Here is a 144,179-nt window from a genome sequence, read left to right on the forward strand (position 1 = left end):
TGTTTATGGTTCATTGAACAAGCATGGGAAATAGTGTTTAATAAACCCTTTACAATGAAGATCTGTGAAGTTATTTGGATTTTTACGAATCATCTTTGAAAGACAGGGTCCTGAAAAAGGGAAGTTTCTTTTTTTGCTGAGTTAATATAATAATTCCAAAATCTTTTTTTTTGCTTGATCTCAGAAGGATACTCATCTGGCCTAGTCTTTTTGAACAGATTTCATTTTGATCTGAAAACACTAATTTATATCACTTCTGCTATTTCTAAATGTATTCTACAAATTCAACATTTCACAAATTGTTTACTTGAATGGGTGAATACGGAATAGGACAAATATAACAATAAATACCTCACATGGCTGGATGTCTCCTACTGCTGGTTAAATATAGTAAATGCAATTCTGACTATTGGCTACCATTGAGCTATATAACACTTAGCATCATCTAATACAGTTAAAAGTTGTCTAACCAACCTTTTTTTCTGGTTTCTGTATGTACAACTAAAAAGCACATCAATTGCATAGTTCACAATGTTGTTTTTTAGAAGAGAAAAACAGACAAAATCTTTGTACATATATATTTTTTTATTCTTATATATAATACATTTCTATGTACAATTTATTCCTCTTTTTGTAAAGAAACAAAATGACGGACGAAGCTTTGATTGCAAACAGTGTTTCATACTAAAGGGCCAGAGAGAGAGCGAGACAATGAAAAAGTGCTCAAATAATTAGGAGAGTGGCGTGATAGAAAGGTCTTATGCACCACACCGTTTCTGTGTTGTCGGTAGACTCAAACACAGCTTTTCATTTGTTTCACAAGAAGAATTTTTCATCAGAAATCATCTGGTGATATCACAGAACAATACCTACACTGTACAGAACTACACACCTCACTGTGTGAAGCTTTGGTTATCTCTGTTTCAGTCAACACTGATGACTGGAGGGGGACATCCATCCACTTCAGCGACCCTGTTGTCTTTAACTGGTGATGATCAGCTTAGTTCTGTTTCAGGTAGTAGACCTCTGTTGTGGAGGTCACGGGTCAATTGACTGCATTATTAATGAGACATTGGACAAAGCACATCTAGGACAGTGGCCATAACCTGGCCACTGAGTCACAGAGAGGGAAACTATGTGTGATTGTCTATGTGTCATAGAGAGAGGTATGACACTGACCTTCAATGCAACATCATGATCACATAAATATCACAAAAATTCTCCAGTGTATGGATTCTCCATTTAGACCATTGGCAAGAGGCACTACCCCCCAAATTTAAACTAACAACTGGCTACAGTGTCTCCCTTATGAAATTGGACAAATACAAGGGCTGTCAAATGGGCTGAGGCTAGCTTTGACTAGTTAGATTACTGATATGCTATCTTATCTGGTATGCAGGGAGACCATGACATATTATGTAGGGGGACCAGCTACATACGGGATAAGATAGCAGGTCAGTCAGTTAGAGCAGGAGTTTTGGTATTATGGGCTAAACAGTGGAAGTTTGTGTAAAGGGTGACATGCTAGGAGGCTGGCTGGGAATCCAGAGCCTCTGGCGGGCTTTCCTCTTCCAGAGCTCTGGGTGGGTCTGGGGGATTGAGATCCAGACCCAGTCAGTTGGCCTGGATGTCTGGTTCTACAAACTGCAGGTAGTCGTACTCCACATAGAGTAAGTACATGCTCTCAGGACTGGACTGTCTGTGTGGCAGCTCACAAGGATCACCACATTGAACACCACTCACATCGATTTTACAAACTGTACACGTCACGTCAATACAAAGGAGCTGGCAGGGGTTCAGATCAGACACTGAGGCTCTGTGTGTTTGTGTGATAGCATGACTCTCATCTGTTCTGTTGTGCTCTAGTCTGCTGTCTTCCCCTGCTCCGACATCAGAGGGAGGGAGGGGAGAGGACCAGCGTCTACATTCTCAACTCAGGGATAGTCAGTAGCAGAGAGGTAAAGAAGAAAAGGAGAGGCGGGACGGAGAGGTGTCAGGCAGTTGGACGGGGGAGTTGTTTGTGCTCAGCGAGTTTTTAAAAGGCACTGTCCTGTCTGTCACATGATGTCAACAAAGAACTCACAGGGATTGCCCATAGCGTGCTGAAAGGACTGGCGGCTGGCCGTGAGTTCAGGGGGGACGGCTCCTAGCTCCCGTACCGGGGGGGCCCCGGGAGGGGTGCTGTTGCTGACGGAGGTCTTAGGGGCCAGCCGGGCCAGGCAGTATGGGGGGGGCAGGCCGGGGGGGCCGTAGGAGGAGGCGTGGCTTCGCTCACTGTGGCCACATGAGCCAAGCCCAGGCTGGGTGAAAGGGGCGTGTTTGTAGGTGAAGGAGGCGTGGCTGTGGGCGTGGCTATTCTGTGAGTGACAGTGGCTCCTGTGAGACTGGGCATGGCTGAAACCCGAGCGGGCGTGGCTGTTGCTGGAGTGGGCATGGCTGCTGTGATGACTCAACTGGCTGGCGGACCTATCGCCAGGGCGCCTTGCCCCTAGGATGCCCGGTGGCTCGGATTCACTGCATGTGGATCTGTGACCCTTCTCTTGTGGGGAGGAGCGTCGGCTAGGGCCCTTCCCTGTCCCAGTACCCACACTGGGGTTGGATCCACTGCTTCTGCTTCCTAGGAGAGGACAGAGACACACACACGTCAGCTGGGCAGTCTCTCACCTGGTTAAACAACACCAGACACACATCAGCAGCTACTTATTACTGATTTTGAACAGTTGGCTGAATTGGCTACCATTGCTGTGATAATCATGGTGGTTGAACATTCATTATAATTCCCATCCACTATACAGACCTAGTTGTTAACAATCAAAGATAAACACATGATAATTCCCTGGCTTTTTCTCCCCCAAATCTCAGACCGACTTCCCACTGGGCACAGACGTCAGTCCAACGTCTAGTTTTGATTTACATTTGGTTAGTTGTCAACTAACCTGAATTCAAAGTGAAATCAACAAAACAATTCATATAATTGGATTTAGGTTAAAGTTGAGTGAAATAATGAAATTCCCTTACGTTAATGATTTTTTTTCAAATCAATCAGTTTTCCATGTTGATTCGACATCATCATATTGAACTTTTTGTTGTTGAAATGATGTGAAAACAACATCGATTCAACCAGTTTTTGCCCAGCAGGTTGAGATGCCACTCTGCCACCTATCAATGCTGACTATGGACTCCCCTCTGGATTTTATTGATACAAATGTAACGATACACCTGCATCAAAGACACATTTTAACATTGGAGCACTGCATTGGTAACAGCCCAACAAATGGTGCTTTTATGATCTGTTCTCGGAGAAAGAAATCTATTCCGCATCACAGTGTTTAATTGTACAGAGAAAGATGAAAACGATCGTACTGATACAGGTGTACAACATTATCATCATGACAAACATTTCCCCACCTTTCAATAAGCAATGAGCCCAACAGTACTGGGTAAAGTGGTGAATGATTGCCCCCTAGCAGTGAGAATGATAGTGCAAGGCTTGGCCTGAACGGATCCTCCTGAGTCATGCACATCTCTGACTGAGACTACAGCAGCACAGTACCAACCAACACATGCCCACAAGTGCAGAGAGGGTGAACAGACGGTCAGGATAGGAGAGTCAAACAGACACAGCCACAGGAGCAGAAACAGTATGGACACACACCAACACACACGCATACACTCACACACTCAGAGGGAGAAGCACAGGAAACAATAACCTTAAACGCTATGGTATGAGGAGAACGAGGTGTATATATATATATATATTTACCCAGTATATATATATCTAAAGAGAGACAAAAATATTTAGAAATGTAGAGAGAGGAGAGGGCAAAGAGCAAGAGAGGAGGCAAGATAAAAAGTTGCGATGGATTGAGAAAGAGAGAGAGAGAGAGAGAGAGAGAGAGAGAGAGAGAGAGAGAGAGAGAGAGAGAGAGAGAGAGAGAGAGAGAGAGAGAGAGAGAGAGAGAGAGAGAGAGAGAGAGGTACAGGTAGCAGAGAAATAGAGGTAGTAGCGAGTGGGCTAGCTGTTAGCTTACCGGATCCCCAGAGTCCTGGGACTACCTGGTCCATCAGTCTACCGTTGCCCAGCAGAAACAGAGGGAACAACAGAGTTACACACACCTCCCAGCCCAGCCTAACCTGTCTAACCCGTCTACTGCTGTCACCTCCCAACCCAGCCTAACCTGTCTACTGCTGTCCCCTCCCAACCCAACATAACCTGTCTACTGCTGTCCCCTCCCAACCGAGCCTAACCTGTCTACTGTTGTCACCTCCCAACCGAGCCTAACCTGTCTACTGTTGTCACCTCCCAACCCAGCCTAACCTGTCTACTGCTGTCCCCTCCCAACCGAGCCTAACCTGTCTACTGTTGTCACCTCCCAACCCAGCCTAACCTGTCTACTGCTGTCCCCTCCCAACCGAGCCTAACCTGTCTACTGCTGTCACCTCCCAACCCAGCCTAACCTGTCTACTGCTGTCCCCTCCCAACCGAGCCTAACCTGTCTACTGTTGTCACCTCCCAACCGAGCCTAACCTGTCTACTGTTGTCACCTCCCAACCGAGCCTAACCTGTCTACTGTTGTCACCTCCCAGCCCAACATAACCTGTCTACTGTTGTCACCACCCAACCCAACATAACCTGTCTACAGCTATCACCTCCCAGCCCAGTCTAACCTGTCTAACCTGTCTACAGCTATCACCTCCCAGCCCAGTCTAACCTGTCTACAGCTATCACCTCCCAGCCCAGTCTAACCTGTCTAACCTGTCTACAGCTATCACCTCCCAGCCCAGTCTAACCTGTCTAACCTGTCTACAGCTATCACCTCCCAGCCCAGTCTAACCTGTCTAACCTGTCTACTGCTGTCACCTCCCAGCCCAGTCTAACCTGTCTAACCTGTCTACTGCTGTCACCTCCCAGCCCAGTCTAACCTGTCTAACCTGTCTACTGCTGTCACCTCCCAACCCAGCCTAACCTGTCTACAGCTATCACCTCCCAGCCCAGCCTAACCTGTCTAACCGGTCTACTGCTGTCACCTCCCAACCCAGCCTAACCTGTCTACTGTTGTCACCTCCCAACCCAACATAACCTGTCTACTGCTGTCTACTCCCAACCCAGCCTAACCTGTCTACAGCTATCAACTCCCAGCCCAGCCTAACCTGTCTAACCCAGTCTACTGCTGTCAACTCCTAGCCCAGCCTAACCTGTCTACAGCTTTCACCTCCCAGCCCAGCCTAACCTGTCTACAGCTATCACCTCCCAGCCCAGCCCAGCCTAACCTGTCTAACCCAGTCTACTGCTGTCATCTCCTAGCCCAGCCTAACCTGTCTACAGCTATCACCTCCCAGCCCAGTCTAACCTGTCACAGCTGTCACCTCACAGCCCAGCCTAACCTGTCTACTGCTGTCACCTCCCAGCCCAGCCTAACCTGTCTACTGCTGTCACCTCCCAGCCCAGCCTAACCTGTCTAACCTGTCTACTGCTGTCACCTCCCATCCCAGCCTAACCTGTCACAGCTGTCACCTTCCAGCCCAGCATAACCTGTCTAACCCAGTCTACTGCTATCACCTCCCAACCCAGCATAACCTGTCTACTGCTGTCACCTCCCAACCCAGCATAACATGTCTACTATTGTCACCTCCCAACCCAGCATAACATGTCTACTATTGTCACCTCCCAACCCAACATAACCTGTCTACTGCTGTCACCTCCCAACCCAACATAACCTGTCTACTGCTATCACCTCCCAACCCAGCATAACCTGTCTACTGCTGTCACCTCCCAAACCCAACATAACCTGTCTACTGCTGTCACCTCCCAACCCAGCATAACCTGTCTACTGCTGTCACCTCCCAACCCAGCATAACCTGTCTACTGCTGTCACCTCCCAACCCAGCATAACATGTCTACTATTGTCACCTCCCAACCCAGCATAACCTGTCTACTGCTGTCACCTCCCAACCCAGCATAACATGTCTACTGCTGTCACCTCCGAACCCAGCATAACCTGTCTACTGCTGTCACCTCCCAACCCAACATAACCTGTCTACTGCTGTCACCTCCCAACCCAGCATAACCTGTCTACTGCTGTCACCTCCCAACCCAGCATAACCTGTCTATTGCTGTCACCTCCCAACCCAGCATAACCTGTCTACTGCTGTCACCTCCCAATCAACCTGTCTATTGCTGTCACCTCCCAATCAACCTGTCTATTGCTGTCACCTCCCAACCCAGCATAACCTGTCTACTGCTGTCACCTCCCAATCAACCTGTCTATTGCTGTCACCTCCTAACCCAACCTGTCTACTGATGCCACCTCCTAACCCAACCTGTCTACTGCTGTCACCTCCTAACCCAACCTGTCTACTGCTGTCACCTCCTAATCCAACCTGTCTACTGCTGTCACCTCCCAACCCAGCCTGTCTACTGCTATAACCTCCTAACCAACCTGTCTACTGCTATAACCTCCTAACCAACCTGTCTACTGCTGTCACCTCCTAACCCAACCTGTCTACTGCTGTCACCTCCCAACCCAGCCTGTCTACTGCTGTCACCTCCTAACCCAACCTGTCTACTGCTGTCATCTCCTAACCCAACCTGTCTACTGCTGTCACCTCCTAACCCAACCTGTCTACTGTTGTCACCTTCCAACCCAACTTGTCTACTGCTGTCAACTCCTAACCCAACCCGTCTACTGCTGTCACCTCCCAACCCAACCTGTCTACTGCTGTCACCTCCCAACCCAACCTGTCTACTGCTGTCACCTCCTAACCCAAACTGTCTACTGCTGTCACCTCCTAACCCAAACTGTCTACTGCTGTCACCTCCTAACCCAACTTGTCTACTGCTGTCACCTCCTAACCCAACCTGTCTACTGCTGTCACCTCCCAACCCAACCTGTCTACTGCTGTCACCTCCCAACCCAACGTGTCTACTGCTGTCACCTCCTAACCCAACCTGTCTACTGCTGTCACCTCCTAACCCAACCTGTCTACTGCTGTCACCTCCTAACCCAACCTGTCTACTGCTGTCACCTCCCAACCTGTCTACTGCTGTCACCTCCCAACCTGTCTACTGCTGTCACCTCCTAACCCAACCTGTCTACTGCTGTCACCTCCTAACCAACCTGTCTACTGCTGTCACCTCCTAACCCAACCTGTCTACTGCTGTCACCTCCTAACCCAACCTGTCTACTGCTGTCACCTCCTAACCCAACCTGTCTACTGCTGTCACCTCCTAACCCAACCTGTCTACTGCTGTCACCTCCTAACCAACCTGTCTACTGCTGTCACCTCCTAACCCAACCTGTCTACTGCTGTCATCTCCTAACCCAACCTGTCTACTCCTGTCACCTCCTAACCAACCTGTCTACTGCTGTCACCTCCTAACCCAACCTGTCTACTGCTGTCACCTCCTAACCAACCTGTCTACTGCTGTCACCTCCTAACCAACCTGTCTACTGCTGTCACCTCCTAACCCAACCTGTCTACTGCTGTCACCTCCAAACCCAACCTGTCTACTGCTGTCATCTCCTAACCCAACCTGTCTACTGCTGTCACCTCCTAACCCAACCTGTCTACTGCTGTCACCTTCCAACCCAACTTGTCTACTGCTGTCAACTCCTAACCCAACCAGTCTACTGCTGTCACCTCCCAACCCAACCTGTCTACTGCTGTCACCTCCCAACCCAACCTGTCTACTGCTGTCACCTCCTAACCCAAACTGTCTACTGCTGTCACCTCCTAACCCAACCTGTCTACTGCTGTCACCTCCTAACCCAACCTGTCTACTGCTGTCACCTCCCAACCCAACCTGTCTACTGCTGTCACCTCCCAACCCAACGTGTCTACTGCTGTCACCTCCTAACCCAACCTGTCTACTGCTGTCACCTCCTAACCCAACCTGTCTACTGCTGTCACCTCCTAACCCAACCTGTCTACTGCTGTCACCTCCCAACCTGTCTACTGCTGTCACCTCCCAACCTGTCTACTGCTGTCACCTCCTAACCCAACCTGTCTACTGCTGTCACCTCCTAACCCAACCTGTCTACTGCTGTCACCTCCTAACCAACCTGTCTACTGCTGTCACCTCCTAACCCAACCTGTCTACTGCTGTCACCTCCTAACCCAACCTGTCTACTGCTGTCACCTCCTAACCCAACCTGTCTACTGCTGTCACCTCCTAACCCAACCTGTCTACTGCTGTCACCTCCTAACCAACCTGTCTACTGCTGTCACCTCCTAACCCAACCTGTCTACTGCTGTCACCTCCTAACCCAACCTGTCTACTCCTGTCACCTCCTAACCAACCTGTCTACTGCTGTCAACTCCTAACCCAACCTGTCTACTGCTGTCACCTCCTAACCAACCTGTCTACTGCTGTCACCTCCTAACCCAACCTGTCTACTCATGTCACCTCCTAACCCAACCTGTCTACTGCTGTCACCTCCTAACCCAACCTGTCTACTGCTGTCACCTCCTAACCAACCTGTCTACTGCTGTCACCTCCTAACCAACCTGTCTACTGCTGTCACCTCCTAACCCAACCTGTCTACTGCTGTCACCTCCTAACCCAACCTGTCTACTCCTGTCACCTCCTAACCAACCTGTCTACTGCTGTCACCTCCTAACCCAACCTGTCTACTGCTGTCACCTCCTAACCCAACCTGTCTACTGCTGTCACCTCCTAACCCAACCTGTCTACTGCTGTCACCTCCTAACCCAACCTGTCTACTGCTGTCACCTCCTAACCAACCTGTCTACTGCTGTCACCTCCTAACCCAACCTGTCTACTGCTGTCACCTCCTAACCCAACCTGTCTACTGCTGTCACCTCCTAACCAACCTGTCTACTGCTGTCACCTCCTAACCCAACCTGTCTACTGCTGTCACCTCCTAACCCAAACTGTCTACTGCTGTCACCTCCTAACCCAACTTGTCTACTGCTGTCACCTCCTAACCCAACCTGTCTACTGCTGTCACCTCCCAACCCAACCTGTCTACTGCTGTCACCTCCCAACCCAACGTGTCTACTGCTGTCACCTCCTAACCCAACCTGTCTACTGCTGTCACCTCCTAACCCAACCTGTCTACTGCTGTCACCTCCTAACCCAACCTGTCTACTGCTGTCACCTCCCAACCTGTCTACTGCTGTCACCTCCCAACCTGTCTACTGCTGTCACCTCCTAACCCAACCTGTCTACTGCTGTCACCTCCTAACCAACCTGTCTACTGCTGTCACCTCCTAACCCAACCTGTCTACTGCTGTCACCTCCTAACCCAACCTGTCTACTGCTGTCACCTCCTAACCCAACCTGTCTACTGCTGTCACCTCCTAACCCAACCTGTCTACTGCTGTCACCTCCTAACCAACCTGTCTACTGCTGTCACCTCCTAACCCAACCTGTCTACTGCTGTCATCTCCTAACCCAACCTGTCTACTCCTGTCACCTCCTAACCAACCTGTCTACTGCTGTCACCTCCTAACCCAACCTGTCTACTGCTGTCACCTCCTAACCAACCTGTCTACTGCTGTCACCTCCTAACCCAACCTGTCTACTGCTGTCACCTCCTAACCCAACCTGTCTACTCCTGTCACCTCCTAACCCAACCTGTCTACTGCTGTCACCTCCTAACCCAACCTGTCTACTGCTGTCACCTCCTAACCAACCTGTCTACTGCTGTCACCTCCTAACCAACCTGTCTACTGCTGTCACCTCCTAACCCAACCTGTCTACTGCTGTCACCTCCAAACCCAACCTGTCTACTGCTGTCATCTCCTAACCCAACCTGTCTACTGCTGTCACCTCCTAACCCAACCTGTCTACTGCTGTCACCTTCCAACCCAACTTGTCTACTGCTGTCAACTCCTAACCCAACCAGTCTACTGCTGTCACCTCCCAACCCAACCTGTCTACTGCTGTCACCTCCCAACCCAACCTGTCTACTGCTGTCACCTCCTAACCCAAACTGTCTACTGCTGTCACCTCCTAACCCAACTTGTCTACTGCTGTCACCTCCTAACCCAACCTGTCTACTGCTGTCACCTCCTAACCCAACCTGTCTACTGCTGTCACCTCCCAACCCAACCTGTCTACTGCTGTCATCTCCCAACCCAACGTGTCTACTGCTGTCACCTCCTAACCCAACCTGTCTACTGCTGTCACCTCCTAACCCAACCTGTCTACTGCTGTCACCTCCTAACCCAACCTGTCTACTGCTGTCACCTCCCAACCTGTCTACTGCTGTCACCTCCCAACCTGTCTACTGCTGTCACCTCCTAACCCAACCTGTCTACTGCTGTCACCTCCTAACCCAACCTGTCTACTGCTGTCACCTCCTAACCAACCTGTCTACTGCTGTCACCTCCTAACCCAACCTGTCTACTGCTGTCACCTCCTAACCCAACCTGTCTACTGCTGTCACCTCCTAACCCAACCTGTCTACTGCTGTCACCTCCTAACCCAACCTGTCTACTGCTGTCACCTCCTAACCAACCTGTCTACTGCTGTCACCTCCTAACCCAACCTGTCTACTGCTGTCACCTCCTAACCCAACCTGTCTACTCCTGTCACCTCCTAACCAACCTGTCTACTGCTGTCAACTCCTAACCCAACCTGTCTACTGCTGTCACCTCCTAACCAACCTGTCTACTGCTGTCACCTCCTAACCCAACCTGTCTACTCATGTCACCTCCTAACCCAACCTGTCTACTCATGTCACCTCCTAACCCAACCTGTCTACTGCTGTCACCTCCTAACCCAACCTGTCTACTGCTGTCACCTCCTAACCAACCTGTCTACTGCTGTCACCTCCTAACCAACCTGTCTACTGCTGTCACCTCCTAACCCAACCTGTCTACTGCTGTCACCTCCTAACCCAACCTGTCTACTCCTGTCACCTCCTAACCAACCTGTCTACTGCTGTCACCTCCTAACCCAACCTGTCTACTGCTGTCACCTCCTAACCCAACCTGTCTACTGCTGTCACCTCCTAACCCAACCTGTCTACTGCTGTCACCTCCTAACCCAACCTGTCTACTGCTGTCACCTCCTAACCAACCTGTCTACTGCTGTCACCTCCTAACCCAACCTGTCTACTGCTGTCACCTCCTAACCCAACCTGTCTACTGCTGTCACCTCCTAACCAACCTGTCTACTGCTGTCACCTCCTAACCCAACCTGTCTACTGCTGTCACCTCCTAACCCAACCTGTCTACTGCTGTCACCTCCTAACCCAACCTGTCTACTGCTGTCACCTCCTAACCCAACCTGTCTACTGCTGTCACCTCCTAACCAACCTGTCTACTGCTGTCACCTCCTAACCCAACCTGTCTACTGCTGTCACCTCCTAACCCAACCTGTCTACTGCTGTCACCTCCTAACCCAACCTGTCTACTGCTGTCACCTCCTAACCAACCTGTCTACTGCTGTCACCTCCTAACCCAACCTGTCTACTGCTGTCACCTCCTAACCCAACCTGTCTACTGCTGTCACCTCCTAACCCAACCTGTCTACTGCTGTCACCTCCTAACCCAACCTGTCTACTGCTGTCACCTCCTAACCAACCTGTCTACTGCTGTCACCTCCTAACCCAACCTGTCTACTGCTGTCACCTCCTAACCCAACCTGTCTACTGCTGTCACCTCCTAACCCAACCTGTCTACTGCTGTCACCTCCTAACCCAACCTGTCTACTGCTGTCACCTCCTAACCCAACCTGTCTACTGCTGTCACCTCCTAACCCAGCCTGTCTACTGCTGTCACCTCCTAACCCAACCTGTCTACTGCTGTCACCTCCTAACCCAACCTGTCTACTGCTGTCACCTCCTAACCCAACCTGTCTACTGCTGTCACCTCCTAACCCAACCTGTCTACTGCTGTCACCTCCTAACCCAACCTGTCTACTGCTGTCACCTCCTAACCAACCTGTCTACTGCTGTCACCTCCTAACCAACCTGTCTACTGCTGTCACCTCCTAACCCAACCTGTCTACTGCTGTCACCTCCTAACCCAGCCTGTCTACTGCTGTCACCTCCTAACCCAACCTGTCTACTGCTGTCACCTCCTAACCCAACCTGTCTACTGCTGTCACCTCCTAACCAACCTGTCTACTGCTGTCACCTCCTAACCCAACCTGTCTACTGCTGTCACCTCCTAACCAACCTGTCTACTGCTGTCACCTCCTAACCAACCTGTCTACTGCTGTCACCTCCTAACCCAGCCTGTCTACTGCTGTCACCTCCTAACCCAACCTGTCTACTGCTGTCACCTCCTAACCCAACCTGTCTACTGCTGTCACCTCCTAACCCAACCTGTCTACTGCTGTCACCTCCTAACCCAACCTGTCTACTGCTGTCACCTCCTAACCCAGCCTGTCTACTGCTGTCACCTCCTAACCCAGCCTAACCTTTTCAAACCCAGTCAAGCCGAGCCCCATCTAACCCAGAGCGGCTCCCTCTATTTAATTCTAGTCTATCCCCTATCCTGTTCTGGTCCAACTGCAGCCTAACTTACTTTACAGCAAACTCACTGAATGATGAGTTAGAGCAATGAAATGTCCTCAGATACTCGCCAACAAATGTCCTGTTACTCTCTCTCTCTCACACACACCCGCACACTCACATTTTCATGATGAACATCCACAAATGCTCACCTGGAAGTGCCAAATGAAAAAAAACCTGAAAATGTCAATCAAGACATGCAGCAAAAGATCAAACGGAATAAAACAACTTATATAAAGTTGAGATGTGAACATACCCTCAGTCCTACAACTGTCCTACTGATGATTCATCCGCATCACTCTTCTGCCCTAAGAAACTGTCTCATTACCGTATCACACCTCTCTACCATTCAGCACAGTCCAGGACAATGAGGTCTGAATGCAATGGGAATCCTTTTGAAATAATGGGAGATGACTAAAACCATGTGATGACAACGTCTGGATGATTGACTTCATAGTGATTTGAACAGAAGCTGGAAATCAGACAGAAGAGCAATATGATGACAAATGTGAAACAAAAGACCAAAAATCTCCATACAGGCTAGTTATTACCACCCCACCCTGATGCCACTCTCCCTCAGTGCAGTACGATGTCGGAACGATTACAAACCGTGCAGCAGCAACAGAGCAATGTATTGTGTAGTGTCATGTTGAAATCAAACAAAATATAGTTCAAGAATTGATGGGAGGGTGGGACCTCATTTGATCATTTCGTGCAAGCAATAATCAGCCAAAAGCAGATACGGTACTTAGTGTACACACCCAGTACTGAAGAGCTGTCCTCTGCATGAACCATGTTGAATCATGATCGACCTTGACAATATAAGACCATTTTAGAACACCCTCTATTAAATAAATAAGTATCTCTGTGCGTGTGACATCTTATGTCAACTTAATTTCCAAGCAGGCCAAACAGGCTAACCTGAACAGCCATATGCCTTATGGAATTTAAATACAATACTTTGTTAACAGTTGACATTAGCTGTCATGAAAAGTAACGTGGTGACATACAGTATATGGTCAAATGAGTCATCCACTCTGACCCATTCATATTGATGAGGAAGTTAGAGTTAGCAGCCCTGACCTGCAGACTCACCCTCACTGTTGTGGCTGCCAGCACTCCCACTGTGGAAACTGTGGCAGGGGTCTGAGTAGCCCGGAGGGAAGCCTGCAGGTGCGGAGGGGAAGGGGGGGTAGGGGAATGGCTGACCCCCCAGGGGCCATGGGTTGGTGGCAGGGGGAGGGAGGGGGGCCAGGGTGTCCTGCTCAGAGCCCCCACCACTGGAACCCTCGTTCAGGTTGAGAGACGCCATGTCTGAAAGAGAGAGCAAAAGATAATAAAGAGAGAGAGAGAGATAGACAGACATACAGACAGAGAGAGAGAGTTAGTGAGGTAGCCCCTCCATAACAGGTAAAAAACACACTACCATTGGACTCTACAGTACACTTAACACATTGGACTCTACAGTACACTTAACACATTGGACTCTACAGTACACTTAACACATTGGACTCTACAGTACACTTAACACATTGGACTCTACAGTACAAATAACACAAGTAAAAATACACTTCTAACGATACAATCCAGTAGATAATATATGACTGTCAAAGTGGCTCAGTGTCAGTACTTTGGCAGAGGTCTCCAAAGGTGTAGTAGCATTGCTCTGAGAAGGTGATCTTGTTGACGGTGTGTCTCAGGTAGCCATGTTTCAGCAGACTGCTGGCATACTTCCTGGCATCTCTCCTGTCCTTGAAGCCCTCCACCCTGGAGTAGAGCCAGTCCACCACGTCAGCACCTGGCACAGCGACACACACAGCAACACACTGTTTAAGACTGTAGTCTGAATCACAACCTCACAATGTCGAGTAGAGCCAGTCCACCACGTGACATAGCAGCACACACAGGATAAGAAGACTGTAGTCTGCACTACAACAGCACACACTCATACAGGATTATATTACCCTATAATACTGGTATCATACACTAACTACACCACATCAAGCAAGTAGATGTTATGTTGACACTATCAAGGAAATGTCTTGCAAAAGACATCACAGTTTAACAGTAAGGGAAGTGATTGCTGTTTCAAGTCCAACTTTAAACCCTTAATTTACTCAATTTAAATGGTACATTATTAGTAGTAGTCAGTGTCCCCCAGTCCCTCTCACCGATGACAGCGTTGCCAATGGTGATCTTCAACCACATCCTGTCCCGGATCTCCAGACCAGAGTCAGGCAGCTGCATCACCTTGACGATGGTTGATATGTCCGTCTTACTCGCAGATAGCGGCAAGTCGTCAAATTCTGAAGGGGAGAGGAGGTTGAGACACAGCACAATCACAGACAGTGACTGACAACATGTTATGTATGTGGCCTTTCTAGGACTGTGAGAGTGCAGCGATGTCTAGTGATTGCAGTAGTTTGTGTGTGTGACTGTGGTCATAGTGTGGTCATACCGTAGTGTGGATAGGGTCCGGTCAGGGCAGTTGTGTGGGAGATCCAGGCAGCAGGGTCGATGGGCCTCACTGGTTCAGCTGCACAAACATAACACACACACACACACGCGCACGCACGCACGCACGCACGCACGCACGCACGCACGCACGCACGCACGCACGCACACACACACACACACACACACATACACTGCCAGTTAGAACACATAACCTCCATCATATACTGTGAGTTAGCCAGTATTTGTGGTGAAACTTCTACTCTAAATGAATGTATAAGCACAAACACTTAGATTTTCAAAACGTTTCAAAAAGTATTTAAAAGGTTTCTAAAGTGAGTTTCCAGCAGAGTTTGAGAACCCTGTTTGTAAGTGGTAATAACCTGTTGTTGGTGGAACATCGGTGAGTGTCTTACCCCGGGGGATGGTGAAGTAGCTTCGCGGAGACGGGTCCCAACACTTGGCCACAGTAAGACTAATAGGACTGGAGAACACATGGGGAGACCATCAGTTACAATACATATAAACATTCTACTCACTTCTACAGCTCCTGCACAGTTAAAGGAACAAGAGGAAACAATAGAGAGGAAAGGAAATGATTGGTTGAACTACAAGATTTATGGAGAGAAATATTAGTCTGTATTATACAATAGTCAATCATGCAGGAGCTGTTTAAAATACAAACCCACTGTTATCCAATCAGAGGTCAGCATCAACCAATACCTCTAATAAAACACTAATATACTCCAGTCTTACCATCGCTCAGCTTTAAATCCTGTAAAAACCCAACAGCCATGTTCTTTGACTGTCTGTCCTGACCTGTGACTATGTTCACACGCAACATTTTAACATCTCTTGAAATGTTTTCTGGGTTATCGTTAACAATCCTGCATTCTAACACAGTACTGCTCTTACCCTGTTTTGGAGACAATCTCTCTCAGGATCCTCACAGCGTCATCGTTGCTCATGTTCTCAAAGTTCACATCGTTCACCTAGGGAACACAAGCAGACAGTTAACGTCCATGTTCACAGATCATGTCTTTAAAATGTGGTGGTTGGACAAAAGTAACAAGTGAATAAAGAAACACAAAATAAACATGTGCTTTAGGACTCTTGTGCTTTTGCACAGAAACATGTGCTTTTACAGTCTACAAGTTATTTCTCCAGGGCACTATTGTCACACACACACACACACACACACACACACACACACACACACACACACACACACACACACACACACACACACACACACACAAGTGGGCTTTCAGACGCATATAAAAGCTAGTAAATCGTAAGCAGCTTTATACTGCATGTATGTATGTATGGGTGTAAAAACACACTGGCTCCACAATAAATTAGGTTAATATATGCTGAATCCACAATAACTAGTGATCAGCCACCATGTATGTTGTGTATAAGAGGAGGCGTGGCCAGAGAAGTTAGTCTGAGTCCAGCCATACAGACGTCAAAGAGAACTAACAACAGGAAGGAAAAGGAAAGGCAGAAAAACAACTCGTAGAAAAGAGGTTTATGGGGAGGGAGGTGATGAGGACCATTACAGATGGTTGTCAATAGGTCACAACAAAGCTAGGCAGAAACACAGGACCTGTTTCCCCTTTCCCTCATTGTGTCAAACACACTGTATCCAAACATCATTGGGAATGCTATGGATATCACAAAGCAAGTTTTTCCATTTGCAAGCACTGGCTCATTCCCTCAACAAACCATACAAATATGGTCAAAAAATCTCACGCAGAATGCAACATACAGAATAACCTTAGAACATTACATAGAGAATAAACGTTAGGTCCATTAATAGTGGGTGTACCTGTAGGAGCATGTCCCCAGGTTCTATCCTGCCGTCTGCAGCCACAGCTCCTCCCTTCATGATGGAGCCGATGTAGATCCCCCCGTCCCCCCGGTCGTTACTCTGCCCCACGATACTGATACCCAGGAAGTTATACTTCTCTGGAGGAGATAGGGGAGAGACAGAAATAAGTCTGTTTACAGTCAATGGACTCTGATGATATCTGCATAAGACACTATCGACTCTGATAAATTCTGTATCAAACACTATGAACTCTGATGATATCTGTATCAAAAACTATGAATGATGATATCTCTATCAAAAACTATGAACTCTGATGATATCTGTAGCAAACACTATGAACTCTGATGATATCTGTATCAAACACTATGAACTCTGATGATATCTGTATCAAACACTATGAACTCTGATGATATCTGTAGCAAACACTATGAACTCTGATGATATCTGTATCAAACACTATGAACTCTGATGATATCTGTATCAAACACTATGAACTCTGATGATATCTGTATCAAACACTATGAACTCTGATGATATCTGTAGCAAACACTATGCACTCTGATGATATCTGTATCAAACACTATGGACCCTAATGATATCTATATCAAAAACTATGAATGATGATATCTCTATCAAAAACTATGAACTCTGATGATATCTGTATCAAACACTATGAACTCTGATGATATCTGTAGCAAACACTATGAACTCTGATGATATCTATATCAAAAACTATGAATGATGATATCTCTATCAAAAACTATGAACTCTGATGATATCTGTATCAAACACTATGAACTCTGATGATATCTGTATCAAACTCTATGGACTCTGATGATATCTGTATCAAACACTATGGACTCTGATGATATCTGTAGCAAACACTATGAACTCTGATAATAATTGTATCAAACACTATAAGTCTGATGATATCTGTATAAAAAACTATGAACTCTGATGATATCTGTATAAAAAACTATGAACTCTGATGATATCTGTATCAAACACTATGAACTCTGATGATATATGTATCAAACTCTATGAACTCTGATGATATCTGTATCAAACACTATGAACTCTGATGATATCTGTATCAAACACTATGAACTCTGATGATATCTGTAGCAAACTCTATGAACTCTGATGATATCTGTATCAAACTCTATGTACTCTGATGATTTCTGTATCAAACACTATGAACTCTGATGATATCTGTATCAAACTCTATGTACTCTGATGATATCTGTATCAAACACTATAGACCCTGATGATATCTGTATCTGTATCAAACACTATAGACCCTGATGATATCTGTATCAAACACTATAGACCCTGATGATATCTGTATCAAACACTATAGACCCTAAAGATATCTGTATCAAACACTATAGACCCTGATGATATCTGTATCAAACACTATAGACCCTGATGATAACTGTATCAAACACTATAGACCCTGATGATATCTCTATCAAACACTATAGACCCTGATGATATCTCTATCAAACACTATAGACCCTGATGATATCTGTATCAAACACTATAGACCCTGATGATAACTGTATCAAACACTATAGACCCTAAAGATATCTGTATCAAACACTATAGACCCTAAAGATAACTGTATCAAACACTATAGACCCTAAAGATAACTGTATCAAACACTATAGACCCTAAAGATATCTGTATCAAACACTATAGACCCTGATGATATCTGTATCAAACACTATGAACTCTGATGATATCTGCGTGAAACACTATAGACCCTGATGATAACTGTATCAAACACTATAGACCCTGATGATATCTGTATCAAACATTATGGACCCTGTTAATATCTGTATCAAACACTATGAACCCTGATAATAATTGTATCAAACACTATGGACCCTGATAATAATTGTATCAAACACTATGGACCCTGATAATAATTGTATCAAACACTATGGACCCTGATAATAATTGTATCAAACACTATGGACCCTGATATATCTGTATCAAACACTATGGACCCTGATATATCTGTATCAAACACTATGGACCCTGATATATCTGTATCAAACACTATGGACCCTGATATATCTGTATCAAACACTATGAACTCTGATGATATTTAGTAGAAAAAAGAGTCAGAGAGAAAAGAGATACATTAAAAGGGGAAAGCCGTACCCATGTTGAGTGTGACAGTGATGATGTTGAGACTCATTGTGGAATCGGTGATGCTGCTGAAAGACGAAGACTGGAAAGGAAGGAGGCAAATAAAACAGTCACAAAGATATTCACATAACCATTGTGGTTATTTCTTTTTCACAGGCACATGGGATGTAGGAAAACCTGTGAGGGGAACTCACCCTGTCTATTTTGGCCACTTTGTGCCTCCGTCTGCGGCGTTTGTGTCTGCGCATCAGCTGAGAGGACGAGCTCTGCTCTGTGGAGCTGCTGAGTCTGAGACACAATTCATCTCAATACAATATACATTGGTCCATGATACAGAAACAAGGGAAACCCTGAAGAAGGCACTGTGTGCTAAAACACTGGTGTTTAAACATTCAATAACTGAGAGCATATATAGTGTGCCACTATCTTTCTCTTTAGATAACAGTACCCAGCCCCACCACACAACATACACTGCAGGTTGAGAGCAGCACAGGGTCAGCCGCAGGGCAGCACCCCTGGAGCAGGAAAAGGGAAGAGGTCAGAGGGGATATGGTGATTTTATTTAGTAAAGAACCACCGATGAAAAGAGAGGAAGATGACATAAAGAGAGCGAGAGAAAGAGGAAGCATCTACCTGCTAGCGTCCTCATCTTCCTCACTGTCGACGAAGGAGCTGGACTCTAGCTCACTGCTCATTACTGAGGCACTGTTGTAGCCCATGGCGGAGTCCCTTGCTGTGCGCTCCGACTTAGAGTGGCCGTTGATTCGAGGGACTGTTGATACGAGGGACAAAACAACAACAGGTCAGATATCAACAGTCAGATACCAACAAAACTAATGTTAACACTTGGATAGAAGGTCACATGTCCATCTTTGACCCATGTGTCACTCCACGGTGGTCTTCTGTAGCTCAGTTAGAAGAGCATGGCTCTTGCAACACCATGATATTGGGTTCTAATCCCAGGACCACCCATACGTAACAAAATGTATGCTCGCAAGACTGTTGGACGCTTTGGATAAAAGTGTCAGCTGAATGGCATACTTTACATCATAACACAAAAGTGACACAGTGAAAGACAACTCAGAGCTGAATGAGCTGATATCAGAGACCAACTGGGCCAAGGAAGCATTTACTAGTGATTCACTATTACAGAAGGAAGCCCAGTGGCAAACATGGCATCGTACCTTTACTGTATGTGATGGTATGGCAAACAAAGGTTTCAGTGGACTTGTGAATAACATCTTTATGCAGTGTATTATCAAATATGATACCATATACTTTAGTTAATGTGTTATCAGTTGGCAGTGGAAAATAAGAGCTACCTCTGATCTACCAAAACAATAACATCAGTGTCTCAAATTCCCAACACCTTTCTCCCACATCTACCCCCAATACATACAGTGGCAGGGGAGGGGTCCTGTCTCAGCAGGGTGACAGCGGATTGGCTGGAAGGCTCTGGCAAAACGGCGAGGGCGTGGCTGACCCTGCGATCTCCGCGAGCGACCAAAACATTCCAATAATGTGGTGGTGCCCATTACTGACTCAGCCCAAAGGGTGCGCACACACACACACACACACACACACACACACACACACACACACACACACACACACACACACACACACACACACACACACACACACACACACACACACACACACACACACACACACACTCACACGCACCACATACACACACCACATACACACACAAATAAACAGCAGAGCTGTATGTCTCAAGTGAAAAACTGAGACTGTCTGGTGTCTGTGTAGTGCTCTGTCCCCACTCTCCCAGCTCCTGTCTGTCTCGCAACCCCTGTGAGGAGGACCAGGTTCTTTGCCCAATGACAGGCTGCTGGCAGGCAGACTCCAATCCTTATCTACAATGAAGGCAGTGGAAAAAGACCAAAAAAAAATTGAATTTGGAGAAAGATACTGTGAAACGAAGAGAGATAACACAATCACTCAACATAATATTTTCTCCTTTTTGCTCATCACAGTCAATGGCAGGTGTCTCACAGCGAGGTATCTTGACTTATTAAATTCTACAAATGTCTGACTCTTACAGTCATGGGCACTGTGGTAGGCATACACCTGATTCATTGGCATGTCATCTACTACTATACATATTGACCAAACAATTCAAAAACAATAAATCAAACCTATTCTATTTTGGGACACTGTGCTGTGAACTATAAGCCTTCAGTGCCAAAGCTGCCTTCTATCCTCCATTACTCAGATTGGATCAGGATTTTTTTCATGCCATGATTTTAGAGCCATAAAGTAATTATCATGAGGGATTGGAATGTCATACGTTATCTGCTAAAATGAAGTTATTACGGTATGATAAGGTGGGTGATTATGTAGGATATAATAAACCATTATGATCGCTATCTATTAGACTGTCTAAAATACATTCACTTAGGCTACTCCATTCACAAAACAGTCAAACTCTTCAATAGAATGTAGTCTACACAATAGGAAAATAAATACTTGCATAAGCACAAAAGATATCTATAATAAAAAATGTCAGCAGCTGGATGATGATAATATTAGTTGCTTCCTCGTTCAGCCATATCTAGAATGGATTTCTTTACTAGTATTGCAAAATATAAAATTGCGAAAATAATTGATCACATAATAGTAGGTAGGCTACAGATAGCCTTTGAATTTACTGTTGAAAAGGTTAGACAATAACCTGCATTAACCTAAAATAAAGGACCTAAATAATTTACTTCCATCACATGTATCTACCATTTAACAGCCAGTGGACTACAAACTACCCTATACAGCAATTCCATTAGCAAATTTGATTATCTTACCTCAACCGCGGGAGAGTCAGATCAGAGAGCCAGTGATCTCGTGCGACGCACTGAGAAACTGAACGAATTGGTAGCGCGAAAATATTCCCCCGCACTCCCATCCCACGGCACACGACTGAATGTCTGATAATCTCTCTCTGACCTATTAGAGAACTGCATTCCAAAGTGCGGAGAGATAGCGCAGCATTTGATGGGATTTTATATGATGCACGAGCATATCTCTAACCGCCACAGGTGATGGTGCCATCAGGTGATTAACAGTGCCAAAGCCTCTCAGAAGTACGAAGCTTGTGCTCTCCCTTCATCACAATACACTTCACATAATAGCAAATGTTTCAATGAAAAATGTTGCTAAACACTAAGTTCCAAGCATCTTAAACATTTAGGAATGCTCATTTGACCTCTATACATTTGAACTGAATATAAATATTCTGGATTATTGCTGCCTACATTTTGATTTGGCTATTATACAGTGATTAGTAAAACCACTCTGGAGTCAATACACCTATTGTAGGTGTCATAACAGTCCTGCCAAAGCCACAGCGTGATATAGCCAGACAGACAGACAGGGGTCTCAGTTCACCTACTACCCCCCTCATCTCCCAGTGCAGGTAGCACAGCTAAAAGGCCTGTGGCCCTGAAACAGATCCTCTCCCATACCTCCACAATGTCCTATGGGCCCAGTCTCCAGCTGTCCACTCTCCTCACCCTGTCAAACACTGCATTATTCATCCATTCATTCTCACATACCTACAGCCAGAAACGAGAGAACAAGGGATATGTTTACCTCTGTTAAAATACTGATTCACCCTGCTCTGTTCATTGTAAAGCAAGCTGCATTCACAGACACAGTGGCACTTAAAGAAAGAGGAGAATTCCTGCTATACTACTGCTGCAGTGCCAGGCAGGATAACTTTACATGTCGCTGGATGGGCCTGGGCCTTTAAGTCAAGGACACAGATTGAATGACCACCATGGCATTGCAGCGCTCTAAACAAATAAAGCCTGAATTTGATTATATTGAGCAGTGTAGGGCAGAGTTTTATGAGCCATGAAGCAGTGTGTTCACCATGAGGGACATGCCCTGTTCCCTGACACTCATTTAATTAGTACTAACTAACTAGCAGGCCGGCAGGCAGGCAATGAAACCAGATGGAAGGAGGGGTGGAAGAGGGAGGGAGAGAGAGAGAGAGAGAGAGAGAGAGAGAGAGAGAGAGAGAGAGAGAGAGAGAGAGAGAGAGAGAGAGAGAGAGAGAGAGAGAGAGAGAGAGCGCGAGAGAGAGAGAGAGAGAGAGAGAGAGAGAGAGAGAGAGAGAGAGAGAGAGAGAGAGAGAGAGAGAGAGAGAGATTATTACTCCTCAACAGAGGGGCTGCTACTGGCTGCTATTTCTAGAGAGGGCCACAGGGACATGACACACAGCCCTATTTTCACTTTCTCAAATCAGAACTTAACAGCGTGGCTAGAAAAACAAAGGTTGTAGTGAGAGGAGAAGAGATAGGTTACATGATTCCAGCTCTGTAGTTTGTTTCCCAGTAGGACAGCAGGTACACACACGTACAGAAATGCCCCTGTATTACACATAGACTTTACAGCTCTCTCGTCTCTACAGTACCAACCAGCCTGATGCTTTATCTTGCTCATCCTAATTAAGCCACATAAATGAATGAGTATTTGGTTAATGAGCCTGGAGCTGCAGGATCCACACAGCCAGGCTCGCTGTGAACAGCAGATCAGGAGAGGAAGAGATGGAGTGATGAGATAAAGAGATAAAAGGACTGTCTCTGGCTCTATCTGCTGTGGGCATGGATGGAGGAGAAACAGAGGAACAGACAGCAGGGACTATAGGCTGACACATTACAGTAGTTGTTGAATGGAAAATATAGACACCAACATCATCACACTGTTGAACCGGGTCCAGGAGTAGGATTAAAGGTGGAAATGAGTAGGAGTGACTATTATTATTGGAAGAATCAGAATTGCTAATAATGATATTGTCCAAAGTGCCATCTTAAAATATGATATTTCTCAAAGCACTACACCGCACACATTCATTCTGAGTGTAGAAAGAGAGGTGACATGTAATGTGCTTAGTTACTCTCTGGACAACAGAATGGTGGGATGAGAGGAAGGTCCCTGAAGGAGGATAGAGAAAGGTCCCTGAAGGAGGATAGAGGAAGGTCCCTGAAGGAGGATAGAGGAAGGTCCCTGAAGGAGGATAGAGGAAGGTCCCTAAAGGAGGATAGAGGAAGGTCCCTGAAGGAGGATAGAGGAAGGTCCCTGAAGTAGGATAGAGGAAGGTCCCTGAAGGAGGATAGAGGAAGGTCCCTGAAGGAGGATAGAGGAAGGTCCCTGAAGGAGGATAGAGGAAGGTCCCTGAAGGAGGATAGAGGAAGGTCCCTGAAGGAGGATAGAGGAAGGTCCCTGAAGGAGGATAGAGGAAGGTCCCTGAAGGAGGATAGAGGAAGGTCCATGAAGGAGGATAGAGGAAGGTCCCTGAAGGAGGATAGAAGAAGGCCCCTGAAGGAGGATAGAGGAAGGTCCCTAAAGGAGGATAGAGGAAGGTCCCTGAAGGAGGATAGAGGAAGGTCCCTGAAGGAGGATAGAGGAAGGTCCCTGAAGGAGGATAGAGGAAGGTCCCTAAAGGAGGATAGAGGAAGGTCCCTGAAGGAGGATAGAGGAAGGTCCCTGAAGGAGGATAGAGGAAGGTCCCTGAAGGAGGATAGAGGAAGGTCCCTGAAGGAGGATAGAGGAAGGTCCCTGAAGGAGGATAGAGGAAGGTCCCTGAAGGAGGATAGAGGAAGGTCCCTGAAAGAGGATAGTGGAAGGTCCCTGAAGGAGGATAGAGGAAGGTCCCTGAAGGAGGATAGAGGAAGGTCCCTGAAGGAGGATAGAGGAAGGTCCCTGAAGGAGGATAGAGGAAGCCCTCCTCCTCTCCAAGTGACCTTCTTAGAACTCTTTGCTGAGCTCAGTGCCAAAATGTTTCCATGACAGTAACAACAAATAAAGACAGAAGTTTCTTCTTAACCAAGACTCTTATGAGTTTCCTGACATTTTCCCATGTCCATTATTCATGATACTGTATGTGTACATGCAGTAAGGATAAAATATGCAACAACAAAGAAGAGTATATTTGAATAGTTTCCCAATAGTAAAAACATACAAAGGTGGTTTCAGATCTCCACAATAACTGAGAGGCAGCTATACATGTGCTATAGCTTTATTTTGTATTTTTTGGGGGGCCATCCATCCACCACCCATCCAGCTGCTATACTCCATGCATGGTCATAATAGGAAGAAAAGTAGTCCCACACATCCTGAAGTTAAACCATCAGGTGGAAAATAGCCTCTTGGGAAAGAGAGAAAGCGCCGAAAGCAATCTTGGTCAAACTGTTCCACTTACCTGTCACCAGCAGATCTGAACCCGGTGAATCCTCTGATTTGTTTTTGACATTATTTACAGTCCACCCTTTCGGGGTGTTACTGAACAATGTCAGCACTGTGAGGGTATATTGCTAAAATGATGTAGAATGATATTGTGATGATGTGTTATTGGTGATACTGTACCACACATACTGTACTTAGGTAGTTATCCTAAGTGTGTGTATTGTTACTCACTTTCAGTCTCTCGTGCTCTCCTCCGGGCACGTTCTCTCTCTCTCTCCCTACGGTGGCTCAGGAGGGACTCTGTGCCCGTCTCTGTGTCCAGGCCATCCCGACTGCTCACCGCGTTGGCACTGAAATACACACATTCAAAAAGTTGAATAACTGTAGATCCACAATGAAACCAATAATTTATATATACACTAGATGACTGATAGGAATGCTGTGTTGAAGCCACTGTGCCTCCATCTTGGCACTCCTCCACTAAAATACATTTTGGAAGCTATAGAAATACATTTAATGTCTCTATTTGTTTTTGCCACATTTATTCTATAACAAATGATGACTCTGTTTCATATTCAGTCCCCCTGGCCATGAGAGATGTGTTGTTGGGGTGTGGTATGTGATGTGTGTTTCACTAAGTGTCATTAATGACCAGATACCCTGAGAGAGATGCATTCTGTCCAATGCTGCCTGGTACTAATGAGGAGGGCCATTGAAATCCCAGATGATTCCTGTGGCACGGGGGAGGATGGAGTGTGTGTGTCTGTGTGTGTGTGTGTGTGTCTGTGTGTGTGTGTGTGTGTGTGTGTGTGTGTGTGTGTGTGTGTGTGTGTGTGTGTGTGTGTGTGTGTGTGTGTGTGTGTGTGTGTGTGTGTGACCGGTAGAGCAGGTGTGGGCTGAGCTGGGACTCTTCTCATCCTGTACAGGGCTGGATAGAAGGTGCTGGAGGGAGGGTTATCTTCAGAGGAGTGAGACGCTCTAGTCTCAGGGTAGCAGGGTAAAACACACCCATCACTAGTCAACGCTGCTCCCGTGTGGCGCAGCGGTCTAAGTCACTGCATTTCAGTGCAAGAGGCGTCACTACAGTCCCTGGCTCGAATCCAGGCTGTATCACATCCGGCTGTGATTGGGAGTCCCATAGGGCGGCGCACAACGAGCCCGACGTCATCCGGGTTTGTAAATAAGAATTTGTTCTTAATTGACTTGCCTAGTTAAATAAAGGTCAAATAAAAAACACAAATTTAAAAAAAGGAAACCTGAAGCTGGTGAGAAACACAACTCAACCAACCCAGCCTGCTGAACACTGCTCTCACTCTGCACACACACACTCTGCACATACACAACTCAACCAACCCAGCCTGCTGAACACTGCTCTCACTCTGCACATACACACTCTGCACATACATACACACGCTGCACAAACACACTCTGCACAAACACACTCTGCACATACACACTCTGCACACGCACACTCTGCACACGCACACTCTGCACACGCACACTCTGCACATACACACTCAGCACAAACACACTCAGCACAAACACACTCTGCACGTACACACTCTGCAAATACACACTCTGCACATACACACTCTGCACAAACACACTCTGCACAAACACACTCTGCACATACACACTCTGCACATACACACTCTGCACATACACATGCACACTCTGCACATACACACTCTGCACATACACACTCTGCACAAACACACTCTGCACATACACACTCTGCACATACACACTCTGCACATACACATGCACACTCTGCACATACACACTCTGCACATACACACTCAGCACAAACACACTCTGCACGTACACACTCTGCACATACACACTCTGCACATACACACTCTGCACGTACACACTCTGCACATACACACTCTGCACATACACACTCTGCACATACACACTCTGCACATACACACTCTGCACGTACACACTCTGCACAAACACACTCTGCACGTACACACTCTGCACATACACACTCTGCACATACACACTCTGCACATACACATGCACACTCTGCACATACACACTCTGCACATACACACTCAGCACAAACACACTCTGCACGTACACACTCTGCACATACACACTCTACACATACACACTCTGCACACACACTCTGCACATACACACTCTGCACACACACTCTGCACATACACACTCTGCACAAACACACTCTGCACATACACACTCTGCACATACACATACACACTCTACACATACACACTCTGCACATACACACTCAGCACAAACACACTCTGCACATACACACTGCACATACACATTCTGCACGTACACACTCTGCACATACACACTCTGCACATACACACTCTGCACATACACACTCAGCACAAACTTACTCTGCACATACACACTCTGCACATACACATACACACTCTGCACATACACACTCTGCACACGCACACTCTGCACATACACACTCTGCACATACACATACACACTCTGCACATACACATACACACTCTGCACATACACACTCCGGGATGTACTAGACCTATGCATCATGCATGAACGCACCCGGACAACACGAGCGCATGCGCACACTAGTATTTATATACGTACGTACACACGAGTGCACATGACTACACAGTAAGTAACTCATGCATTATAGTCCTCAGGGTATATAAGCCACCGTCTCATCAGCCTTAGGAGCCATGAGTGGATGAGGCTGATGCGTGCACATTAACAACACACATATATATATAGTAGCAACACAGGAGTGGGTCAGCTGTGACATGCTCATTCAGAGGGATGAATGGTAAACATGTTTCTACATCTGAATGTAATGATGCATCTGTGCCTCTCCAGAACAGGTCAAAATATGTATGCTAATGCTTACATTGTGCAAAAACACACACTGTATTAGTCACAGGTATAGATCAGGTGAGGCATTTTGTGTTTGTAGCTAGAGGTTATTATCTGTCTATGGCAGGGATAAAGCAGGGATGGGGCAGTATCTTAATTTTATCTGTCTCAGGCAGGGATAATGCAGGGATGGGGCAGTATGTTAATATTATCTGTCTCAGGCAGGGATAATGCAGGGATGGGGCAGTATGTTAATATTATCTGTCTATGGCAGGGATAAAGCAGGGATGGGGCAGTATGTTTATATTATCTGTCTATGGCAGGGATAAAGCAGGGATGGGGCAGTATGTTTATATTATCTGTCTATGGCAGGGATAAAGCAGGGATGGGGCAGTATGTTTATATTATCTGTCTATGGCAGGGATAATGCAGGGATGGGCAGTATGTTTATATTATCTGTCTATGGCAGGGATAATGCAGGGATGGGCAGTATGTTTATATTATCTGTCTATGGCAGGGATAAAGCAGGGATGGGCAGTATGTTTATATTATCTGTCTATGGCAGGGATAATGCAGGGATGGGGCAGTATGTTTATATTAGCTGTCTATGGCAGGGATAATGCAGGGATGGGCAGTATGTTTATATTATCTGTCTATGGCAGGGATAATGCAGGGATGGGGCAGTATGTTTATATTATCTGTCTATGGCAGGGATGGGGCAGTATGTTAATATTATCTGTCTCAGGCAGGGATAAAGCAGGGATGAGGCAGTATGTTTATATTATCTGTCTATGGCAGGGATAAAGCAGGGATGGGCAGTATGTTTATATTATCTGTCTATGGCAGGGATAATGCAGGGATGGGCAGTATGTTTATATTATCTGTCTATGGCAGGGATAAAGCAGGGATGGGCAGTATGTTTATATTATCTGTCTATGGCAGGGATAATGCAGGGATGGGGCAGTATGTTTATATTATCTGTCTATGGCAGGGATAATGCAGGGATGGGGCAGTATGTTTATATTATCTGTCTCAGGCAGGGATAATGCAGGGATGGGGCAGTATGTTTATATTATCTGTCTATGGCAGGGATAAAGCAGGGATGGGGCAGTATGTTTATATTATCTGTCTATGGCAGGGATAAAGCAGGGATGGGCAGTATGTTTATATTATCTGTCTATGGCAGGGATAAAGCAGGGATGGGCAGTATGTTTATATTATCTGTCTATGGCAGGGATAATGCAGGGATGGGAAGTATGTTTATATTATCTGTCTATGGCAGGGATAAAGCAGGGATGGGCAGTATGTTTATATTATCTGTCTATGGCAGGGATAAAGCAGGGATGGGCAGTATGTTTATATTATCTGTCTATGGCAGGGATAAAGCAGGGATGGGCAGTATGTTTATATTATCTGTCTATGGCAGGGATAATGCAGGGATGGGAAGTATGTTTATATTATCTGTCTATGGCAGGGATAAAGCAGGGATGGGGCAGTATGTTTATATTATCTGTCTATGGCAGGGATAAAGCAGGGATGAGGCAGTATGTTTATATTATCTGTCTATGGCAGGGATAATGCAGGGATGGGAAGTATGTTTATATTATCTGTCTATGGTGGGATAATGCAGGGATGGGGCAGTATGTTTATATTATCTGTCTATGGCAGGGATAATGCAGGGATGGGAAGTATGTTTATATTATCTGTCTATGGCAGGGATAAAGCAGGGATGGGGCAGTATGTTTATATTATCTGTCTATGGCAGGGATAAAGCAGGGATGGGCAGTATGTTTATATTATCTGTCTATGGCAGGGATAATGCAGGGATGGGGCAGTATGTTTATATTATCTGTCTATGGCAGGGATAATGCAGGGATGGGGCAGTATGTTTATATTATCTGTCTATGGCAGGGATTGGCCAGTGTGGTGTGGATGTTGTTTGTCTATGGCAGCCGTCCAGCCTGGAAGGGGTAGGCTGATCGCCTGTGTCCGCTGATCCTGTGTGAGATTACCAAGGGATGGAGGCTGGGTTGGGAGAGGGGGATGGGGGGCTGCCAGCTGTGATCCCCCCGCCCCGCTAACCGCCTATCACCCCCGGGGAAACAGAGATGGTTGTTCGCTAATCCGGATTATCAGGCAGAAGCACATTAATTCTGCCTGCTCTGCACCACACTCAGCCCAAACTCCTATTCTGTCCTCCATCAAACACAGCCATTCATACAGGAATGGATCCATGAAATACATGAATAAAGCACAATAACAAAATGAATTGGTAATAATATTCTGTCTATTTTCAGAGTGAGGCTGAGAATGACAGAAGCTCACTATGGGGAATTCACCATAGGCCTACTAATGACCAGAGAAAAAACACTGCCTGTCTGAAAGAGAGGGAGAAAGAGCGAGAGAGAGAGAGAGCAAGGGGAGAGAAAGTGAGGGGGGAATAGGAAGTTAAGTCCTTGTCGTGTGGGAGCCGAACCGACATGCCCATATTTGACCACAAGGTGGCAGTAGACGCAGCAGGAAGAGAGGAGGCCCGAACAATAAAATCATCAGGCAGGCTGACAGCCAAGCAGCAGGGAGCAGCAGCCCGCGGAGGGCAAAAAGCCAGGATGTCAAACAGTAGATAAAGAGATACTGGAACATGACAGATTGCATGCTCTCAATACAGACCCCTGCAGAAGCTAACGCACTGCTGTAATGGCACTAACAACTCCAGCCCAGGGCCCACAGAATTTCCTGCTAAATTTGGCTTTGGGGGTCTCTCTCTTTACAAGTACAATGAGAATCTTTAATCAGTCTGTTTGAAGTCAAAGTGTAGTGCTTGCATAAGGGTCAAACAACATTCGAGAAGCGGAGTTCGCTCCTAAGTTTTTAACCCATCGATGTAGTAATAATACCACACATTGTCTGGCCTCATAATATATCTTTACTAACTTTTAACTGGTAGTGCTGGGAATTGCCAGGGACCTTACGATACGAAATTATCACGATACGTAGGTGCCGATGCAATATTTATTGCGATTTGATATTGCGATTTGATATTGCGATTTGATGTTCCAAACATGTCTGCTGCAGAGCGACGTGACAGCATGAGAAAATGACTTTTGATCAATCATGGAAATAAAAGTGCTGAAAACAGGTTGGCTTGCTATTTAAAAAGAAGATGGAGAACAAGATATAGGATGAAAAATACAGGAGTGTTGGCGCAGGTACAGCCAACTGCTGTACCCAAAAGGGTTCTTTGGCTGTCCCCATAGGATAACCTTTTTTGGGTTCCATGTATACACTTTTCCCAAGAGGCTTCTACATGGAACCCAAAAAAGGTTATCCTATGGGGACAATAGTATCTCAACACGAATAGAAGCATTCAATGGCAGCAGTCTCTCCCTGAAGATGTTTACCCTATCATGGCTGTTTGTGGAGCCGCTCTGAGGAAGCTTAGCTATCTGCATAGATGAGCAGACTGCTACCCCACAGATGGGAGGGATGCCACTTCATTGGTGAGCACGGTAAGTGAGAGTTTGCTAGCGTGAACCCTGGCACACACACACCTACACACTAACACACACATGCACCTCCCGTGTGCGCTCGGCTTGGCCCCTGTGTGATGAGTTCTCCAGATTCTGATTAGCATATGGCTTGCAGTGAATTACAAAGGTGACATGGTGCATGTGTGTGTGTGTGTGTGTGTGTGTGTGTGTGTGTGTGTGTGTGTGTGTGTGTGTGTGTGTGTGTGTGTGTGTGTGTACGTGTGTGTGTGTGTGTGTGTGTGTGTGTGTGTGTGTGTACACATGTACAGTGGGGCAAAAGAGTATTTAGTCAGCCACCAATTGTGCAAGTTCTCCCACTTAAAAAGATGAGAGAGGCCTGTAATTTTTATCATAGGTACACTTCAACTATGACAGACAAAATGAGAAGAAAAAAATCCAGAAAATCACATTGTAGGATTTTTAATGAATTTATTTGCAAATTATGGTGGAAAATAAGTATTTGGTCACCTACAAACAAGCAAGATTTCTGGCTCTCACAGACCTGTAACTTCTTCTTTAAGAGGCTCCTCTGTCCTCCACTCGTTACCTGTATTAATGGCACCTGTTTGAACTTGTTATCAGTATAAAAGACACCTGTCCACAGCCTCAAACAGTCACACTCCAAACTCCACTATGGCCAAGACCAAAGAGCTGTCAAAGGACACCAGAAACAAAATTGTAGACCTGCACCAGGCTGGGAAGACTGAATCTGCAATAGGTAAGCAGCTTGGTTTGAAGAAATCAACTGTGGGAGCAATTATTAGGAAATGGAAGACATACAAGACAACTGATAATCTCCCTCGATCTGGGGCTCCACGCAAGATCTCACCCCGTGGGGTCAAAATGATCACAAGAACGGTGAGCAAAAATCCCAGAACCACACGGGGGGACCTAGTGAATGACCTGCAGAGAGCTGGGACCAAAGTAACAAAGCCTACCATCAGTAACACACTACGCCGCCAGGGACTCAAATCCTGCAGTGCCAGACGTGTCCCCCTGCTTAAGCCAGTACATGTCCAGGCCCGTCTTAAGTTTGCTAGAGAGCATTTGGATGATCCAGAAGAAGATTGGGAGAATGTCATATGGTCAGATGAAACCAAAATAGAACTTTTTGGTAAAAACTCAACTCGTCATGTTTGGAGGACAAAGAATGCTGAGTTGCATCCAAAGAACACCATACCTACTGTGAAGCATGGGGGTGGAAACATCATGCTTTGGGGCTGTTTTTCTGCAAAGGGACCAGGACGACTGATCCGTGTAAAGGAAAGAATGAATGGGGCCATGTATCGTGAGATTTTGAGTGAAAACCTCCTTCCATCAGCAAGGGCATTGAAGATGAAACGTGGCTGGGTCTTTCAGCATGACAATGATCCCAAACACACCGCCCGGGCAACGAAGGAGTGGCTTCGTAAGAAGCATTTCAAGGTCCTGGAGTGGCCTAGCCAGTCTCCAGATCTCAACCCCATAGAAAATCTTTGGAGGGAGTTGAAAGTCCGTGTTGCCCAGCAACAGCCCCAAAACATCACTGCTCTAGAGGAGATCTGCATGGAGGAATGGGCCAAAATACCAGCAACAGTGTGTGAAAACCTTGTGAAGACTTACAGAAAACGTTTGACCTCTGTCATTGCCAACAAAGGGTATATAACAAAGTATTGAGATAAACTTTTGTTATTGACCAAATACTTATTTTCCACCATAATTTGCAAATAAATTAATAAAAAATCCTACAATGTGATTTTCTGGATTTTTTCTCTCTCATTTTGTCTGTCATAGTTGAAGTGTACCTATGATGAAAATTACAGGCCTCTCTCATCTTTTTAAGTGGGAGAACTTGCACAATTGGTGGCTGACTAAATACTTTTTTGCCCCACTGTATTTGTGTGTGTAATGTGTGTAATGATGTGCGCATGGTGTTTATGTGCAATAGGACACATATGCAGCCAGTGCTGTGTACTCACTGGAAGGAGGGTGGGCGGGAGTCACCGATGCCCCCTGTCCTCTCCAGGGGGGGTGGCAGCTCTGGGTGGCTCTCTGTACACTGGGACCCCCCATCAGAGTGAGAGCTCTCTGCCAGGACGAGCTGCAGACACACACACACAGAGAGAGAGAGAGAGAGAGAGAGAGACAGAGAGAGAGAAAGAGAGAGAGAGAGAGAGAAAGAGAGAGACAGAGACAGAGAGAGAGAGAGAGAGAGAGTGATAGAGAGAGAGAAAGAGAGAGAGCGAGAGAGAGAGAGAGGGAGGGGTGAGTCAGACCTAATAACAGAGACTAATATGAACATAGAAATACCCATAGATACAGGTATAGAAACAGGGACTGGAAAAGAGGTAGAAAGTAACAGACAAAGAGACAGACAAACATATTCAGTCACAAAAACAGACATAGAGAGAGACACAGAGACACACAACAGATAAACAGACCCAGATACACACAAACAGACATAGAGAGAGACACAGAGACACACAACAGATAAACAGACCCAGATACACTCAAACACACATAGAGAGAGACACAGAGACACACAACAGATAAACAGACCCAGATACACACAAACAGACATAGAGAGAGACACACAGAGACACACAACAGATAAACAGACCCAGATACACACAAACACACATAGAGAGAGACACAGAGACACACAGCAGATAAACAGACCCAGATACACTCAAACACACATAGAGAGAGACACAGAGACACACAACAGATAAACAGACCCAGATACACACAAACAGACATAGAGAACTATCTGAGAGACATAAGAGAGAGATACTGTTTAAATGAGATGCACCGAAGGGGCCTGAGGAAAGCTGGTGGCTATGTATAAATACATTGGGAAACAGAGGGAACGACGCAGCTCACATTGCTTTCACTCTGGTGACTGTGTGCGCGTGTGAGCACAAAGGCTTATGTAAAATGGCCCATAGATACAGCTGCTCTGCTTTCATTTGAACCATGATAATGAGTGTTAAAGGAACATGCCAGAGGGAGAATCTAATAACACTGGGACATGATTAAGACACTGGGACATGATTAAGACACTGGGACATGGTTAAGACACTGGGACATGATTAAGACACTGGGACATGATTAGGACATGATTAAGACACTGGGACATGGTTAAGACACTGGGACATGATTAAGACACTGGGACATGGTTAAGACACTGGGACATGGTTAAGACACTGGGACATGGTTAAGACACTGGGACAAGGTTAAGACACTGGGACATGGTTAAGACACTAGGACATGGTTAAGACACTGGGACATGGTTAAGACACTGGGACAAGGTCAAGACACTGGGACAAGGTTAAGACACTGGGACATGGTTAAGACACTGGGACAAGGTTAAGACACTGGGACATGGTTAAGACACTGGGACATGGTTAAGACACTGGGACAAGGTTAAGACACTAGGACATGGTTAAGACACTGGGACATGATTAAGACACTGGGACATGGTTAAGACACTGGGACAAGGTTAAGACACTGGGACAAGGTTAAGACACTGGGACAAGGTTAAGACACTGGGACATGATTAAGACACTGGGACATGATTAAGACACTGGGACATGGTTAAGACACTAGGACATGGTTAAGACACTGGGACATGGTTAAGACACTGGGACAAGGTTAAGACACTGGGACATGATTAAGACACTGGGACATGATTAAGACACTGGGACATGGTTAAGACACTATGACATGCTTAAGACACTGTGACATGCTTAAGACACTGTGACATGGTTAAGACACTGGGACATGATTAAGACACTGGGACATGGTTAAGACACTGGGACAAGGTTAAGACACTGGGACATGGTTAAGACACTATGACATGCTTAAGACACTGTGACATGGTTAAGACACTGTGACATGGTTAAGACACTGGGACAAGGTTAAGACACTGTGACATGGTTAAGACACTGGGACAAGGTTAAGACACTGTGACATGCTTAAGACACTGGGACATGGTTAAGACACTGTGACAAGATTAAGACACTGGGACATGGTTAAGACACTGGGACATGGTTAAGACACTGGGACATGGTTAAGACACTGTGACATGGTTAAGACACTGGGACAAGGTTAAGACACTGTGACATGGTTAAGACACTGTGACAAGATTAAGACACTAGGACATGGTTAAGACACTGGGAAAGGCTAATATAAAGATCTCTATTTACATTTCCCAATATATAATTCACAGGAATGGTATGCAGTACAGTCTGTCATGATAATGTATGCATCACTGCTCCTAGCACTATGTACAACTATACCAAATTAACCTGCGTCTCGTATCCTTAGGTAGGCCAATGTAAATGATTGTTAACTGACCTCATTTGTTGGTAGAATACTGTTTGATATTGCTAGTAAAACTGTCAAGCTTGGACTGTTGTGATGTCGTTGTGTAACCATGCCTTAGTTCATCTCCCATTGGCTGAGCTCACACCTGTATAAGGCACTTAGCATAGAAGCTCAACAATGAGTGAATCCCTCTCTACTGTAGAGTCTTGAGTGTTGTACTGTGGAGGCGTGACAGTGTGATCTCTCTAGGTAGATACACTATATGGAGCGTTACACTACACGTATCTTTAGCTACCGCTGAGCCAGCGAGCCGCAGCGAGGTGGAGAGGAGAGCAATGAGACGGGGAGAGGAGCTACGGGACAGGGGGTGACGCCGCGGGGGCACCATTCATCTCACTTACCCAGGACACCACTCTCCCGTTGAAGCAGGGCAACTTGGCGTTGTCATCGGAAATCTCCTCTTTGACAACCCTGTGGAATGGACAAGCAAACACACACATGCGCACACAGAGAGAGAGAGAGAGAGAGAGAGAGAGAGAGAGAGAGAGAGAGAGAGAGAGAGAGAGAGAGAGAGAGAGAGAGAGAGAGAGAGAGAGACAGAGACAGAGACAGAGACAGAGACAGAGACAGAGAGAGTCAGTCCTCAGCACACAGTTGCTAGCCTAACACCCAGGGATAATTTCTACTACCCTGTCCTGCTCTGCACAGATTCATGCTTAATCAGTAGAATTTTCCACTTTTCGACCGTAAAGGGCTCGGCACCTATGTTACTGTTGACTAAGTCCATTGAAAGCTGATAGATGTTGAGCCTCAGCCTCCATAAGTGATTAATGGCCCTGACTAACTACAACAACATGATATTAGTGCAGAAACATTACATGGACAAGCACATAGATCAACAGCAAAGTGAAGACGATGCAAACCTGTTTGTGCGCTGTGTGCTGTATGCGTGTATGTGTATGTGTGACAGGTCTGGGCATTGAGGAAATACATTGAATCTGTATTTATCCTGTGCACACAATATATTGTACATATCGTCATCACATCAAATTCCAAATATATAGGCTATCCCCTACACTCTTAGAAAAAAAGGTGCTATCTAGAACCAAAAAGGGTCCATCGGCTGTTCCCATAGGAGAAACCTTTGAAGATCCCCCTTTGGTTCCAGGTAGAACCCTTTTGGGTTCCATTTGGAACCCTTTCCACAGAGGGTTCTACATGGAACCCAAAAGAGTTCTAACTGGAACAAGAAAGGGTTCTAACTGGAACCAAAAAGTGTTATCCTATGTGGATAGCCGCAAAACCCTTTCGGAACACTTTTTTCTAAGAGTGTGCCTCTCCACCCAGCCCAGCCCTAGAATAGTGAGAGTGGTTGTGTTGCGGTGAAAAAGGGACAAGGTACTACCCGCCTGGGTGTCAGGAGTTAGACGGGTATTAATAGACTGGTTGACTTCAGCATGTACATCTTAGACTGTAAATTCCCAACAAAAATATCTCCCATTTACCCTCTGACCCCTGGGACAGGGTTCAGCAGTAACCACTGCCAGTAACCAGCCACACCTGCTGGGCTCCTGTCACACAGTACAGACTAGAGCAGGCCTGGTCTGGAGGCAGAGGATATACACAGACACACAGAAACAGTCCTGGGCTACAATCCTGGGCTGTAGTTATGCCTATCTCAAAGGTGGGAGAATAATAGCTAATAATAGCTAATATAGGTGTGAATTCTGGAACATGAACAGGACAAAGGGACCACTTGAAAGAAAAGCAACAGAGCGTCTGATGAAGACTTTACACTGCATTTCTATGAAACTGCTGCTCCATTGATTTACTTATTTTCCCCTTCAGACATTGCCAGGAGTTCCTACGCACATGACAACAGCGAGTGACTGTGTTCTGCTGCGGCTGTATTATACTGTACTGTGGGAGTGGTGGAGAGAGATAACGTAGACTTGTGGCTGTAACTGACTAACACAGAGACAGAATGCTGCTGTGTGTGTGGCCTGTTCTGTTCAACCACAGAGAGGAAGAGGGGGTGTGATTCTCATCATTAGGTAGGAAGTGTATGCATCCTCTGTCTACAGTCACATGACCAACTGAAGGTAACTTGGGAGGATGTGGGAGCGGTCAATAGAAACAGAAAGCCTATAGTCAAAGTCATCGACTTTTAACTCTTAAGGTCTTGGGATGGGACTCTGATATATTATTAGCAGAGCTAATTTAATCCTGTTCTAAACTGAACAACATCATATTGGTAAATTAGTGGTCAAGGATCCTGTTTAAGTGTAATAAGTTGATAAACTAAGCTAGATACAACATGAATTGTAACAATCTCTCTCTCTGCCTCTCACTCTGTTAAAAGCATTAAAACCAAAGGAATCCAGACAAACGTCCAAAGGAAACAAAATTATGTGCACTCTGTAAACCATGACCTTTCTTCATGCATACTTTCATATTCCAACTGATTTCAGCATCAGAATTTGCTACACCGAATCCCCATGCACAAACACATCCAGTAGCTACCCACTGGGCACACACCGGTTGAACCAACGTTGTTTCAAAGTCATTTCAATTAAATTACGTTGAACCAACATGGAATAGACGTTGAATTGACGTCTGTGCCCAAGTGGGTAGATGACACACACACAGGAGAGCTCAGTTTAAAATGTGACAAGTGTCAGACACTGGGTTCCGGTCATCACAACCCTCACTTCTCAAAGCCGGCAGCTTAAACAAGTCTTAACAGATTTCACAGGCTAATGACACAAGATTTAAAGGGAGATGCATAATGTAGTGGTGGGCCATGGTAAGGCAGGGCTGGCTGTGTGTGTGTGTGTGTGTGTGTGTTGGGGGGGGGGGGGGGGGGATTAGAGGACTTTAATTATGCCCAGGACAGGAGGGAAGCTAGTTATCATCTGGCCCAACAGCACAGGGTCAGGAGGGGCGACCGACCAGCCGGCTGTACACAGCAGGCCCATAGTCCAATGCTTTCACTCGCCACAATAGTACATAAAATATCTGTGATTCAAATTACAATGAAAATGTATTTAATTATTCAAGAGGATTGGTTCCTCAACCTTAGCTCAGTGCTATTTCTGAAACCTCAGGTTCTCAGACATATCAAGTTACTGTACTAATAACAACATTAACCTTTCAAGTGAGGTAAGGTAGACGTGGCGCAGGTGGAAAAATCTCCATATTCAGATGAGTATCCTCATTCATGCCAAGAGCACTTACTTCCTTTCCTTATACTATTACCTTCAGTGATCCTCTATGACAAAGGTTTTACTGAGGTCTCAAACAAACATCTCAACCGTTGCCATAACAGAACAGCATATTGACCATACAATTAGGAATTTGAATACTAATAGTTATTTAATAGGATCTCTATGATATCAACCTCAAAGCTATCAAATTGTGCATTTAAAGTACTGACTGGCAGGAATAGTAATCACTACTCATTCATATGTGGTTGAACAACATTATAATGCAGTCTTTTGTCAGGCCAGTAAGGGATAAGAATTCAACAGCAACCCGGATTTACATTCTATCCTACACAAATCTATGCTTCAACTGGAAATTACAGACACACAATATTTCACGAGATATAAGACAGAAAATAGATGCATAATCATACACAGATGGACTAAATATATTTTATGGACCCCCAAATAATCATAAAAACCATGTAGTCCACATGAACTAATCCTGGTATTTTCTGCACAAATCTAAAATTTTATTACAATGAAATAATAAATAGCTTGCTTCCCCTTCACAACAGGGGGTCTACTATGTAAGACCTTGCACTGACTGAACATTTACATATCAAACACTGTCTATAACTGCAAGGGGTTCCATGTTTTCCCTCTCTAATGGAGTCAGATTATTCCCTAGTTAATTTCTCTAACAGCTATACTGTCTGTGTCTATGCGGTACACCAGCCATATTATCCTCTGTGTGTCCCTGACCGTTTGTGTTGTTCCTGTTCCCATACTGTATACAGCCAGTACACTGAGTACAATGCTGCTCAAGGATTTCACTTTCAAATGTGACTTTCAGTGTAGCCTTTGCCTACTTATCTACTTTAACAATGCTACAGTTATCAAGCCATGGAATGTGTTGATTGAAATGACAAGACCAATACCACCACTGCACTGGCCCTTGTGAAAGGTGGACTAAGCCTAACACTGCACTCAGCAACAGCAATCTGTAACTTCATGTGGAGGTCTAACCTTAACTATAACTCTTTAGAACAAACATGTTGTATTTGTTTCCATTATCAGATGATGGATCTCCTCACTTGGGGCCTCATGGATCAATCTGCCATGGCTGTGACTGGAGGGACAGGACAAGGACAGGACAGGAAGGCCCTGCTGAGGGCACAGTATAGACCCAACTAACTAACCTGCTACCAGGAAAAAACAGTTCCCTCACAAGGTCGTGCTGCCTGCTGTAGGAATGTCTGACATGACGATATGACGTCCCTGTGCAAGAGACAGACGACTGTCTGTCTCTGTGTGTGGGTTTCCTCCTCTGATGTTTGTGATAGTGTGTACTAAAAACAGTTTGGCTGTGAAATCGCCTCAAAACATCTTAAAAACTAGAATAACTGGAAATCGCCCCAGAACATCTTCGAAGGTAGAATAACTGGAAACAATAGCACCTTTTGGTAAATGGAGTAAAGCTAAATGAATTCCTCCCTGAATAAGATAATAGGTTTCAGAATGAGTCATTGTTAATGTGATGACTCAAACCAAATAAGGGAAATACAATCATATTCACACCAGATCGAGTCAGGTCTTCTACAGAGCTATGCCTGTGTGTGTGTGTGTGTGCGTGTGCGTGTGCGTGTGCGTGTGTGTGTGTGTGTGTGTCTGCGGCTGTGCGCGTTTGTTTGTGTGCATGTGGTGCCATGTGCGCTGTGTGTGCGACTGTGCGTGTCAGCTTGTCAGAGGAGAAACAGACATTAACACAAATATGTCATCCTCCAAGGAGGACTCTATAACAAGTGGACCTCTGCCCTGCAGCTATTAAAGGTGTCCATGTTGTCTGAATGTATGGGAGCGGGGGGAGGGGGAAGGAGAGGTCAAACACATTCTATTAACAGGACCATAACTAGAGACTTCTACCATCTCTTTAGTCCTAGCTGCCTGTCTGGGGAGATATGTCTGTGCAGAAAGACTGAGCGATGACAACACAATACTGAGTGCAATGGAAAGGGTGAGAGGAAATACTACATACAAGAATAAAAACATACTTATAAACTGCATGTAGGCATATGGTGAATTATTCATCAATGTATCCTGCATTAATTCTAAATACTAGACCATTTGAAAGAACAGAGGATAAATCCCTATTACAGTAAAATAAAAGATCTGTGAAAATAGGTTGTTGGCAACATGTGAAAAATAATGTTCAACATCTAACAATTCAGACTATCATCTTATTTGATATCAGTGAACATAAATTAAATGTCTGACAGGCAACAATGCAATGAACTAATTGCTACCACTAACCACAGACAATCTATTGGCCAATAGAACTGTAGTGTACATTCACAGGACAATAGGCAGAACTATTAAAACAGAGACAAGGGTCATTAAAATACGCGTTATTAATTAAATACAATTTTCAATAGAGTATTGGTGTTGGCCAGCTGAGTTTGTTCGACTGATTTACATGATGTATTTCAATAAAAAAAAATGTATGCGCGATTTGAGCGCTATTTGACAATTATGGCAGGCCGTCAGTCCACGGCACTCGCCTCTTTCAGGGAGTGCTCTTCTACCGGGCAGCCATGTTTCTACTCAAGCATTTTTAGCTGTTTTGCGGCCTAGGGTCGCATGGCAAAATGGCAAAAAAATTGCAAAATCCCAACAACGAAAAGTGAGCTTTTGGCTCTTCAACCATTCGTTATATAACATGTATGGTGAGCACACGGCGCGTTATGTTTTCCATGAAAATGGATGTTCGCTTGATTCACCTTCAGCCTAGAATCGGAGGAAATTACCTTTGTGCGAGCGTGTGTGTGTGTGTATTCGTGCGCGTGCTCGTCTGTGCGTGTAAAACAGAGACATGAGAGGGATACAGGATCCCTACTGTGACCATTTCAGTCCATTGGAAGCCTATTTGACGCATCGGATTACTTTTTAGCCTATCCTATTAAATCAAATAAGATTAACATGACATAGATATGTCAAAGTTCTCATCATATAGTCATGCTGTCACATTTGATAAATGTCTCCTGAAACTCATGATTGGCTACAGTTAATATGTGACTATTATCGATGGGCATCAATCTCTATTCTGCCTTTCCTCTTCTTCTCTCTCTTTATTACCTATTGCTATAAGTGCTACAAAGTCATGAACACACAAGAGAAACCTGTCTGGCAATAATTCATTTGTAATCGATCCCGAACTCGCGCCACACAGCAAACATGTGGAGGATTTGTCAATGTAACGTCTATATCATTCAATTAGATGGGCTTATTAAATGACGATGACAACACAGCACAACCTTCGAAATGAGATATAATCACTTTAGTGTAGACTACAGTAGCCTATAGCCAACATCGACAACAATAAAAGCGTAACGTTAATCACGTTTAATGTCCTATGAGATATTGGTGTTACGGGTCTGAACTTCAAAGGACCTATTCTATTGCGCATTGGATACAATGAACAGGTGCCAACCGCGGATCAGACATTGCACAATCAGTCTTCCGCAAATGTTACAATGTTGCAACCTTTGTTGTGAAATTGGACACATGGTTGTGTCTGTGTAATAACCAATTAGCGCTGAGATACATTTATACTTATATGATAACAATGACAAGACCGCAACATACACAGGAAGAAAATATAGTCTATTCATGGGTTGATTCTTACCCAAAATCCTGGTCCATGGATTTGAAGAAGAATTTGTAGCTATTGACCGGACGATTGTTGAGGACATTTTTAAAATCCGCTAAAGTGACTTTCTCAGGAGAAACGGATAATTTTACTAGATAAGGAGTCTCCTCCTCGTCAATGTGATATATTATTTTAGTCTCCGCCATAAGAGTGAGGGTAGGAGAATCATTGACACAGGAAAGGAACAAGGGTTGGCAGCGCAATAATAAATATGTGGCTATCTAGCTACCTAATAAGACGAAACGCTGACGTGACATCATTAATAAATATAACTGTAGACCTCACGCTGGAAAATAAATAACCTTGTCTTTGATAAAATAAACATAAATCTAAACATAATCGAGTCCTAAGTGACTGTATTCCAGCTCCAATGTGTCTCGGTACGGTGGCTCTCTCGGTACTAAAACAGGAAGGGACGGTCCACATCCTTGCGATATTGAGTTGAGAATATTTCTATTTTTCCAGTAATTCGTTAGACAGTGCTGTCATCTAGTGGTGTGTTTAGGCTAGAGACCTACTGTTCCCCATTATACAGTACTAGTCACAGACAGTGTTCTGCAGTCTGCAGTGCACCACACATGAAGAGAGGATTGGAGGACACATTCTATTCAGTAAACCTTTGGTGTGGATTTTACCCAAGGCTACTTTAGGTCCTATCTAATTTACCATAGGCTACTGTATATCAATAGCAACACAGATAATTATAATGGTTTTGATCAGTAATAATAGTTTGTATTAACTGTTGAAAATATTGATAATTATATTGAGAACAAAATGATATAATATTACTAATGACTTATTGTTATATTATTAATTAATGTCATTATCTTTGTTATTATTAGCCTACATTATGGAAATCTAATTATCACAATTTAGTAACAATATATCTAATAATAGCAGATAATATAATCATTCTAAATCCATTTTAAAATCACAAATGAACTACAATAATTATGATCATTATTAACAAGTGATCATCATCATAATCAATATTATCATCAAGATGGGCAGACTTTCTTGATCACCTGAGTCCAACTTGTGACAGTAGGTGGTAGTCTTGTGCTGCTGTACAGTGTAGGCAGAAAGTCTAGCCGCAGCCAGTGTGTCACGACTTCTGCCGAAGTCGAAGCCTCTCCTTGTTCGGGCGGTGCTCGGCGCTCGATGTCACCTGTCTTCTAGCCATCATTGATCCATTTTTCATTTTCCATTGGTTTTGTCTTGTCTTCCTACACACCTGGTTTCAATCGGATTCATTACCTGTTGTGTATTTAACCCTCTGTTTCCCATCATGTCTTTGTCAGAGATTGTTTGTTATTCAGATTTCGTGTTTGTATTGGTGCGCGACGGGTCCTCGTACCCACTTTGTTTTATTTTTATTCATAGTTTTGGAGTTATGTTTTGTTTACAGTCATTAAACAACTCCATTTCATTAAGTTTGATTCTCCTGCGCCTGACTTCCCTGCCACCTATACACACGAGTCTGACACAGTGGGTGAAGAAACCTATAGAATGAACGTGGCATGTTTCTAACCTATGCTAACAAATACCTGTGGCCATTTTATTTTATTTTTTGAATTATTTTCAAGAAACCCAAATCATTTCCTAATAATTATTTATTGTGAGGCTCTTTCTTGAATAACATCTAATTTGACCAATATTTTTCTTCATATTCATATATTCAGTGTACCAGTATACCACTTTGTACACATTGTAATGACATTATCAAGTATGGATCAAAACACTATGGTTTGTTTTTAACCTTTATTAGAGGGGAAAGAATGGACCAACAACATGCAACTGCATAGATAGGTTGCTTGTATGTAAAATCCAAATTGAAATATTTTCAGGACTCCATCCAATTGCAATAGTTGAATTCATCTTTTAAACACCAGTCTCAGTGTCAACAGTGAAGAGGCGACTCCAGGATGCTGGCCTTCTAGGCAGAGTTGGAAAGAAAAAGCCATATCTGACTGGCCAATAAAAATAAAATATTAAGATGGGCAAAAGAACAGACACTGGACAGAAGAACTCTGCCTAGAAGGCCAGCATCCCGGAGTCGCCTCTTCACTGTTGACGTTGAGACTGGTGATTTGTGGGTACTATTTAATAAAGCTGCCAGTTGAGGACATGTGAAGTGTCTGTTTCTCAAACTAGACACTCTAATGTACTTGTCCTCTTGCTCAGGTGTGCACCGGGGCCTCCCACTCATCTTTCTATTCTGGTTAGAGCCAGTTTGCGGTGTTCTGTGAAGGGAGTAGTACACAGCGTTGTACAAGATCTTCAGTTTCTTGGCAGTTTCTCGCATGGAATAGCCTTCATTTCTCAGAACAAGAATAGACTGACGAGTTTCAGAAGAAAGTTCTTTGTTTCTGGCCATTTTGAGCCTGTAATCGAACCCACAAATGCTGACGCTCCAGGAACTCAACTAGTCTAAAGAAGGCCAGTTTTATTGCTTCTTTAATCAGCACAACTGTTTTCAGCTGTGCTAACATAATTGCAAAAGGGTTTTCTAATGATCAATTAGCCTTTTAAAATGATGAACTTGGATTAGCCTTCACAACATGCCATTGGAACACAGGAGTGATGTTTGCTGAAAATGGGCCTCTGTACGCCTATGTAGATATTCCACAAAAAATCTGCCATTTCCAGCTACAATAGTCACTAACAACATTAACAATGTCTACACTGTATTTCTGATCAATTTGATGTTATTTTAATGGACAAACAAATGTGCTTTTCTTTCAAAAACAAGGACGTTTCTAAGTGACCCCAAAATTTTGAATGGTAGTGTACAGTCGTGGCCAAAAGTTTTGAGAATGACACAAATATTAATTTTCACAAAGTCTGCTGCCTCAGTTTGTATGATGGCAATTTGCATATACTCCAGAATGTTATGAAGAGTGATCAGATGAATTGCAATTAATTGCAAAGTCCCTCTTTGTCATGCAAATGACTGAATCCCAAAACAACATTTCCACTGCATTTCAGCCCTGCCACAAAAGGACCAGCTGACATCATGTCAGTGATTCTCTCGTTAACACAGGTGTGAGTGTTGACAAGGACAAGGCTGGAGATCACTCTGTCATGCTGATTGAGTTCGAATAACAGACTGGAAGCTTCAAAAGGAGGGTGGTGCTTGGAATCATTGTTCTTCCTCTGTCAGCCATGGTTACCTGCAAGGAATCACATGCCGTCATCATTGCTTTGCACAAAAAGGGCATCACAGGCAAGGATATTGCTGCCAGTAAGATTGCACCTAAATCAACCATTTATCGGATCATCAAGAACTTCAAGGAGAGCGGTTCAATTGTTGTGAAGAAGGCTTCAGGGTGCCCAAGAAAGTCCAGCAAGGACCGTCTCCTAAAGTTGATTCAGCTGCGGGATCGGGGCACCACCAGTACAGAGCTTGCTCAGGAATGGCAGCAAGCAGGTGTGAGGGCATCTGCACGCACATTGAGGCAAAGACTTTTGGAGGATGGCCTGGTGTCAAGAAGGGCAACAAAGAAGACACTTCTCTCCAGGAAAAACATCAGGGACAGACTGATATTCTGCAAAATGTACAGGGATTGGACTGCTGAGGACTGGGGTTAAAGTCATTTTCTCTGATGAATCCCCTTTCCAATTGTTTGGGGCATTCGGAAAAAAGCTTGTCCGGAGAAGACAAGGTGAGCGCTACCATCAGTCTTGTGTCATGCCAACAGTAAAGCATCCTGAGACAATTCATGTGTGGGGTTACTTCTCAGCCAAAGGAGTGGGCTTACTCACAATTTTGCCTAAGAACACAGCCATGAATAAAGAATGGTACCAACACATCCTCCGAGAGCAACTTCTCCCAACCATCCAGGAACAGTTTGGTGACGAACAATGCCTTTTCCAGCATGATGGAGCACCTTGCTATAAGGCAAAAGTGATAACTAAGTGGCTCGGGGAACAAAACATCGATATTTTGGGTCCGTGGCCAGGAAACTCCCCAGACCTTAATTCCATTGAGAACTTGTGGTCAATCCTCAAGAGGCAGGTGGACAAACAAAACCCCACAAATTCTGACAAACTCCAAGCATTGATTATACAAGAATGGGCTGCCATCAGCCAGGATGTGGCCCAGAAGTTAATTGACAGCATGCCAGGGCGGATTGCAGAGGTCTTGAAAAAGAAGGGTCAACACTGCAAATATTGACTCTTTGCATCAACTTCATGTAACTGTCAATAAAAGCCTTTGACACTTATGAAATGCTTGTAATTATACTTCAGCATTCCATAGTAACATCTGACAAAAATATCTAAAGACACTGGAGCAGAAAACTTTGTGGAAATTAATATTTGTGTCATTCTCAAAACTTTTGGCCACAACTGTACATTCTCAACAACCACATCTGGATGCATTGATTCTGTTTAAGGATTGATTTCCTGAGTTTTATTACATGTATAGCCTTTCTTTGTGGTCCATGATCATCAATCGCATGAACTTGGTAAGAATACCATTATAACAGGTATAACGGCTTAATACAGATTTCTAAGCAAGTTATGAACTAATAATTAACAGCATAGCTATAAAATACTTATGACCCTTTACAAACCCTTTACAGACAGAATGAATGTTACTAGTATATTACTAGTAAATTACAGGTTTGTGCAAATATTTTAATAAACATTCTCAACTAATTCTGAGCTGGCTGAGCTCTGAAATCAGAACATGACAGTTTTCCCACATACATTTAAAGACAACATGCTTTCTGAAAATGAAGTCATATACTGATAGAAAGTATTTTGTTATGTACAAAAAGACAACGAATGTTGTATAGCACCCACTGGTTGTTTTTTGTAATATAAAATACTTGACATCAAATATCTGTGTAGTACAATACAAAATTTAAGACATGTTTAGCCATATTGAAATAACATCAGATCAGAATACAGAATACACAAGTATGAAAATATAAAATAAAATATTAAAAACTGGCGCAGCAACAGAAATGTTTTGGTAAGAGTGTTTGGTAAGGGGTGTCTATAAAAAGAGACAGAGTCCTTTCCTGTCCTTTTTGGATTCCACCATTCTAATCCCTTATTTCCTCTTCCTAGTCATGTATGTCTGCTCTGGAGCCGCCAGCGGCATATCAGCTCTCTCTGTCTCATATCCACAACTTTCCATCCATTTCTAGAGAGAGAGAGATGGAGGAGGGAAGAATAAGTGGTAGGAAAGAAATGAGAAGTGACATTAGCAAAAAACAACGGCATTAAATGAGACATGCAATTTTTGTTTTGAACCCCTGCTGTCACATACACTGACCTTTATTGCAGCCTTTAGACATATCTCTCTCTTTCAGTAGGTTGTTTTTGTAGTCTAAGGATAGAAAGTGCAAAAAGGTGGGTCATTAAATTCGCCATGTCATGATGTACCATACCGTATGAGATCTGTGTAGCGGTAGCCATTATTGAGTCACCCTGTTCAAACTCTCTAGTTTATATGAGGTACAGTACGGCCTACAGCAGCATGGGAACCTTACCTGAATTCAGGTATTCCTGGGTGCAGACTTTCAGCTCTGTGGCATCCAATGCGATGTCATCGTAGCCAGTCACATGACTCCTGTTTACCAGTAAGAGAGGGAGGTGGTTAATGGTGAGTCATGTTCTCATTATCAAGTGTGACCATCCACCATACTAAATCAGTTCTGACCGTTCGGATCTGCGCAGGTCGTACTCCAGCCCTAAAACAAGATTAAACATACTTTAATCACACCATTACAGATCACCAATCACACACAGAGCCATTTAACTGATTTAAATATGAAATTGAGGACATTCATACAAATATAAAGTTTGGTTGTGTGTGATAGAGAAGAGTCACGAAGAGATACATACAGTTGAAGTCGGAAGTTTACATACACCTTAGCCAAATACATTTAAACTCAGTTTTTCACAATTCCTGATATTTAATTAAAGTAAAAATTCACTGTCTTAGGTCAGTTAGGATCACCACTTTATTTTAAGAATGTGAAATGTCAGAATAATAGTGGAGAGAATTGTTTATTTCAGCTTTTATTTCTTTCATCACATTCCCAGTGGGTCAGAAGTTTACATACACTCAATTAGTATTTGGTAGCATTGCCTTTAAATTGTTTAACTTCGGTCAAACATTTCGGGTAGCCTTCCACAAGCTTTCCACAATAAGTTGGGTGAATTTTGGCCCATTCCTCCTGACAGAGCTGCTGTAATTGAGTCAGGTTTGTAGGCCTCCATTGCTCGCACACGCTTTTTCAGTTCTGCCCACAAATGTTCTATAGGATTGAGGTCAGGGCTTTGTGATGGCCACTCCAATACCTTGACTTTGTTGTCCTTAAGCCATTTTGCCACAACTTTGGAAGTATGCTTGGGATCATTGTCCATTTGGAAGGCTCATTTACGACCAAGCTTTAACTTCCTGACTGATGTCTTGAGATGTTGCTTCAATATATCCACATAATTTTCCTTCCTCATAAAGCCATCTATTTTGTGAAGTGCACCAGTCCCCCCTGCAGCAAAGCACCCCCACAACATGATGCTGCCACCCCCGTGCTTCACGGTTGGGATGGTGTTCTTGGGCTTGCAAGCTTCCCCCTTTTTCCTCCAAACATAACGATGGTCATTATGGCCAAACAGTTCTATTTTTGATTCATCAGACCAGAGGATATTACTCCAGAAAGAACGCTCTTGTCTCCATGTGCAGTTGCAAACCGTAGTCTGGCTTTTTTATGGCTGTTTTGGAGCAGTGGCTTCTTCCTTGCTGAGAGACCTTTCAGATTATGTCGATATAGGACTCATTTTACTGTGGATATAGATACTTTTGTACCTGTTTCCTCCAGCATCTTCACAAGGTCCTTTGATGTTGATCTGGGATTGATTTGCACTTTTCGCACCAAAGTACGTTAATCTCAATGAGACAGAATGCGTCTCCTTCCTGAGCGGTATGACGGCTGCGTGGTCCCATGGAGTTTATACTTGCATACTATTGTTTTTACATATGAACGTGGTACCTTCAGGCGTTTGGAAATTGCTCCCAAGGATGAACCAAACTTGTGGAGGTCTACAATTGTTTTTCTGAGGTCTTGGCTGATTTCTTTTGATTTTTCCATTATGTCAAACAAAGAGGCACTGAGTTTGAAGGTAGGCCTTGAAATACATCCACAGGTACACCTTCAATTGACTCAAATGATATCAATTAGCCTATCAGAAGCTTCTAAAGCCATGACATACTTTTCTGTAATTTTCCAAGCTGTTTAAAGGCATAGTCAACTTAGTGTATGTAAACTTCTGGCCCACTGGAATTGTGATACAATGAATTATAAGTGAAATGATCTGTCTGTAAACAATTGTTGGGAAAATTACTTGTGTCATACACAAAGTAGATGTCCTAACCGACTTGCCAAAACAGTAGTTTGTTAACAAGAAATTTGTGGAGTGGTTGAAAAATGAGTTTTAAAGTGGAGTGGTTGAAAAATGAGTTTTAATGACTCCAACCTAAGTGTATGTAAACTTCCGACTTCAACTGTGGAAGACACACACACATTACCTCTCTTTCTGCGTCGTCGGGTAAGCACAATGACGATTGTTATGATGAAGGCTAGGAGGAGGAAGGTAGCCAGGAAGTAGCCCATCTGCTGGAAGAAGTGCCCTGGGTGCTCAGGGAGGATGACATTGACTACCCGTGGTCTCTCAAGTTCAACCACCTCAGGGCCTGAAGGTAGAAGGACAACACAGTGGATTCATCCATCCACTAATAACACTCAATACTTTATAAACACAGTCTGGTGGTTCAACGTACATTGTCTTGTTCACATTTTCTTGTATCCATGCTCAGTGAAATTAAAATGTAATTCAAAAGATTTATCTTAATGACAGTTAAAATTATTATATGTAATGCTATATGTCATTTATATTGCATTTTGAAGGACAATTACACCCGTATGTTATTTCTGCTTCAGTTAAAAACAATTGTGCTTATTTTAGGTTGGTTTTCATTTCTCTCAGGGAGTGTAAGGTAGAGAGCGTGAGGTAAGGAAGAGCAGCTTTATGTCAAAACACTTTTCAGCTGTAATGAGTTCCAGACCTGATGCAATGCAGCTGCTATTTTTCTCCTTAAAATAGAAATACAGATTAACCAAGAAAGGAAAGGGAGAAAAGGAAGGTGGGAGGGGAGAGGGGAGGAATTCTGTTGTGTGCAGACAAGTCTGTCTGAATGAGTTTTCCAGTTATTTACTTCTTCTCATAAACACAGTCAACCTTTTGCACAGTATGGAAAAATAAATCCTAGCCGTTGCCATCTCTCTCAGTCCCTGAAACTCCACCAGTCTGACTGGTCAGTGTGAGCAGACATATGACAACACTCACCTCACAGTCATCAAGCCCTCTGCAACACAAACACAACTTCTGCCAGTTTTCAGGCAGAGTTGTGCAATACACCAAAATATCAGACAGAGAGAGGGGGAGGGAGAGGGATTTGTTAATTGTGAAAGCCATATGATTTAATAGATAAAAAGAGCTATTTCAGATTGGCATATACAAGTGTTTCTTCCCACACTGAGGTGTTTCTTCCACTGGCTAGAATCTGCTCAAACCCTCTGCACACAATAATATGTCATCCATCCATACTTTTCCATTAGACAATAACAGTTACTGCACCATAACCCTCAATCAGCATGCCACTGTTATCAAACAGGTCTCGCTCTCACCTGCTGGGGTGAGAACAGAAATGATAGTCATTGGGGATGATGATGGTGGAGACCAAACTTGGGAAGGCTAATGACACTAACACTACTCCATACCCTGCTGAGACCTGTTAGATAACTCAACCCAACCAAAATAGTAGTGATTTCCATCACCTTGGGGCATTTCTCTAGTTTAAATCTATTGTCCTTGCCCAAAGCGCAGGTTTGTCATGACTAGCCGGAGGAAAGGTACGAGGTTGAGGCAGGCTTCAAATAAGAAATGATCTGAGGACAGGTACCACTCCTGGGTGGATCTTGCAAACCGCATCAGTCTTACAGAACAAATTGTAGTCAATTAATCTAATTTAACACTTCCCAATGGGCATCAAGGTTGCTAATTATCTCTTGTCTGTTTGGAATTATGTTAATATGCACAAAACCGCAGTGTCACGATCAAGGTCAACTATCTCTGGAGAACAATTCGTCAAGCCTCAGTTCTCTCTCCGTGTCTCAGCTGTTGACTGTTTCATTTCCGCTGACAGATAAGATGAGAACGTATACGCAGAAACACAGTGTGGCGTGCCATGCAGACTGCAGGGGTCACACAGGGTGTGGTTTTAGTCTTGTTGAAACAATGTGGTTAATTTGCAGCCAATGAGCTGAGGGAAGACGTCTTCATTTAAAGAAGAAGACACTGACAGCATATTCTATTCTCTGCTAGCTACACGCTGTTACTGACTTATGCACGTTCTGGTGGTCACAACAGAACTGAGCTCTACCTCAGCTTGCCATAAATGATTACAGTGTAACAAAAGAGGGGGGTAATGACTTCTGCAATTATAGAGGAGTGTAGAGGTCTGTAAGCGCAGATAAGAGTTGGCTGGAGTTAACAAAGGAAAGGGCACAACTAAGTAGGAGAAAAGTCCAGATAAAATGAAAGACCTCAAGCCATGTATGCATTGATCCATGTGAATGTCTTCCCTGCATACTTTACAATGCTGTTAAATGGGTCAACCTATCTTAAAAGGGTGAAGCAGGATCCAAATCTAACACAGAACCCCCCCAACTATTCCCTTTTATGTCCCAGCTGGCCCAGATGCTGAACAGATGTAGCACACTTCCTTCTGCTGCTGATAAACACGCCACAAGCAGAGGGCCAGAGAGAAGGAGAGAGACTAGAGATGAAGTGGGTAGGGATATACTACTGTTCTGTAAAGATAGGCTACTGAAGAGAGTCTGGGAAAGATTAGGGATGGATGGAAATGTACAGAATGGTTACCTGGAGGAAAATGGAGAGGGTCATGCTTTTTACATTTTAGTCAAGGGGAGGGTTTAGTATTTTTTAAATCTAGTCCAGGGGAGGGTCATGTAGTCTGTAATTGATGACATTTAAACATTTCTCAGTGTTTTAGAATGAGTTGCTCATTAGGATATATATCAATGTGTGCCTGATGCCGCATCTCATCTCTGGGGAATATCAAGTGTGCCTATAGGCTATTTAGTGTGGTCGCTATCAAATTATCCACAGCCTATAGGCTATGAAGTACATGTTAGGAGAAGCACAAAGCAAAGTTATATTTCTAAGATAGCTTCTGGGATGGTTTAAATTAAACTAGGCTGCATTATGTACTGCAATGGATATTCCAACCATGAGCCCCGGCCTGCTCTACTCTTGCTGATCAAACCTTTTTTTTGTGCTGCCTAACCAATGCTGTGCTGTGTAGGCCTACAGTGGCAGTACAGGAGGAGAGTCCAAAAATTATTCAGAAAATAGTTTTTGATTAGGCCTAGTCCAAAAAATGCAATATCTTGCACAAGGACCGGCCTATAGCCTATGCTCTTTAAATAGCCTACCTCCTTGTCAGTGAAAGGCTGTTAAGTTAAGACCAGGATCCGAATTGAGGGGTATGAGAGGGTATACCATAGGCCTACCTTTTATTAAAGACAATGGCAAAAAAGCACAGGCCTAAACCCTCGTTAGCTTACGATTTTGAAGAAAATAAAACGGATCTGATTATAAAGTGATATATAACAGTGCTTTGGTCCGTGATTATTTATGCTAGAAACAAGCTGTAAAATACCCGGATGCATATGGGAATATCATTGTTTAGTTTCTTTGACATTCAGAGATAGAGCTATAACCCTCTATAGCCGAGGAGACAAAAATTTCACTTTGTTTGGGAAGTAATCTAATTCTGTCACTATCAATTGATTTAGCTATTCACTTTCTGTACCATAAAAGATGTTTAAATCCAGACATCTTTTAGGGAAACACTAGCGACCTTCTCTCATTATGTTAACCCACGGAAGAAGAGTAGCCAGCAGTTAAAGCATCCATTTCTCTGCATCAGGTAGGTCTAACTTTTGAAAGCACATGCTCAGATTCATAAGGATGTCACAGATGTAATTATTTGCAAACAGAGACAGTTTTTTGCAAACAAGACAGACTGATTTGGCATTGGATAAATATGATAAGATGAACACATAGGCCTATCACTCTGTCCATTACTAGCCTGTCATTTCAGTAATTTGTGTGGTATTAAAAATATTGTGTCAAATTACATAGAATTGCATGAAATGTTTATAAAAGGATATTTTTTTCTCAAATACGATGAAAGAACAACATTCTGGCCCGCAGCCCTGTGTGCTATCAAAATTCTTGCGTTGCCATGTAATGCTTACAGGATGAAGAACAGTTTCTAAAAAGGCATATCTAAGGCTCTGGTCTGTCCAAAAAGGGAGGGTAAATGGTAGGCATGTTCTCTGCTATCCACTTTATGTTTAAAAAAATTCAAGCGCTCAGGGAGGGTTTTGGTCAAATATATTTTGCTGAAGGGAGGGCCATCCATTTTCATTTCAGACAGGTCAGATTTTCTCCATGTAACCCTTACTATAAATAACGTTCACTCCCTAATGAAACTAAAAGAGACTAACAGAGAAATCCCAATGCACCAGATGCAAAGCTTAACCATGCTCCCTCTTTCCCCTGGAGTCTGGCTTTACTGCTCCTGTCTGACTCTGTGGAGCTAAAATGGTGAACTAAGCCATTGCTCAACTGTGGAAAAAGGTCTCCAATGAAAATGAGAGCACTTCCGTTATGGCCAATTAGTGGCCTTCCAGACAGACTTTTTCAGACAGCCTGCCTGCTGTCCAACATCACAGTCAGATTCCCCTCTCTCCACACTCCAAAACTCTCAGTTCTCTCTCGCTCTTTCTCCCTCTATGACGTTTTTTCTGCGGCCAAATGCATTATTTCATTCTTTTTTTCTCGCTCCCTTTTTCTCAGTCTGTTTCTTTTGTTGCTTCTTTCAACCATTCCTTCATTCCCTCTTTCTCTCTCCCTTCCTCTCGTGCAGACAGGGAAAAGGTTTGAGGAGAGATCTGCCACAAAGATGCACTGACTTAACCAACCAAAAATGCCTATACGTAAAAATTACCCATAAATACATCCCAGGAACAGTGTTCTCAGACTATAAAAACCTCTGAAAAGACAGACACACACCAATCAGATTAGGGAAAGCGAAACGCAGAGAAGATGTGAAAAAGAGATTATAGAGAGAAGATAGAATTAATTATAGTTGAAAAGAGAAAGAGAAAAGAGAAAGTGCTTTCAAAGAACAGAACTGTAGTTGCATTCTTACTTTGTTATGTTCTAATGAAGATTTCAAAAGGTTCACATTTCCCATCAGAGAAGCAATTCCTAAAATAAAGGGTAATGCTGAGTCTCTTACTTGGGTCATCATTGGGGAGTCTGTGGGGGATAGCAAGGACAGTCGGGACAGCAGGGGCAACAGGGGCAGCAGTGAGGACCGGAGGAGGTGGGGGCAGTGAAGGCCCCACCATGAGCCTGAAGATGCGTCTCTCGTGCAGGCCGCAGTAGTGGTGGTGCAGGTGACAGGAGTACAGGCCCTTGTCGACAGGCTGGAGATTAGAGATGGTCAGAGAGAAATCCCCTACAGAGAAGGCATCCTCAGAGACACTCATCTTGTCCACAGGGAAGAGTGGTCCATACTGCCGGCGCTCTCCAGAGGCGTAAAGGTCCACCATGCGGTCAGCTCCATCAGGTCTCACCCCAGGTGGCTGCCAGTCCCAGTGGGCTACCTGCTGCTGGTCCTCCTGCTGGCCCTCCATCCACAGGGGCCGCCTGTTCACACAAGGCAACACCACAGAGCTGCCCAGCAACACCACAAACACTGTCTTGTCCCCGTCCCAGTAACGCTTCTCCTTACGGACTGAGACAGGACAGGTTGAAATGTGTTATCAAAATAAGCGAAACAAATAGTGCCAATACACAAAATTACTTAGAGTATTACTATTCAGAAATGTATTGAGGGTAGTCACCTGACTTGGTGGTGTTGAGCTGTATCTTGATGGACTGGTGAAGCTGGCAGTAGTGGTGATGCAGATTACAACTATAAACACCTCGATCAGCTGTTCCTACATCTGGAAGAATAACATACATTACAAGTACATTTCTAGATTCCAAGAATTCGTGTAATATTAATGTCGTCCAGCATGAAATTACTGAATATTTTATGGAGTGTTTACAGTCATAAGCATACAATAGACCACAGGCCCAACTCACTGTTGATGACGAGGGAGAAGTTCCCGTCAGTGAAGGCGGTTTTGGGGATGGTTATGCGGCCCTTGTTGAACCCATTGTAGACTCTCTCTTTGACGCCAGCAGACATGTCCAGTATCCTTTCCACAGAGTACTCTGGTGTGCTCCGGAACAGGTCCCAGTGGACCACCCTCTGGCGATCCTTCAGCCGGTCCCGGGTCCATATCATGCGGGAGCTGTGGCAGGGCAGCACGGCCTGGGTCCCGGCTGGGAGGGTGATATTACGGGCCTCCACCACCACATCTAACTTGCTGCTGCTCTGGCCCCACGCTAATGCAATACACACACATGGGACGTATTAGTAAACTTGGCAAAGACCTAAAACCCCATAAATCACACACTACAAATCAAAGCCGCAAACACATGCATAAATGTTTTGAATGCAATACAATGAGTTATACAATTAAGTCATATTTTATGAGGACTTACCACTGGGCAGGAAGAAGACAGAAGAAACTGAAACAAATAATAGAAAATGCAACTGAGTCATCATAGCTATCTGAACAATAACTATCTGTCTGGCAGGGTTTGACCTGAGCTGACCCCTGACTTCTGGTCATGATGCTGTTGTTGTGAACGGATAGCTAATACAGTAGCCAGGACTGACTGGTATTACAGCTGGGTAACTGAGACAACTGGGTGGAGGGATAGAGAAAAATAGGCCAACAGAAAACCAAGAAGAATATGTAAGAATGAAGCAGGGAGGAGGAATTTAAATTAAAGGGAGTGTCAGCACCAAAGGAACAATAAAGACCATGATTGTTTTCATTAAAATACTGTATATGCCTGAATTTTGTGAAATAAGTAAGCGAGATGTACAGTACCAGTCAAAAGTTTGGACACACCTACTCATTCAAGTTTTATTTTCTTCTACATTGTAGAGTAATAGTGAAGACATCAACACTATGAAATAACACACATGGAATCATGTAGTAACCAAAAAAGTGTTAAACAAATCAAAATACATTTTATATTTGAGATTCTTCAAAGTAGCCACCCTTTGCCTTGATGACAGCTTTGCACACTTTTGGCATTCTCTCAACCAGCTTCATTAGGTAGTCTCCTGGAATGCATTTTAATTAACATGTGTGCCTTGTTAAAAGTTAATTTGTGGAATTTCTTTCCTGTGTTGTGACAAGGTAGGAGTAGTATACAGTAAATAGCCCTATTTGGTAAAAGACAAAGTCCATATTATGGCAAGAACAGCTCAAATAAGCAAAGATAAATAACATTCTGTCATTACTTTAAGATATGGTCAGTCAATTCGTACAATTTCAAGAACTTTGAAATGTTCTTTAAGTGTAGTCGTAAAAATCATCAAGCGCTATGATGAAACTGGCTCTGATGACGACTGCCACAGGAAAGGAAGACCCAGTTACCTCTGCCGCAGAGGATGAGTTCATTAGAGTTACCAGCCTCAGATTGCAACCCAAATAAGAGTTCAAGTAACAGACACGTCTCAACATCAACTGTTCAGAGGAGACTGCGTGAATCAAGCTTTCATGGTCAAATTTCTGCAAAGAAACCACTACTAAAGGACACCAATAATGAGAAGAGACTTGCTTGGGCCAAGAAACACAAGCAATGGACATTAGACCGGTGGAAATCTGTCCTTTGGTCTGATGAGTCCAAATTTGAGATTTTGGGTTCCAACTGCCGTGTCTTTGTGAGATGCAGAGTAGGTGAACGAATGATCTCCACATGTGTAGTTCCCACCGGGAAGCATGGAAGAGGAGGTGTGAGGGTGTGGGGGTGCTTTGCTGGTGACACTGTCAGTAATTTATTTAGAATTCAAGGCAACCACTGTCACACCCTGATCAGTTTTACCTGTCTTTGTGCTTGTCTCCACCCCCCTCCAGGTGTTTCCCATTTGCCCCATTATCCCCTGTGTATTTATACCTGTGTTCTCTGTTGTCTGTTGCCAGCTGGTCTTGTCTCATCAAGCCTACCAGCGTTTTTCCCCTACTCCTGTTTTCGCGCTAGTCCCTGTTTTCCCGGTTTTGACCATTCGGCCTGCCATGACCCTGAGCCTGCCTGCCGTTCTGTACATTGTGACACTGCCCTGGATTACTGACCTCTGCCTGCCCTGAGCCTGCCTGCTGTTCTGTACCTTTCGGACTCTGATCTGGATTACTGACCTCTGCCTGCCCTTGACCTGTCATTTGCCTGTCCCCTGTTTTGTAATGCACTTTTGTTACTTCGAAATGTCTGCATCTGGGTCTTATCCTGAGGTCTGATAGTACGAACTGGCCATGACTGACTCAGCAGACCCGCAACACCATCTCCTCCCAAGGACCCACCATTGGGAGACACAATGAGTTACTTCGAGGTCTTCTGGATGGATTTCAGACCTTGGCAGAGCGCCATGACTGTGCCTTGAATACATTGCTGGAGCAATTCCGCAGATTATCAGTGAGGCAGCCGGCCACGACAGTAGCCTTCCAGCCCCCCAGTAACACCGCTGTCAGCAGTGCGTCTCCCCAGGCCACCCCGGCTTCCCGAGAACCCGCTTACATCCTCCGAAATGCTTTGCTGGAGGGTCAGGAACCTGTCGGGCGTTTCTCTCCCAGTGTTCCCTCATCTTCGAGCTGCAGCACCCTGGCTTCCCCCTGTCAGTACTCACCTCTCCCAAGGTCCCGTTCACGTGGTCCCCAGCTGCTGACCGGGCGTTCCTGGACCTAAAGCACCGCTTCACCACAGCTCCCATATTGATCGATCCGGACTCATCCCATCAGTTCGTGGTGGAGGTCGACGCTTCGGATGTCAGAATGGGGGCCGTCCTGTCCCAGCGTTCTGCCCTAGACCTTAAGCTGCATCCCTGCGCCTTCTTCTCCCATCGCCTTAATGCCATGGAGAGGAATTATGATGTGGGGAACAAAGAACTACTCGCGGTGAAGATGGCCTTGGAGGAGTGGAAAAACTGGTTAGAGGGGGCGGAACTTCAATTCATAGTGTGGACGGATCACAAGAACCTGGAATATCTCCACACCGCCAACTGTCTCAACTCCAGGCAAGCTCGACGGGCACTGTCTTTCACCCGGTTCAACTTCACCATCTTATACCGCCCGGGGTCTAAGAATGTTAAGCCTGACGCTCTTTCACGCCGCTATTGCCCCGCTTCTACACCCTCGGGCCCGGGGTGGGGGGGCCCAGCTAACCCGGATGTTTCTCCCAGACGCTGCCCACTCCCCGGTCTTGGAATGGGCTCATTCCTCCAGACTTGCCTGCCACCCTGGCTCCTGTCGAACCCTGGCCTTTGTGCAACAACGCTTTTGGTGGCCCACCATGGTTTCGGACGATTCTGAGTTCGTCGCCGCCTGCACCGTCTGTGCTCAGAACAAAGCTCTTCGGCATGCTCTGGCTGGCCTCCTTCAACCTCTTCCTGTCCCTCACCGTCTCTGGTCACATATATCCCTGGACTTTGTCACTGGTCTCCCTCCGTCTGAAGGAAACACCACTATCCTCACGGTGGTGGACAGGTTCTCCAAAGCCGCCATTTCATTCCCCTCTCCAAGCTACCTTCTGCCAAGGAGACGGCCCAGCTCATGGTGCAGCACGTCTTTTCCAGATCCATGGACTTCCGGTTGAAATGGTTTCCGACCGTGGTCCTCAGTTCTCGTCCCGGTTCTGGAAGGCGTTCTGCACATTGGGTCATCGGCCAGCCTGTCCTCCGGGTTTCATCCCAAATCCAACGGTCACTCGGAGCGTGCCAATCAGGACTTGGAGCCTCATCTCGGCCAAACCCACCACCTGGAGCCAGCAACTCGTGTGGGTGGAGTACCCCGGGAACACCCTTCCCTGCTTGGCCACTGGGCTCTCTCCCTTCAAATGCTCCGTGGGTTATCAACCCCTGCTCTTCCCAGAGCAAGAGGAAGAGGTCAAAGATGCAAAGATGTTCGTCCGGCGCTGTCGGCGTACCTGGAAGAGTGCTCGGTCGGCTCTTCTCAATACCATCTCCAGTTATCGTCGACCCCGGCTACCCACTATCATCTTGGGCAGAGGGTATGGCTCTCCCCTCGGGATCTGCCCTTCCGGGTAGAGTCCCGCAAACTTTCCCCCCGTTTTATTGGCCCTTTCCCCATCTCCAAGATTATTAGCCCCTCTACTGTTTGTCTTCTGTTGCCCCATATCCTCCGTATACATCCCCCTTTTCATGTTCTAGGATTAAACCTATGTCTCACAGCCCTTTGTTTCCTGTTTCCAGGCCCATCCCTCTCCCCCGTCTCATCGACGGCTAACCGACATACACGGTGAGGCGCCTCCTGAAGGTATGGCCGTGGGGCAGGGGATCCCAGTACCTGGTTGACTGGGAGGGTTATGGCCTGGAGGAGAGGTGCTGGGTCCCCGCTAGGAACATCCTGGACCCAGCCCTCATCACTGAGTTCCATCGTCGGCACCCCGGTCAACCAGGTATACGCCCAGGTAGGACGCCAGGGGGCATCCCTAGAGGGGGGGTACTGTCACACCCTGATCTGTTTCATCTGTATTTGTGTTTGTCTCTGCCCCCCTCCAGGTGTCGCCCATTTGCCCCATTATCCCCTGTGTATCAAAGCATTCTGCAGCAATACGCCATTCCATCTGGTTTGCACTTAGTGGGACTATCATCTGTTTTTCAACAGGACAATGACCCAACACACCTCAAGGCTGTGTAAAGGCTATTTGACCAAGAAGGAGAGTGATGGAGTGCTGCATCAGATGACCTGGCCTTCACAATCAGTTGACCTCAACCCAATTGAGATGGTTTGGGATGAGTTGAACTGCAGAGTGAAGGAAAAGCAGCCAACAAGTGCTCAGCATATGTGGGAACTCCTTCAAGACCGTTGGAAAAGCATTCCAGGTGAAGCTGGTTGAGAGAACGCCAAGAGTGTGCAAAGCTGTAATCAAGAATCAAGGCAAAGGGTGGCTACTTTGAGGAATATAAAATATAAAATATATTTATAAAATATATTTGTTTAACACTTTTTGGGTTACTACATGATTCCATATGTGTTATTTCATAGTTTTGATGTCTTCACTATTATTCTACAATGTAGAAAATAGTACAAATAAAGAAAAACTCTTCAATGAGTAGGTGTGTCCAAACTTTTGACTGGTACTGTATATACTTCTCTACATGTGTGTTTTAACTCTCTTGGGACTGAAGGATTCCCTGTTGCAAGTCTTCTTTTTCTAACCCAGATTTTCACTAAGTGCTATTACATGTGCTGTTTACCTAAGGGCCAGCAGCAGCAGTGAGATGTATACAGCCCAGGCAGCACACAGAGGATTTATTCATTCCCCTGATAACCTCTTTCAAGGCCAAGGTCCTGGGGGGTAACACAAAGTGACCACTGCCACAGCCCAGCACTACAGCTGGCTGCCTATTACATAGGTCATATATGCCTATTGTAATACCAGTGTATGTTAGCTATTCTTGTCAAGTCACATAGGTTTAGCAGGCAGGCTTATGTTGTGTTTAAATTAACGCCATAAAAATGGATCATAATGGTTTTGAGTAGGCCTACAGTATTCTGTTTTGAAGGGGTAGTTGTGGGGTTTATGAGAGACAGTAGAGACCAGGTGCTTGTCTCTATGGACATTGAAATAACATTATTTATTTCAAAGGATCGTTCTGGATTAAAATGACTATCATCCACTTCTGACACTTTAATGCTGATGTTTTATATAACTAGACGATACCTAGAAGAGGCAAGATGTCTCATCTATATGATCAACATGTCTATGCATGTCAATGAGTGAAAAAGTGTGTCAGAGTTTGAGTGACTGCAGTCGGAGGGTTTTGTACAATGAGCTCATAATAGTCCAATACTGAGTATGCCACTGTACTTGCATGTGAGAGCCTACTGGAAAATGGTGGCGTGAGCAGCACTGAAGAGTAGAAAGTATTCTGTCGACAGAGAAGAAACTGTGTCTAAAACCCTATCATTTTCTCCTTGATCTCTGATGCAGTAGCTGACTGACTCAGGCAGCCAAATGAACACTTAAAGACTTAACTACATGCTAGTGGATTGCCATGTTTAATGACTGCAACTTTCACAATAACTTAAATATTAAGGTGAATCCCTATTGTGTTTTATATTCAATGTTCAGTTTTAACATTTATTAATTCATGAGGCCACAGGCAAAAATCATGCACATGGTTTCCTCTCCTACGAATTTTTGCAACCACCACGATACTGGTAAATCATTCAACTGTGAACATATTATCACGCTAATGCATTTTTTTTACAAGAATTCATGAAGAAATTACTTTTTTTCACAGTTCATATAAGACATTGTTATTCGCTAGGAGTCTAAGGCCCCTAAATGTTTTTTGGAGTGGTAATCCCCTTCCCCTGTATCTCGAGTAACTTCAGCTCATTTATGGTGAGACACTCATTACTGACACATATAATGACAGGCTGCAGGGATTGTGCTGACTCTCCTACTCTGACCGCAGTTAACTCAAAACACATCAGAGTGAACCCATAAGAAAAGCACCCACACACCACCAGATAACTGAGGCAGACATGATGACATTTTTTTTGTGTTTACCTCATTTACACAATGCCTGTCCCGGATAAATTTACATTTGTTCAATTCAGTCTATTTGATTTTTATACACTACTCTATCACTGATCGGTCAAAATGATACGCATTCACTTCATAAGTAGATCAAAAAAAATAAAATTAACAAGGTGGTCAAGATTGTAATTATGATTGTTTTCGGCTTACACCATAAAAGTAAGGTGATGGAGATCATCACCTATAGCTACTTTTTTGTACAACAAATTTTTAATTGTCAAACAGAACAAACAAAATACCAATGGAGAACAAATGTTCGACTAACCACAGTACAAGAAACACCCCCTTAACTGTGTATAACATCTTAGAAATGCATTTATTAAAGCTTTACCATCTTCCCTGGCATTGACTCTTTAAAATGGTTTGCATAGCCTACTTCTCAAAGCTTTGTTCTTGTTTTAGTAAAAACATAGTTGGAACTTACTTAGAAACAACCGCCACATGTCTTCCAGTCTTTCTCCTACAACTCTTACTCAAAAAATGGGATAAAAGTAGGTAGGTTACAACACAGTGTTTTGCGCATCAATGGATAGAGGACAGCAACACCTGAAGAAAGTTCATCAACCAGCAACAACAAAACTGCAGAAGTCTCCAGAGTCTAAACCAGCTGTGTACGTCCCTCCTCCGCTTGCCTGTGAAACCCTACACCTTCCTGGCACTGCTACTGAGTGAGAACATCTTTGAAAGTGATCACTTCTTCTGACCTAATATCACAGCTTACCAGAATAGTTTTATAACTGTGTCACTGACTGAACAACAATAGACTATTTCAGCTGAACATCTTTGAGACTGCCAAGTTCACAATGTTCAATGAAACAAAGGTTGTACAATACTGCCACCCACTGTTTGACTTAGGAAACTGCATAGGAGAAGGCATTAAATAACAGCCTATTCTAAGAAGGTATGAACATACTGGTATGTAGAGTAGAGTGAATAATCAGGATGTGAAAAAAATCTTTATTGTTTTTTTTTTCACCTACTTGCAACAACCATCACACTTAACAGGAGAGGGCAGAACACAACTGGAAAATGTCCACATCACTAATGTCTTATTTCAAGTAGCAGAGAGGAGAGCAGGCTGATGAGAAGCATGTGATTCCTGTCAGTCAGCAGCGTGCCAGAAGAGTACAGACGTTCAGTCTGTACTCTTCAATCTCTCTGAGACTTTGGATTGTTTGTTGAAGATCCTCTGTGTATTCCATCCCTCTGGGGATTTCTTCAGTCCAGCTCACATCCAGATCCTCTGTGTATTCTATCCCTCTGGGGATTTCTTCAGTCCAGCTCACATCCAGATCCTCTGTGTATTCCATCCCTCTGGGGATTTCTTCAGTCCAGCTCACATCCAGATCCTCTGTGTATTCCATCCCTCTGGGGATTTCTTCAGTCCAGCTCACATCCAGATCCTCTGTGTATTCCATCCCTCTGGGGATTTCTTCAGTCCAGCTCACATCCAGATCCTCTGTGTATTCTATCCCTCTGGGGATTTCTTCAGTCCAGCTCACATCCAGATCCTCTGTGTATTCCATCCCTCTGGGGATTTCTTCAGTCCAGCTCACATCCAGATCCTCTGTGTATTCCATCCCTCTGGGGATTTCTTCAGTCCAGCTCACATCCAGATCCTCTGTGTATTCCATCCCTCTGGGGATTTCTTCAGTCCAGCTCACATCCAGATCCTCTGTGTATTCCATCCCTCTGGGGATTTCTTCAGTCCAGCTCACATCCAGATCCTCTGTGTATTCCATCCCTCTGGGGATTTCTTCAGTCCAGCTCACATCCAGATCCTCTGTGTATTCCATCCCTCTGGGGATTTCTTCAGTCCAGCTCACATCCAGATCCTCTGTGTATTCTATCCCTCTGGGGATTTCTTCAGTCCAGCTCACATCCAGATCCTCTGTGTATTCCATCCCTCTGGGGATTTCTTCAGTCCAGCTCACATTCAGATCCTCTGTGTATTCCATCCCTCTGGGGATTTCTTCGGTCCAGCTCACATCCAGATCCTCTGTGTATTCCATCCCTCTGGGGATTTCTTCAGTCCAGCTCACATCCAGATCCTCTGTGTATTCCATCCCTCTGGGGATTTCTTCAGTCCAGCTCACATCCAGATCCTCTGTGTATTCCATCCCTCTGGGGATTTCTTCAGTCCAGCTCACATCCAGATCCTCTGTGTATTCTATCCCTCTGGGGATTTCTTCAGTCCAGCTCACATCCAGATCCTCTGTGTATTCCATCCCTCTGGGGATTTCTTCAGTCCAGCTCACATCCAGATCCTCTGTGTATTCCATCCCTCTGGGGATTTCTTCAGTCCAGCTCACATCCAGATCCTCTGTGTATTCCATCCCTCTGGGGATTTCTTCAGTCCAGCTCACATCCAGATCCTCTGTGTATTCTATCCCTCTGGGGATTTCTTCAGTCCAGCTCACATCCAGATCCTCTGTGTATTCCATCCCTCTGGGGATTTCTTCAGTCCAGCTCACATCCAGATCCTCTGTGTATTCCATCCCTCTGGGGATTTCTTCAGTCCAGCTCACATCCAGATCCTCTGTGTATTCCATCCCTCTGGGGATTTCTTCAGTCCAGCTCACATCCAGATCCTCTGTGTATTCCATCCCTCTGGGGATTTCTTCAGTCCAGCTCACATCCAGATCCTCTGTGTATTCCATCCCTCTGGGGATTTCTTCAGTCCAGCTCACATCCAGATCCTCTGTGTATTCCATCCCTCTGGGGATTTCTTCAGTCCAGCTCACATCCAGATCCTCTGTGTATTCTATCCCTCTGGGGATTTCTTCAGTCCAGCTCACATCCAGATCCTCTGTGTATTCCATCCCTCTGGGGATTTCTTCAGTCCAGCTCACATTCAGATCCTCTGTGTATTCCATCCCTCTGGGGATTTCTTCGGTCCAGCTCACATCCAGATCCTCTGTGTATTCCATCCCTCTGGGGATTTCTTCAGTCCAGCTCACATCCAGATCCTCTGTGTATTCCATCCCTCTGGGGATTTCTTCAGTCCAGCTCACATCCAGATCCTCTGTGTATTCCATCCCTCTGGGGATTTCTTCAGTCCAGCTCACATCCAGATCCTCTGTGTATTCTATCCCTCTGGGGATTTCTTCAGTCCAGCTCACATCCAGATCCTCTGTGTATTCCATCCCTCTGGGGATTTCTTCAGTCCAGCTCACATTCAGATCCTCTGTGTATTCCATCCCTCTGGGGATTTCTTCGGTCCGGCTCACATCCAGATCCTCTGTGTATTCCATCCCTCTGGGGATTTCTTCAGTCCAGCTCACATCCAGATCCTCTGTGTATTCCATCCCTCTGGGGATTTCTTCAGTCCAACTCACATCCAGATCCTCTGTGTATTCCATCCCTCTGGGGATTTCTTCAGTCCAGCTCACATCCAGATCCTCTGTGTATTCCATCCCTCTGGGGATTTCTTCAGTCCAGCTCGTATCCAGATCCTCTGTGTATTCTATCCCTCTGGGGATTTCTTCAGTCCAGCTCACATCCAGATCCTCTGTGTATTCCATCCCTCTGGGGATTTCTTCAGTCCAGCTCGCATCCAGATCCTCTGTGTATTCCATCCCTCTGGGGATTTCTTCAGTCCAGCTCACATCCAGATCCTCTGTGTATTCCATCCCTCTGGGGATTTCTTCGGTCCAGCTCACATCCAGATCCTCTGTGTATTCCATCCCTCTGGGGATTTCTTCAGTCCAGCTCACATCCAGATCCTCTGTGTATTCCATCCCTCTGGGGATTTCTTCAGTCCAGCTCACATCCAGATCCTCTGTGTATTCCATCCCTCTGGGGATTTCTTCAGTCCAGCTCACATCCAGATCCTCTGTGTATTCCATCCCTCTGGGGATTTCTTCAGTCCAGCTCACATCCAGATCCTCTGTGTATTCCATCCCTCTGGGGATTTCTTCAGTCCAGCTCACATCCAGATCCTCTGTGTATTCCATCCCTCTGGGGATTTCTTCAGTCCAGCTCACATTCAGATCCTCTGTGTATTCCATCCCTCTGGGGATTTCTTCGGTCCAGCTCACATCCAGATCCTCTGTGTATTCCATCCCTCTGGGGATTTCTTCAGTCCAGCTCACATCCAGATCCTCTGTGTATTCCATCCCTCTGGGGATTTCTTCAGTCCAGCTCACATCCAGATCCTCTGTGTATTCCATCCCTCTGGGGATTTCTTCAGTCCAGCTCACATCCAGATCCTCTGTGTATTCTATCCCTCTGGGGATTTCTTCAGTTCAGCTCACATCCAGATCCTCTGTGTATTCCATCCCTCTGGGGATTTCTTCAGTCCAGCTCACATTCAGATCCTCTGTGTATTCCATCCCTCTGGGGATTTCTTCGGTCCGGCTCACATCCAGATCCTCTGTGTATTCCATCCCTCTGGGGATTTCTTCAGTCCAGCTCACATCCAGATCCTCTGTGTATTCCATCCCTCTGGGGATTTCTTCAGTCCAACTCACATCCAGATCCTCTGTGTATTCCATCCCTCTGGGGATTTCTTCAGTCCAGCTCACATCCAGATCCTCTGTGTATTCCATCCCTCTGGGGATTTCTTCAGTCCAGCTCGTATCCAGATCCTCTGTGTATTCTATCCCTCTGGGGATTTCTTCAGTCCAGCTCACATCCAGATCCTCTGTGTATTCCATCCCTCTGGGGATTTCTTCAGTCCAGCTCGCATCCAGATCCTCTGTGTATTCCATCCCTCTGGGGATTTCTTCAGTCCAGCTCACATCCAGATCCTCTGTGTATTCCATCCCTCTGGGGATTTCTTCGGTCCAGCTCACATCCAGATCCTCTGTGTATTCCATCCCTCTGGGGATTTCTTCAGTCCAGCTCACATCCAGATCCTCTGTGTATTCCATCCCTCTGGGGATTTCTTCAGTCCAGCTCACATCCAGATCCTCTGTGTATTCCATCCCTCTGGGGATTTCTTCAGTCCAGCTCACATCCAGATCCTCTGTGTATTCCATCCCTCTGGGGATTTCTTCAGTCCAGCTCACATCCAGATCCTCTGTCTATTCTATCCCTCTGGGGATTTCTTCAGTCCAGCTCACATCCAGATCCTCTGTGTATTCCATCCCTCTGGGGATTTATTCAGTCCAGCTCACATTCAGATCCTCTGTGTATTCCATCCCTCTGGGGATTTCTTCGGTCCAGCTCACATCCAGATCCTCTGTGTATTCCATCCCTCTGGGGATTTCTTCAGTCCAGCTCACATCCAGATCCTCTGTGTATTCCATCCCTCTGGGGATTTCTTCAGTCCAGCTCACATCCAGATCCTCTGTGTATTCCATCCCTCTGGGGATTTCTTCAGTCCAGCTCACATCCAGATCCTCTGTGTATTCTATCCCTCTGGGGATTTCTTCAGTCCAGCTCACATCCAGATCCTCTGTGTATTCCATCCCTCTGGGGATTTCTTCAGTCCAGCTCACATTCAGATCCTCTGTGTATTCCATCCCTCTGGGGATTTCTTCGGTCCAGCTCACATCCAGATCCTCTGTGTATTCCATCCCTCTGGGGATTTCTTCAGTCCAGCTCACATCCAGATCCTCTGTGTATTCCATCCCTCTGGGGATTTCTTCAGTCCAGCTCACATCCAGATCCTCTGTGTATTCCATCCCTCTGGGGATTTCTTCAGTCCAGCTCACATCCAGATCCTCTGTGTATTCCATCCCTCTGGGGATTTCTTCAGTCCAGCTCGTATCCAGATCCTCTGTGTATTCTATCCCTCTGGGGATTTCTTCAGTCCAGCTCACATCCAGATCCTCTGTGTATTCCATCCCTCTGGGGATTTCTTCAGTCCAGCTCGCATCCAGATCCTCTGTGTATTCCATCCCTCTGGGGATTTCTTCCGTCCAGCTCACATCCAGATCCTCTGTGTATTCCATCCCTCTGGGGATTTCTTCAGTCCAGCTCGCATCCAGATCCTCTGTGTATTCCATCCCTCTGGGGATTTCTTCAGTCCAGCTCACATCCAGATCCTCTGTGTATTCCATCCCTCTGGGGATTTCTTCAGTCCAGCTCACATCCAGATCCTCTGTGTATTCTATCCCTCTGGGGATTTCTTCAGTCCAGCTCACATCCAGATCCTCTGTGTATTCCATCCCTCTGGGGATTTCTTCAGTCCAGCTCGCATCCAGATCCTCTGAAGATCCATCTCAAAGTGTTTCTGGATACAAGGACACAGTCACTGTTAGAGATCTCATAATGGCTATAATACAGTAAACAGGTCTGTTCATAATATGTTGAATACGTTGGGAACATTATTACTCAGGTAAACTTAGAGAGCTCTGCAGTTAAGAGTTCATACTCATAACAATAACAACTAAGAGCACAATATTCTTCCTCCCATCTCCAGCCAAAACACTGACCTGTTTCTTTTCCCTCCTGCCATCCAACACTCTCCTCCTCGGGAACCTGGTGCGTTTCAGCTTGTGCCTGTTCATCTTCCGCCGCCGGATCTCCAGCACGTTCTTACAGCGGAGATTCTGAGCTACTTAGTTACTGAGCCTTCACCCTCCTCCAGGAGAGGGCCTCTTAATTAACGGGGGCAGTACCTTGGTGTCCTCCAGTGGCAGAGGAGCCACTAGAAGGGGAGGGAGTAGTGCAGGTAGAGCCAGCTCTTATGTGGGTGTAACAGTATAACTTTAAACCGTCCCCTCGCCCCGACACGGGCGCGAACCAGGGACCCTCTGCACACATCAACAACTGACACCCACGAAGCATCGTTACCCATCGCTCCACAAAAGCCGCGGCCCTTGCAGAGCAAGGTGCAACACTACTTCTAGGTTTCAGAGCAAGTGACGTAACTGATTGAAACGCTAGTAGCGCGTACCCGCTAACTAGCTAGCCATTTCACATCCGTTACACTCACCCCCCTTTCAACCTCCTCCTTTTTCCGCAGCAACCAGTGATCCGGGTCAACAGCATCAATGTAACAGTATAACTTTAAACCGTCCCCTCGCCCCGACACGGGCGCGAACCAGGGACCCTCTGCACACATCAACAACTGACACCCACGAAGCATCGTTACCCATCGCTCCACAAAAGCCGCGGCCCTTGCAGAGCAAGGTGCAACACTACTTCTAGGTTTCAGAGCAAGTGACGTAACTGATTGAAACGCTAGTAGCGCGTACCCGCTAACTAGCTAGCCATTTCACATCCGTTACATGGGGACACTGATGGATTACGAGGGATGAGGAACTCTTCCAGCTCTGGCTCCAGTGTTGGGGAGGCTGTGTGTTGTCTGCTGCTGTCTCATAGTGTTTGGGTTTTACATATAGAGAAGAGCAACGAGTAGGAAAGACAGGCAGAAAAGAATCACTCAATGACTGTCCTGGAGTCTAGTGCACCTGAGCATTGAATGAGAATAAACAGAATTGTATTAATTTACTGTTTTCAAGTGATAGTGCCACATTTTAGGTTAGCTATAGATCTGACATGTCTTGACACACTTACCAGTTCCTCTGCAAAGCAGACTTAGGTGAGGGGCCACCCTTGAGATAAACATATCTATGACTATTCAAGTGAAGTCATCAGGAATGAATGAGTGAGTATGTTGTTCCAGTGCATGCGGTACCCAAAGGAAAAATGTTAGATAACAACAGTCATGTCAGATGTAAAACCTGCAATATTAAAGGGAAATTTCACACATTTTCAACTTCATATTCATCATGTCCAGCACCACCACAACATCAACGTATGTGAAAATTGTTTTGTACTACAAAAGATAGAGGAAATAAGTGTTTCCAATGACATCATCGGTGTGCATTGTGTGATTTTAAACAATTATGAGTAGGCATTGCCTATAACTAACTGTATTGCTGGCCCATAGTTCACACTTCAGGCAGTTACCTGGTAACTAGCCAGCTGCTATCTAACATTAGCTTAGCTGACAGCTACCATAGAGATCCTGTTGATTTCCTTGAATGGTAGCTGCTTTGCTAGCTAGCTAGTTTACGCTACTCTGAACACTCAGATTATGATGAAATAATCCCCAAACAGTATTTCAAGTATGACGTTTACTAACGACACATGATTGAATCGACAATTGAACTAATTGATTCCCAATTACTTACTTGGCAATAGCTACAAGTGTAGCTAACATTAGCATAGATTTTCATTTTTTAATGTTACTCCAGAAAAAGACTTCCGGTCAACCCCGAGCCACTTGGTTTCCACTAGCTAGCTACCACCAACACAAGTCGAAATTGGCTATACATCATAAAAACAAAAATTTGCTTTTTGGTCTTAATTTAAGGTTAGGGTCAGGTTTAAAAACACATTTAAGATAGATAAATTGTAAAAATAGGCAGGGTTTATGACTTTGTGGCTGTGGTAACTAATGACAACCAAGTGACTTCATCTTCATCATCATCTTCTACTGCTGCTGCTTGCTTTTTCTTCTTCTTATATGGTATTACTGCATTCAGCAAACAAGGGAATGAGGTGTATCTACCTCTATAGAAAAAATATCCATAGGTGGAGTGGAAGCTAGCCACAATAAGATTTGTCACAGTAATGGCATTTACAGTTCGCCTTTAAAATAAAAGTCCCCCATTAAAAGTCCATAAACCGGATACCAATAGTGGAATCATGACATATTTGGACTAGATAATGCTAAACAAGGTCGGAATGTTGCTATATACATTCTACGAAAGACAATAATTAGTTAGTTTGACACAATAAAAGTATAAATCTGTTGAAATCGCACTTTGAATGTATTAGACTTAGATTTGCATTGGGGGACTTCCACTGAGCGTACAAAACATTATGAACACATGACAAAGATGGACCAGATGAATCCAGGTGAAAGCTATGCTCCCTTATTGATGTCACTTGTTCAATCCACTTCAATCAGTGTAGATGAAGGGGAGGAGACAGGATAAAGAAGAATTTTTAAGCCTTGAGACATGAATGGGCAAGACAAAATATTTAGGTGCCTTTGAACGGGGTATGGTAGTAGGTGCCAGGCGCACCAGTTTGTGTCAAGAACGGCAACCAACGCTTGTGGGTTTTTCACACTCAGCAGTTTCCCATGTGTATCAAGAATGGTCCACCACCCAAAGGACAACCATCCAACTTGACACAACTGTGGGAAGCATTGGAGTCAACATGGGCCAGCATCCCTCTGGAACGCTTTTGACACCTTGTAGAGTCCATGCCCCGACGAATTGAGGCTGTTCTAAAGGGGAAAAGGGGGCGCAGCTCAATATTAGAAAAGTTCCTAATGTGTTGTACACTCAGTGTACAAATTGGCAGTAAAAAAATTAAACATACCTATTTACTCTATTGCAAAAGTGATATTGAATTGTGTTTGGTTGCCAACACAATCAAACATCAACATTTGAAGGAGATGCATATTCTGCTTGGATAGTTCCATCTGTGCCACTGACTTAGTCTGGCTTTAATTCCAGTTTGTCCACAAATCAATCATTGATATGTTGGATTCACGTCTCCATCTCAACCAAAAACGTTAGTTCAAGAATATGACTAAATCAAATCAAACTTTAAATGCACTTTAAACAAAGTTTTATTTGATTTAGTCCTATTCTTTAACTTATATTTTTGGTTTAGATGTGAATCCAACATATTAATTATTAACTTGTAGATTCAATTTGAAATCAACAAAGCTTAAAACCCTAGGCCTATATGTATTGTCTATTTTTAGGTGAATCCTGGGTTGAATTGAAACAATAACTGTTAATGACATCTCATAAGCTATATAGACGTAAAAAGTATTAATGATGATATACAGTATGTTTCATAAAGTATGGTAACATTTGATTTGCTCTGTTAAACACATACATTGGAATTACTTTAATAGCAACAGTCAATCTATAACAATTTTAAGTAGAGACCTCTCAATAATCATTCTCACCATAGCACATTGGTAGTAGTCAGTGGTAAATATCTAAAGCTAAGCAGGGGATTAGTTAAAACCAAGGTTGAGAGACCAAAGGTGTAGCTGTATATAGATCAATTCTCCTGTAGGAGGTGCTGCCCAGCCTACTGACATTGTTTCAAAGGTACAAATTCAACATATTTTATACAAGGTTTGTCTATGCAGAAAATTGGTTACCATGATGACATAATCCTGGGGTTTAAATTTCATAGATTCATGTCACGATACGTTTACAAATTACGTTGAAACAATGTTGATGGTGCCGTGGGAAGGGACATTTAGTTTAGTTTTCCTATGTAAATCTGTGGCTTTGCTGTACAGGCAACAGAAAGCATGATGCACTCACTCACTACATCAAACTCTGCAAGACGTAATGCATCTGTCGCAGTCATTTTCACACATTGATACCATTCCTCGCCCCCTTGATGATAAGTTACTGACTCAATAATTAGGCCGTGGCTACGAATACAGAGTTTTCGCTCACGCACCGCCGCTACGGAAACCTTTTTCTCAAAGCTAAGAATCCGGATCACGTTCTGCGCATGTGTTATTTTACGCACACTACGTAACTACTGCTCACACTCCACCTCTCTTTACGTTTCTATCTTTACTCACCCTCTTCTGAACCATGATGATGTAGCCTATCTTTCTGAACAGCTGAAATTAAAATCCCTGTGGCGATTTGAGGAACATTCATTATTATGCTGCTCTGGTCCATGTGGCACAGTTATAGCATGTAAGAGGAGAGGAGTAGAGGAGTAGAGGAGCCTCCACTTCTAGAGGGCTCTACTTTTAGAGACTGGTGGTGGTTATCCACATCAAATAACTTATTTATGGGACATTCCTTCAATGGTTTCATTCAGTACAGAGAAAACGATAAAGAGGTATACAGTAGGCTACACACGATTTATTGTTTAACTGTCACAAGTGTTATGATGGCTTGTGGAAGCCTGTTGTAGTTAGGATAAACCTTGGGAGGAAATACCAAATGATGAATTGCATCGTTCTTTAAGTCATCTCTAAACAGGGATCTAGGGCAAGAGGTGAATGTGTACAGTAGCATTATTCACAAACTATAGATATAAGAATGAAATAATATCCAAAAGGCAATTGAATATAAAAGCTATCAGGGCAATTTTAGTTAGATAGACATATACAGTATCTGTTCAATCAATGCCTGTTCTACATTCAGCCTTTTTTGTTCTATGTTGCCATTTTTCACACATAAGGCAAACACAAGTTACTTTATAGTTCGCTTTTTACCTTTTATTGAGCAGACAGTGTGGGCTAGTTTTTGTTTATTTTAAAACTTATTTTCAAATTGTACTTGAAAGCTAAGGGCACCAGTAATAAAAACATGGCACACAATGTGAAAATGTGGCAGTACTCAATAGAATAAACAGGGTTGTATGTATAATGTATAACTAACTGTATGACACAATCATGATTTCCACTTAAAGAAATGTAATTGTTGGGCTACAGTAGATCTGGCATGTAGTGTCATCTGAGGTTCTATGGTGGGTAGGACTATACTCTATATAACAGGCACAAACTGAAGTATTCATCTCTGTACATTATCAATCTATCAACAGCCTAAGAATTTTTTATAAAACAGTGAAATATACTGTATAATAATAGGCAAACAGTGGTGCCCCATCTCATCCCCAAATAAAACCAAATAAATAAATACAAACATGTTTTTCTTCGACGGTACTGATGGCAACACTTAAGCTGCAGGATTTGTTATGTAGAGTACTGTAGATCGGCAGACAAGCTGATTGGATGGACTAATACAGTTATGAATTACCCTTGTAGTCATCAACACATTTCTACATACCTGACCTCAGTAACCTGCTTGATACACAACATAACAGAGAGCTGTTTCTGAGGACAGAAAGAACAAAGCTAAAATTGCCTGTTAGCTTACAATGATACAAATGTATGGTGGTTCACAATAATAAATAGGTACCAGTTAGCAATGAACATCCTGTGTGCAAAAACAGTGTGGAACATAAAACAGAACTTCCCCATATACATGTAATCTGAAACCACACATTGTCCAATTACTGGCTGCTTCTGGCCATGTTGATAATTGTAGAAATGAATAATGAAGGTATAGAAAAACTGTGTTTGAAAGGTTTAAGGCTATGTCCATTCTTTCTTGTTACATATCTATCTTCATTTTCATTTACAGTATGAGCAGGTGAGGCTTGAAGTACATTGTATATTGTGATGACAATATCCCAGCTATTGTATATTGAGAAGAAAATATTCACTGTCAAAGCAACTGTTTTTGGCTGTACAGTTAAAGCTATGGCTAATAGACAAATTACAATCACTTTACCTGTAAAATCACTAACACATTCAACTGTATTCAACATAACCTACAATTCAAAAATCACACATTTGTTGTTGGATATTTGGTATTTGGAATGAAATCGGTTCAATTAATAGATTTTTTCAGGCAGTGCTACTGTCACTATACTGTACAATCCATGTGACTATACCAACATGCCCCTCCCAAAGTCTCTGGCAGAGTTCAATGTCGCTGTAGCTACCGTGTGATCCACGTGTCTACATACAGTAGGCGTCAACAAAACTGAACCAAAGGTACCATTTGTTCACTGAGACAAATACACCTATTTACACAAAACCAGGCAGAAGATGTGTGTACAGACAGAGAGGCGAGAGAGTGAGCAGAACGACACGACACTGTGCAAACGTTGGCCCCTCTGTGTTTGACTTCCTCTCCTGGTATGAGACGCCACCACCAACGCCACCGCCAGGGCTTCTGGGAAGGGGTGGTCTGGCCACACTGACCAGCAGACTATCCAGGGTCCACCTCCTCATCCTCATCGTCGTCCTTGGTTACGGCGAAAGCCTGTGCTCGTCTCATCTCCCAGAAGGATGGTGTCTTATGGGAATGCTTTAGGGACAGGAGACACAAGACAAGACTCTTACTTAAAGTTGACATGACAAAATGAGATGCAAATGAGGCTACAGTATTATAAGTGGATAAGCAGGGCAGGATTTGTGTGTTCTTTTGAGGAGTTCTAAAACACTTATGAGGAAATACATGTCCAGTAGTTACAGTATATACTGTATAATGGAGTCCACCGCTTTCTAAATCATTCATCCATTATAGAACCCCATTTGGAGAGAGACAGATGGACACAGGAAATAAGATGCAGATGGACACCCAGGAAATAACCAGGCTAACAGTTCTGGACAGGAAGGGTACACAGACAGAGATGCATAGGGAGCAAGAAGGAGTTACACAACAACTACAACAGTTATCACATGACCACAGTAATGAGAATACAGCAGCAGCAGAAGTACACATCTGAAAACATCTGAAGTTACAATACCAATGTTCACTTAATAGAATAGAATAAGAATTCATGCAAAGGCAGAGAGCACACATCTATTTACAGTGAGCAAGAAATTTCAAACTGTACAATCGGAACTATTGTATTAGACAGAGGAACAGCTGTAGACCCCAAGCCCTTTGGGGCATAGACCCAGTATGGATGATGTCTCACCGATGAGGACTGACTATCTTTTGGCCGGTCCAGTTTAATGCGGATCTCTGACCCTTTACCCCCATCAAGTTGACCAGGACCTGGATAATAAAACACATGACCTCAACTGTTATGATCCTGGACCAGGTTGTACTGGGAGAAATGTACAGTATATGGCCTTCTCTGACTCAATACGCCTATAAATCAGACATATCTACATCATCAAACTGCCAAATGTTGTATTTATTTTGGTATGACCTTTATTTAACCAACCCCCTTTTACAATAACAACCTGGCAAGCAACAGTAACTGACTTCTAGACTCATATGTACCTTATGCCCTCTTGTGTACGTCTACATTCTCCCCCTAGCTCCCTAGCTCCCTAGCCTCCTAGCCTCCTAGCCCCCCAGGCTTCCCTTCTCACCTGGCGAGCTGCCTCGGCTGGTGGTGCTTGTGCTGCTCATACTGTCCTCTAGCCATGTGCTGTAGGTTAACGAGTCCTGCTTGTGCGGCGTCCCCGATGATGACAGGCTCTCCTGGGGAACACACACGGGCAAAAGGTTAGAAGCATGGGCAAAACACGCACACACACACAACGCAGGCATGCACCTACACACACACACAAGCACACACACTCACCATGCCAGTGTCATAGTCCTCCGTGGCCTCTGTCTCGTTCTCCTCCACCACACTGGCGAAGCTGCTGTCATTGGAGGAGGAGCGGGAAAGGTCGTGACCCTCAGGGATAGACTGAGCCCTGTTGTTACAAAGAGCAAAACTACATCCTGAGTCAGTCAGCCATCCACAATGTGACAGGACCATGCCTGCATTAATAGTCCACCAATAGAACCAGACACTGTCACACATACACTGTCTGGAGTAGAAGACGTACATATTGTAGGATACTTGGGGGGGTACCTAAATCACATTGTCCTAGTGATGTTGAACTTGATAGTGCACTACTCATGTTGATATGATGTAACGGCAGATTTCCTCCTCTTTGTAGCAGGGATCGGACCAAGACGCAGCGTAGTTAGTGTCCATGTTTTAATAATAAACAACTGAACATGAACACAATACAAAAATAACAAAAGTGAATCTAACCGAAACAGTCCTATCTGGTGCAATGAACACAAAGACAGAAGACAACCACCCACAAAACCCAACACAAAACAGGCTACCTAAATATGGTTCCCAATCAGAGACAATGACAAACACCTGCCTCTGATTGAGAACCATATTAGGCCAAACAACAAACCCAACATAGAAACACAACATATAGATAACCCACCCAACTCACGCCCTGACCACACTAAAACAAAGACAAAACAGAGGAAAATAAAGGTCAGAACGTGACAGTACCCCCCCCCCCCCCCAAGGTGCGGACTCCGGCCGCAAAACCTGAACCTATAGGGGAGGTTCTGGGTGGGCATCTGTCCGCGGTGGCGGCTCTGGCGCTGGACGTGGACCCCACTCCACCATTGTCTTTGTCCACCTCCTTAGCGTCCTTTGAGTGGCGACCCTCGCCGCCGACCTTGGCCTGGGAACCCTAATAAAGAGCCCCACTGGACTGAGGAGCGCCTCTGGACTGAGGGGCGCCTCAGGACTGAGGAAACTCCTCCGGACTGAGGGACAGCTCCGGACTGAGGGGCAGCTCCGGACTGAGGGGCAGCTCATGACTGAGGGGCAGCTCATGACTGAGGGGTAGCTCATGACTGAGGGGTAGCTCATGACTGAGGGGTAGCTCATGACTGAGAGGTAGCTCATGACTGAGAGGTAGCTCATGATTGAGAGGTAGCTCAGGACTGAGAGGTAGCTCAGGACTGAGAGGTAGCTCCGGACTGAAGGGCAGCTCCGGACTGAAGGGCAGCTCCGGACTAAGGGCAGCTCCGGACTGAATGGCAGCTCCGGACTGAATGGCAGCTCATGACCGGAGGGCAGCTCATGACTGGAGGGCAGCTCATGACTGGAGGGCAGCTCATGACTGGAGGGCAGCTCATGACTGAAGGGCAGCTCATGACTGGAGGGCAGCTCATGACTGCAGGGCAGCTCCTGACTGGCGGGCGGCTCCTGACTGGCGGGCGGCTCTGGCAGCTCCTGACTGGCGGGCGGCTCTGGCAGCTCCTGACTGGCGGGCGGCTCTGGCAGCTCCTGACTGGCGGGCGGCTCTGGCAGCTCCTGACTGGCTGGCGGCTCTGGCAGTTCCTGACTGGCGGGCGGCTCTGGCAGCTCCTGACTGGCGGGCGGCTCTGGCAGTTCCTGACTGGCGGGCGGCCCTAGCCGCTCCTGACTGGCGGACGGCTCTGGCGGCTCCTGACTGGCGGACGGCTCTGGCGGCTCCTGACTGGCGGACGGCTCTGGCGGCTCCTGACTGACGGACGGCTCTGGCGGCTCCTGACTGACGGACGGCTCTAGCGGCTCAGGACAGACGGGCGGCTCAGATGGCGCTGGACAGACGGGCGGCTCAGATGGCGCTGGGCAGACGGGCAGCTCAGATGACGCTGGGCAGACGGGCAGCTCAGACGACGCTGGGCAGACGGGCAGCTCAGACGGCGCTGGGCAGACGGGCAGCTCAGACAGCGCTGGGCAGACGGGCAGCGCAGGCAGCGCTGGGCAGACGGGCAGCGCAGGCGGCGCTGGGCAGACGGCAGACTCTGGCCTGCTGAGGCGCACAGTAGGCCTGGTGCGTGGTGCCGGAACTGGTGGTACCGGGCTAAGGACACGCACCTCAAGGCTAGTGCGGGGAGCAGCAACAGGGCGTACAGGGCTCTGGAGACGCACAGGAGGCGTCTCCAGACCCCAACACAAAACAAGCTACCTAAATATGGTTCCCAATCAGAGGCAGGTGTTAGTCATTGTCTCTGATTGGGAACCATATTTAGGTAGCTTGTTTTGTGTTGGGGTTTGTGGGTGGTTGTTTCCTGTCTTTGTGTTCTCTGCACCAGATAGGACTGTTTCGGGTTTTGCCACGTTTGTAATTTTGTATTTTATGTAGTGTTCACGTTATCGTCTTTTATTAAACATGTTGAACACGAACTACGCTGCGTCTTGGTCCGATCCCTGCTACACCTCCTCTTCAGACGAAGAGGAGGAAGGCTGCCGTTACATATGATGCTTACATTTTAATGTGAATGATCATATTGGCCTATACAGTGCATTCGGAAAGTATTCAGACCCCTTGACTTTTTCCCCCCAGAAATTCCACAGCGCTCTGGTGTAGGTTTTCATCAAGGATCTCATGGTCTGTACATTGCTCCGTTCATTATCAACATTATCATTATCAACATACAGCTGGCTGGTTATACGCTGTATTGGCAGGATAGAACAGAGGCGTTTGGTAAGACAAGGGGCGGCGGACTATGTATTTTGTAAATAACAGCTGGTGCACAATATCTAAGGAAGTCTCAAGGTTTTGCTCGCCCGAGGTAGAGTATCTCATGATAAGCTGTAGACAACATTATCTACCTAGAGAGTTTATCTGTATTTTTCGTTGCTGTCTATATACCACCACAGACTGAGGCTGGCACTAAGACCGCACTCAAGCAAAAATTAAAGCAGGAAGCACCAGTGACACGATCAATAGAAAAGTGGTCAGATGAAGCAGATGCTAAGATATAGGACTGTTTTGCTAGCACAGACTGGAATATGTCCCGGGAATCCTCCAATGGCATTGAGGAGTACACCACATCAGTCATTGGCTTCATCAATAAGTGCATCGATGACGTCATCCCCACAGTGACCGTACGTACATACCCCAACCAGAAGCCATGGATTACAGACAACATCCGCACTGAGCTAAAGGCTAAAGCTGCTGATTTCAAGGAGCGGGACTCTAACCAAGAAGCTTATAAGAAATCCCCCTATGCCCTCTGACGAACCATCAAACAGGCAAAGCATCAATACAGGACTAAGATCGAATCGTACTACACTGGCTCTGACGCTCGTTGGATGTGGCAGGGCTTGCAATCCATTACAGACTACAAAGGGAAGCACAGCTGAGAGCTGCCCAGTGACACGAGCCTACCAGACGTGCTAAACTACTTCTATGCTCGCTTCGAGGCAAATAACACTGAAACATGCATGAGAGCACCAGCTGTTCTGGAAGAATGTGTGTTCATGCTCTCCGCAGCCGATGTGAGTAAGACCTTTAAACAGGTCAACATACACAAGGCCACAAGGCCAGACGGATTACCAGGACGTGTACCGTAATAACAACATGTTTTTAACATGTTTTAATCATCTCTATATCTGTGTTAAAATGTAATCTACTCACATGTTCTTTGTAATGAGCACTTCTGGTGAGCTTTGACTGGAGGAGTTCTCAGACTTGGGGTCCTGAGAGGCATGGTCACTGTCAGGGGTCTTCTGTGTGCCAGGTAAACACTCCCTACCGCTGTGGCTGCTGCTGAGTGGGGACAGGGCGATAGGTGGATACAGGGACAGGGCGATAGATGGATACAGGGACAGGGCGATAGATGGATACAGGGAGAGGGCGATAGATGGATACAGGGCGATAGATACAGGGACAGGGCGATAGATAGATACAGGGACAGGGCGATAGATAGATACAGGGACAGGGCGATAGATGGATACAGGGACAGGGCGATAGATGGATACAGGGACAGGGCGATAGATGGATACAGGGACAGGGCGATAGATGGATACAGGGACAGGGCGATAGATGGATACAGGGACAGGGCGATAGATGGATACAGGGACAGGGCGATAGATGGATACAGGGACAGGGCGATAGATACAGGGACAGGGCGATAGGGACAGGGAAAGGATCAGGACATCAGACAGAAACACAGGATATTATAACTAACATATAATGGGTATCATAAGTATTAACCCCCCTTGGAGTTTTTCACATTTTGTTGCGTGACAAAGTGGTATTGAAATAGATTTAATTTAGATCTACACCAGATACTCCATAATGTCAAAGTGAAAAGAAATTATACATATTTTAACAAATTAATAAAAATATAATAACTCAAATGTAGATCAGGAGTAAAATCTGGCTCAACATATATTACATGGACTGAAATGTGTGAAATAATTGGGCTAAACATGATTTTTTTTATGACTACCCCTTCCTCTGTCCCCCATACATACAACATCTGTAAGGTCCCTCAGTCAAGTATTACATTTCAAGCACAGACTCAACTACAAAGACCATAGACCTTTTCAAAAGCCTCAAAGAAGGGCAGTGATTGGTGATAGATAACAATAACAAATCAGACATTGAATATCTCTTTTAGCATGGTCAAGTTAATAATTATGCTGTGGATGAAGTATTAAACCACCCAGACACAACAAAGACACAATTGTCCTTCTGAACTGAGCTGCAGGACAGGAAGGAAACAGCTCAGGGATGTCACCATGAGGCCATTGGTGATTTTAAAACAGTTCAATGGCTGTGATAGGAGAAAACAGGATGGATTAAAAACATTGTAGTTAAAAGAATAATAAATATACAGAATAAAAAGGCACAAAAGTAATTCTGCAAAAAAACACGACAAAGGAATACTTTTTTTGGCCTAAATGTTTGGGGCAAATCCAACACAACACATCTCTGAGTAACTGCCTACTTATTTTCAAGCATGGTGGTGGCTGCATCATGGTATGGGTATACTTGACATCAGTAACGACTGCAGAGTTTTTCAGAATAAAAAGAAACAGGATGGAGCTAAGCACAGGCAAAATCCTAGAGCAAAACGTCCTTCAGTTTGATTTACACCACTGGGTAGAGGAATTTACCTTTAATCAGGACAATGGCCTACAACACAAAGCTAAATCTACACTGGAGTTGCTTAGCAAGAAGACAGTGAATGTTCCTGTGGCCAAGTTATAGTTGACTTAAATCTGCTTGAAAATCTATGGCAAGACATGAAAATCAAATCAAATCAAATTTTATTTGTCACATACACATGGTTAGCAGATGTTAATGCGAGTGTAGCGAAATGCTTGTGCTTCTAGTTCCGACAATGCAGTAATAACCAACGAGTAATCTAACCTAGCAATTCCACAACTACTACCTTATACACACAAGTGTAAAGGGATAAAGAATATGTACATGAAGATATATGAATGAGTGATGGTACAGAACGGCATAGGCAAGATGGTATCGAGTACAGTATATACATATGAGATGAGTAATGTAGGGTATGTAAACATAAAAGTGGCATAGTTTAAAGTGGCTAGTGATACATGTATTACATAAAGATGGCAAGATGCAGTAGATGATATAGAGTACAGTATATACATATACATTATATTAAGTGGCATTGTTGAGTGGCTAGTGATACATTTTTTTATCAATTTCCATCAATTTCCATTATTAAAGTGGGCTGGAGTTGAGTCAGTATGTTGGCAGCAGCCACTCAATGTTAGTGGTGGCTGTTTAACAGTCTGATGGCCTTGAGATAGAATTTGCTGTCTAGCCATGATCCCCAACACCTGACAGAGCTTGAAGAATATGTGAAAGAATAATGGGCAAATATTGCACAATCCAGGTGTGCAAAGCTCTTTGAGACTTACCCAAGAAGGTGTTTCTAACATGATTGACTCAGGGAGGTAAATACTTATCTAATCAACGTGTATTAGTGTTTTATTTTTCATCAATTAAAAACATTATGTAAAAACATTATGATAGCGTTTTTCTTCCACTTTGACATTATAGACCATTCCAAAAACATCACAATTAAATTCATTTAAATCCCACATCTTAACGCAACAAAATGGGAAACAAAATGTGAATACTTATGATACCCACTGTATCAACATCATATACAAACATCTATCAACATCAATATTCATGTGTATGAACATTGACCCTTCCGTGTTATGTGACTAGGTCACACTTACATTTTCTGGTGGACTTCCTGGATATTCTCAATACCGATGGCACTGCTGCGTCTGGAGATAAAGGGACCAGACTTTTTCCTGGTTGGACTCTTCCCAGGGATGATCAAAGACTGACAGGACAAGAAGAAAACAACCAGTGAGCATCCATGACATCATATCTTTCACAATAACAGCCTATCAATAGCCAAGAACATGGTATCTGTCTTTAATGCTGTGGTTATTGCATTGTTATGCTCTGTTCATTGTTTTCTAGTACGTTAGGTGTTATTACACAGTATATCATCACTTGTATTTTCCAAATGTCATGACTTTCCAGGTATTGTATCATTATTCACTATAAATCGTGAGACAATTTAACCATCTCTGCGGAAAGTACAAGATGTTCTATCTTGCATAAGAATGAATCATTATTATCAGGCTACATACAGAGTAACCATTCTTATGCCTTGGAGTTGTGGCTAACAGAGATAAGAAAACATTAGAATATGCAGTTAGAGGCTTAGCAACAAGCCCCAGTGCCACTCAGATTGGCTAGCGAGAGCAGAGCATGAGATGAAAGATGAGTTGTAGCACTCCAGGGCTTACCACTAAAATGTGCTTTCTGACTGAACACTTTGTTCACTCAATCTCCCTTTGTAAGCTCTCAAAATAAGGACTTGAAAAATAGCTTGTATCTAATGTGGGCTTCAAAGAGCTTGAGAAGAATCTATGTTCTCTAAACCATTAATATCCATAGTTTTAAACAAATGGAGAATTAGCTAAACAAGATTTGCATGTTGAGAGATATGCTTGTGGAGACTACAGAGAGTGAACACACAATACAATATAATAACAAAACAAGGAAATATGCAAAAAAGACCAGTTAAGTGACGGCTAAGGGCATTAAACGGACCACTTGTCTCTATGCACTTATACAAAACGTTATTTGTGCTAGCAAGGTACCTACATTATATCTGATGTCATATGGATCTGTCACGATCGTCGTATGGAATGGACCAAGGAACCTACATTATATCTGATGTCATATGGATCTGTCACGATCGTCGTATGGAATGGACCAAGGTACCTACATTATATCTGATGTCATATGGATCTGTCACGATCGTCGTATGGAATGGACCAAGGTGCGTACATTTTTCTTTATTTTGCAAATGTCGCCAACAAAACAATAATACAACAAAAACTAACGTGAAACTCCGTAAGGCTATACATGCACAAACAAAGACAACTACCCACAACTACCAAAAGGAAAAAAGGCTGCCTAAGTATGATTCCCAATCAGAGACAACGATAGACAGCTGTCCCTGATTGAGAACCATACCCTGTCAAAACATAGAAACAAACAACATAGAATGCCCACCCCAAATCACACCCTGACCTAACCAAATAGAGAAAATAACACGGCTCTCTAAGGTCAGGGCGTGACAGGATCAAAGGCTAGTGTACAGTGTGTTACGTAGTTCAAACAGTTGAGAGAGGCAAGTCATTTCACAAGCCTCAATAATACCATAGCTTTAAAATATGTGTATAATACTGTATAGACGCAATCTCCTGCTAAGAAATTCACATATTTCATAATACGAGTCGTCCTTTTACATTTCTGGAGTGGTTGCCCTGGAATCCTAAAATTGTGGTTCACTGATCAACCACAGGAAAAGTGTTTGTCAGGATGCAGTGTAGTCATGCTGAGAAATAAGACACAGAGAGGAAGAGTAGTAAGGAGGGAGTAGTTAGAATTAGATATGAACCTCTTCTACTGTTCCTATCCCTATGGCACTGCCTCGACGTCCATGTTTACTGGGACTTTTCCCTGGGACAAGCAATGACTGAGTCATACAGAGAGAGAGAGAGAGAGAGAAAAACAAAACACCATGAGATTGATTACATGCAGCAAGTTACTGTTTGTTAATAAAACAAAATACATTAAAGCATGTGTTATATCTGAACTCTACAAATAAAAGCACAGTTTTAAAATATAGACAGAGAGTGAGACTTTGGGCACCACGGGTGTGACACAGACAGTGAAATAGGGAGAGACACTTTAGCAGAGAAAAAATGGCCCACAGAATTGGGCCTGTAAAGAAGAGGATAATGGAGTCATGGAGAAGAGGAAGAGTAGAAGACAAGTACACATACACATGTTACAGCGTTGGAGAGCGCAGCAGACATGGTCACGAACAAGAAGAAAGCCTCCAGTAGAGTCACATACAGGTTGGTTACAAATATTGTTCAAAGCACTTGTTATTTGTTTCCTGCTTCATCAGTATGTTTTCTTTGAGTCTTTTCTATGCATGTGGCATCTTACAAAGTGGATGACTTAATAGAGAAAGATCTTGTGACTTTTCAAATTAGGTACGTTTCATCAAAAATCTTAGTGGTATAATACATCCCAAACATACAGGAAACATTCAAACAGTCATGAGCCACGCCTGTATCACTTAGAAGGGCAACTGGAGTGTCAGACATATCATTCCATCTGTCTGACAAATGCCAAAACATTCTCGCCATGTACGCACTACACACTCCCCTTGAACTCTTATAACTAACAAGCTTGTTCTTGATATAAACATCACAAAGCAAACATAAAGCATGAGCAGGAGCTGGCATGTACACAGAGCATACAGTGCAGGGACCCATTCTGATGCAATGCATATGCATGTAATCTTTATCATGAAAACAATATTAAATTGCATTCAATGTTAAAAACACCTTTGATCCAAAGAGATGACTCAGCTCATCCACTATTAATATAAAGGCAAGGGTAGTGACAGTCTAGTAATTCTAGCTGTGTGAGTGTCCAAGTCTAATCATGTGCCAAACTATTGTGCTAAAGCTCAGACACACCGGTAGGATTGTCAAATGTTTGCCTGCCGACAGTACTTAGCGCCTCTGAACAGAGTGTTGGCAGTCAATCTCTTTTGTGTTTACACTGCCGAACCAGAAGTTGGCAGCAGCATTTTTTGGCAATGCATATCCGTGTGTAATACTTATGGTCTAGATTCCAAGCTATCTGCGCTAATGTTTCTATTTTTATAGAAAGCCCTTGTTGATGCTAGCCAGATGGCCACAGCTAGATAACTACCTAGCAAGATGACGAAGAAACAATTAAATTCACTCTCCATAATCCCATACTGCCTGTGCCAGCCCATAGCCAAATGTTTAGCTAGCTAACTAACTTTAACATGTTCGCTAGCTAGCGCAACATAGCTCATGGAAACTAGCTAATCGACTGTGACTTAAATATAATGTCAATACTAGCTACTGGTTAGCTAGATTGGAGGAAGTATTTAGTGTTGTGTGCATTATGTCTGTGTACTTAACTAACTACCATCCCATAGCCTACATTGCTATGAAGTATGACTGGCTCATCCGTGGATGTACAGAGAAAAGGCCCTCTTTTGTTGGCTCCCGCATGTTGGAGTTTGTGCTCTCTGATTGGCTCAAAGCGAAGTTGTTGGCCACTGATTCTACATTGCGATTCTACAAGTAGAAGCGGTAGGTTCGTCACTACCATGTCGGCACGCAGTAGGTACCGCTTTTGTTCTAGCAAGAGAAGGAACGGCCTTCCACTGTGATAAGTACCTATCAGCAGTGAGATTCTCTGTGTGTTTCATGCTTTAGAAGTTAGTGAGTTGAGTTAGGCAGGCATGTGAGGAGGCTGGGCTCTATCAATGGTTTCTCAGGGAAGGGAGAGGGAGCATCGCTCTCCTCATTCTGGAAGGGTGAAACAGAGAAGGAAATAACGCCAGCTAATGTATGTCACAAACACATGGTAGCATGCTGCAGACAGAACACAACACCACATAAAGCTTGACATTGAGAAGCTGGTGAGCCATTTGACAGAGCAGCAGAGCACAGAGACAAGGATGTTCCCCAGACAGACTAATGGAGATTGATCAAACAGTTGATGCCAGTGTCCTGTATTATGCATAAGGACATTATTGAAAACCCCCAGACAGACAACAACCTGTACAACCAAGGGGAACAACAGAGAAATAGTGGCGTGTAAAGAACTGTTTCACTATAAGATGGAAATGATCCTCTGTTTTAGTTTCATAATTCAAATTAATTACAAATAGTTTTATGAGGGTGTTTCGTTTATAACTGTTACATATTCAGGAACAAGTGATCATATGTAAAAACACATTAGTCAGTGCATACTAAGCTTATTGCCCCAAGCCTTTTCCCAGCCGTGCCGGGTTACCTTAAAGGTCTCAAAGAAGCCCCCTCCTCCTCCGGACCCGTTCTCCATCTTGTCCTCGTCTCTTCCCAGACCCATCATGGCCTGGCTGTTGATGTGCAAGTCCTCATACAATGTCTCCAGTAAGGCTGACCGTGTACGCTCCTGATAACACAAACAGGTGACAGTTAATATGTAATGATAGGCTGGCAACACTGTCTACCAAGGATGCTGGCTTGTGTCCCTTAGTTGGCTCCTGAAAACAATGACAGAGATCCTTTGAATAACTCACCTTCAGTTTGGCAAATTTCTCAGCTTTATAGCAGGCATACTCAGCATTGATGAGCTTCGTGAAGAGGAACTCCTGGAATTCTGGACCCTGAGATAAAAGAGAACTGGACTGAGTGCACAAATGAAGGAGGAGAGAGAAAACACTGTAGCTGACCGGTGTTTTAAGGAGTTGGGATTGTAGTTGTGCCAACTTACTTTTCTAAAGACGGCCGGGTCTGGCAGGGGTGGTCCAAAGAAAGGTACGTCATTTCTCGCCGTCACTGACACCTAACAGATGACAATCAAACTGGCCATGAATGATCAAGGGTCACAGTATTGTATGTTTGGTATGATGTTGGTTGGCTAGTTTAGTGAAGATCAAGGAGTGCTTTAGCACCTTGTACAGTACATCATCAGTGCAGCCGTTCTCCACCTGCACCACTACGTAGGAATGGAGGAAGTTGGAGGCAATCATATCTGGTACGAAGGGAGTGCTCTCCTCCTGGAACACTATGGCCACGATGTCATTCCCTATGTGCCTCTTCCTCTGCAACTGCAACACAGGACAGCACGTAAAGCAAAGCTGTATTGAACATTCATGTCACACGGAAATGCTTTCAAGAACGGTAATGAATTTGTCTGTCATGTATTGCTTGAGTAGGAGTAATAAGAGTTTTTTATTAACTTTCAAACTACTGAATGTTGCAAATGCCTTTCTCTACCACTCTGGGGAGTCCCTTGTCTCTCCCCCTCTCTCTCCCTGTTTGTCTTGGCAGATTTCTGTCTGTCCACAGATGAGCCAGGGTAAACCAACACCAGTTGGAGGGTTGCTGCTCCACCATATCAACCTGGACAACAGCTCTGATTGACTTAACTCTCAGGGGAACCAATCAGCTGCTCCCACTGCAGCTGTGGGCTCTGATTACACATTGTGTGTTCGTCCTGATAACTTATGGTGTGTGTTCGTCTAGATAGGCTTAAGACATTCTTCTGATAAGGTGTCTGTCTGTGTTGGGACAGTTTCCCTGATGAGTGAAGACTGAGGAAGTTTACACTGTAAGACATTATACAGTAGTGCTCCACTGAAGACTGCACTGAAAGAGAAAGATACTTTTTCTAAAGAAAACATACAATATACATAAGCTTTATGGATGTTTCCAGAATGTTCCCAATCATAACGGATCATATGGATACCAATACTCTTGTCATACCAATACACAACTTTCTACTCATTTAAAACATGATCCATAACAGAATAAACAGTGTGATGATGACAGTCTGCATCAGTAGGAGGAGATCAGAGGGGTTTGTAATAGTACCTGTTGTGTGTCCCCCTCAGTGTAAGGCAGCTTGGTGGACACATGAAACATGACCTCCTTGTTGCGGTAGTTGTGGTAGACGGACTCAGATCCTGTCTGCCCGTGGGTCACATCCAACCCACCACGAAACCTAGACAGATAGATAGAGGGTTTCACTGAATGGTCCAATCTCCAACACACTGTTCAAGACACAATCAATTGCACAATTGTGGTTGTTGTTATTGAATGTACACTACCGTTCAAAAGTTTGGGGTCACTTAGAAATGTCCTTGTTTTAGAAAGAAAAGCACATTTTTTGTCCATTAAAATAACAACAAATTGATCAAAAATACAGTGTAGACATTGTTAATGTTGTAAATTACTATTGTAGCTGGAAACGGCTGATTTTTAATCAGTGTCTAGTTTGAGAAACAGACGCCTCACAAGTCCTCAACTGGCAGCTTCATTAAATAGTACCCGCAAAAAAACAGTCTCAACGTCAACAGTGAAGAGGAGACTCCGGGATGCTGGCCTTCTAGGCAGAGTTCCTCTGTCCAGTGTCTGTTTTCTTTTGCCCGTCTTAATCTTTTTGAGACTGATGTTTTGCGGGAACTATTTAATGAAGCTGCCAGTTGAGGACTTGTGAGGCATCTGTTTCTAAAACTAGACACTCTAATGTACTTGTCCTCTTGCTCAGTTGTGCACCGGGGCCTCCCATTCCTCTTTCTATTCTGGTTAAAGACAGTTTGCACTGTTCTGTGAAGGGAGTAGTACACAGCGGTGTACGAGATCTTCAGTTTCTTGTCAAGTTCTCGCATGGAATAGCCTTCATTTCTCAGAACAAGAATAGACTGATGAGTTTCAGAAGAAAGTTCTTTGTTTCTGGCCGTTTTGAGCCTGTAATCAAACCCACAAATGCTGATGCTCCAGGAACTCAACTAGTCTAAAGAAGGCCAGTTTTATTGCTTCGTCAATCAGCACAACCGTTTTCAGCTGTGCTAACATAATTGCAAAAGGGTTTTCTAATGATCAATTAGCCTTTTAAAATTATAAACGTGGATTAGATAACACAACGTGCCATTGGAACACAGGAGTGATGGTTGCTGATAATGGGCCTCTGTACGCCTATGTAGATATTCCATAAAAGATCTGTCGTTTCCAGCTACAATAGTCATTTGCAACATTAAGAATGTCTACACTGTATTTCTGATCAATTTGATGCTATTTTAATGGAATTTTTATTTTCTATTCTTTCAAAAACAAGGAAATTTCTTAGTGACCCCAAACTAATCAAATGGTAGTGTATATTAGAACGTTGTGGTGAAGTTCTTACCCTTTGAAGTCATGCAGCTCGACCTTCTCCCCCAGAAACTCTAGGAATTCAACAAAGGCAGGACTCTCAACACTGTTTCCAAACAGCTCTTCTTCTGATGTCTGCAAACCAGGAGTTTATAGAGGCTAACAGCAGTCAGAAACAGAAAACAATACCACTGACCAAAGCACTATGAAGATTATACAACTTATTGTATATGAAGCTCTCATGATAACATACTTAAGATTTACGCTATATTGTGAATAGAATAGAACTATAATACTATAATAATTATAATAATAATAATGAGTGAACTATAATAATGAGTGAGGAACAATAACAATTTGATCACATAAAACCTCTCTCTCTCTCTCTGTGTGTATGTGTGTGTGTGTGTGTGCGTGCGTGCGCGCGCATGCGTGTGTGTATCCAGTCCTCAGTGTCTCTCCTGTATGTTAATGTCTCTCTGGGTGCTGAGAAGAAGAGGAGAGGGTTCTTGAGGCCCCTGGAGCCCCTGTGAGGTCGAGCCTCTGCTGAGTGTGGCCCTTTCCTTTAGAGTTTAAAGACGAAGGATGTGGAGCTCCACTCCCTAGGCTCCATCAGAGGATACAATGACCCTCTACTGAGGCTATGCTGAGGCTTCCGTAGCTTCTCTGGCTCAGTGCCGTAAACAATAGGGTTGTTATTGTAATGAGAAGGAATATTGAAGAGAAACATATGTTTGGCTTAGGCTTAGAGAGACTCTATTAATCTGATGGGGAGGAGGATAAGCATATTATGCATTTTCTTATGAGATTTGCAAGAGATGGTACTCGTGTTAATGCACTCAGGTCAGCTCTCATTCAGTACATTAACTTTTCCATTCTAGTCATTTATCTGATGCTCCAGATCGACAGATCTTAAGATAGTTAGGTGGGACAACCACATATCACAGTCATAGTAAGTACATTTTTCCTCATTGAAGTAGCTATCAGCTAAGTCAGTGCTGGTAGGAAAAGTCAAGTGCGAGTGTTCGTTCATTTATTCATCTTTTTTGTTGTTCAATGTGTGGGGGGCTCTGTGGGATTGAAGAGTTTGGCAGTATGATGATGATGATGATTTGATTCCCAATCGTTTTAACTGATCTTAATGTATCTCCAAGGCTCACCTGTCCAAATTTCTGGTAGATGACTCCGAACTTGAAGTTGTTGCTTATAATGTGTTCATCAAAATTGACAATGAGTCTTGAAGCCTGTTTAGAGATCACAAATTGAACGAATAGTCAGGAGTACGACATTTGTATTATCCATGTAAAAAAAACATATTTCTGTGGTTAAATATCTGAGAACACTTCAAAACCTAATGCTTACTTTTGGGTAGAGGACAGGGTAAAAACGATCCACATTCACCTCTTCACAGACAAGCTAAGGGTCAAAAATAAAAACATAGAAATAACTGCGCTGAGATCAAATTAATGTAATCACGGTACAATTATGACACTTTTCAACATCTTTTCCACAAACAGTACGTGTTGATATTCATCCCCAACCATGATCTCACCTTGGCCATCTGCACCACGTTAGGGAACTCTGTGAGACAGGATATGGGGATAACATCATGGTATGTCTCCAGTTTGGTCCTGGTGGTTTAGGCAATCACAACAACATGTTCTCGTCATGATCATAGTTATGCTTCTTAGAAGCTGTCAGTCTGTCACATGGGCTGGGCATCTGTAATGGATCATCTACCCACTGTAACTAACCCAGCCCTGGCCCTAGTCCCTACATCCACATCCCTCTACCCTCCACCCACACACTTGCCTAAATCTGTCACATCATGCAGAAATGACAGTGTGCTGTTTACACTCTCACTGGCTTTATGACTCCTATGAGGATGGGATTATCACCACAATAGGGAATGATTCATAAACACTGGAAGTGAATGGAAATTCTCGTTTTAGCAACTTTCCATTGATTACAACAGAGTTACAACTGTGCATTGTGCATTACTCAGTTGCCCAGACACAGAATGATGTGAACAATACCAGTATGTTTACAGTTTAGTACTGTATGTATCCACAGTATTCAGATAAAGGAGAACGTGGGGATGGAAGAGGAGGAGGGGAAAGGGATGAGAACGGAGAGAGAGATGAGAGCCAGCAGAGAGAAGGATGTGATGGAGGAGGCTACGGGTGTTTTACCTGAGCATGAGGCGGAGGTCTTCCTGGTCTCCGATCTCGTCATACTTCATGGACAACACCAGATGTCCCAGAGCTCCGTCCACTGAGTAGTAATTCAAGTGCTCCTGGGGACACAGCACAAGGACAGAGTTTAGCTGAAGAATACATTTTCTGTCTTTCATACACGCACACACACCAATCCAAACACATCTGAATGAGTTAATGAACTATGTCTCAACTGTATGTGCTAGCCAACTGCTGCCATTCCATTCAGGTCTCTGCTCTCCTCTATGGGCACATTAGATTAGTTCATATTACTCTGACTGGTGTAAAACATGTGGCAAAGCCTAATGCCTTTTCATTAGCACCCGTCTCTGAGGTGCCACCCGACACGTAGAGTAGCTCTTATTAGGTTACCCAGCTGGGATTGTTCTAACACTCATTCACTTTCATTACCATAATGAATAGGAATATATGTGAGTTATGGTGTCTTCATACCAGTTGTATGCCCTTTGGGCTGCATTATGTTATATGAATAGCAGGTGCTTAACTTCTCTAGGGTAGGGGGCAGCATTTTCACGTTTGGATGAAAAACATACCCAAATTCAACTGCCAGTTACTCATCGCCAGGAGATAAGATATGCATATTATTAGTAGATTTGGATAGAAAACACTCTGAAGTTTCTAAAACTGTTTGAATCATGTCAAACCATTCCGATTTCTTTTATTTTTGAGGTCACTGTCTTTTCAATGAGTTTTCATTGGGAAACCAGATTTCTAAGCAACTTGCTTGCAGTTCCTACCGCTTCCACTGGATGTCAACAGTCGTGAGAAATAGGTTGAGGTTATTCCTTTATGTAATGAAGAAATACGGCCATCTTGAAGTCGAGGCACTCCTGGTGTCCTAGACATGCGTTTCAATCAAACAGAAGGCATGCTACATATCGTTTTAATCCTGTATTGAACACATATCACCCCGTCTTCAATTTTATCGATTATTAACGTTAAAAAATACCTGAAGTTGTATTACATAAGTAGTTTGACATTTTTTGGCAAAGTTTACAGGTAACCTTTGATATATTTTGTCGTCATGTTTGAGCAAGTTGGAACCGGTGTTTTTCTGGATCAAACGCGCCAAATAAATGGACAATTTGGGCATATATCGACTGAATTAATCGAACAAAAGGACCATTTGTGATGTTTATGGGACATATTGGAGTGCCAACAACAGAAGCTCGTCAAAGGTAAGGCATGAATTATATTTTTATTCTGCGTTTTGTGTCGCTCCTGCAGGGTTGAAATGTTTTCTCTCTTTTGTTTACAATGGTGCTATGCTCAGATAATAGCATCGTATGCTTTCGCTGAAAAGCCTATTTGAATTCTGACATGTTGGCTGGATTCACAACCAGTGTAGCTTTAATTTGATATCTTTCATGTGTGATTTAATGAAAGTTTGATTTTATAGTAATTTTCATAGTCATTCATTTTAATGTGGCGCTATGCATTTTCTCAGGCTTTTTGCCAAGTGATACAGTAGCGTCTTGCCTAAACTCAGATTTCTGGATATAAATATGAACTTTACCGAACATAAAATACATGTATTGTGTAACATGAAGTCCTATGAGTGTCATCTGATGAAGATTATCAAAGGTTAGTGATTAATTTTATCTCTATTTCTGCTTTTTGTTAATGCTCTCTTTAGCTGAAAAAATGGCTGTCTTTTTCTGTGACTTGGCTCATACCTTACATAATTGTTTGGTGTGCTTTCGGCGTAAAACCTTTTTGAAATCGGACACTGGCTGGATTTACAACAAGTGTAGCTTTAAAATGGTGTAAAATACTTGAATGTTTGAGGAATTTAAATTATGGGATTTGAATTTGGCGCCCTGCAGTATCACTGGCTGTTGATGAGGTGGGACGCTAACGTCCCACATACCCTAGAGGTTTAACAAATGTTTTATACACATGCAGCCTCATTATTCTACAGACAGTGTTTGTTTTGTCTTGTGTTTTAAAGGCAGTTGGAAAAATATGTGATGGAAGGAGAGGAGGAGACAAACTGCAAAAATGATGAACTGGGAATCGAACCCCGGTCTCCTGCAGTATAACCACTCAGCCAAACTCCAACACAACAGTCCCAATGTTCAGCCTCACCTTGCCCAGAAAGTGCTTCCTGTACATCTTGGCAGTGGAGTTACTCTCCAGCTTGTGTGTGGTGGGGGACAGAGGGTGGATCTGGTCTGGCTCAGCACTGTCACCAAGCTCATGGTTGTTGCCCTCGATCCAGTAACCCCCAAACTGAGGCAGCAGAATCAGGGGGAACCCGCTCTTTCTCCCCAACACCTGGTTCACAGCATAGAAGACACAAGAGGTTGGAGGGTCATTTTTCAATGTGATAGTGATTTTCAATGAATACTGAAATATCAACCATGAAGCACAAATTGCCAACATCCATGTTACTGGTGAAATGATTGCATTGAAGTTGAGTCTCTGTATGTACCTCATGGACACTGGGGTAAGGAATGTAGTCCTCTTCAGTCTACAAAGACAACAGTACAGACACATCAATTATTCATCTGTCTCAGTAAGAGTCAGTGGTGCTCTACAACTGATTTAATTGATGCTACTGATTTAAAGTGATGCTTTAATTACCATGGAATCCAGCCAAAGTGCCTGTCTGTTTAACGCATAAACAGACAATCATACTGCATGGTTGATGTTTATATTACTCTGTAACAATGATTGTATTCTAACCTTGTTAGTCTATACATTAGTAGGTAGGGAGGGCTGCTGGATTTGAGCATACCCACTGGGCACAGACGTCAATTCAACGTATATTCCACGTTGGTTCAACGTAATTCAATTGAATTGACGTGGAAACTACGTTGATTCAACCAGTTTGTGCCCAGTATGTGCCCACTGAGTGAATACAATTCGACAGTCAGTAGTCAGATACAGAGAGATATGAGGAGTAGTGACACATCGGGTGTATTGTGAGAGAGAGAGAGGTCAGGAGACCCAGCGAGAGCGTACTTTGAGTGGGGGAGGAAAGGTGTATCGCTGCTCATCCATTCTGTTGCCCTGCGAGAGAAAGGGAGAGAGAGAAACACACAGAGAGAGAGAGAGGGAGAGAGAGAGAGAGAGAGAGAGAGAGAGAGAGAGAGAGAGAGAGAGAGAGAGAGAGAGAGAGAGAAGAAGATAATTGTCACACGCTAGTTACACATGACAGATGATGTTACATTCCAAACCCAGGTCATCAGAGGTCCAGAGATGTTCATCATCATTACTGATTCACAGCCGTGTCGTACGTCTTATCTGACAGATTAGTTACATTTGAATTCACAGTTTTAGAGGAAGTAACAAAGTACAGGGAGGACTAATCATATTATCAACAGACAAAGAGGTTACAAAGCCATCCATATGTTTATACAGATAGCAGGCAGAAGAGCAAAGGGATGCAGAGTGGGGAGTTGGGGAGAGATAGGTAGGGAGATGCACAACAGAGCAGTCAGTTAACAGCTATCTGGACAGAAAGGCATGGAAGCAGTAATAACCCCTTTGGGGCTGTGTCACACAGACTTGGCATACGAACAGTACGTGGCCTGAAATTCCCATACTGTCGCTCAGTCCATGAGTGTGCACAGATACTGGCTACAGACCTATGGGTAAAGGACTGACCATGTGAGGGCTGTGAGTCTGTCTGATATGATGGAGCAGATAGTTGCTGCTGTGAGTTTGATGTGTTTGATATGCGGTCTGTTATTGAGGAGAAGTGGAATCCCTGGAGCATCTGACATACAAACTGACGAGGAATCTTCTGTTCAAATAAATTGTTTTATACATAACTATGTCAACATACATACAGAATAAAAACACAAGCCCATATATAATATCCCCAAGCCCAAATATTATGTATATGTTTATGAATAATAATCCTTAAGAAATAGAGAAGGAATTCATTCTCTATACAGACTTTTGTATTACAGCTCTTACAATAAAGTCATATGTTACTTTATATGACCCTGTAATAAAAATGTACCTTCAGACAGTGTAAAAAGCACACCCTGTTCACCAATGTTGGTACTGTATCAAACACGGTCTTGCGTTATGATAAGTAGTAAAATATTCCTCTAGTTTGTGCATGGAGGCTGGCTACAGTTTTCAAAGGCCAGGGGACAGGGGGTTATTAGAGGCTCTCTGAAGTGAGGTAATTAGCTGAGGGTCTGGGAATAAGCATCGAGAGAGTGGCTGTCCAGAGTCAGGCACACTGCTCGTGTCCAGACATCTCCTCTCCAACACTGTCTGTCCCAGCTCTGCTAACCTTCAGTACAGAGCACAGGTAAGACAAGCCGTTGTTACAGGAGAGCAAAGCCAAAAAAGCAGCATTTACAGTAAAAGAGATTAAATCACTGGTTAGTGTACATTGCCTAGCTTAGAAACATGAGTTAATAAAGGAACAGCAAGAGATCCAAAATACATTACCTGCATCTTCTCAATCATTTCAAATAAACCTGTGGTCTGGAGAGAGGAGAATGAGATGAGGTGGAAATTAAACTCTATTCAGTATTCTATCAGCGTTAGCGTGGTATGTGTTCCCATTGTATAACAAACTGAGTCTAAGGACTGACTGTGTGAACTTTCTACTATAAAATATTATTTCATAGAACCATCACATAATTAATTTGTTACACATTAGTTCTCCATGACATTGCACATCTGGCCCTGCGGAAACACACACTCATTGTTTTCTTCCCCTCAGAAGTGAGATGAATCTTTCAGTGGAATAATCCTTTAACAAAAGACTGTTTACATCTCCGAGAGCAACAGATACATAAATCACCAGTGTGATAAACATAAACTGATACAGTATATTGAAGGGCCTGGCGTGTGAGCCTGAATGGAGAAACACGTCCCATCTCACAGAGAGTCTTGCCTGAGCCACAGCTTTCTTCCCTTTGATGATACTGTTTAAGATAATGTTCCATGACAATAGCAACAACAAAATGATAGTATGTCAGCATGTCTGAGTCTCGTTGGGTTGTAAATCTATATGCTAGGAGATGGTCTGCATCATGCTCAGTCTAGGCAGGTTGCCAGCACACGATTCATCAACATCAAGATGGAAGATGCTGTATCTTCCATGCAGCATCAAAAACGATGCAGTGACATGTTATGTAGGACTATAACGTCCTAAAGGAATTTTGGCATCGTCCATTTCAGAGTTTCAACACTTTACTGGACTTTTTAACAGATTCCATCTGTGTGAACTAATCCGCCCCTCCCTGGTTGAAGTGGACCCTGTTTCATAGTCAACACACCAAAGTAAAGAATGCTTCAACATGTAATAGTATTCCCTCACCATTTCACATGCTGAGAAGTTCAGACATGTCACCTTTGATGTTTTCAAATTGTAGTTGATTAGGGTTGGTACTCAGTATCTTAACAGACGGCAGTCTGGATAACACAAAAGTATGAGAATTCCAGTCTCAAAAGATGTCAGAATCCAAAAGGCACACTCACTCAAGGCTGACATGACCAACCAGTTTGTGTACAGTACTATATGATCTGAGTGTCCAGAGTGAGTATCAGTCCTCCGCCATATGCAAACAAAAGTCTGCAACAGTACAAACTAGTACTAACCCTAAAGATAAACATCACTGACCTGGAAAACACACTGTTGAAAACGATGACACTGTCAAAACAGTATGGCCAGCTGAACTATTCAGAGACACATGACATCCTCATTGTCATACAGAACAGTCAACTGTCAGAAACACAACTGGAATATGTATACATTATAGGATTTTTCTTAAAGGCACAAATACATTTACAGTATATTGCCTTTACCACTAAATGAACAAGGAACAATCAACATGGTAGTATTCCATAATACTGACCTGGATTTGAACCGGCAATAACCCAAGCTTCTCATCTAAAGAAAGTTCAGTGAATGAGCTCTTTGAATTAAATCTACAAACAACGGTCCTCGTCTTCTTGAAGCCTGGTTTGTTGTAAGGTTGTAATGTAGAAAAAATAACTTTAATTGTCCACACATGCTTGTGAATTGTTGCATTATTCAACAGTATAATATGGTTCTGTTCCAATAATTAATAGTGTAGGCCTAATATAGTTTGTGATGCTTAGCCTCCTGTCTAGTGGCTACCGTGACATTTAAGATACTTTTGAGCTGCGAAGCAAGAACGTCAACCGAAACCTCTCTCAGCTCGTGACATTCCCGTCACTAATGTGATTTGAAAAGTGTATGTACATATTATGTAAATTGACATTTCAACCCGATAACTCTCTTCGGTGAGAATAAGCCCTTTATGCTTACTCTAGTCCTAATACTTCATACAATCAAAAGAAGAGATCTCTGTCAGAGGTGTGACTAATCTACCCAAGTACTTACTTCGCTGGGTCTCCTCCATGGTCCCACTGTCACCAGTGGAGCATTGAGATGAATCTGACTTTTAGACATTTTCAAAGTAGACTATTTTCCAAGGAAAAATCCTGCAGCTGAAAAATGATTCAGAGTCCCTGGTTTGTGAGTTCAACTGTTAAGTTCAAGTGTCCAGGATTAGAAGAACATATTGCCTGGTGCGTCTTTGTCCAGCCCCAGAGACATGCCTGTATTCCACTGTGGTACTGCAGAGTTCCTCACCCACAGCACAGTGACTCCCCAAACGACTACAGCCATGACCAAGAGTCACAGAGGAGGCAGAGGTGGTGACAGACTCAAGGAATCCTCAACTGCATGTTTGTATAATGAGTATGTCCGTAGGTGTGTGTGTCGTAGGTTGTTCAGCGATTCTCAGTTAAAAATGGTGTCACTATCTAGGAAGTAGAAAGGGAGGTAATGCATTCCCGAAAGAGCACTGTGTGTACAACACTCCTCCTCTCTCTCTGTGTGTCTGGCAGATGGCCAGAGGTGGAGCATGGTCCTACTCCTCAGGCCGTGATGTTCTCTACAGCTCAGACAAGTCCCTGCAGCACCCGCCTACCCACACTGGAGCTAGGGTAGTTGTGGGCGCTGCTTCACTTTAGAGAGACAATGTTTTGGGCTCATATAGCTACGAATAACTTTATTGTAATACAATTGTAGGCGTACATCAACTGCCATAATTTCAATGAAATTCCTTTCACTTTTTTGGGCTGCTCATTATAACAAAGCTGGATCAAAGAGAAAGGGAATAGAATAGAGAAATAACACTATAAGATCTCATCCCACATATGGCATATTTCCACTAAGGACTTACCCCAATGTTTTACCCAAAATGGCTCACTTTTGTGTTTCCACCTCCACGGCCTGGCTCCAGTATCTCTCTGGGCCATGGCCTCAGTGGACCTGCTCTGACTGGACCAAGGCCCTGGACACTGGTACTTTTCAGCTGTCATTTACATAAATGGCTAACCGGGTACATGGGTTAACACCTCCCACCATTAACATCTCACAAAAAAACTGTCTTGATGATGCAGAGGTTGTTGATACTGCTCTTTACAAGTCCTCGGTATCAGCCCAGTTCCCCAAAAATAATACTAGAGCTGATATTAACATAATGACTGGTGACACACTGATGCTGTACTGGAAAACACCCAATAGTGTAACACAGGAAGCAGAGCAAAGCCAGCCAGCCAGCCGATCTGAGAGGTGGCCCACAGGGAACACCACGTCACTTCAATGTGGATAATTGGGTAATATTTGGTTGAGACGTTGATCAGTGAGATTACAACCTATATTCAGCCACTCAAAAAGACAGCCAAAAGTTAGCTGAATGTTCAGTGTGTTATCAAAATGTTTTCAACCATCTGAAAGCACAATAAAATTCCAATTGAAAAACAATGTCTGATTTTTTTATTTAATTGTCACCCAAATGCCTATCACTGTGCTTTCAACCATTTAAAAGCACAGCAAAGTTCAAATGGTAATATAATGTTAGATATTTAGCTGATTTATATTTGACAGAATAATGTGCTATCAACTGTGCTTCAATCAGTTTGTGCCCAGTGGGGGAGGAGTGAACAGCAGTGTGGGATCTGCCTGGCTCAGCCTCAGTTATAATGCCCTGTATGCAGACCTAGTGCAGGTGTCAGAGCTGGGACCTCTCCTTAGAAAAGACCAATAGGCCTATCATTAGGATAAGGAGCAATGACTCCTCTCTCTACCAGACCTGTTTGTCAGCTGCTACTCAACTCCACCCACCCACTGTCTGTCTTTCTGAGCTACTCGTTAAAACTTTGGAGAGAAGTATCTCTATCTGTGCATACAGTACATCAGCTGGGTCCAGACTCCTGGACACTACATAATACACTACATAATACACTACATAATACAACACATAATACAATACATAACAAAATACATAACAAAATACACTATACAATACATAATAAACTACATAATACCACACATAATAAAATACATAATAAACTACATAATACCAGACATAATACACTACATAATAAAATACATAATACACTACATAATACAATACAATACATAATACACTACATGATACAATAGATAATACACTACATCATACAATACATAATAAAATACATAATAAACTACATAATACCACACATAATACACTACATAATAAAATACATAATACAATACATAATACAATACATAATAAACTACATCCTACAATACATAATACAATACATAATAAACTACATAATAAAATACATAATACACTACATAATAAAATACATAGTACAATACATAATAAACTACATAATACAATACATAATACATACTACAATACATAATAAAATACATAATACACTACATACTACAATAGATAATACACTACATAATACAATACACTACATAATAAAATACATAATACCACACATAATAAACTACATAATACAATACATAATACAATACATAATAGACTACATAATACCATACATAATACACTACATCATACACTACATAACAAAAAACATAATACAATACATAATAAAATACATAATACAATACATAATAAACTACATAGTACCAGACATAATACACTACATAATACACTACATAATACAATACATAATAAAATACATAACACAATACATAATAAAATACACAATACAATACATAATAAACTACATAATACCACACATAATAAAATACATAATACACTACATAATACACTACATAATACACTACATAATACACTACATAATACAATAGATAATACACTACATAATACAATAGATAATACACTACATAATACAATACACTATATAATAAAATACATAATACAATACATAATAAACTACATAATACCACACATAATACACTGCATAATACAATACATAATAAACTACATAATACCAGACATAATACACCACATAATACACTACATAATGCAATACATAATACACTACATAATACAATACAATAGATAATACACTACATAATACACTACATAATGCATTACACTACATAATAAAATACATAATACAATACATAATAAACTACATAATACTACACATAATACACTACATAATACGATACATAATACAATACATAATAAAATACAAATTATATGCAAATAACCGTCATGCTCTAAAGTGTTCTTTTATAATTTTTCTTAATCTGGTTTTATTGCTAGCTTGAGTTACCTGGGGTGACAGAGAGTTGAACAGACAGTTCAGTACCTTTAACTCATCAACAAGTCACACAAAGGCCAATAGTGATGCAGTCAATCTCTCCTCAACTTTGAGCCAGCTTTGAAATTGACATGCATACCACTGACATTTGCCCTTCGTGTACATCTAAGTGCAATACGTGCTACTCTGCTCTGTACCAACTACAATTTTCCTATGTCCTTCTTTGCCGCACGTGACCACACAACTGGGCAGTAGTCCAGGTGTGACAAAGCTAGGTCCTACACGACCTGTCTGGTGGATTAGATGTCAAGAAAGTAGAGCAACGCCTTATCATGGACAGACCTCTTCCCATTTTAGCAACCATTGAGTCTATATGTTTTGACCATGATAGCTTGCTATCTAGGGTTACACAGAGTAGTTTAGTCTCCTCAACTTGCTCAATCGTCACATTATTCAGTAATATATCTGGATGAGGTTTAGTTTTTGAGATATTTAGCACCTGCCTATTGCTGTTTACCCGTTCAAAAACTGACTGGAGCTCTATGTTAAGAGTGTCAGTTATTTATTTTACTGTCGTAGCTGGAATATGTACTGTACAGTTGAGTCATCAGCGTACACAGACAGACAGGCTTTATTCAAGGTCAGTGGAAGGTCATTAGTAAAAACAATGATGGCCCAAGTCGGCTGCCCTGCAGTACATGCACTCAACCGAATGCTTCCATTAAAGAAAATCCTCTGGTTCTCCTAGATGGGTAGGATGTAAGTCCATGACACCGAAGATTTTTCAGCAATAGGTTATGATCAATGATATCAAAAGCTGCACTGAAATCTAACAAAACATCTCCCACAATCTTCTGATTATCAGTTTCTTTCAGCCAATCATCAGTGTCATTGCCGAGCATGTTGAGTGCCCTTCCTTATAAGTACGCTGAAAGTCTGTTGTTAATTCGTTTTCTGTAAAATAACATTGTATTTGATCAAACACATTTCTTCCCGAAAGTTTGCTAAGCACCGGTAATAGGCTGATTGGTTAGCTGTTTGAACCACTAAAGAGTGCTTTGCTATTGTTGGGCAGCGGAACGACCTTTGCCTCCCTCCAGGCCTGAGGGCACACACCGTCTTGTAAGCTTAAATTGAAGATGTGGCAAACAGGAGTAGCAATGTATTCCGCTACCAACTTCAGCAATTTACCATCCAGGTTGTCGGCACCAGGTGGTTTGTCCTTATTAATAGATAGAAGAAAATCACCTCTTCCACACCAACTTTGCGGAACTCAAAACTACAGTGCTTGTCTTTCATTATTTGTTCCGTTAGGCATGAATAGGCACAGCGGTTGTGTCACGTTCCTGACCTGTTTTCTGTTAGTTTTTGTATGTGTTAGTTGGTCAGGACGTGAGTTTGGGTGGGCAGTCTATGTTTTCTGTTTCTATGTTGGTTTATGGGTACCTAATATGGTTCTCAATTAGAGGCAGGTGGTTTTCATCTCCTCTGATTGAGAATCATATTAAGGTAGGTGGTGTCACATTGTTTGTTTGTGGGTGGTTGTCTTCCGTGTCTGTGTTTGTTTGCACCATACGGGACTGTTTCGTTCGTTCATCGTTTTATGTAGTCATTTTTCCTGTTCGTGCGTTCTTCGTGTTATATGTAAGTTCGTATGTTCAGGTTTGTCTACATTCGTTTTGTTATTTTGTAAGTATTCAAGTGAAGTTCGTGTTTTTCGTCTACACTTGAATAAATTCATTATGTCTAAATACAACGCTGCAGTTTGGTTCAATCCCTGCTCCTCCTCTTCGGATGAAGAGGAGGAGGAACGCCGTTACAGAACCACCCACCAATCCAGAACCAAGCAGCGTGAGTTCGAGCAGTGGACATGGGAGGACGTGTTAAATGGAAAAGGGAGGAGATCCGAGCTGGAAGAGATCGCCTTCCATGGGAACAGCTGGAGGCGATTAGGAGAGCGGAGGCAACGGGAGAGAGAGACCGGATTTATGAAGGTACGCGGCTAGCACGGAAGCCCGTGAAGAAACCCCAAAAATTTCTTGGGGGGGGCTAAGAGGTAGTGGGCCAAGGGCAGGTAGGAGACCTGCGCCCACTTCCCAGGCTAACCGTGGAGAGCGGGAGTACGGGCAGACGCCGTGTTACGCAGTAGAGCGCACGGTGTCTCCTGTACGTGTTCATAGCCCGGTGCGGGTTATTCCACCTCCCCGCACTGGTAGGGCTAGATTGAGCGTTGAGCCGGATGTCATGAAGCCGGCCCTACATATCTGGCCACCAGTACGTCTCCTCGGGCCGGCTTACATGGCACCAGCCTTACGCATGGTGTCCCCGGTTCGCCTACATAGCCCGGTGCGGGTTATTCCACCTCCCCGCACTGGGTGGGCGACGGGGAGCATTCAACCAGGTAAGGTTGGGCAGGCTCAATGCTCAAGGGAGCCAGTACGCCTGCACGGTCCGGTATTTCCGGCGCTACCTCCCCGCCCCAGCCCAGTACCACCAGTGCCTACACCACGCACCAGGCTTCCAGTGCGTTTTCAGAGCCCTGTTCCTCCTCCACGCACTCTTCCTATGGTGCGTGTCTCCAGCCCAGTGCCTCCAGTTCCGGCACCACGCACTAAGCCACCTGTGCGTCTCCAGAGCCCTGTACACACTGTTCCTTCTCCCCGTACTCGTCCTGATGTGCGTGCCCTCAGCCCGGTGCCACCAGTGCCGGTACCACGCACCAGGCAAATAGTACGCTTTGAGAGTCCAGTGTGCCTTGTCCCTGCTCCCCGCACTAGCATGAAGGTGCGTGTCCTTAGCCCGGTGCCTCCAGTTCCGGCACCACGCACCAGGTCTACAGTGCGCCTTATCCGGCCAGAGCCATCCGTCTCCCCAGCGCCATCTGAGCCATCCGTCTCCCCAGCGCTATCTGAGCCATCCGTCTGCCCAGTGCCGTCTGAGCCATCCGTCTGCCCAGTGCCGTCTGAGCCATCCGTCTGTCCCGAGCCATTAGAGCCGCCCGTCTGTCCCGAGCCGTCAGAGCCGATAGTCAGTCAGGAGCCGCTAGAGCCATTCGTCAGACAGGATCTGCCAGAGCCGCCAACCAGACAGGATCTGCCAGAGCCGCCAACCAGACAGGATCTGCCAGAGCCGCCAACCAGACAGGATCTGCCAGAGCCGCCAACCAGACAGGATCTGCCAGAGCCGTCAGCCAGCCATGAGCAGCCAGAGCCGTCAGCGAGCCATGAGCGTCCAGAGCCGTCAGCGAGCCATGAGCGTCCAGAGCCGTCAGCTAGTCATGAGCGTCCAGAGCTGCCATGTATCCAGAACTGCCCCTCAGTCCAGAGCTGTCTCTCTGTCCGGAGCTGCCCTTCAGTCCGGAGTTGCCCCTCTATCCTGAGCTACCTCTCTATCCTGAGCTACCTCTCTATCTTGAGCTACCTCTCTATCCTGACCTACCTCTCTGTCCTGAGCTACCTTGTCCCGGAGCTGTCCCTTATTTTTGTGTTGCCTCTTATATTAGGTGGGTGGAATAGGAGGGTGGTCATTCTGAGGGGGAGAAGTAAGCTGGGATTGACTATGGTGGCGTGGGGACCTCGCCCAGAGCCTGAGCCACCACCGTGGTCAGATGCCCACCCTGACCCTCCCCTAGACTTTGTGCTGGTGCACCCGGAGTTCGCACCTTAAGGGGGGGGTTATGTCACGTTCCTGACCTGTTTTCTGTTAGTTTTTGTATGTGTTAGTTGGTCAGGACGTGAGTTTGGGTGGGCAGTCTATGTTTTCTGTTTCTATGTTGGTTTATGGGTACCTAATATGGTTCTCAATTAGAGGCAGGTGGTTTTCATCTCCTCTGATTGAGAATCATATTAAGGTAGGTGGTGTCACATTGTTTGTTTGTGGGTGGTTGTCTTCCGTGTCTGTGTTTGTTTGCACCATACGGGACTGTTTCGTTCGTTCATCGTTTTATGTAGTCATTTTTCCTGTTCGTGCGTTCTTCGTGTTATATGTAAGTTCGTATGTTCAGGTTTGTCTACATTCGTTTTGTTATTTTGTAAGTATTCAAGTGAAGTTCGTGTTTTTCGTCTACACTTGAATAAATTCATTATGTCTAAATACAACGCTGCAGTTTGGTTCAATCCCTGCTCCTCCTCTTCGGATGAAGAGGAGGAGGAACGCCGTTACAGGTTGTTGGTGCATCATGCCTAAGTTTGCTAATCTTATCAACAAAATAGTTATTAAAGTGGTTGGCAACATCAAAGGGTTTTGTTATGAACAAACCATCTGCCTATATGAAGGATGGAGCTGAGCTAGCTTTTTTGCCCAGAATTTCCTTTAAGTTACTCCAGAGCTTTTTACTATCATTCTTTATATCATATATCTTTGTACCATAGTATAGTTTCTTCTTCTTTTTGTTTAGTTTTGTACAATTTACTGTATGTTTGTCCAATCTGCTGTGTTGTGAGAATGATTTGCTATTCCCTTTGCCTCATCCCACTTTAGCCATAGAGTTTTTGGACTAGTACATCAAGTCATAGGGCTGACATCCTTCATAGATCTAACCATGGGGATTTGGCCGTTCTAACAGTCTGTTTCTTGATGGGCGCATGCCTTCATAAATGCTTCAAGTGCAGCGTCAGGTTGTTCCTCATTACACACATCCCACCAACAAATCTTTTTCACATCTTTGACATAGGAATAATTGCAAAACCTCTTGTATGGTCACTTATACACAATTTTAAGTCCAGTCTTTGGAACTTTTTTCTAGATATGGCTATTACATTATAATCACTACATCCGATGGGTGTGGATAATGCTTTAGACCAGCCGCATTAGTAAAGATGTGGTCAATACACGTGGATGATTTAGTTCCTATTCGTTTTGTAAATATCCTGGTAGGTTGACTGATAACCTGAACCAGATTGCTGGAATCAGCTTGAATCTTCTTTTTGAGTGGACAGCTTGATGACAAGCAGTTAATATTTAGGTCACCCAGAAAATATACCTCTCTGTTGATATTACATACATTTTCGAGCATTTCACACATATAGTCCAAATACTGACTTTTAGCACTTGCTGGTCTATAGCAACTTCCTACGAGAATAGATTAACCTGTAGCCATATTACTTCTACATCATCTGACATGAGATCCTCTGCAGCCTAACAGGAATATGACTCTGGGCATATATAGCAACATCTCCTCCATTTGCATTTCTATCTTTCCTGTAAATGCTATAACCATGTAGAGATACTACTGCATCATCAAAGGAATGATCTAAGTGTGTTTCAGAGATGAACAGAATATTAATGTTTTCTGATGTTAGTAAGTTGTCAATTTCATGAGCCTTGTTTCTCAGAATGTAAATATGGGCTGTTTTTAATCATTTTCTGGGTTGCTTGTTTGTTTTTAGTACTATTCTGAGAGGCTGATCCAAGGTAGACATGTCAGTGACATTTACATTTGAGCCAATGGTAGTGAGTGGTCTGCCCGCAGAGGCTTCTTCCTAAAGCAGGCCGTTTCAGTGCAAACAGTGGACATTCTATGGGCATATGATTATTGCTGACAATACCCTCGGAACTAAAAGTTAAAGGAACATAGATTGGGTTACTAACATTGATTTCACTTCTCTTTCTCTGGGATAAAATACAATTTCCATGTCCTCTGAGCTTATTATGACAGGGAGGACTGTGCTTGCATGACTGTTCCTGGTCTGTAAAACTATGAAATTGACAGTAGAACTGAAATAATTATAGTAGAACTGTCAGTCTCTACAACTGCATGTTACACCGTGTTGATCACCTTTCGTCAAAGTCAAGTGAAACAATCTGTACCTCCATGAAGTCAGAGCAACAATGTGCTAATATACAGTAATTCCAGAGTGGAGACATTTAGAAGAAAAAGCAGCAGGTCATATTTAATCTAATCTCTGTGGTTGGAAAAAAAGTTGGATTTATTTTATTCAGTTAAAGTTGGTAGGAGTCATGTGCCATGTGACGCAGTCTCTGACCGACCTTGACGCTGTGTGTGTGTGTGTGTGTGCACATAAGAATGACTGCCCTTTGCAGAGGGCTCTGACCCTCACAGTACCCACACAGTACCCCTCATTCCAACAACTATCAATAAGCACAACCTACAATCTCTCAGCAATGCCTTAAAAGAATACTTCAGAGATGGACATAATATGAAGGTTTTCTGATGTTAGTAAGTTGTCAATTTCATGAGCCTTGTTTCTCAGAATACATACAGGATGTTAATATGGGCTGTTTTTAATCCTTTTCTGGGTTGCTTGTTTGTCTTGAGTACTATTCTGAGAGGCTGATCCAAGGTAGACATGTCAGGGATTTTGGCAATGAGGATAGCATGCTAGTTCGCATTGGCTAGGGAAACTGCCTCCTTCATACTGGACACAGAGACATAAAAACGGTATCCACAAGCTCATCTGACGTGCGGAAGTAGATAAAGGGTCTCATTGCCAAAATCCTGAAGTATCCCTTTAACACACGTTCTTCTCATTGTAACGCTACAGATGACTGTAATGGTCCAATCCTTCACAGATGGGGTTAATTAGGGATTGGCCTGATTTCACCACAAGGCTCGCTGACTCTTGATCTGGTAAACCGTCCACGACTCCCTCTCTACTTCCTGCTTCTCACACTGTCTATCCATCCCCTCCCCAAGATTCAATCCTTCTACTCTTGGTCTGCTACTTAGGTCTAATGTGGTGAAGGCCTACTCAAAGAACTATGCATGGGAATTGACTGGATTATCAAGGGAAGTGAATGATTCAAGTTAAATAACCCAATCTCAGAACACTCTGTCTTGATCTGTTTCTCGTTCTAACCATTCCATTCTGTTCAGCCAGTCAAGTGTAAGTCCTTCCTTTCTAAGTGTAGGGAATCCTCTTAAACCTCGCTGACATCATCAAGATTGTATCCTCTTAATCACCAAGCTCAGATACCTTTAACCTTTCTGAACCACCCATCCCGGTTCCGGGATAATTGTCATCCGCAACGCTGAATAGCATAGCGCCACAGTCAAATAATATTACTAGAAAATATTCATATTCATGAAATCACAAGTGCAATATTGCAAAACACAGCTTAGCCTTTTGTTAATCCACCTGTCGTCTCAGATTTTGAAATTATGCTTTACAGCGAAAGCAATACAAGCGTTTGTGTAAGTTTATCGATCGCTCGACAAAACATTAAGTACACTTAGCATCAGGTAACTTGGTCACGAAAATCAGAAAAGCAATCAAATTAATCGTTTACCTTTGATGATCTTCGGATGTTTTCACTCACGAGACTCCCAGTTAGACAACAAATGTTCCTTTTGTTCCATAAAGATATTTTTATATCCAAATACCTCCGTTCGTTTGGCGCGTTATGCTTAGAAATCCACAGGAAAAAGCGGTCACGACAACGCAGACAAAAATAAAATTCCAGATAATATCCATAATGTCCACAGAAACATGTCAAACGTTTTTTATAATCAATCCTCAGGTTGTTTTTCAAATATCTATTCGATAATATATCAACCGGGAGTGTTGGTTTTTCAATAGGACCGGGAGTAACAATGGCCGCCTTTCTCTGTTGCGCACAACTCACTCTGAGAGCCCCCACCTATCCACTTACGCAATGTGATCGTTCTCGCTAATTTTTCAAAATAAAAGCCTGAAACTATGTCTAAAGGCTGTTGACACCTTAGGGAAGCCATGGAAAAGGAATCTGGTTGATATCCCTTTAAATGGGTGATAGGGATGCATAAGAACAGAGAGGTTTCAAAAACAGAGGCACTTCCTGATTGGATTTTCCTCAGGTTTTAGCCTGCAATATCAGTTCTGTTAAACTCACAGACAAAATTGTGACAGTTTTGGAAACTTTAGAGTGTTTTCTATCCTAATCTGACAATTATATGCACATTCTAGTTTCGGGGGCTGAGAAATAGCCAGTTTCAAATGGGTACGTTTTTTAGCCAAAAACGAAAATAGAGGTTTTAATCTAATACCTCCCAAAATATCTAAGACAGATTAGTTAGCCTTTCAGTTCAGATGTAAGACCTGTCAAAAGGTATATATTATTTGAAATGGATCATTTGGAAATGGGTGCTGATGACAAGTATTTTGACAAGTACTATTGCCACAATTTGAATTGTGAATGAATTTAGAGTTAGGTTGCCAAGTCACTGTAAGCCATAAGCAGTATAGTAGTACATTAGTAAGGTAGGTGACACATTGTGGTTTTGGGACAGGGTCATTTCACCTTCAGAATGAATATTATTCAAACAGGCTTTAGGGTAGAGAATAGAGACACACAGGACCGACAGTATGAGTACAGTCTCATGTTACACAGGGTGAGTACAGACAGAACAGACAGGGTGAGCACAGTCTCATGTTACACAGGGTGAGTACAGACAGAACAGACAGGGTGAGCACAGTCTCATGTTACACAGGGTGAGTACAGACAGAACAGAACAGACAGGGTGAGCACAGTCTCATGTTGCACAGGGTGAGTACAGACAGAACAGAACAGACAGGGTGAGTACAGTCTCATGTTACACAGGGTGAGTACAGACAGAACAGAACAGACAGGGTGAGCACAGTCTCATGTTACACAGGGTCAGTACAGACAGAACAGAACAGACAGAGTGAGCACAGTCTCATGTGACACAGGGTGAGTACAGACAGAACAGAACAGACAGGGTGAGTACAGTCTCATGTTACACAGGGTGAGTACAGACAGAACAGAACAGACAGGGTGAGCACAGTCTCATGTTGCACAGGGTCAGTACAGACAGAACAGAACAGACAGGGTGAGCACAGTCTCATGTTGCACAGGGTCAGTACAGACAGAACAGAACAGACAGGGTGAGCACAGTCTCATGTTACACAGGGTCAGTACAGACAGAACAGACAGAACAGACAGGGTGAGCACAGTCTCATGTTGCACAGGGTCAGTACAGACAGAACAGAACAGACAGGGTGAGCACAGTCTCATGTTACACAGGGTCAGTACAGACAGAACAGACAGAACAGACAGGGTGAGCACAGTCTCATGTTGCACAGGGTCAGTACAGACAGAACAGACAGAACAGACAGGGTGAGCACAGTCTCATGTTGCACAGGGTCAGTACAGACAGAACAGACAGAACAGACAGGGTGAGCACAGTCTCATGTTGCACAGGGTCAGTACAGACAGAACAGAACAGACAGGGTGAGCACAGTCTCATGTTACACAGGGTCAGTACAGACAGAACAGACAGGGTGAGCACAGTCTCATGTTGCACAGGGTCAGTACAGACAGAACAGACAGAACAGACAGGGTGAGTACAGTCTCATGTTACACAGGGTCAGTACAGACAGAACAGAACAGAACAGACAGGGTGAGTACAGTCTCATGTTACACAGGGTCAGTACAGACAGAACAGAACAGACAGGGTGAGTACAGTCTCATGTTACACAGGGTCAGTACAGACAGAACAGACAGAACAGACAGGGTGAGCACAGTCTCATGTTACACAGGGTGAGTACAGACAGAACAGAACAGACAGGGTGAGTACAGTCTCATGTTACACAGGGTGAGTACAGACAGAACAGAACAGACAGGGTGAGCACAGTCTCATGTTGCACAGGGTCAGTACAGACAGAACAGAACAGACAGGGTGAGTACAGTCTCATGTTACACAGGGTGAGTACAGACAGAACAGAACAGACAGGGTGAGTACAGTCTCATGTTACACAGGGTGAGTACAGACAGAACAAAACAGACAGGGTGAGCACAGTCTCATGTTGCACAGGGTGAGTACAGACAGAACAGAACAGACAGGGTGAGTACAGTCTCATGTTACACAGGGTCAGTACAGACAGAACAGACAGAACAGACAGGGTGAGTACAGTCTCATGTTACACAGGGTGAGTACAGACAGAACAGAACAGACAGGGTGAGTACAGTCTCATGTTACACAGGGTCAGTACAGACAGAACAGAACAGACAGGGTGAGTACAGTCTCATGTTACACAGGGTCAGTACAGACAGAACAGACAGAACAGACAGGGTGAGCACAGTCTCATGTTACACGGGGTCAGTACAGACAGAACAGAACAGACAGGGTGAGCACAGTCTCATGTTGCACAGGGTGAGTACAGACAGAACAGAACAGACAGGGTGAGTACAGTCTCATGTTACACAGGGTCAGTACAGACAGAACAGAACAGACAGGGTGAGTACAGTCTCATGTTACACAGGGTGAGTACAGACAGAACAGAACAGACAGGGTGAGCACAGTCTCATGTTACACAGGGTCAGTACAGACAGAACAGAACAGACAGGGTGAGTACAGTCTTATGTTACACAGGGTGAGTACAGACAGAACAGAACAGACAGGGTGAGTACAGTCTCATGTTACACAGGGTCAGTACAGACAGAACAGAACAGACAGGGTGAGTACAGTCTCATGTTACACAGGGTGAGTACAGACAGAACAGAACAGACAGGGTGAGTACAGTCTCATGTTACACAGGGTCAGTACAGACAGAACAGAACAGACAGGGTGAGTACAGTCTCATGTTACACAGGGTGAGTACAGACAGAACAGAACAGACAGGGTGAGCACAGTCTCATGTTGCACAGGGTCAGTACAGACAGAACAGAACAGACAGGGTGAGCACAGTCTCATGTTACACAGGGTGAGTACAGACAGAACAGAACAGACAGGGTGAGTACAGTCTCATGTTACACGGGGTCAGTACAGACAGAACAGACAGAACAGACAGGGTGAGCACAGTCTCATGTTGCACAGGGTGAGTACAGACAGAACAGAACAGACAGGGTGAGTACAGTCTCATGTTACACAGGGTGAGTACAGACAGAACAGAACAGACAGGGTGAGTACAGTCTCATGTTACACAGGGTCAGTACAGACAGAACAGACAGAACAGACAGGGTGAGTACAGTCTCATGTTACACAGGGTCAGTACAGACAGAACAGAACAGACAGGGTGAGTACAGTCTCATGTTACACAGGGTCAGTACAGACAGAACAGAACAGACAGGGTGAGTACAGTCTCATGTTACACAGGGTCAGTACAGACAGAACAGACAGAACAGACAGGGTTAGCACAGTCTCATGTTACACAGGGTGAGTACAGATAGAACAGAACAGACAGGGTGAGCACAGTCTCATGTTACACAGGGTCAGTACAGACAGAACAGAACAGACAGGGTGAGTACAGTCTCATGTTACACAGGGTGAGTACAGACAGAACAGAACAGACAGGGTGAGTACAGTCTCATGTTACACAGGGTCAGTACAGACAGAACAGAACAGACAGGGTGAGCACAGTCTCATGTTGCACAGGGTGAGTACAGACAGAACAGAACAGACAGGGTGAGTACAGTCTCATGTTACACAGGGTGAGTACAGACAGAACAGAACAGACAGGGTGAGTACAGTCTCATGTTACACAGGGTCAGTACAGACAGAACAGACAGGGTGAGCACAGTCTCATGTTACACAGGGTCAGTACAGACAGAACAGACAGGGTGAGCACAGTCTCATGTTACACAGGGTCAGTACAGACAGAACAGACAGAACAGACAGGGTGAGTACAGTCTCATGTTACACAGGGTGAGTACAGACAGAACAGAACAGACAGGGTGAGTACAGTCTCATGTTGCACAGGGTGAGTACAGACAGAACAGAACAGACAGGGTGAGTACAGTCTCATGTTACACAGGGTCAGTACAGACAGAACAGAACAGACAGGGTGAGCACAGTCTCATGTTGCACAGGGTCAGTACAGACAGAACAGAACAGACAGGGTGAGTACAGTCTCATGTTACACAGGGTGAGTACAGACAGAACAGAACAGACAGGGTGAGTACAGTCTCATGTTACACAGGGACAGTACAGACAGAACAGAACAGACAGGGTGAGTACAGTCTCATGTTACACAGGGTGAGTACAGACAGAACAGAACAGACAGGGTGAGTACAGTCTCATGTTACACAGGGTCAGTACAGACAGAACAGAAGAGACAGGGTGAGTACAGTCTCATGTTACACAGGGTGAGTACAGACAGAACAGAACAGACAGGGTGAGCACAGTCTCATGTTGCACAGGGTCAGTACAGACAGAACAGAACAGACAGGGTGAGCACAGTCTCATGTTACACAGGGTGAGTACAGACAGAACAGAACAGACAGGGTGAGTACAGTCTCATGTTACACGGGGTCAGTACAGACAGAACAGACAGAACAGACAGGGTGAGCACAGTCTCATGTTGCACAGGGTGAGTACAGACAGAACAGAACAGACAGGGTGAGTACAGTCTCATGTTACACAGGGTGAGTACAGACAGAACAGAACAGACAGGGTGAGTACAGTCTCATGTTACACAGGGTCAGTACAGACAGAACAGACAGGGTGAGTACAGTCTCATGTTACACAGGGTCAGTACAGACAGAACAGAACAGACAGGGTGAGTACAGTCTCATGTTACACAGGGTCAGTACAGACAGAACAGAACAGACAGGGTGAGTACAGTCTCATGTTACACAGGGTCAGTACAGACAGAACAGACAGAACAGACAGGGTGAGCACAGTCTCATGTTACACAGGGTGAGTACAGACAGAACAGAACAGACAGGGTGAGCACAGTCTCATGTTACACAGGGTCAGTACAGACAGAACAGAACAGACAGGGTGAGTACAGTCTCATGTTACACAGGGTGAGTACAGACAGAACAGAACAGACAGGGTGAGTACAGTCTCATGTTACACAGGGTCAGTACAGACAGAACAGAACAGACAGGGTGAGTACAGTCTCATGTTACACAGGGTGAGTACAGACAGAACAGAACAGACAGGGTGAGCACAGTCTCATGTTGCACAGGGTCAGTACAGACAGAACAGAACAGACAGGGTGAGCACAGTCTCATGTTACACGGGGTCAGTACAGACAGATCAGACAGAACAGACAGGGTGAGCACAGTCTCATGTTGCACAGGGTGAGTACAGACAGAACAGAACAGACAGGGTGAGTACAGTCTCATGTTACACAGGGTGAGTACAGACAGAACAGAACAGACAGGGTGAGTACAGTCTCATGTTACACAGGGTCAGTACAGACAGAACAGACAGAACAGACAGGGTGAGTACAGTCTCATGTTACACAGGGTGAGTACAGACAGAACAGAACAGACAGGGTGAGTACAGTCTCATGTTGCACAGGGTGAGTACAGACAGAACAGAACAGACAGGGTGAGTACAGTCTCATGTTACACAGGGTCAGTACAGACAGAACAGAACAGACAGGGTGAGCACAGTCTCATGTTGCACAGGGTCAGTACAGACAGAACAGAACAGACAGGGTGAGCACAGTCTCATGTTGCACAGGGTCAGTACAGACAGAACAGAACAGACAGGGTGAGCACAGTCTCATGTTACACGGGGTCAGTACAGACAGAACAGAACAGACAGGGTGAGCACAGTCTCATGTTACACGGGGTCAGTACAGACAGAACAGAACAGACAGGGTGAGCACAGTCTCATGTTACACAGGGTCAGTACAGACAGAACAGAACAGATATGGTGAGTACAGTCTCATGTTACACAGTGTCAGTACAGACAGAACAGAACAGATATGGTGAGTACAGACAGATAGAACTGGCAGAACAGACATGGTGAGTACATACAGACAAAACTGACAGGGTGAGTACGGTCTCAGGTTACACAGGGTCAGTACAGACAGAACAGAACAGATATGGTGAGTACAGACAGAACAGACAGGGTGAGTACAGACAGTGAGAACAGACAGGGTGAGTACAGACAGACATAACATACAGTACGAGTACAGACAGACAGAACAGACATGGCGAGTACAGGCAGAGAGAACAGACAGGGTGAGTACAGACAGACAGAACAGACAGGGTGAGTACAGACAGACAGAACAGACAGGGCGAGTACAGGCAGAGAGAACAGACAGGGTGAGTACAGACAGACAGAACAGACAGGGCGAGTACAGGCAGAGAGAACAGACAGGGTGAGTACAGACAGACAGAACAGACAGGGCGAGTACAGGCAGAGAGAACAGACAGGGTGAGTACAGACAGACATAACAGACAGTACGAGTACAGACAGAAAGAACAGACGGTGCGGGTACAGACAGAACAGACATGGTGAGTACAGACAGAACAGGCAGGGTGAGTACAGACAGAACCGACAGGGTGAGTACCGACAGAGAGAACAGACAGGGTGAGTACAGTCTTAGGTTGCACAGGGTCAATACAGACAGACAGAACAGACATGGTGAGTACAGACAGACAGAACTGACAGGGTGAGTACAGTCTTAGGTTACACAGGGTCAATACAGACAGACAGTACTGACAGGGTGAGTACAGACAGAACAGACATGGTGAGTACAGACAGACAGAACAGACAGGGTGAGTACAGACAGAGAGAACAGACATGGTGAGTACAGACAGACAGAACAGACAGGGCGAGTACAGACAGAGAGAACAGACATGGTGAGTACAAAGAGACAGAACAGACAGGGTAAGTACAAAGAGACAAAACATACAGGATGAGTACAGACAGAACAGACAGGGTGAGTACAGGCAGACATAACAGACGGGGTGAGTACAGACAGACATAACAGACATGGTGAGTACAGACAGATAGAACAGACAGGGTGAGTACAGACAGACAGCAATTACAGAAAATACAGGGTGAGTACAAAGAGACAGAACATACGGGGTGAGTACAGAAAGAACAGACAGGGTGAGTACAGACAGACACAACAGACAGGGCGAGTACAGGCCGACATAACAGACAGGGTGAGTACAGACAGAACATACAGGGTGAGTACAGACAGACACAACAGACAGGGCGAGTACAGGCAGACATAACAGACAGGGTGAGTACAGACATAACAGACAGGGCGAGTACAGACAGGCACAACAGACATGGTGAGTACAGACAGGCACAACAGACATGGTGAGTACAGACAGACATAACAGACATGGTGAGTACAGACAGAACAGACAGGGTGAGTACAGACAGACATAACAGACATTGCGAGTACAGACAAAACAGACAGGGTGAGTACAGGCAGACATTTTTTAATTTTACCTTTATTTAACTAGGCAAGTCAGTTAAGAACAAATTCTTATTTTCAATGACGGCCTAAGAACAGTGGGTTAACTGCCTGTTCAGGGGCAGAACGACAGATTTGTACCTTGTCAGCTCGGGGATTTGAACGTGCAACCTTTCGGTTACTAGTCCAACGCTCTAACCACTAGGCTACCCTGCCACCCCACATAACAGACAGGGTGAGTACAGACAGACAGAACAGACATGGTGAGTACAGACATAACAGACAGGGTGAGTACAGACAGACAGAACAGACATGGGGAGTACATACATAACAGACAGGGTGAGTACAGACAGACAGACATAACTGACAGAACAGACATGGGGAGTACATACATAACAGACAGGGTGAGTACAGACAGACAGACATAACTGACAGAACAGACAGGGTGAGTACAGACACAGAGAACATAGGGTAAGTGAGTGTAGGTTATGCTGGGGGGTGAAAGCTGAGGACGGGTGTCCACAGCACACAAACCCAAACCTCTCCTACCCCACCCTCCCCTCCTACCTTGAGAAACGGTGGAGCGGTGTACGGGAGTGGGGACAGCGGGGGCTGGAACAGCGGTGGCTCTAGTGTGGTAGAGATCCGGGGGTCACCCCCATTTTGTTTCCTACAAACACAGAAACACACAGAGAGAAACATGAACATCAGACAGATCAGAATAAGTCCCTCATATCACACTGAGGTCATGATGGGAGAGAAGGGGAATAAACAATGTGTCTGGGTTCTAGGGTTAGAATCCCTTACAACTGCAACACAACACAACACAACACAATACACAGCTATTTAGGAAACACTGGCTGCAGCGTGGTGCCCATTCTGGGAAGCATCACAATGGCCTACGGTGTAAACAGTAAAACTGAGGTTGAAGAGCAGTATGAAGAGACTGAGTAATCCAATATCATTCTACATCCTCGTCTCTGCTCTGACTTCCTTCCTCTATTGTTCTGGCAGTAGGGTATTATTAGATAATAGATATGATGACTCAGTGACCGGAGGAAAATATATTGTATTACATTTCAGGCTAAATAAGGTTTCTGGGGATATGAGAGTTGAGCTAAAGGGTGACTTTCAATATCTTGTAGAAACCAATACAAATACTGGACGAGCTTGAGACTGGAGAATATGTTACAGTCAACATTTCTGGTGAATACAAGAAATGTATTGCCATTTCTCCCTGATTGTGAATCCCACTGTGTCCAGATGAAGTTCAAGATTAAACTTGATTTGTCCCAGAGAGCAATTTGTTTTGCAGCAAAGGTGCATAAAACACAATATTAAACATACAAAATCCCCATGGAACACAATGACACAGTTATAGTGAATACAATGATATTGCTAGTACATCAAGTCATAGGGCTGACATCCATCAATACGCATACACTATATATACACAAAAGCATGTGGACACCCCTTCAAATTAGTGGATTCTGCTATTTCAGCCACACCCGTTGCTGACAATCAATCAATCACATTTATTTATAAAGCCCTTCTTACATCAGCTGATGTCACAAAGTGCTGTACAGAACCCCAGCCTAAAACCCCAAACAGCAAGCAATGCAGGTGTAGAAGCACGGTGGCTAGGAAAAACTCCCTAGAAAGACCAGAACCTAGGAAGAAACCTAGAGAGGAACCAGGCTATGAGGGGTGGCCAGTCCTCTTCTGGCTGTGCCGGGTGGAGATTATAACAGAACATGGCAGGTGTATAACAGAACTGTATAAAATCGAGCACACAAACATGCAATCTCCATAGACAAACATTGGCATTAGAATGGCCTTACTGAAGAGCTCAGTGACTTTCAATGTGGTACCGACATAGGATGCCACTTTTCCAACAAGTCAGTTTGTAAAATTTCTGCCCTACTAGAGCTGTCCCAGTGAACTGTAAATGCTGTTATTGTGAAGTGGAAACGTCGAGGAGCAACAACGGCTCAGCCACGAGGTGGTAGGTCACACAAAATCACAGAACAGGACTGTCGAATGCTGAAGCGCGTAACAATCATCTGTCCTCGGTTGCAACACAACCGAGTTCCAAATTGCCTATGGAAGCAACATCAGCACAATAACTGTTTGCCTAAGATCACCATGAGCAATGCCAAGCATCGGCTGGAGTGGTGTGAAGCTTGCCGCCATTGGACTCTGGAGCAGTGGAAATGCGTTCTCTGGAGTAATGAATCGCTCTTCACCATCTGGCAGTCCGACGGACTAATCTGGGTTTGGCGTATACCAGGGAACGCTACCTACCCCAATGCATAGTGTCAACTGTAAAGTTTGGTGGAGGAGGAATAATGGTCTGGGGCTGTTTTTCATGGTTCAAGCTAGGCCCCTTAGTTCCAGTGAAGGGAAATCTTAATACTACAGCATACAATTACATTCTAGATGATTCTGTGCTTCCAACTTTGTGGCAACAGTTTGGGGAAGGCCCTTTCCTGTTTCAGCATGACAATGCAATGCCCCCGTGCACAAAGCGAGGTCCACACAGAAATGGTTTGTCGAGATCGGTGAGGAAGAATTTTACTGGCCTGCACAGAGCCCTGACCTCAATCCCATCAAACACCTTTGGGATGAATTGGAACGGCAACTACGAGCCAGGCGTAATTGCCCAACATCAGTGCCCGACCTCACTAATGCTCGAGGCTGAATGGAAGCAAGTCCATGCAGCAATGTTCCAACATCTGGTGTAAAGCCTTCCCAGAAGAGTGGAGGCTGTTATAGCAGCAAAGGGAGGGCCAAATCCATATTAAAGCCTGTGATTTTGGAATAAGATGTTCGACGAGCAGGTGTCCACATACTTTTGGCCAAGACCCCTAGATCATATGAACACACATACGACATGGCAAAAAGTGAATAATTGCAGGAAATGAGCTATAAAACTGTATTTTTTTCTCTTTGCCAACAAGAAGGGTGTGAACAGTCCAGAATTTGCCACCAAGGAAATGTGTGTGACTGGACCTTCTCAAATAGTACTTGAGTCTCTCTCTCTCTCTCTCTCTCTCTCTCTCTCTCTCTCTCTCTCTCTCTCTCTCTCTCTCTCTCTCTCTCTCTCTCTCTCTCTCTCTCTCTCTCTCTCTCTCTCTCTCTCTCTCTCTCTCTCTCTCTCTCTCTCTCTCTCTCTCTCTCTCTCTCTCTCTCTCTCTCTCTCTCTCTCTCTCTCTCTCTCTCTCTCTCTCTCTGAAATACAAAATCAAATTTCCACTCTTGTTAACAGCTAATCAATGTTAAATTAGACACTGTATGTGTCCATGCTAATGATCTATTAAATAATGTTAACAAGGACTATTAATCAGCCACTGCAGTTTCGGAGATTAAATTCAGATGTTTTTTAAATTGCGAATTAGTATAGTGGTTAGTAGAGCTATGGGTTAGTTGGTTGGTGAGGCTGAATAAACCAGATTTCCAGCCGCTGTCAACCAGTTTAGTTTTAAAAAGGTATACGGAGCAGGCTGTATGAGTCATAGATTACAGTATGTGTTTAAACATATACATGATGGTAAAGTCATCATCACATTTGCTGTGTCTGACTGTCTGACTGACTGACTGACTGAGCTGAGTGGTTGATATAGCAGCTCTCGTCATCTTACTGAAAGAGAGACCCTCCTGATTGACATTAGTCTCTTGAGGAGATGAAGCTGAAACCAGTGTGTCTTTAGTGGAATTCAATGAGGCCATGCAGGCAGCTCCAGTCTGTCTCATGAGAGATCAAGACAGGACTTCAGCCGCCCAACACAGCTAATTAGACCTGACACAAACACTGTGTATGGACGGAGCCGGAGTGCACACACACACACACACACACACACATGCACGCACACACACTGTGGATGGACAGTGCTGGAGTACACACACACCCAGACACACACACTGTGGATGGACAGTGCTGGAGTACACACACACCCAGACACACACACTGTGGATGGACAGGGCTGGAGTGCACACACACCCAGACACACACACTGTGGATGGACAGTGCTGGAGTACACACACACCCAGACACACACACTGTGGATGGACAGGGCTGGAGTGCACACACACCCAGACACACACACTGTGGATGGACAGGGCTGGAGTGCACACACACCCAGACACACACACTGTGGATGGACAGGGCTGGAGTGCACACACACCCAGACACACACACTGTGGATGGACAGGGCTGGAGTGCACACACACCCAGACACACACACTGTGGATGGACAGGGCTGGGTGCACACACACCAGCCAGCAGACTAACTCCCTAAGGAGAAGGTGGTCCTGGTGGTTGTGGGATGTATTTAATTTAGATGTGTAATTTAGAGAGAGAAGATCTGTCAGAAGATCGGAAAGAGATTAGCAACTTGAGTGAGTGATTGCAAGTGTGCATAGTTCTAATATAGATGACTCATTTTCCCCCAATGACATGAATCAGGAGAGAGGAAACACACTGTACCATGCACCACACACCACGCACAAACTGTCAGAGCACATAAATAACAACGATATCACATCAGAGCAGTAGGGGAGACTCCTCTCTCCTCTCCTCTCTCCTTACTACCAGTATCATGAAACTCCTTAGTATCGTGGCAAGGAAACAAAACACAAAGCAGATTTCACCTAATTAGGAAAACATCATTATGTTCTGATCCAGGGTCACATGTATTTATTTTCCAAGCTACACCACACAATATTCTACATACAGCAGGTTTTTAAAGGACCAAAGAGGTCTCTTTCATGTTTTCATTATTGCCCTGGAAAACGTATTGCTATACTGGTACCATCCCTACACATTACATATGCTCTGTGCGCCTGCCTGCCTGCCTGCCTGCCTGCCTGCCTGCCTGCCTGCCTGCCTGCCTGCCTGCCTGCCTGCCTGCCTGCCTGCCTGCCTGCCTGCCTGCCTGCCTGCCTGCCTGCCTGCCTGCCTGCCTGCCTGCCTGCCTGCCTGCCTGCCTGCCTGCCTGCCTGCCTGCCTGCCTGCCTGCCTGCCTGCCTGCCTGCCTGCCTGCCTGCCTGCCTGCCTGCCTGCCTGCCTGCCTGCCTGCCTGCCTGCCTGCCTGCCTGCTACGTGCCTCTGCGTAAAACTCCTGCATATCAGTTTGTAGGAAGCACTAAGCTGCCAAGCCCCCCCCCACCACAACAACACAACACAGATTGCATAACAAATCCAACCTATATATAATGCTACAGAATGAAATCAGAGGGTCATAAAGTAAAAGCTGTAGGTTCTATCAGAACAAACATGATGAAACAGAAATAAGAGCAAAGTAAGTTACTCACTCTGTGTCAGCTGTGAGCAGTGTTGCTCCTGGATAAATGTATCAGAGACCAGTTAAAAAGCAGATGGCTAGGACTCTCTCTCTCTCTGCCTCTGCCTGTCACACACCTGCTCTCTCACGCATTCCCTTTCTCTTTATTTCTCTCTCTCAATGCTCTTGGCTCTCTTCTCCTTTCTCCCTCCCTCTCTGACACGGTGCCCCTCCCCGCCCATACTGGGACTGGGAGAAAGAAATAAAAGAGAGAGAGAAGGGAGAGAGTGAAGCCTGCCGCTCTGCTCTGAGTTTTCTAGAGGTGTGTTCTCTTCTCCTCTGAATACACCTCACCTTAATTAAACAACGTGCCTCACTAGCTAGGACCGGTTGCTTCGGCAACCAAATCAGATGAGTCTCCCCCGACAACGGGACAGACGCATGCAAAAGCACACACACAGGCATGCGCGCATCCACGCACTCACCCACGCACCTAACCAACAACACACCTACACCCACCCACCCACCCACACACTGAATAGTGTACTTCATATATTGAGTGTGTTTCTATAGTTATTCTTCCAGTAAGAGATAATACTAGAGGAGACATACTCTGCCTTGCAGTACCACAGTTTGGAGTGAGAGGCCACACGCAGAAGAGCTTTTAATTGATTGCACTCCTGCAATAAAAAGGAAAGCTTAGATTTAGTCTATTACTGGAACATGTTGAATGTCAGTTTCTTTTGAAGTCCTCCAACCATATTCCGCTCCCACCAGTCCTAATGTCCCTGGCGATGTTCTCTTCTCCTAAAGCATGTTTGTTTGTCCCCTCAGGTACGTAGGAACACTAATGCACTGTCTGACCTGTCTGCCAGTGAGTGCACTGACCTTTCTGTTCTTCCCATAGTCTGAGTCAAGGACCAAGTGGACCTGCTTTCACTAAACGTGTGCCTTGAAGCACAGTCATGCAGGAGTAGGATTCATCGTATTAGTAGTGTTTGGTATGCTAGGAGAGATAAAGGATTAGAGTCTTTAAAATTGTGTATTGTAGTAATCATTACAAAAAGTAATCCTCACAGATTTACTTCCCAATGCCAGAATAAAAGTGAACAAAAGATTTAATGTCCATTCAGAATGAACAGCTCTAACAATGCCCAGCTTATTCAATTGGAGTTGGGAGGACTCTCGCTGTTTCTCTCTTTCCCTCTCTTCTCTTATTCTCTGACCTCTAACCTCACCTACTGTACCAACATGGTCTCTACGTCATTCAAAGCCTTCACACTCTGATGGAAGATCACAAGGTGCCATCATAATATTCCCCAGCATTGCATTCTGGGATGACGCAAGTTATGTTTGGAGTGAGTAGTTCAACTCGTCTGTGAGCTATTTTATCCTAATTTATAGGCTATTTTATATTTTACTTACTTGAGTGTATCGACCGACGGCCTGTACAGGTCCGAACCGATGCACTCGTCTTTTTGTTTGTTTTTGTAGCCTATTTGAGCTATTCATGGAACACACCGCCTTACTGGACTTTAAGCTATAGGGCTGCTAGCTGTGGCTAGCCTGCTTTGTTCTTTAGCTTTATGGCTACCGACAGCAATCCAATGGATATCAATGGCCAACCATTGAGTGTCGAATGCTACCGCTGTGAGATGTTCACTAACCAGAAGGACAGACAGCATACGGGACAGGGGTGTCTGGAAAATGTGCCTTTGTTGTGACCGGATGATGGATGATATCGGGCGGCTGCAGAGGGGCATTCCCCAGCTAACCTGAACAATAAGGAGACTCTCATTGGTGAGTTCACCAATGTAGCTATAGCCCAGGCTAAACATATCTCGTCGCTGAACATCTCTCTCGCCCAAAGTGGTGGAGAGTTGGTCGAAGTCAATCTGTCCCAGTTCTCAGAACAGGTTGGCTCAATCGACTCCACTTCACCACAAATACTGGGCAGAGGTGGTTAGGTGAAAGGGCCCGAGGGAGACTTTCCTTTTTTTTCTTCTTCTTTTTTTATATATATTTTTTATTATTTAACTAGGCAAGTCAGTTATAAACAAATTCTTATTTTCAATGACGGCCTAGAAACAGTGGGTTACCTGCCTTGTTCAGGGGCAGAACGACATTTGTACCTTGTCAGCTCGGGGATTTGAACTTGCAACTTTTCGGTTACTAGCCCAATGCTCTAACCACTAGGCCCTGCCTGCCGCCCCTTTCCTGCCTTGGAGGAGTCGCTCCGCCTGGTAAAAAGATTTGCACCGCTGGAACGGGACTGTCAGGCCCCAGGACTCTGCTCTGGTCCTGGAGACCCAGATGCCAGGCAGGTAATCGCCAACATCAAACAACCGGGCGACAACATCCCTCTTAGGGCTGACCCTGTTTATTTGACTGGTCGATTGTTTGGTCAATAAAACCGAGATTGTTTTAGTCAAACAGTTGCAAAAAAAAAGTGGACTATTCATTGAGGATTCCGTGGTCCAAGAAGAAGGGGAGTGTGGCTAAGATGCACAAAGGCACGTCTCTTTCCTGCCATTTCGTTCGCATTCATTGTTTCATAACTTCATTGTGTGAATTGTTTGCCCTTTGATTGTTAGTGTCTATCAATTCCACATAACATATATCACCAGTAATGGCCAACATTTACTGTTAATTCCCATCATTTCTTATCTACAATGCTTGTTTGGTTACAGAAATGTCTGTTAATGCATTCAATATATTATTATTACAGTGGTTTACCGTTCTCATTGTCAGAGTGGACACATGGTTTGCAGAGCTCAAACCTATGCTACACTTGTGAGAAACACATTTTGGTTTATTTCATTCCATTTACGAGTTTTGTCAATTTATGAATTGTCTTTTGTTTGGAGCACACCTGTCAATGTTGGGTAAGGACACGTGCCTGATTACGCATAAAGAAGCAGGCCTAGGCTACCTGGCCTGCATGCTAATGTAGGCCTATAAATATGCCCATTTGGGGATGTCTAATAGTATTTATGATTGTCTAAACAAAGTCATTTTTTCTTCACTTCAAACAGCAAGTAAACAAAGCGTGTTAATAGAATCCATTGAGAATGACAATAGTTCCTCAATGTATTTCTACCACTCGGCATCAAAGGGAAAAATGTCATAAAATACCTGATTTCTTCTTATCCCTTGCACAAATAGCCTACAGCTGTGTCTGTCCCGAGCTCACTGGTGTGGGAAACTGAGGGCCCACAATATTTGATGCAATGTAAATTTCAATTAACCACATGACAATGATTTTGAGATACAAAGACTATTGTAAAATAAAGGAAATTGTTCCACGAAAATGTGCATATGAAAATCATAATTGGCATGCAATTGTAAAATAAATTGGCACTCCAAATGGAAAAGGTTGCTGACCCCCGGTGTAGCCTATTACTGCCAACTTCAGGAGCATATTGGCAGAATCTGCAAAGGTCAGCAGTAGCGAGAGGAGAAGGGTTGGGAACAGAACGAGCAGAACGAGTAGTATGGCTGGTGGCATTGTCACGCTGGAGGGTCATCGGGAATCTGACCATCACTCCTGGTGAGACAAAACCGCGACTCATCAGTGAAGAGCACTTTTTGCCAGTCCTGTCTGGTCCAGCAACGGTGGGTTTGTGCCCATAGGCAACGTTGTTGCCGGTGATGTCTGGTGAGGACCTGCCTTACAACAGGCCTACAAGCCCTCAGTCCAGCCTCTCTCAGCCTATTGCGGACAGTCTGAGCACTGACGGAGGGATTGTGCATTCCCGGTGTAACTCGGGCAGTTGTTGTTGCCATCCTGTACCTGTCCCGCAGGTGTGATGTTCGGATGTACCGATCCTGTGCAGGTGTTGTTACACGTGGTCTGCTACTGCGAGGATGATCAGCTGTCTGTCCTGTCTCCCTGTAGCGCTGTCTTAGGCGTCTCACAGTATGGACATTGCAATTTATTGCCCTGGCCACATCTGCAGTCCTCATGCCTTCTTGCAGCATGCCTAAGGCATATTCACGCAGATGAGCAGGAACCCTGGGCATCTTTCTTTTGGTGTTTTTCAGAGTCAGTAGAAAGGCTTCTTTAGTGTCCTAAGTTTTCATAACTGTGACCTTACTTGCCTACCTGTAAGCTGTTAGTGTCTTAACGACCGTTCCACAGGTGCATGTTCATTCATTGTTTATGGTTCATTGAACAAGCATGGGAAACAGTATTTAAACCCTTTACACGTTGTGAAATTATTATGATTTTTACAAAGTATCTTTGAAAGACAGGGTCCTGAAAAAGGGACGTTTCTTTTTTTGCTGAGCATCAGACACGCTCAGTACATTACCAGTCAAAAGTTTGGACACACCTACTCATTCAAGGGTTTTTCTTTCTACACTGTAGAATAATAGTGAAGACATCAAAACTATGAAATAACACATATGGAATCATGTCGTAAACAAAAAAGGGTTAAACAAATCAAAATATATTTTATATTTCAGAACCTTCAAAGTAGTCACCCTTTGAACGAGTTCCCACATATGCTGAGCACTGCTTTTCCTTCACTCTGCGGTCCAACTCATCCCAAACCATCTTAATTGGGTTGAGGTTGGGTGATTGTGGAGGCAAGCTCATCTGATGCAACACTCCATCACTCTCATTCTTGGTCAAATAGCCCTTACACAGCCTGGAGGTGTGTTGGGTCATTGTCCTCTTGAAAAACAAATGATAGTCCCACTAAGTGCAACCAGATGGGTCTTTTACTTTTACTTCACTACATTAATGTAAAAAATAATGTACTTTTTACTGCATACATTTTCCCTGACAGCCAAAAGTACTCGTTACATTTTGAATGCTTAGCAGGACAGGAAAATGATCCAATTCACGCACTTATCAAGAGAACATCCCTGGTCATCCCTACTCCCTCTGATCCAGAGGACTCACTAAACACAAATGCTTTATTTGTAAATTATGTCTGAGTGTTGAAGTGTTCCTCTGGCTGCCCATAAAAAGAAAAATACATTAAAAAAAGAAAATGGTGCTGTCTGATTTTGCTTAATGTAAATCATTTGAATTTTACTTTTACTTTTGATACTTAAGAATATTTTATCAATTACATTTACTTTTGATACTTAAGTATACTTGGGTGACTTTCACTTTTACTTGAGTCAATTTCTATTAAGGTATATTTACTTTTACTAAAGTATGTCAATTGGGTACTTTTTCCACCACTTTGATTGTGAAAATGGATCTTATTGTAATTCTGGCTTCTCAAACCAACACGTACATTTTTATTATTACTGAGACTTGGTTAAAAAGTCTGTGCCAGACTTGTCTTCCTTCATGTCTTCCTTCCAGCAGCAGCAGCCAGCCATTCTGGGCTTTAGGCAAAGTAGCACTGCACTGGCAGGCTCCCCACAGCCAGATTGAGTCATCCTCTGGAATATGTACACAGTTGGCTGAGCACCAACAACAAGATATCTGATCCTGAACCCCACTTCATTGTATGGGGAAGTATAGATGAATATTGACAGACTGTATGTAAAAATGTGCCACACTGCAGGTTTGTCAATTTATGAGCTGTGGGAAAACGATGAAGGAACCATTATGTTACCTTCTGGCTTTCCGTGTCTCATTTGCTGGTGTCAGAGAGAGGCAGGAGAAGTGTATTGCGTGGATGGATGGATCTGTGAGATCTGTCTCTGGGTGGCTAGCTGCGTGTGACCATCCGTTGACCCCAGAGCAGCCTGCCCGGCCTGGCCCGGGTTTACAACCCCATCACAGACACATCACACACGGGATCTGAGGCATGGAAAACATGCCAACAAATCAGACCTCAGTATTACAGAACTGATGGGCTGCTCAACGCTCAATCTCTCTCAGCTGCTCTTTTCTCATAGAGAGCTTACATGTGATGAGATACTGTATTTCTCACAGGAAAAACTGAATACATTTTACCACTTCAAGCTTTGATAAAACTGAAGGAATGAGCAGGTCAGCTGCTCTCTACATCTTCCAGTATGATCAATGTGATCTATCACAGTTGATAGATTAACTATTACAGTGTTCATATTGCTCTGCCTAGGATAACAGATGGTCTATTCATGTTGATTAGGGGTTTGAGTGGTGTGATAGCCTGTCCTCCCTCCCTCCCTCCGTCACTACATCCCCCCCATCCCTCCCTCAGCCCAGATGACCCTGCTGTGAAGGGGCCAGGGAGGTGAGGAGAGAACAGATGGGACATCATGTACAGTATGTATGAATGTTGTGTATTAAAGGTCAATGAGAGAAGAAGGGATTGAACATCCCAGCCCAGGCAAGGTAACACGCTCCAGCATCACCTCGGGAGGAATTGGACCAACGAATGGCCGGCTCACACTACACTATTTGGTCCAGCATCACTATAGATTATCTCTAATTCCTTATTCCCTCCCGGGGTCAACAAGCATTTCAATCAAACACCAACCCCCCCCCCCCCAAACACTGATATTTAAATATAAGGAGGAAGTCTTCTACACACATTTTAAATGTATGTAGCAGATGTCTGCATGTCCTCCATGGTCCCCATGTTCCCCCCATTCCTCTAATACATTAGCATCATGACAATGAGTAGCTCAGATGTTTTCAGTCAGCCTCTGGCTTAATCTGTTCTAAATAGGTCACATGACAACATCACCTGCTGCCCTGCTCTGCTTTGGTCCGGTCTGCTCTGGTCTGGTCTGGCTGCCACCAGTCACTCCTGTACTACCCTGTCCTTCCTTTTCCCTCTAACAGCCACAGACAGGAGCAGTCCATATGTGTTGTGGACTGAGATCCACCTGCTCCCTTCAGGGGCCCTTGAAATCTTCACCCCCACCCCAGCCCCCAGGCAGTGTGATAGAGCTGGCCGGAATGGGTACAATTTCAGAGGGATGGGAGCTGAGATGATGCATCACTGTCTCCTCTGTGTGTGTGTGTGTGTGTGTGCGTGTGTGTTTCAAAAGATGATGCGCACGCACATTTATGAGTTTCTTTTATTGTAAACATTACAATTCAAGTACTCATCATGGGTGCAATAGTATTCGTCTCTCCGTGTGTTTTTTCTGCACGGAGCCAGGCATCATGTGTCACAGGCATCACACGCGCAAGCATACTATGTCCTATCCCATCCGCTCAGAGCAATGTGACACACAGGTCACCTCTAGGCAGATATGATGAATTGCATATCCTACTAAAAGTGCATCATTCTCAACATTCTCCTCTGGCAGCATAGTGCGTTTTAAGACCATAATCTCCCCTTCCAAATGAAGACGATTTCTAGCCTTAAGAGACAGCAGATCTTGCTAATATTGGACCGCAGTCAAAAGGCAGATTAGTCTGACAGAGAGTCATTCTTAATTGGTTCCTCAACAAAAGCCATTTGGGAAGGTCCATTTGGCCTGTCATTTAACGATAAGGAAACAGTTCTCTTAGTTGTTCCTTAATCCTTATCAAGAGTTAAAGTGTTTGGCTGCCATGGCAAACATAGCATAGTCTGGGAAAGCTTGAAGCATGACTCTTGTGCTTTCAAATATATACAAATGGGGCCACTGTACGTCATGCAACAATGACAATCTGTTGGAAGACAAAATACAAACTTTTGCTCTTTCAAAATGTTAGCTCTTTCGATATGTTGAATGACTAAGTAAAGTATTCCATTTGTGAGCAAAGTGTTGTGTGAGACCAGCATCCTAACATGCACCTTATTTACCTTTGCCTCCCGCTGACAGTTGCCTGTATCATTAGTATGCATTAAAAATAGCAGGTGATTCTCAATAAACCATATCCTCTCTCTTGCAGCTTTAGATTCCCAATCCCCAATGCTTTCACTGCAGCTGCCTCCCTCCCTCCCTGCCTGCCCAGATATTCCTGGAAAATAACACCCTAGGGAAATCACCATGATGCCTTTTAAACAATAGTGGGAAACAAAAACAGTCACTTGTATCTCTCTGTTGTGATGTATTATTCTGCTAGAAAACTTAGATCCTCCCTCGTTATCACTGAGTGCTGTCTGTCAGTCTGTCAATCAGATAACAATAACAAAATAGGAAGAGAAAATCTCTGCAGCATAGTGCAGGAAAATGGATTACATCCCCATGTAGATACTTAAAGAGATTCTCCAGTACTTTGGAATACTTTTTAGCCAGTAGTTCTGAAAGTAGCACTCAAAGTGATCTCAGAAAATTGTGTACTACTTCACATATGTGCAGATGTAACCGATGTGAAATGGCTAGCTAGTTTGCGGGGTGTGCGCTAATATCGTTTCAATCGGTGACGTCACTCGCTCTGAGACCTTGAAGTAGTTGTTCCCCTTGCTCTGCAAGGGCTGTGGCTTTTGGGGCGCGATGGGTAACGATGCTTCGAGGGTGGCTGTTGTCGATGTGTGCAGAGGGTCCCTGATTCGAGCCCAGGTAGGGGCGAGGAGAGGGACGGAAGCTAAACTGTTACACAGATATGTACAGATGTGCATCAAGTCATTGTTCTCTGTCTTGCGCTCTCTGCTGTGTCCACTGAGCTGTTGGGCCCGCCCTGCAATGTATGGCACTAATTCTGCTTATAGATTATGCATGTATGAACTACACACTCCCAAAGTGGGAGGTTTAAAAAATACTTTCTTAGTTGCCAAAGTACTGGAGCATGTCTTTAAAGCTCCTCTAAACAGGAACTAGAGTGTAAAATGTACTGGAATCATCTAACCTCAGCTCAGTGTCTGGCCTCTGTTGGCTTAAAATACAAATTCTCCTGTATCTAGCCTTCCCACAAAGGACATCCTATTGTATGCTGTTTAACAATCCACACATCACAGATGTCCTTAAAGGACCTTAATGTGGAAGGCCAACTTATCTAACTTCGTTGTTCAAGTATAAAAAAACATGATACCAGACCTGCTCACAGGGTTGGTTAACTCTTGAAGTTCCTTGGGTCTCCACCGAATTAGGTAAATCCGCCTTCAGTTTTAAATCTCCTCATTGTTGGAACCAACTGCAAAATACACTGCAATTGGATGCTCTGATGCCGCTTGGGCAATTACAAATATTGATTGGAGAACTATTTGCTGAGGAATGTGTTTCTCTTGATTGCTTGTTGTACTGTATTTTAGCGTAATAATCGAATTTACATTTGATTTGTCTACGAATTGTATGTGCAGGGCTCCCTTGTGAAAGAGACCCAGGTCTCAATGGTTTAAATAAAAATATCATATAGGAAGTGTGTACATGTTCAAAGATGTTAACACACAGGACAATAATATTAAAGGGGCAATCTGCAGTTGTTACATACATTTTTGACTTATAAATTAATGATATGCACCCATTGATTCTTGACGAATATAACTTAGAAATGCTTCATGAGCTTAGTTCAACTGTCGTACCCCATCATAACCCCAAATATACATTTGTTTTACTCCAAATAAAGAACATTTAAACAAACACTATATAGCCTCACAATTCAATACATGGTTAAAACTATAATTTCTCCAGCCCCATCCCGTAGCTTTTTACTGAAACAGAGGCAGGGATACCTTTGTTATTGTTTCAACTGTTGATTGTCGCTTTAAGGGGAAAATAAGACTAAACTGCCCAAAAGGCTACCAAATTACTTCTTCTAATGTGACAAATTCAAACTCGATATCAAATGAGAAAAGAACAAAGTTTTCTGTCAAGATTACCACACCTGGTGTCTTGCTTGAAATCTGAATGTTCGTTTAAGAAAATCCAACTGACATTTATTTACTCGAGGTGTTTAACTGTTGCACCCTCTATAACCACTGGGATTATTATTTGACCCTGCTGGTCATCTATGAACTTTTTAACATATTGAAGAACAATCTGGCCTTAATGACCATGTACTCTTATAATCTCCACCGGCACAACCAGAAGAGGCCTGGTCACCCCTCAAAGCCTGGTTCCTCTCTAGGTTTCTTACTAGGTCCTTTCCTTTCTAGGGAGTTTTTCTTAGCCACTGTGCTTCTACATCTGCATTGCTTGCTCTTTGGGGTTTTAGGCTGGGTTTCTGTATAGGACTTTGTGACATCTGCTGATGTAAAAAGGGCTTTATAAATCAATTTGATTGACTGTATTTGGACTGGTGTGTCTGTGAGAAGTTAGAACCAGGGGGTTAGCTTGTTTCTCTCTTGCTATATTTAGTCAGACAGGACAGACAGCGGGCTGAAGGAGACAGATAGAAGGTCTTGGCTGATTGGGTATGACAGTGTTCTCCCCCTGTCCCCCTCTTTCTGCCAGCCAGAGAACTCAGCTAGCTACATGCACAGAGGAGTGTGCACATGCAAGGTAACATCTTAATTTGAACCAGTTTGCCACAACAGGAGAAAGTTAATTATTATGTGGATTATAATTCATGGAAATATTTGTAGTGGTTAATACATTTTTCGTAAGGGAAAAGGCCAAAATTGAAAAAGTGGAAGCCTTTTTAAACCTCAAATACAACACGTTTTAAAAGTCTTGCACTGTAGGAAAGTTCTCCTGCAAGAGGGTGATCAAATTAAGTTCCTACATCTGTAAGCCTGGGTTACATACTCAGTGACTGCTGGGCCTCTTCATTGGTCCTGGAGAGTACACAAATAGAGGAGCGTGCACAATGACATCTCTAACCTCAGTTTACCCTAAACAGAGGGAGGGTTCAGCAGTGGGTGTTCACAGAACAGAATGACAAAATCAATTTCCTGAATATAAAATCTTTTATACTTTCAAGCTAGAGGCTGAATCCATTGGGCAGGGTACCCTTGGCCACTAGAGGGCATACAACCACAGGCAAAGTCACAGCATACACCACCCATACAACACCCTTTTCTAAACCACCGTGCCTGAAGTGTAATATTGTGAAATATGCCTCAACAAATTAGCAGTTTAGCAGTTTCTGCTCATTTAGACATACATTGAAACAGATCATTTGACAACGGGCATGACATTTTTTGTTCCCCTGTAAAACCGATTCCAAGAATCAGTATCCTTCCTTGAGAAAAAGGTTGTGGTTGTGTAAACCTTGGGCCCTGCGGCCTCTATTGATAGTGAGTGTATCTGCAGGAGTAGCCTGCCTGTGTGAGGTCTCTCTGGGGGGAGCTGAGGCATGGATGGCCCTGGTTGAGGCTCAGGGTCCAGCACATGAGGAGTTAGTCTAATGGATGGAGTCACCGTGGAGAGGAAGTTACACAATGTCAGGCTGGCTGGCACATTAATCCCCTAGCTCCATGGACGGAGAAGAGGAGTGTAGTCTAGGAGGGAGGGTGAGGGAGGTAGGTAGGGGGAGAAGCTTCTTACACAACACCTCAGGCACTCCACTCTCCACTCCATCTTCCTCCCTTCATCCCTTCGTATTCATCCCTTATCTTCCTCCCTTCATCCTCCCTCCATCCTCCATCTTACTCCATCCTCCTCCCCTATCTTCCTCCCTTCATCCCCTATTTTCCTCCCTTCATCCTCCGTCTTCCTCCCTTCATCCTCCTCCATCTTCTTCCCTTCATCCTCCATCTTCCTCCCTCCCTTCATTCTCTATCTTCCTCCCTCCCTTCATTATCCATCTTCCTCCCTTCATTATCCATCTTCCTCCCTTCATTATCCATCTTCCTCCCTTCATTATCCATCTTCCTCCCTTCATTATCCATCTTCCTCCCTTCATTATCCATCTTCCTCCCTTCATTATCCATCTTCCTCCCTTCATTATCCATCTTCCTCCCTTCATTATCCATCTTCCTCCCTTCATTATCCATCTTACTCCATCCTCCTCCCCTATCTTCCTCCCTTCATCCCCTATTTTCCTCCCTTCATCCTCCGTCTTCCTCCCTTCATCCTCCTCCATCTTCTTCCCTTCATCCTCCATCTTCCTCCCTCCCTTCATTCTCTATCTTCCTCCCTCCCTTCATTATCCATCTTCCTCCCTTCATTATCCATCTTCCTCCCTTCATTATCCATCTTCCTCCCTTCATTATCCATCTTCCTCCCTTCATTATCCATCTTCCTCCCTTCATTATCCATCTTCCTCCCTTCATTATCCATCTTCCTCCCTTCATTATCCATCTTCCTCCCTTCATTATCCATCTTCCTCCCTTCATTATCCATCTTCCTCCCTTCATCCTCCATCTTCCTCCCTTCATCCTCCATCTTCCTCCCTTCATCCTCCATCTTCCTCCCTTCATCCTCCATCTTCCTCCCTTCATCCTCCATCTTCCTCCCTTCATCCTCCATCTTCCTCCCCTATCTTTCTCCCTTCATCCTCTATCTTCCATCTTTCTCCCCTGTCAGCTTACCAACCAACATGGGATTCCAACCAATTACTGCGGCCATAGGCGGCCATAGGTTAAAGGGGGTCCAGCTGTTTCTGTGACACAAGTGCTCATTCTAAGACCTTGTCTGACAACAAGTAAAAATGTGGATGACCATGATAATATCTTGTGAGTTATTCACATGTTTCCCAGAGGATTATTCAAATCCAGCAGTAGCAGCAGGAATGATAAAGGGAGATGAAAGCATGTACAGTAGATCGTTCACAGACTGGCTCTGTCCTTTATCTAACTTCTCATTCCCTTCAGGGTGTTTGCAATCACTCTACTCTACATACTCTTTCACATTGCAGAGGGATATAGGAAGAACATAGACACAGCTAAGTGAAACCAACCTCACTTTGTCCATAACAGATCTAAACATTTTGGTTGCACTTCATAGTGATATAGATTGACCTGAGCCCTTGTAAGCCATGAGCCGTCCTATGCAGTACATGACATTGAGCAAACACAGAGGGCTGAATCCTGGTTCCACAGTCAATGCTAATGAGCCCATACAGCATGAGGGGAGCTAATCACTCTCAAACTGTCTTTACTGCACAGCTCAGTATTAATGCTAATGTCTCAGGTAGGTACAGGCACTAACCTAAATAACTCAAAGGGAAGACCGACAGGGAGAAACAGACTGGTCACAGAGGAGATTGCAAATTAACAAAAGTGCCATTTATCCCAAATATCTGTTGGAGGAAGTAAGCCGTCTACCTGAGAAATAAAAACTGGCACCATTAGGAAGAAGTAGAGAAAATCACGCTAGTATTTTAGCAGCATCTGCTTCTAATCAAATTCCAATTTGCTGATATGGTTTGCCAATGGGCCAATCAAAGGTCTGAACACAAGGTTATCTGCACTTGGTAAATTCTAAATCTGGCATCTTCAGGCTTATCCCAAGTGAAGTGGGTCAACAAATACCCTTATCAATATGTGATTATGCACAGCAAATGCCCTTGCTATTTCTACATGCAAAAACAATGGAAGAATTCCTTTCTATCGCACAAACGAAAGGTAAACTCACCAGAATTTTTTGCGCCTTCCAATTCGGAAAGGTGAGCAAGGCATGTTGGTGTCTTGTGCTTTTATTGTCCTTGTTAGAGGGTAATAGAGAAGCACTAGGCTTCTCTATAATACCTTGTACTGTGTGATGTTTCAGCAGGCTGGTTTCCTGCAACAAGACCTCTATGTGGGCCTACAAAACAAACAGAACTTTCTGGAAGCCCTCTGTCCAAGCCTGAAATGTAAATGCAGCCAGACGATCCCCTTGGCTTTGTTAGCAATTCATTTTTTTTCCCACATTGGAGAGACGTTGAGAAAGGACTTTGAGGACAGCTGATACCATGTACAGTCTGTGTCATTCAACTTTCAACAATGCTCCCGCCCAGTTGGCCATGCTTTTTGTTCCAAGGGTTGATCTGGTCTACCAAGGAATTCTTCAGCCCAAAGAAAGAGGTTGCGCAGACCAACGCAAGGCTACTATTGACCACCAAATTACATTCAGCTATATGTATTACAACAGAAACTTAAAATAACACTGTATTCCCGAATTGTTTGACTCCATCCTTGCATTACGTGCTCTGCAGTGTCAGGAAGTACCGGTCCCACTCCCCTTTCCTCCAGGGTTCCAGGTAGTGTTGAGTAATGCTGGCCTGGCTCAACAAGGCAGAGAATGGAGGGTCCTGAGGGCGTACTCTCACAGGGACAAGGCAGAGAGGCACTATCCTGGTGCGGTCACCTAGAGAGAGAGGGTTGGAGGTCGGGCTGACATCCAGGACATCCAGTGCTGCCTTTCAACCTTCAGGACAGCCAGGGAGAGGTGTGCTCCATCTGCTCCTGTCTGTGTGTCTGCAGTGCCGGTGCCAGGTCCACTCCGCATCAGAACAGAGCCTCAGCCTCACCTTGCCTGCGCATCAGCACCACCCTATCCTGCCAACACTGCAGAACAGTTAGGCAGTGCCTGCCTGCAGTTACTGTGGCAACGGGACCTGGGAGGGGGACTGCAGGCAGGGAGAGCGATTGGGCGGGACAGTGTCCCATGTTCGTCGTCTCTCTCAGTGGCTCATTTATCTTGCTTACTCTGTTGCCTCTTAAGTGATACTGTTCAAATTTGTGTCATATTACTAGTGTCTCACTAGTGTCTCACAAACTGAATGCCCTATAGAGAGCCAAACGCCTTACTTTTCATTCACTTGTATGTACACTACATGACCAAAAGTATGTGGACACCTGCTCGTCGAACATCTCATTGCAAAATCATGGGCATTAATTAGGAGTTGGTCCCCCCTTTGCTGCTATAACAGCCTCCTGTCTACTGGGAAGGCTTTCCACTAGATGTTAGAATATTGCTGCAGGGACTTGCTTCCATTTAGCACAAGAGCATGAGTGAGATTGGGCGATTAGGCCTGGCTCGCAGTCGGCATTCCAATTCATCCCAAAGATGTTCGATGGGGTTGAGGTCAGGGCTCTGTGCAGGCCAGTCAAGTTCTTCCACACCGATCTCGAGAAACCATTTCTTTATGGACCACGCTTTATGCAAGGGAGCATTGTCAGGGCCTTCCCTAAACTGTTGCCACAAAGTTGGAAGCACAGAATCGTCTAGAATGTCATATGATGTAGCGTTAATATTTCCCTTCATTGGAACTAAGGGGCCTAGCTCGAACCACGAAAAACAGCCCCAGACCATTATTCCTCCTCCACCAAACTTTACAGTTGGCACTATATAATTGGGGCAGGTAGTGTTCTCCTGGCATCCGCCAAACCCAGATAAATCCATCGGACTCCCAGATGATGATGCGTGATTCATCACTCCAGAGAACGCGTCTCCACTGCACGAGAGTCCAATGGCGGCGAGCTTTACACCACTCCAGCCGACGCTTGGCATTGCGCATGGTGATCTTAAGCTTGTGTGCGGCTGCTTGGCTATGGAAACCCATTTCATGAAGCTTCCGACGAACTGTGCTGATGTTGCTTCCAGAGGCATTTCGGAACTCGGTCATGAGTGTTGCAACTGAGGACAGGCAATTTTACTGCTAATGTTTGTCTATGATGATTACATGCCTGTGTGCTCCATTTTATATACCTGTCAGCAGTGAGTGTGGCTAAAATAGCCTAATCCACTAATTTGAAGGGGTGTCCATATACTTTTGTATATATAGTGTATCACTATAAATATACTGCAACTTATGGACAATGTGGTCCTCTGTAGCTTAGTTGGTAGAGCATAGCACTTGCAATGCCAGGATAGTGGGTTTGATTCCTGGGACCACCCATACGTACAAATGTATACATGCATGCCTGTAAGTCACTTTGAAGAAAAGCGTCTGCTAAATGGCATACAGTGTACTCGGAAAGTATTCCAGACCCCTTGATTTTTTCCACATTTTGTTATATTACAGCCTTATTCTAAAATTGATTAAATTGTCCCCCCCCATCATCAATCTACACACAATACCCTATAACGACAAAACAAAAAACAGGTTTTTAGAAATGTTGGCAAATGTAAAAAAAAATAATAATAAAAATGAAATTGACATTTACATAAGTATTCAGACCCTTGACTCATTACTTTGTTGAAGCACCTTTGGCAGCGATTATAACCTTCAGTCTTCTTGGGTAAGACGCTAAAAGCTTGGCACTTTCTCCCATTCTTCAAATCAAATCAAATGTTATTAGTCACATGTGCCGAATACAACAGTGCAGACCTTACAGTGAAATGCTTACTTACAAGCCCCCAACCAACAATGCAATTTTAAAAAATACGGATAAGATTAAGAAATAATAGTAACAAGTAATTAAAGAGCAGCAATAAAATAACAATAGCGAGACTATATACAGGGGGGTACCGGTACAGAGTCAATGTGTGGGGGCACCGTTTAGTTGAGGTAATATGTAAACTCAGCAAAAAAAGAAACGTCCTCTCACTGTCAACTGCGTTTATTTGTAAATATTTGTGTGAACATAACAAGATTCAACAACAGACATAAACTGAACAAGTTCCACAGACATGTGAATAACAAAAATTGAATAATGTGTCCCTGAACAAAGGGGGGGGGGTCAAAATCAAAAGTAACAGTCAGTATCTGGTGTGGCCACCAGCTGCATTAAATACTGCAGTGCATCTCCTCATGGACTGTTTCAGATTCACCAGTTCTTGCTGTTACCCCACTCTTCCACCAAGGTACTCTGGGGGGAATGGCCCTAGCCCTAGCCCTAGCCCTCACCCTCCGATCCAACAGGTCCCAGACGTGCTCAATGGGATTGAGATCCGGGCTCGTCGCTGGCCATGGCAGAACACTGACATTCCTGTCTTGCAGGAAATCACGCACAGAACGAGCAGTATGGCTGGTGGCATTGTCATGCTGGAGGGTCATGTCAGGATGAGCCTGCAGGAAGGGTACCACATGAGGGAGGAGGATGTCTTCCCTGTAATGCACAGCGTTGAGATTGCCTGCAATGACAACAAGCTCAGTCCGATGATGCTGTGACACACCGCCCCAGACCATGACGGACCCTCCACCTCCAAATCAATCCCGCTCCAGTGTACAGGCCTCGGTGTAACGCTCATTCCTTCAACGATAAACACGAATCCGACCATCACTCCTGGTGAAACAAAACCGCGACTTGTCAGTGAAGAGCACTTTTTGCCTGTCCTGTCTGGTCCAGCAACAGTGGGTTTGTGCCCATAGGCGGCGATGTTGCCGGTGATGTCTGGTGAGGACCTGCCTTACAACAGGCCTACAAGCCCTCAGTCCAGCCTCTCTCAGCCTACTGCGGACAGTCTGAGCACTGATGAAGGGATTGTGCGTTCCTGGTGTTACTCGGGCAGTTGTTGTTGCCATCCTGTACCTGTCCCGCAGGTGTGATGTTCGGACGTACCAATCCTGTGCAGGTCAGCTGTCCGTCCTGTCTCCCTCCAAACCTTCTTCCATAGGTTTGGAGAGTCTCCCACATGCCTTTTGGCGAACACCAAAAGCAATGGCTTTTCTGGCCACTCCTCCGTAAAGCCCAGCTCTGTGGAGAGTACGGCTTAAAGTGGTCCTATGGACAGATACTCCAATCTCCGCTGTGGAGCTTTGCAGCTCCTTCAGGGGTATCTTTGGTCTCTTTATTGCCTCTCTGATTAATGCCTTCCTTGCCTGGTCCGTGAGTTTTGGTGTGCGGCCCTCTCTTGGCAGGTTTGTTGTAGTGCCATATTCTTTCCCTTTTTAAAATAATGGATATAATGGTGCTCCGTGGGATGTTCAAAGATTCTGATATTTATTTATAACCCAACCCTGATCTGTACTTCTCCACAACTTTGTCCCTGACCTGTTTGGAGAGCTCCTTGGTCTTCATGGTGCTGCTTGCTTGGTGGTGCACCTTGCTTAGTGGTGTTGCAGATTCTGGGGCTTTTCAGAACAGGTGCATATATACTGAGATAATGTGACAGATCATGTGAAACTTAGATTGCACACAGCTGGACTTTGTTTAACTAATTATGTGATTTCTGAAGGTAATTGGTTGCACCAGCTCTTATTTAGGGGCTTCATAACAAAGGGGGTGAATACATATGCATGCACCACTTTGTTTAAAAAAATAATAATAATCATTTAAACAAGTAATTTTTTTCATTTCACTTCACCAATTTGGACTATTTTGCATATGTCCATTACATGAAATCCAAATAAAAATCAATTTAAATTACAGGTTGTAATGCAACCAAATAGGAAAAACGCAGAGGGGGATGAATACTTTTGCAAGGCACTGTAGACAGGTGTGAGCCTTTCCAAATCATGTCCAATCAATTGAATTTACTACAGGTGGACTCCAATCAAGTTGTAGAAACATCTCCAGGATGATCAATGGAAACAGGATGGATCTGAGCCTCATAGCTCATGAATTTCGAGTCTCATAGCAAAGGGTGTGAATGGTTATCTAAATACGGTATTACTGTATTTTTTTTAAACATATTTTAATTTTGTCATTATGGGGTATTGTGTGTAGATTGATGAGGAATACAATTAATTGAATCCATTTTAGACTAAGGCTGTAACGTAACAAAATGTGGAATAAGGGAAGGGGTCTGAATAGTTTCTGAATGCACTGTACATTCGATTAGAACGTATTGTAGCTGATTCTACATGACACAGAATCAGAAGATGAGCAACTCACCATATGCTTCTGGCCCTGGAGAAGGTCTTGTCCACTCTGAAAAGAACGAAACAGAGGTGAGAGTTAGTCTGGCTGCTGTCCCTTATTATCCATTCACTGTTGTTCTGTGGAATTGCTGGATTTGGCCAAATTACACTACAAAAACAATAGATTTGTGTTTAAGGTATTGTGCTCGTTAAAAAGCCAGCTTCATACAGCTATTCTAGAAATGATCTGGCTCGAAGGACCAGTGCTAGAACAGCTGTCTAAAGGAGCTGGCCTTTTTAACAATACTTCTCACAATCCAGCCGTCTCAATCTACTATAATCAACCATTGTAATACAGGCGGTAACCCAAGAGACGGGAGCACTGTCAACAACATGAATATTTCATGTTTGTTTGCTTTCTAACAAAGAGAGACAGTGCAGTACACATAGAAATAGAATGGACTTGGAAGCTCTAACCCTGGTAATGTGAAATGTAAACTAATGGGTACTCTCACAATGGCTGCCTGGTATTGTGACGCAATCATTTCAATGGTAATGTAGAATGTTCATTCAAATGATGCCAACTGACGAGGCTCATGCAATGGAATATATTTTTTGTAATGTCAGTTGAGCTGGCTCAATACATCACAGCACAGATAAGGGTACACTTCCTGATTTAACTTCCTATATAGGTTAAGACAACGTCATCACAAATCTGGGACCAGCACCGTTGCTAGCTACCAGTGCCGTTGCTAGCTACCATAGCTGGTCCCATTGTTGCAAAGAGTTATGGGATATTTAGAATCCCGTTGTCTTAACCTTTGTCATCTTCAACCTAGGCATGGGTGCACTCAAAATGGCTAACATGTCCACCCATTATGCCATCATTGACTTGAATGGAGACGCCCTTTCTATTCATTCTATTTCTAGGGCAGTACGTAAACACTATAGTACAGAAAATGGGTTGGGGAGTAGCAGTTTCTCTAAATATCTCAGGCCACCTGCTAAAGTGGCACTTGTATGGATCGGTGCCAGTCCTGCATTTCCTGACCACAAACTCAACTTGATCCATATTGATTGCGTGGCGCACCTGTCTTTCGGACAAGGTATGTATGTATGTAAGCAAGGATTTTATTTTATTTAACTAGGCAAGTCAGTTAAGAACAACATCTTATTTACAATGACGGCCTACCAAAAGGCCTCCTGTGGGGACTGGTGCTGGGATTTAAAAAATAATAATATATATATATATATATATAGGGCAAAACACACCACAACACTACATAAAGAGAGACCTAAGACAACAACATTGCATGGCAGCAACACATGACAACACATTATGGAAGCAGCACAACATGGTAGCAGCACAAACATGGTACAAACATTATTGGGCACAGACAACAGCACAAAGGGCAAGAAGATAGAGACAACAATACAGCATGCGAAGCAGCCATAACTGTCAGTAAGAGTGTCCATGATTGAGTCTTTCAATGAAGAGATGGAGATAAAAATATCAGGACTTCCTAAAGACTTCTTATGCTTCAGGTGACTTTCTGAGACCAGATGGGTTCAAATGGCTCTATTCTTATGATCAAATGATCCACCGTGGATGTGAATGAAAGAAACTCCCAGCCTGCTATTCTCAGTTTATGCCAGTAGATGGTACTATGTGTCTTGGTACACAAACCAATTTCTGACGTGAAATATTTGGGGGAATTTGGCCTTAGTCTTGCTTTTGAACTCCTACAGTATGCTCTAAGACCAGTGAAGAGGCCCAGCGGTCAATATAACTAAGGGGTTGATGACCTTTAATGATTGTTGGGAACTAGGTTAGTGGGATGTCTAAAAAACCTTCTGCAGATGTCTCCTCTCCTGTGCATCTGATCGCACATTAAAGTTTACCCCCTGCTAGGCTGACAGTACATGATCAGATGTCCAAGGCTCTAGTCAAACGTAGTGCACTATGTAGGGAATAGGGTGCTATTTTGGGACACACTCTAGCTCAACACCCAGTTCACCAGAGGCCCTGAAACCCCCTGACCACAGATAGGCCTCTGACAGGGTCCACCCCAGTCTCCTAGTGGAGCTGCAGGAATCCAGGCCTCTTACTCATCTTTCAGGGACCTCTGTCTATTTCTCACCAGGATTGGTCTACATTTTCTATGGAATCACAACCCAACTTACATCCCAGGAACCCCAGTGCTGTTACTGGAAATAGAGCTGGTTTGAAAACAACTGATGGGTGACCTCTCTCTGCATCACAAGATAGGCATATTTGTAATTTGAGTTAGAATAGCTTGTTATACAAACAGCAAGCAAGCAAAGACAAACAAGTCAATCACTATCATTCTCAGCCACTTTCAACTTAAACCTTCAACCTTGTCTATGTATAGGATGAATCTTTCAGCGAAACCCGCCCAAGTACTTTAGTAGACATGGTTGATAGAAATAACGTCATGGAATAGTTTACAGCAGTACTTTTTCACTGATATTGTGTTAATTTTGAAGGAAAGCCCCATGTGGTTCCTTTACAGAACCAAGAAAACTCTTAAAGCAACTTCCTCTTTCTCAGAAAATAGATCCTCACTGAGGGGAAACAATGATTCAGAGGGGTAATGAATGTTAATTGTACTTTCACAAATCACTGTCCTCCTCATTCTTAAAGGACTATTGTCATGTTGTTACAATAGTCCTGAGGGTGCTGTATGCCTGACACACATACTGTAGATAAAAACATTGTACAGTATAGAAAATACATACAACTCCTTCGTCAGAATAAATTATATTACATTTCTTGGGAGGAGTCTGCATTAACTTAATCTGGATCTTATTGTAAGAAGGGTAGTGCAGGCTTCCTTAGCATCACAAGCATAATATTTTCTAATCTTCACATTTGGGTGAGACCCACTTCTCAGGTTGCCTGGAATTCCCATAAAATGAAATCGGCTAAATTCTTGGCCAGTGGCTCCAACCTAAAATACCTGCTGGGAATATGTTCTATCCTGTTCTGTTCTCGACTATAGAAGGGGTTGGTCAACATAATAATGTGATTTGACACCCACATTGAGACCGAACACGGGTTGCATGCTAGTGCAAAAAGAAGCTCAAAACAAGATTGTGGCATCACTGAACACTAAGCTACAGATCACAGTAAACTACAGTACACACTAAGCTACACTAAGCTGCAGTACACACTAAGCTACAGTACACACACAGCTACAGTACACACTAAGCTACAGTACACACTAAGCTACAGTACACACTAAGCTACACTAAGCTACAGTACACACTAAGCTACAGTACACACTAAGCTACATTACACACTAAGCTACATTACACACTAAGCTACAGTACACACTAAGCTACATTACACACTAAGCTACATTACACACTAAGCTACAGTACACACTAAGCTACAGTACACACTAAGCTACAGTACACACTACGTGTACATTTACATATTTGTTTGGCAATGTGGACATACTTGTCAACTATCATTGTACATACTGAAGAAGACATGTTGTCAGATAAAATATTAAACTGGATCAGGACAAGAACATGATAGGGGCAGGACATACAGAGTTTAAAAATCTGCCATTGAATTGTGGGGTGTGTGAAGGGTGTGTGAGTGTTTGTGTACATAGTGTATGTACAGTCCAGTATGGGTGTTTGTTTTTCATGCTGTAGGAGGTGTAGCCTTCTGT

At 44.2% G+C, this 144,179-nt stretch overlaps 3 protein-coding genes and 1 pseudogene across 7 annotated transcripts; all 4 read right to left on the minus strand.

The window, feature by feature from the left end:
• Nucleotides 1-566: 566 nt before the first annotated feature.
• On the minus strand, nucleotides 567-43,126 carry LOC120059214 (segment polarity protein dishevelled homolog DVL-1-like). 3 transcript variants are annotated; one of them, XM_039008085.1, is made up of 15 exons: nucleotides 42,711-43,126; nucleotides 36,224-36,293; nucleotides 33,473-33,594; nucleotides 25,375-25,493; nucleotides 19,570-19,708; nucleotides 19,131-19,224; nucleotides 18,949-19,018; nucleotides 16,777-16,916; nucleotides 15,861-15,937; nucleotides 15,362-15,429; nucleotides 14,950-15,027; nucleotides 14,663-14,797; nucleotides 14,122-14,289; nucleotides 13,587-13,805; nucleotides 567-2,617 (listed from the first exon to the last, which is right to left on the minus strand). In XM_039008085.1, the coding sequence occupies exons 1-15, from the start codon at nucleotides 42,878-42,880 to the stop codon at nucleotides 2,058-2,060; spliced, it is 2,229 nt and encodes a 742-aa protein (XP_038864013.1). In that variant the 5' UTR covers nucleotides 42,881-43,126; the 3' UTR covers nucleotides 567-2,057. The 3 variants fall into 3 exon arrangements, with proteins under 3 accessions (XP_038864013.1, XP_038864012.1, XP_038864015.1); XM_039008084.1 differs by having other exon boundaries at nucleotides 15,329-15,429; XM_039008087.1 differs by lacking the exons at nucleotides 25,375-25,493; nucleotides 33,473-33,594; nucleotides 36,224-36,293; nucleotides 42,711-43,126 and adding an exon at nucleotides 20,336-20,573 and having other exon boundaries at nucleotides 15,329-15,429.
• A 3,994-nt stretch (nucleotides 43,127-47,120) lies between these two features.
• On the minus strand, nucleotides 47,121-63,338 carry LOC120058872 (matrix remodeling-associated protein 8-like). Of its 2 annotated transcripts, XM_039007611.1 has the most exons (10): nucleotides 63,025-63,336; nucleotides 56,466-56,492; nucleotides 56,001-56,306; nucleotides 55,757-55,858; nucleotides 55,147-55,647; nucleotides 50,281-50,445; nucleotides 48,409-48,439; nucleotides 48,239-48,318; nucleotides 48,022-48,075; nucleotides 47,121-47,889 (listed from the first exon to the last, which is right to left on the minus strand). In XM_039007611.1, exons 1-10 carry the CDS (start codon nucleotides 63,041-63,043, stop codon nucleotides 47,864-47,866), a joined length of 1,311 nt encoding a protein of 436 aa, XP_038863539.1. In that variant the 5' UTR covers nucleotides 63,044-63,336; the 3' UTR covers nucleotides 47,121-47,863. The 2 variants fall into 2 exon arrangements, 1 of the variants encoding a protein (XP_038863539.1); XR_005478068.1 differs by lacking the exons at nucleotides 47,121-47,889; nucleotides 48,409-48,439 and having other exon boundaries at nucleotides 48,031-48,075; nucleotides 63,025-63,338.
• A 5,350-nt stretch (nucleotides 63,339-68,688) lies between these two features.
• On the minus strand, nucleotides 68,689-70,122 carry LOC120058630 (annotated as a pseudogene).
• Nucleotides 70,123-73,420: 3,298 nt separating this feature from the next.
• LOC120059215 (rap1 GTPase-activating protein 1-like) lies at nucleotides 73,421-98,953 on the minus strand. Of its 2 annotated transcripts, XM_039008088.1 has the most exons (22): nucleotides 98,532-98,953; nucleotides 96,605-96,640; nucleotides 95,156-95,203; nucleotides 94,623-94,661; nucleotides 94,277-94,465; nucleotides 92,144-92,247; nucleotides 91,504-91,582; nucleotides 91,314-91,367; nucleotides 91,112-91,195; nucleotides 89,986-90,086; nucleotides 88,674-88,803; nucleotides 87,752-87,907; nucleotides 87,571-87,642; nucleotides 87,377-87,463; nucleotides 87,109-87,249; nucleotides 84,653-84,730; nucleotides 82,905-83,014; nucleotides 80,311-80,442; nucleotides 76,677-76,794; nucleotides 76,462-76,573; nucleotides 76,059-76,138; nucleotides 73,421-75,442 (listed from the first exon to the last, which is right to left on the minus strand). In XM_039008088.1, exons 1-22 carry the CDS (start codon nucleotides 98,598-98,600, stop codon nucleotides 75,344-75,346), a joined length of 2,118 nt encoding a protein of 705 aa, XP_038864016.1. In that variant the 5' UTR covers nucleotides 98,601-98,953; the 3' UTR covers nucleotides 73,421-75,343. The 2 variants fall into 2 exon arrangements, with proteins under 2 accessions (XP_038864016.1, XP_038864017.1); XM_039008089.1 differs by lacking the exon at nucleotides 84,653-84,730 and having other exon boundaries at nucleotides 76,677-76,815.
• Nucleotides 98,954-144,179: the final 45,226 nt, after the last annotated feature.

Source organism: Salvelinus namaycush, chromosome 14, assembly GCF_016432855.1.
Source record: "Salvelinus namaycush isolate Seneca chromosome 14, SaNama_1.0, whole genome shotgun sequence".
In the NCBI taxonomy this organism is placed as follows: Eukaryota; Metazoa; Chordata; class Actinopteri; order Salmoniformes; family Salmonidae; genus Salvelinus; species Salvelinus namaycush.

Bases quoted from the DNA above. Each gene is read 5' to 3' on its own strand.
- LOC120059214 (XM_039008084.1), bottom strand. From the start codon at position 42,880: ATGGCGGAGACTAAAATAATATATCACATTGACGAGGAGGAGACTCCT. The intron at 16,917-18,948 runs GTACGGCTTTCC...TATCTCCTCCAG, and splicing joins CACTGTCACACTCAACATGG to AGAAGTATAACTTCCTGGGT. The intron at 14,290-14,662 runs GTGAGAGGGACT...TCGCTGTGCCAG, and splicing joins CATTGGCAACGCTGTCATCG to GTGCTGACGTGGTGGACTGG.
- LOC120058872 (XM_039007611.1), bottom strand. The intron at 55,859-56,000 runs GTGAGTTGGGCC...TTATTCTTCCAG, and splicing joins CTTCTCCCTCGTCATCAACA to ATGTAGGAACAGCTGATCGA. The intron at 48,440-50,280 runs GTAATGTGTGTG...ATCTTGTTTTAG, and splicing joins CCGACGACGCAGAAAGAGAG to GGCTGGAGTACGACCTGCGC.
- LOC120059215 (XM_039008088.1), bottom strand. From the start codon at position 98,600: ATGTCTAAAAGTCAGATTCATCTCAATGCTCCACTGGTGACAGTGGGA. The intron at 80,443-82,904 runs GTAAGTGTGACC...GTCCCCACTCAG, and splicing joins CAGGAAGTCCACCAGAAAAT to CAGCAGCCACAGCGGTAGGG. The intron at 75,443-76,058 runs GTGAGACATCAT...CTGTCCCTAAAG, and splicing joins AAGATAGTCAGTCCTCATCG to CATTCCCATAAGACACCATC.